The 144,179-nt window shown below is 41.7% G+C and overlaps 1 protein-coding gene and 1 long non-coding RNA gene across 4 annotated transcripts; one reads left to right on the top strand and one right to left on the bottom strand.

Annotated features, from left to right (window-relative positions):
* Positions 1–33,024: 33,024 nt before the first annotated feature.
* On the bottom strand, positions 33,025–100,711 carry Spin1 (spindlin 1). 3 transcript variants are annotated; one of them, XM_046427012.2, is made up of 8 exons: positions 94,968–95,713; positions 94,533–94,586; positions 94,126–94,234; positions 70,885–71,094; positions 60,754–60,802; positions 46,844–47,097; positions 41,247–41,480; positions 33,025–36,628 (listed from the first exon to the last, which is right to left on the bottom strand). In XM_046427012.2, the coding sequence occupies exons 4-8, from the start codon at positions 70,934–70,936 to the stop codon at positions 36,429–36,431; spliced, it is 789 nt and encodes a 262-aa protein (XP_046282968.1). In that variant the 5' UTR covers positions 70,937–71,094; positions 94,126–94,234; positions 94,533–94,586; positions 94,968–95,713; the 3' UTR covers positions 33,025–36,428. The 3 variants fall into 3 exon arrangements, with proteins under 3 accessions (XP_046282968.1, XP_046282967.1, XP_046282971.1); XM_046427011.2 differs by lacking the exons at positions 94,126–94,234; positions 94,533–94,586; positions 94,968–95,713 and adding an exon at positions 100,598–100,711; XM_046427015.2 differs by lacking the exons at positions 70,885–71,094; positions 94,126–94,234; positions 94,533–94,586; positions 94,968–95,713 and adding an exon at positions 100,598–100,705.
* Positions 100,712–100,833: 122 nt separating this feature from the next.
* LOC124080942 (uncharacterized) lies at positions 100,834–103,702 on the top strand. The gene is made up of 2 exons (XR_006847911.2): positions 100,834–101,132; positions 101,684–103,702. It is a non-coding gene; the product is annotated as an uncharacterized LOC124080942 (long non-coding RNA).
* Positions 103,703–144,179: the final 40,477 nt, after the last annotated feature.

Genomic DNA, 144,179 nt, shown 5'->3' with positions numbered 1-144,179 from the left:
GAGGGTCTGTTTGTGTGTTTCCACAGGGAGAACAGCAGCCGATTTGGATTCCAGAGAGATTAACCAAGGTCCTGACCCAGTGATTGTCTGGAGTCGGGGGTCTGTTTATGTGTTTCCACAGGGAGAACAGCAGCCGATTTGGATTCCAGAAAGATTAACTAAAGCGATTTCTACAGACCAAAAAGAAGATGATTTGGCTCAAATCCATAACAACTGATATCCAAAACTCCAGTTTGGCTATTCTTACATCTGCAACAGAACCAGGATGCTTTTTTCAATATCTGTTTTATTATTGCCCTTTGCCATATCATGAAGTTCTATTTTGTTTTTTGAGCTCATACAGACCTAGGTTAATGTTTTGCTGATCAGTTCTATTTTTTGACTATAGAGTTTTTAAACATTGCAATGGAGATTTCACCTGTAAAAGGTTATAAGGCCTTTACTATAATGTTATGTGTTGTATGTATTATATTATGTGTGCACACTTGTGTTTTGTGTTATATGTTTGAATGTACGTATGTCCATATATCATATATGATGAGCGCTCATGATAAAATGGATCCAAATATTTTTTTTTCACGTGATTTATATGGTTTAATTTAAATTGGGTAAACAACTGTTGAGGATTGTTTTAATATGTAAACAAAAAAGAAGGCTAACAGATCTGTTTGTTTACTTTTACCTTTCCTTTTCATTATATTTAATAATTCTCTTAAAGATAATGTAAATTGTTAAGAAAATTGTTTTCTTTTAGTGCCTTCTGTAGTGTTACATAATTTTTTCTTTAGCCATTATTGCCAGAATTCCTATCTTCATCCCAGTGCCGGTGAAGACAATGTAAATTGTTAAGAAAATTGTTTTCTTTTAGTGCCTTCTGGAATGTTACATAATTTTTTCTTTAGCCATTATTGCCAGAATTCCTATCTTCATCCCAGTGCTGGTGAAGTGAAAGATAAAACCAATCTACAGCTTCTACAATAGCCATCACTGAACTGCTTGCAGAACTTGCCTGGACACATTGTGAGCTCACCTGTATGCATTGTGAACTATCTGTTGGTACAGCGAATTGTGGTAGTGCTGGAGTATTTTTGCTGATGGTGTCACCGGTGGTACAATTTAGGAGCCCTCAATTGGCTTAATGTCATGGCATTTTGCATCCTCCTCTACTAGTGATGGTCTAAAATTTGGGGGCCAACAGAGGTGAGGCAAAGAACCTCACCCCCCCACAGGTGCAAAGGCCTATCCACAAGTATGGCTGTATGCTGGACCGGTAGTCAGTGACGGGTATGATCCAATTGCAGTGGTACCAACCTAAGACAGGAGGCTGACGCCTAGAGGTCAGTTCATCCGATGACGGGTAAGGACCATATGTTGAATTGGACTGCCTAACAGGCACGGTCCCTAAACCATATGCTTGTTGTTTAAACAGAGAGGGGGAGATGTTGAGAGCCACAGCCAAAGGGGCCCCAGCAAACTTCCAGCTGCCAGCAAACTTCCAGCTGCTGGCTGATGATTGGCTCACAGCGGCCCCAGCAACATCTAGCTGATTGGCTCCTCGGCCCCAGCAACATCTAGCTGATTGGCTCCTCTGCGGTGATGCTCATTGGACTGTTTCCCTGCCCTTTCAGACCACGGAGCTGCTCATTGGGGGACTTTTTTGGCTCCGCCCACGTGACCCAGCCAATCGGCCTCAAGAGCAGGAGGATTGTGGGAGGTGGAGAGAAGCTGGTGTGGGAGAGAGAGGCTTGTGGAAAGCCGGTGGTGGCAGTTGAGGCTCTGAGGGTTTTTCCTGAGAGACTATTTTGTTTGTCGTGTGTGGTTCTAAAAATAAAGTTAGTTTCTTTTGACAAGTGGCTCCTGATTGTGCCCAGCCAGACTGCGGCATTCTCACCTTGGGGATTCAATTTCAGTACATGAAACCCAGGGGGACACACCCCCGCCATATCCAAACCATGGTGCCCACTTTAACTGAAGGACAATCTTAAATTTTCTCCCATCTGACCTTGACCAAACTTTAGGCAGGATCTTCCAATACTGTTTTCAGCTAGGCCACTGCAGTCCCCGCCCTGAGCCAGCCTAAACCAAGAGTCCTGCTCAGTCCACCCCTCCCACCCTGCTGTCTGACTGCCCTGGCCTGCCATTAGCAAGAATCCCCTTATCCTGATATTTCCTCTGAGTTATTTTCCATCTTCTGCCAGCCTCGCCCCAACCTTGCTCTTTGGCTGTAAGTCCCACTTGTCTTTGTATTTGGAATTGAGCTCAGCTCATTGCAACAGTACTAAATAAAATCTGTCTTATTGCCTTGACTAGGTTCTAGCTCTCATTTTGGGCCATTATCAAAGGCTGTGAAGCCAGGCACGATGGCACATGCCTGTAATCCCAGCAGTTTGAGAGGCTGAGGCAGGAGGATCGGGATTCAAAGCCAGCCTCAGCAACTTAGTGCAACTCAGTGAAACTTGTTTCTAAAGAAAATACAATAAAAGGGATGGGATGTGGCTCAGTGGTTAAGCACCACTGGGTTCAATCCCCAGTACAAAAAAAAAAAAAGCTGTGACACTTAAGTCTGCAGCAGTGACATAGACCTAAGGGCCGAATACTTCCAGAGCTGACAATATTGACTGGTGGGCAGGTCTTCCAAGACCCTTGGGGAGAAAGACCATCAGGGGATCCTGACTCTGCCTTTCCCTACTCAGCATTCCAGCTCCACCTGCTTCTAAAGCAGGGGGCGCTCCTCATTGGAGAAAGTCCCCTGAGTGTGGGTGTTTGATAGGCTCTTGGGCCAGTTCCCCCTTCTCAGTCCTCTTTGTTGACACACAGCGAAGTGCTTCTCCATCCCACAGGAGGATCCTGTGAAGAAAATGTAACCCTTGGCTTCTTGACGTGAAATTGACTTTCTTCGCCACTAAGATGTGCATATGATGATTATGATGAACCATTTATTTCTAGCACCACTTATGAATATACAAATATCATTATGGAAATTTTTTTTGCTCTTGTCAGCATAGCAAACAAATTAGACATCCCAGAGTGCAAATATAACATTCTGGATTTGCCGGATTTAAATATTCATGCTTGAATTATTTATTCTCCTGTATTGATACAGTATTTGTACTTAGAGATTGACATAGTAAGGTCTTCATGAATTATTTTCAGAATATTAGTCAGTCAGTACAGAAAAGCACATAGAAGAGAGAATCAGAAGCCGGGGTTTGCCAGTAGGGTCCTCAGGCAAGTCCCCCCAATCTGCCTCTTCTAAGGATGCTTTATGATGATTCTAGAAGCAGCTGGTTTGCTTCCACTAGATGGATTTGAACAGAAAGTACAGGCATGGAGAGAAGATGGCAGTTTGTATTAGTCAGCTCAGGCTGCTATAACAAAATGCCACAGACTGGGTTGTTTAAATGACAGGCATCTATTTCTCATCATTCCCGAAACTGGAAGTCCAAGGTCATGGTACCAGCATGGTCAGGATCTGGTGAGGGCTCTTTCTGGTTTGTAGACAACTGACCACTTTCTTACTGTAGCCTTACTTGTAGCTCTGTCAGATCAGGGCTCTGTCCTTATGAACCTCATTTAACCTTAATTCTCCCCAGAGGCCCCACCTGCAGACACAGTCACATTGGGGGTGACCAGGGCTTCAACATATGAACTTGGGGAAGATACAGTTCAGTCTACCACACAGTGCATTCCACAGTACTCCAACTGCATTCCATACCTGGGTGTAGTTTGCATTGGTTCCTTGGAGCTGCTATAACAAAGACAACCCATATGACTTAAAGCAACAGCAAGGCATTGTCTCCCATTTCTAGAGGTCAGCGGTCAGAAGTCAGGGTGTCTTCAGGGTGGCACCTACAGAGGACTCTTTTCTTGCCCTTCCTGGTTTCTTGTGGTTGCTGAACTCTTTGGCATTCCTTGGCATGTGGCCGCATCTCCCTGACCCACCCCGATCCTCATATTCACTCTCTGTGTGTCTCGGCTTCACCTGGTGTTCTTTGTATAAGAATGCCAGTTATATTGGATCAGTGGTTTGGGTTTGGAGGCTCAGTAGTGTCACTCCAGTGTGATCTCATCTGAACTACATCTGCAATGACCCTGTTTACAAATAGAGTCATAGGCTCTAGAGTCTAGGACTTCCACATTTTTTGAGAATTCACCTCAAGGGGCAGGATTGGAAAATACTTCATAAGACCCCTCTATTTGGTGCTCCCTCTCTTTCTGACTTTGAACGTTGAGTGAGGTCATGCTGCTGGATCTCCTGCAGCCATCTTAGGACCAAAAGAATTTCAGAGACATCTGCTTAAACCTCTGACACTGTTGAGCCTCCAAACCCAAACAAGAAAGGACCAGATACCTTATAAGAAAAATAAATCCTAATAGTAAATAATTCTCAAAGTGAACCTATTACTCTTATGTCAGCGAGAGAAATATCATTCCAGAGCCATGGGTGATAAACCAAGACCCTTAGAGGTGGTTTTAAAGTTAACACTGCTTTTGAAATGACAATAAGATGAAATTTGTCTTCTTTGCTGGCTGGACAATCTCCTGGATGATGCAAAAGCAAAAGACGGTACCATTGCTAGCATGATCAGATCAAGTCAAAAGCACCAAACTGTACTCATTAATCACTAAGTGCTTCACTGACAAACACAATAACAATGAGACCATTTTACTGGACAATGTTTCCAAGGGCCAATAAGGTGGAATGCCTATAATCCCAGTGACTTGGGAGGCTGAGGTAGGAGGATCACAAGTTTGAGGCCAGCCTCAGCAACTTAGTGAGACCCTGTTTCAAAAAAGAAAAAGAGGGAGGAGTTCAGTGGTAAAGTACCCCTGGGTTCAAACCCCAGTACCCCCCCCAAAAAAAAAAAAAAAGTTCATGAGGAAACTGTAAAAGATATGGATTTTACTCAGTGTCACACTTTGAGTACAAGCCTTTTTGGGTATGTGGGACAAAATGGGAAGTTTGCATAGGCATTTCCACTGCGTACTGAAGTGTAGTCCTGCTCACTTAATGCCAGGACGTGTATTTAGGTGATCCCATCATTGTGCAAACATCCTGGAGTGTCCTCACACAGACCTCAATGGCACAGGTCAATCAAGAGACGGCAGACAGCAGATCCGAGGCTGCTGCCCGTGTAGCCAGACGTACTGTTACAGTCCACTGTTTTAAAATAAGCGGTAGGAGTACACTCCAAGGTAACAATAAAAACGTACAGTAGGCCTGGCACAGTGGCCCACGCCTGTAATCCCAGCAGCTCGGGAGGCTGAGGCAGGAGGTTTGCAAGTTTGAGGCCACCCTCAACAACTTAGTGAGTCCCTAAGAAACTCAGCAAGACCCTGTCTCAAAATAAAAAATAAAAATAAAAATAAAAAGGCCTAGGGATATGACTCAGTGGTTAAGGACAACCCACCCTCCCACCATACCCCACCCCCCAAAATTTAGAATTAGTCATTTGGGAGATGTTATCTCAAAAATAAGTTGAAACTATAGGTTCAAGAAAAACAACTGACATTGTTTGTTGCCTGTGATATCATTCAACCTTTCAAGCAAAAATTAAAATTTTGTTAAGCTTATACCCAGGACCATAAAACCAACAACCGCCCCCATTGAAGACTTGGCCTGAGCGATGCAGCGCCACCTGCTGGCGACCCGGTACATCCGGGTCCTGTGCACGCTGAGCCTTCTGTCCACTCTCCAGCCTTCCTATCTCTGGGCTGGGCTCCCCTTTGCTTTCCTCATCTCCTCCCATGGCTGTGTCCACTAAGGGACCCTGTGATTCTTGTCATTTTATTTAACGATACCTGTCATCTAAACAGGGCCAGGAGGGTGGACAAAAGGAAAGCTGTCGCTGTCTAGAGCAGTGAGCAGCTGGGCTGCCCCCAGCTCTCCTGCCCCTCTGAGGTTTGCTGTTGTGGCCTCAAGTCACACTGAGCGTCATAGACACTTTGTGGGGGCTTCCCATGCCCGTCCCTTGGCCTCCCCTCCTGCGCAGAAGAGTAGAGCCCTCTGCACCCACCAGCAACCTTCTCCAACCCCATGCCAGTGAGTCTGCTCAGCTGCTTGGCTGCAGAAACTGACCCACTTCTAATAATTTCCACGTCTGCCTTGGAAACTTCTTCTGGAACCTTCACAAGAATCAACCACCATTCGGCGCAAGAGCTTGGGTGATTCTTTGAAGAACTGTGGCCCCAGGGAGCAAATAAGGGGCCACATCCATTCATTCATGGCAGCACCCATCGTCGGCATAACCGGGAGCTGATTTCCAAGTCAAGTCAGGCACACCCCATTCTGCTCAGAGGTGGCACCCTGCACTCTCGGCCCCCGCCCCCTCCTGTAAGAGCCCTCACACCTGCCCCTAACCACAGTGCTGACTTTAGTCTACTGTCTGAGTATGCACAGGTGCCAGTTCTAAGAACTTGGTGACAGTGTACTGGCCCCCTCCTGCCCCCCCACCTTGTGGTTTGTGGGCTCTTGAAGCCTGCTCTCCAGTTTGTGGCCTAGATTCTGACTCATACAAAGTACAGCTCTCAGGGAAGTGCCTGCTCCTGCCACTGTCCTCGATGTGGCCGAGTGGCCAGTCCTGCGTCCAGTTTCCTTTCACCCATCCCATAAACCCATATGGAGTAAATCCTCCTAGGGGACCAGCTGGCCAGGCGGAAAGGGACCACTCAGATGTGCCTGCTTTCAGGCAGCTCCCAGGTTGGGAGGTGACCAATGTAGGTGAAGGTGCTGGAAGAGGGTGGTGGGCGCGGGCTGCGGGTGTCCAACCTCCTGCCATGTCCCACCTGGAGCCTGGTGAGACACAGCTGGTCTCCAGGTAAGGGACTGCAAGGAGATAGAGGCTCAGAGGCAAGGCGAGGTGTGAGAACAGGGCAAGAGGCTGAGGAGGCTGAGGAGGCTAAGGAGGCTGACCAGGACCCCTGATAGCACAGGAGCAAAAGGTCCAGGGGAGAAGCACCCAGACCAGACCACGACTGTTCACTCGGCAAAGTCACTTGTCACACCAAAATCACCAATTCCTCTCTCAGTAACATACAAACTTAAAGTTTTCAGAAACACCTCGCGGTCACTGCAAAGATGCCTCCCCTATAACACAGAGCACATTCAACAGACTCTGTATCTTCTGGTACTTAACCAGATGCTCAGGGTCTTTGTTGGTGGTGTTTTTCTTCCTTTCTTTCTTCAGCATCCAAAGACTGATAACACCCACAGTTTGTCATACTCCCCCAAAAGTATGCCAACCCCTGGGATGAGGACCGCAGCAGGTTACCAACCCTCGGGCCTTTAGTTTCAGAGCAAAGCCCAGGGCAACAGGACCATTAATACACTGCTGAGCCTGACCACAGAGCTGCCCGGTCAGAAAAACACAGCATCCTACACCATCTTAAACCAGGATTTCGTTAAAGTCCAGTTCCAAAATTAGCAGACGTGTGTGCATGTTGTGTGTGAGGTGTGAGATGTACACACACGTGTCCCAGCAGAACCACCACCCTGCATGGTCCAGCTGGGCTAGAGGTCAGGCCTCACCCACCCACGCAGGAGGCCTCAGTTTCCCTCCCCGGGCCCACACAGGGGTGGTTCCTGCAGGAGTGGCTCCTCTCTCCCAGCAACATGAAAGTGTCACTCACAGAAGGACAAAGCCCACCTGGGTCACGCCTCTCTCTGGAGCCAGCTCTTCAGCCCTTCTAAGGTGTGTGCACAAGTGTGTCCCCCCCCAACACACAGGTGTGTGACCTGGTGAAAGACCTTCTGTTGCTGGTGGCCAAGGCCACTATAGGGTCCCCAACCCCATCACGCTGCCCTGAAGTGTCATGTCATCCTAGGTTAAACCATCCCCAAAGACGTAATCTCACCAGGCAGGAAATCTACAGAAGAGGGAGCTGTACAAGAACCCGTTACCAGGAATCAGGGGCACGGTTGTGGGGAGCAATGGGGGGCAGGGGATTTCCATCATTGGGACTCTTGAGAGGCTTTTCCTCTGAATTTTATTTCTGAATTGAATACCCAACAGTCCTGGTACTTTGAGAGCTGTGTTGTTGTTGTTTTTAACACAATGCCTTTATTTTCATGTGGTGCTGAGAATCGAACCCGAGTCCCGCCCGAGCTAGGCGAGCGCTCTACCGCTGAGCCACAATCCCAGCCCCAGAGAGAGCTGTCTTTACTCGTCATTTCGTCAGAGTGTTATGGGTGTTCTTCTCCCTCCCCCACTCTGGCCACTTGTTAGCTTTTTTTATTTTTTGCCAGTGCTGGGGGTCGAACCTGCAGCGTCACACAGGGGGGGAAGCACCGGCTGAGGTGCTAGGCAGCCTGAATAATGCCCCCGTCCCTGTGTGAGGCCACTGGGAAGGACTCCTTCAGCTCAGAAAGCATCACACCCGTCCAGGGCCATGTGGCTTCCAAGCAGCTTCATGTCAGGGCACACCTGGAGGCCCTGAGTGACACACCTTTGGTGAAGAGAGAAACATAAAATACCAGGTCCACTCATCTTTTCACCAATACAAGCCCAAAGCAATTAACCCAGGAAGCCAGGGGGAGTCCGTGTCGAAGAGAATCATTTCAACTCCTAATGAACAGGGTCAACGACCAAGCAAGTGCTTTCGCCGAGCCGACTGCCAGCCCTTCCTAGAGAGGACAGTTGGGTATGAACACTCCAGTGGCCCGCCAGGGAGGGATGTGTCTCTTCTGGTCCTTTCTCTGGCTCCACCAAGATTTCATTTCTTATCCTTGTGTTTCTTTGAGCTTTTACTGTAAGATAAAGATGGGACTCGGAAAACCACACAAAGCAAATACACAGCTACCTCAAAAAGTGACAAACAGATTTGACGCCCGGCAGAGGGTCCTCCAGAGTCCCTCCCCAGGAGGGAGCTGCCTCCCAAAGCCTTCTCCATCTCTCCGCCATGTCCTCCTGGGGAGCCTCCCCTGCCTGCTCTGAGACACTCCTTCACTGTCCCTTCCCTCCCTGGCCTGACTGTCCCCTCTGGTTGTGCTTCTCAAGATGGCCCCAAATGCCTGTCTTGGGGACAGGGTTGCTTCTAAATTAGGTCCTCTCCAAGGCGGATCCTGACTCCAGAATAGGAGGTGCCACCAGCCTGGGTCACCTCGGCCCCTCAATGTGACGGCGTCCTGGACTGTGCCCTAGAGGACAGCAGAGGTTCCTCCTGTTCTTCTCCACACAGGTCACTCTGGGAAGGGAGGATGTGATTTCCCTTTGGAATAGACAGGACTTTATGATTTCAGGGCCAGAGTGACCCTGCGTGGCCACAGAGGTTGGATATCAGGGTCTGGAGAGGTGAAAGGGTGAGAGACAGGCCTGGAGGGTGGATGGCTTTGGACACCCCCTCACAAAATTGGAAGTCTGCAAAGCTGTGGCTAGAAAGCCACAAAAGATGTTTGTCCTGCTCTGCTTTTAACTCCCTGTGTCCATCACAGCTTCAGGCCTGAGGAGAGACCTGTGTCGACTAGGAGAACAAACAGCCAGCTGGCCTCTCCCAGGTCGGGCCTGGTTCTGGGCTCCGTGACTCTGTTCTGCTCCTTCCAGACACTGGAGTTAGGAGCTCCTGAGTGCCTCCTCCTTCCTGCCTAGAGACGCTTCTGGAAGACACCCCACCTGCATTCACAAGGCACTGAACATGTATTGTAGATGCTGGGGACAGGAAGTCCAGCTGTGAGGGGTGGGAACAGGAGGTTAAGGGAATGGCTCTATAAACTGGGCCCCCTGTGCTGACCCCCACGGGCCTGCTTGCCTCTCTTCCTCTTTTCTTTCTCTTCTCTCTTTTGAAACTTACCTGCAGCCCTGCCTGGCGTAAGTCAGCAGGATATGTTACATTCTTCCACAAATAATCTGTCATCGGCATGAGAAATGCAGGCCCAAAATATTGGTAAGAAGAACACAAGTTACCCCGAAGAGGTGACCTCTGTGACCCACACACAGACCAGATCCCAAAACTTGGGGAGACGAGGATAATTCTCCCCTAACCATAAAATCTGTCAGAACAGGCTCCAATTGTTCTAATTTGGCAAAGTCAGCATGGGCCAAAGAGACCTAGAGTTGTCCGGGACCTGGACAGTAGGGACTTGAAAGTCTGATGTCATCCTGCTGTCAGTCAAGAGTCAGGAGGCAGGGCTGGGGACATAGCTCAGTTGGTAGAGTGCTTGCCTCATGCACAAGGCCCTGGGTTCCATCCCCTGCACCAAAAAAAAAAAAAAAAAAAGTCACAAGGCAGAGCTGGGCACATTCTCTGGAAATTTCCCTGGGATCCCCAATAACACTGGAGGGAAGGAGGGGCGCATTCTGCTCTGAGAGGACCCACTCTCCCCTTGGGAGCGTCCCCTTTCCCTATCCCTTCAATAAACTCATGCCTGGTACTCTGAGTGACATGTCCAAAATCTTTCTTGTATGATCACAAGAATCGAGTGCAGAGGGGACCTTCACCTTTGGGCAGGCTAGTGCCCTGTAACACCAGCATAGTATTTGACATTGTTTTGTCCCTAAGTCACAGGGATGTGTTTTTAAAGAGAGAAACCATCACTGCTAATGTCTTTCTACCAGAAGGGTGCTCTGAACGCTGCAGTTGCTACAAGTCTAAGGGAGTCCCTGGGGTGTCGGGGTGGACACATCCACACTCCGTGGATCCCTGTTCTGCTCAGAGCCACAGCCTCTGGGGGGACATCTCTCCAGCAGAGCCACATTTACAAACGTGCAGATTTCAAAGCAGCCTCCAAGAACAGTCCACAGGGCCTCTAGAGAGCAGCTCAGAGATGAAATCACCCTAATTAGCAGCTGGGGGAGAGGATTAGATGAAAAACACAGAGGAATGCCCTCCTCTTTTGAAGGTAAAAGGGAACACCCTGAATATTTTCCCTCTTCACATCAGAACTCACTGCAGGGGGCCTCCACCTCTTCCCTGGGGTTCCTCTTCCCTTTTCCAACCTGCGCCCTCCCCTGCCTGCATGCACTCCCTCCAGGAGGCGTCTCTATCTGGGTGTCAGTGGGAGCTTCTCCAAGGGGAAAAGGTTTTCCTGGTGTGGTGAAGACCCAGGAATGGCTGTCTGCAAGCTCCCTGCTGACCAGAATCTTGTTCATCACGCCAACCCGAGCAGCTAACGTTTTTTGTGGTGCTGGGGTGCACACAGGACCCCGCACATGCTGCCCAGATGCCACCACTGAGCTGCACCCCAGTCCTGTTTTGGATCCTGACTCTGGGCACGCAGCTGGGACACAAGCCAAGACCCTGTGATGGAGGCCGGAGGGAGACCAGCCCACATCAGCCCCAGCCCCTGCAAAGGTGGGTGGGCAGAAGTGAGCAACCCCAGCCAGGCTCACTGCAGAATTCAGGGTAAGACAGTCACACATAAAGTAGTGGAGCAGGCTATGGAAATCAGTATGGAGGTTCCTCAAAGAACTAGGACTACAACTATCACGGGCCCCAGCTCTACCATTCCTCAGGATTTACCCAAAAGAATTAAAGGCATGCTTCAGAGATACGTCCATACGGTGTTTATCACTGCACATCCACAATAACCAGCTAAGACCCAGTTATGGCACCAGCCTAGGTGAGTGGAGAAAGAAAATGCGGTGCATATACACAAGTGGGTTTTAATTCAGCCATAAAGAATAACAAAATTCTGTCACTGGCTGGAAAATGGATGGAACTAGAGACTAGCATGTTAAAGCGAACCAGAAAGAGAAGTACTGCATGTTTTCTCCCATATGTGGAAGCTAAGCTTGTGTGGAGGGAGGGGGCCGGTTCCATCCCCAGCATTATGTCTTTCTCAATCCACTACTTTGTCTTATGGAAATATTGTAACTTCCTAACTCAATCCTGCCTGTAACTGCTTGCTTATAAGTACCCAGCTTGACCTGATGGCATCCGTCTTGAGTCACAACCACCATGTTTGCTTCAGAGTAACCCAAGTCTGACTTCCCCATGGAGTTTCCCATGTGGAGATTACAAGACCCTGGCTCTCTATCTCGGTGGTAGAAAGCATGCTCAGCCTGTGTAAAGCCCTGGGTTCCACCCCCAGCATAAAACACACACATATATGTTTATATAATATTATATGTATCTATAATGATATGTAGTATATATGTATATAAATTACATATTATATATATAATATATAAATATATAATATATATTATATATTATATATATTATAATATATAATATAATGTGTAATTTATATACATATATACTACATATCATTATAGATACATATAATTTCCATATTATTGCAGTCATCCCTCAGGATCCATGAAAGATTGGTTCCAGGACCCGTCAGAACCCCAAATCCTCAGATGCTCAAGTCTCTTGTATAAAATGCCGAGTATTTACATACAATCTGACAACATCCTCCTACATACTTTAAATCATCTCCAGATGGTTATAATGCTTAATATAATGCAAATGCTACACAAATCATTGTTATACTGTATTGGTTAGAGAAAAAGACAAGAAAACACATCCGGGGTGCACGTGTAGCTCAGATGTGCTCTAACAAGCACGAGGCCCTGGGTTTGATCCCCAGCACTGCAAGAAAAAAAAAAAAAAAAAAAACTACCTTTCATTTGCCTCGATGCCCAAAGGTGCAGGCTGAGAAGAGAATCTGTGCTGGATCCAGAAAGAAACAAGCCCTTGGCTTACCGTCCACTGGGGGAAACAGGAGAAAGCCAGCAACCAAGATAGAGTCAGAGGGCATCAGGGAACACAGGGCGAGGCCATCCAAGGAGTGGCACAAACCACACATGACCTAGCCTCATGACCCAGCAGGCCACCTCTGTATTTAGGGTCTGGCTGCATCTGGTGTCACTCTGCTATCCCTCCCTCCTCTTCACCCTGGGGGCCAAGCTACAGAGCCCTCCAGTGGACACATGGCCAGGCACCAACTTAGGAGCGTGCCAGGCCTGGTGACACACAGCTGTAATCCCAGCAGCTCAGGAGGCTGAGGCAAGAGGATCACAAGTTCAAAGCCAGCAACTTAGCAAGTCCCTAGGCAACTTGGAGAGAAGGTACCTCAAAATAAAACATAAAAAGGTTTGGGGATGTGGCTCAGTGGTTAAGTGCCCCTGGGTTCAATCTCTAGTGCTGGAAACAAAACAAAACAAACAAACAACAACAACAACAACAACAAAAAAACTGTAACTCACCACATCTAATAAAATTAACCATAATCTGACTATGTTATTCTAATGTCCATTTTCAAATAGCCCCAACTCTCAACAGATGTTTTTAATAATTGATTTGCTCAAATTAGGATTTAAACAAGGTCTACTTATTAGATTTGATTTCTGCTTCTGAAGTCTTCTTTCTTTTTTCTTAGGTATTTTTGTTTTTGTCTCTATTCATTTAGAACCATATCCCTTCTCGGTGTCCCCCAATTATTCTAGACAATGCCATGAGGCCTTCCTCACCCTAATCTGGCTGATGGCCACTCTGGATGTTCTTTAGCTGGTCCCTCTGTCCCCACCCTTGGCAATTTCCTGGCTCATGATCCACCTGGCCCTATGAATGAGAAGCCTCACCTGCAGGGGCTTCAGTCACCTGCATGCAAGGCCAGACAACTGGCAGCCAGGTGGGACAGGCCCAAGATGTTCTCACTCAGAAGGATAAATTGAATTTTTTCAATTGTTTGCTCCACAAAAAAAGGATGTTTAAAAAGAACCAAGGCACCTGTTTTGGTCATCAAATTATTGTCTGTAGATTTTATTTCATTTTAATTCCTGTTGAAAATAGCATACTGCATGTGGACTTAAAATGATGTTTTCCTCTAAGAACACCGAATTAATATGTGCATTAGTGTAATTTCACTTTCTCCTTTTTGTAAAATGGCTCAGTGACTGTTTTCCTGACTCCTCTACATTTAGAATCACTAGCATTATGTGGCATTAACAAACCACTGGGAATTTCAGTTAATTTCTCTACCGCTTCCCACTGCCTGTATTTTTTTTTTTTAAGACAACCATATAACAGCACACAGAGATAAACACACAGACACGTTTCTCTGGATGCTAGATGGAAAGTGAACAAAAATGCCCTGAATGGGCTTAATCGTAAGCATCTCATGAAACTAGATGCTACTGCAGGCTTCCATTCCATTTGCAGGGCTCCAAAACCAGTCCAGTGCCGTTGGACTGGGTCCACTGCCCAATCCCAGGGCTCTGTGCTAAAACCAGGAGCTTCTAGACACTGGCGGGGGCTTCCAAATGGAAAAGAGGCACACTGAACAAAGCATTTAGGGGAACCTAGAGCGCTGCGCCCCTCCCCTGACTCAGGCAAAGGCAAGCCCTACTGAGGTGGATGGTGCAGGGCGTCCATCCTCTGGAGGAGCGCAGTAGGTTTCTGGGAATGGGCTGGTTTGTTTTTGTGTTCCTTTAATAAGTATAGTTGCGATTTCTCATATGACCATTAACTATGAAGGAAAAAACATGACTTTCCCAATTAATGCAACTACTTTTAAAGAATAGATCTGTTTGCTCTAAATGCAATGATTCAGCTGTGGAGCATATTGTTAATGTTTAATGAAAAACTCCCTGTATTCCTGTCAAGGAAGTTTTTGACAAATTAAATTAAAATCTAGAGAAGAATAATTAATGTTAAAAAGACAGATTAGTGCTTACCACTGGACAACTTGTTCTTGTTCCTGTGTACAATGGTTTCTGCTCTTACTTTTGTTTGATTAAAATTAATAGCTTCTCTTTTCAAGTTAACTGCTTGCCGTAACCGTGGCACCGGTTCTAGTCAGTAAGTCAAGAAAGAATAGTCAAGGTATAGGCCAATAGTCTGGGACATTTCTGACTATTATTAAAAGTTAACTAAGCAGAAACAGCTCAAAGCAAAACTCGAGCTGAAAGGAAAAATGCTTGCTTATGCATAAGCCAAGATACATTCTTCTTATTTTATTGTAGCTACATAATATTGTGTTTCTTTGAATAATGATTCCTGTTTTGTAACCACAAAGTACTGTGAGCCTGCCAAAATGAAAAGTATATATGATGAACTTCACAAGTAAAGATTGGGATCAGCACCTTCACTTTTGTGTCTGTGTTGTTTCTCCACCCCCTTTTGCCGACTCCTCACTATCCATTCGTCTCCTGAGACCCCCTGTTGGAGCTGGACTCCGACATTAGAGATAATTCCCTGCTGGCATCCTGAGTGCATAGAAAACCCTAATGTTAGTAGTTAGGACCATCAACAGTGAACCTACACTAAATGATCAGTTATGGATACTGTACACCCGAGTCTTCCTCTTAAGACCTCTCTGTTCAGATCAGCCATGTTCCCAGGTCCAGTGGCCATACACGGCGGCAGCTCCCTTCATACACGGCTCAGGTCCACAGGCAGCAAGGTAGCTGGGATAATTTTATCACCCCAATCAATGATTTCTATCCTGGAATCCAGACACTAGAACAACTGTTCAACAATGGTTTCCAGCTGCACCGCAGAAGCGCCTTGGTGTGTAATTCTCTGAATGAGCCAAGGCCAAAAACAGATATTTAGTTAATGAGCTGACTCATGCATATGCAAAATGATTAAGATAGTGCCTTTGGAACATGACCCAAAATGAGAAATACATTTTAAATGGCTCACAGGCACAAGGGTCCATGGTAAACTTTGTGATAATGATCTGCCCTTACTACCTGCAAACCACTCGTATTTCCCCTGATCCTGCGGGGGGAGGGGGGAGTGTCTGTGTGTGTTGCCTTCATGCTGGTTGAGATCCACCCAGGAATGGGTGTGGTCCTTCCTGTGAAGGCCCAGCTGCAGGAGGCCAGGCTCCTGGGTCTTGCTGGCAATGGTTCCTAATGGGCACAGGGAGGAAGGCAGAGTCTGTTCCCCTGGGAGGGATTTCCCTCCTCCTCAGCAGACCCAAGACAGAATGGCCTCCTTAGGGTGACGCCAGTGCCATCCTGTCATCAGATTGTACACACAGTCAATTCATGAAAAAGGTCCAGGTGACCCGGATGTGCTGTCCCAGTCACCACCCTTTCGTGGACTTCTAGTTGCGGGAGGTGAACCACATCTGTTACCTGATGCTGCAGGCGGGGCCAAGCTGCCACTGCCTCTCCACGGGGGCTCCCTGGGTGGAGTTCATGACAGCTCCCCAGTGAAGGCAGCAGCCCCACTTTCAAGGGGGAACCCCAGGCCTGACCCCCGCCCTGACCATTAGGACAGGACTGACCGTTCAAACCATTTCCTACTAGGTCAACCACTGTTGGCAGAGAAATCAGGAGCTTGCCCTGTGCGTTCCCACGGGTTCCTGGTGGCCCTATCTCCTCCTCTACATCGACTCTGCAGCTAGGGGTTGCCACCTCAGGGGGAGCAGGGTCCAGGGGGTGCTGTTGCAGAGGGGCTCAGGATCCCAGAGCAGATGGTGAACAACAGTGCCCTAAATGCCCTCTCCTTTCCTGCACACACCCCAGGTACCACACAGCACACCCCTTACCCATACCACACAACACAGCCTCACACACAGCACAACATCATGCACATCACACAGACGACACACCACACAGCCCGGAGCAGAGGAAAGGGTCCTCCTGTCCCTGTCCCCCATGCCACTTCATGTTTGGCCTTGGCAGCGCATAACAATACCTACAGCGGTCCTTCTGCTCACAGAGGTGGGTCACTAAAGGCCAGTTTTCCTCCACTGGCAGTGAGATGGCAGCTGGGGTGTCACTCTAAGAGAGAGAGTGGCTTCCAACACCCATGACTCAATCACACGAGACCCTTGCACTGCCCTTGGGTGAAGTCTCAGACACATAGGGGCCTCTGGGTGGGGGGAACATGGCTCCACCACGCCAGGCATCTGGGAGCCCTTATAAGCAAGAGGGCACCTAGAGGTCTATGTGCTGGAGAGTCAAAACAGGGCCGCAAGGCCCAGGTGCACGTGTGTGTGTGTGTGTGTGTGTGTGTGAGAGAGAGAGAGAGAGAGAGAGAGATGGGGGGGGGGGAGACACACAGGCATATGAGCAGGTGTGGCTCTTCAGGCATCCCTGCTGAGGACACTGATGCCATAACATTAAATACAATGCCTAAATTGACAGGTGAGGTCACACTGCACCTGGCCCCACCCTCCCATCATTCATTCCAGCAGGTGCACGCCCACCCTCCAGATTCGCTCACCTAACAGACCACGTGCTGTGGTGCCCCTGGGCCTTTGCGCATGCTGCTTCCTCTGCTCCTCAAGCTAATGTACACCTTCATCCTTGCTTAAATGCCCTCTGCTAGAGACTGACCTTTCCACCTGGCCTCTGGAGGAGACAGTGACACCTTCATTTTTCTGCATGTTTCACAAGAGCAGCTGATGAGCGTTAGTTGTTACCACAATGCATTCACTCATCTTTACATTCCATGTAGGTGTATAAATGGCAGCGCGTGCGGCTCAGCCCGCTCTCTGCATCCACTCTCTATGGACTGAGCTTCCTGAGGAGGGGGCTGTGGCTGGGTACAGTCTGCAGTGAAGAGAAAAAGCCATTCAGTGGGTGGAGGACAGAGCCAGACAAGAGCAGCCATGGACACCAAGCAGCACTTCTCTCTGGAGGACAGCTGCCGACGGTTATGACAATGCTCTTCCTTGAGTGGCCGCTGTTTTAACTCACGGAGACACTTCTCTTCTGAAATCATCAAATGCCGATCTCTCGCAGTCTGAAATGACAGCACTGAAGATGAAGCAGACTGTGGCTGAGTCCCGGAGATACAGAGGCAAGCGGGCAAGCTTCAGAGGAGTTCGGGGTCTCTCCACACCACGGTCTCCAGGGAAACTGGACACCGCTGCTCTGTCCAGGCCTGCAGTCCCTCTGCCCACACGGTCCCTTTGCTTCTGCCCTCCAACAGCACGCTGCACTGTGAACTCACCCCAGTGTCACTCTTCTCCTTGTGAAACTCTCTTCCTGTTGCCTTGGGATGCCCAGTTACCCTTGGTGAGCAGTCTCCCTGTCTCTCGGTAATTAGTCAATAAGGGGACAGTCTTGTCCAGCTGAGAGTCCAGCCACGTGGCCCTGCTGCCACTGGGACAGCCCATCAAGTCTCACCTCAGGAGTCACCTCCCCAGGGAGGTTTCAGAGTACACCCCCTGCCCCCCGCATTCCCCTCCTCCCGGGCAGCCTGGGTCTGGGTTGGCCCAGCGCCTCCCCAACATCTTGCTGTGACTTCCTGGCACCTTTTGTCTCCTCCTCACCAGACTGTGAGCCCCAAGGCTGCCTGGCACGTCCTGCTCCCCATGTACCAGGACAGAGCAGAGGTTAGCACAAGGTCCCAGCAAGCCTTGGAACATGAGGGCAAACACACGAGGAGACGGGACACTTGGGAAGAGGAACATGGGCAAGAGGACAGCACAGCCCTGTGGGCCCTGCAGGCTGATTCTGCACTGTGTGTGCAGGACCGCGGGCAGCCGGGGGTCGGCATGCTCTGTACACCCTGTTCCGGTGAGATCATGAAGATTTTAGGTGCTGCGATGTCACCAACATAGCATACGACTCACCTTCTTAAAGATCACTCCACAGGCTGCTACCAACACATTTCCAAAACGTGTCCACAGCCCTTCAAAGTATTTCCAGACGCCACCTGCCCCTTCCCCAGTGCAGGGAAACCCACTGTCTGTCCGGGGGCACGCACTTGGACCTGGGGCTTCAAGGTTCCCACGTGTGGCGGGGATCCATGGGTCTGTCCTTTGAAAGGCCCAGTGCGGGTCCAGCCTGAATCCCCACACTCTGTCTGCCCATCCATCAGCTGGGGAGCCCGTGGCTAGGTTTGACTCTGAGGCAGCTGGGAATCAAGCTGCTGTGGACTTGGTGTGCCAGGGTTCGTGTGGCCGTGTTTACACTTGACCTAGGAGTGAGTGCAGGGTCACGGAGCAACTACATGGACATTTTTGAGCGACCACCTTTTTCCATGGCAGCTGCACCATTTGACGATCCTGCCAGTCACGTACCAGGGTTTCGTTCCTTGGGATCCTCACTAGCACCTCACCAGTCTTTTTTTTTGGCGGGGGTGGGGGGTGGGGGGGCACGGGGGTCAGGGATGGGGGTGCGAGTACCAGGGATTGAACTCAGAGACCCTTGGCAAGCTGCAGGGCTCAGGTTCCTGCCCTCCGGCACTCCTCCCACCTGTCACGGCCCCCTATGTTCCCCACCAGCTACTTTCCTAAAGAGACCCCTTTGGTTTTTCATGACTGAAGCCCTGACATTGGTCACCAGCTTTCCCACCAGAGCACCACACTGGCCCTGTCATGACCAAGGCTGGCTCTGGGGAATCCCCTCACTCAAACACACACCAGCATCCTGCAAGACAAGGCTCAGGGTCTAGCTGTGTCCTGACAGAAGGCAAAACACCACCTGGGAGCTTGTTAGAAATCCAGATTCTAAGGCACCTCCCCAAAGCTCCAGGACCACAAGCCCCTCCTTCCTTTTCCCCCCTAGAATTCACACCTTAGTAGTTGAGAGCAGCTTTGTTGTGGCAGGATTGACAGAGATGCCATAGAAGTTTAGTGCATTGGTGTACAACCATTGCTTTTGGGGGGTGGAGGTGGAGTAGTACTGGGGATTGATCCCAGGGGTGCTTAAGCACATCCCCACCCACTTTTTAATTTATTTTATTTAGAAACAGGGTCTCACCAAGTTGCTGAGGCTGGCCTTGAAGTTGTGATCCTCCTGCCTCAACCTCTTGAGTGGCTGGGATTATAGGTACCACCAACCTGCCTGGTCACACCTGATTTTCCCTCATCCCCAAAAGGAGGCCAGTACCCAGCTACCCTTTCTCTCCCAGTCCCAGCCTATCACTCATCTCCTCTTCAGGAGGTTTCACACAACACGTGGCCCTTTCCATCTGGCCTCTCTGTGGTGGCTCACCAACATTGCAGTAGCAGCACTTGATTCCTTTTCTCTGACAGAATCTCACTCCAAGGCTGTGCCACTTTGTGTTTCTCAGTCACAGCACATCTTAACAGAAACTCGAGTCTTTTTTCCACTTGGGGGCTATAAATCTGATTGCAAAGACCTATATGAACTGTGTGATGTGGCTACAGATACTAGTTTACAAGTTTTCCATAGAGAATTTCAATTCTCATGGTTATATTCCTAGGATCTAGGGTCATATGGCAAAGTTACATGTAACCTTAAAAGAAACAGCCAAAGGATCGTGCCTATCACTGGATTAGTCATTCTGGTGAGTGGAGAGGGATTGCTCATTGTAATTTACATTTCTCTAATGGCATCTTTCATGTTTATTGGCCATGTCTATCTTCTTTATAGAGAAATGACCTTGCAGGTACTTTGCCAACTTCTGCTTGGGTTGTTTCTTGAAGAGTTCTTCATATATTCTGTATACAAATCCTTCATCTATGATTTGTAAATATTTTCTCCAAGTCTTTTTCCTAAAGATTGCTTATGATACACACTCTTAATGTTATACAGTTCATGGATCATGCTTTCAATGTCACGTGAGAAATCTTTGCCAAACCCAGAGTCATGAAGATTCTCACTTAAGCTTTGTTCTCGTTTTTTTGTGGAAGGTGTATGGGTTTAAATTAATCTTTTGCACGAGAATTATCAATTTCTCTGCCCTCATTGGTTGAAAGGGTGATCTTTTTTCCATTGAAACACTCTGGCATCCCCAAGGAACATCTATCAACCATGAACGCTTAAGTCAATTTCAGAACCTTCAATTATTTCCCGTATGTTTTTTAATATATTATTCACTATGTGTATTCATCCTTATACCAAAACCACATTGCCTTGACTACTATAGATCTGCAGTACATTTTAAAATCAGGAAGTTCTCCAAATGTATCATTTTTTCAAGCGCACTAAGCAGCTCAGTGAGACCGTCTCTAAATAAAATACAAAATAGGGCTGGGATGCTGGGTAACACACCAAACCCTACCACCACCACACCCGGCACTGCCAAAAAAAAAAAAAAGTTAAGATCAGCCTGCTAATTCCTGCAAAAAAAAAAAAAAAAAAAAAAACCTGCTGGGCTTTTGACAGGAATTTCTATTTGAATAATGAGGCTTCCAATCCACTCTTCTTTCACTTCTCTCAGCAAGTCTGTAGTTTTCAAGTATGAATCTTGTGCTTTTGTTCCATTCCTAGTATTTTGACCTTTTAATGCTGCTGGAGAAGGTATAGGTTAGCTTCATTTTTAGGTTACTCTTTTGTATACAGAGCTTGTCCTTTGCAACTTTATTCAACTAGTTGTATTGTATGTAGCCCTTAAGAAGTTCTATGTATAAAATCATGCCATCTTCAAATAAACAGGATTTCATTTCTTCCTTTCCAATTTGGATACTCTTTTCTCATTAGAATGCCTTGGTTAAATACAATAGGATGTCAAATGTGGTTTGGGTGGCCAGTCTTGATTTATTCCTGACCTTTACACATAGTTATTTCATCACTAGTATGAAGTGAGCACATTTTTTTAATGGATGTCTTTTATCAGGTGAAGCAGATTTCTTGTATCTCAGATTTTTTTCAAGAGTTATCCTAACAAGTATTAGGCTTTGTACAATACTCTTTGCCCATCTTTTGAAATGATTCCTGCCTCTGTCCTCTATTAAGTGTGTAGTAACACACTAATTGGTTTTCTGATATGAAATCTCGATTGGTCATGTACCAAACCTTCCTATATATTACTGGATTTGTTCATGGTCTTTTCCTGTAATATTCTGGGGGATATTAGCCTGTAGTTTTCTTGTGATATTTTTGTCTAGCATTGGTGTCAGGATAACACCGCTTTACAGAATGAACCGGTAAGTGTATTAGTCAGGTTCTATTACTATGACAAATTACCTGAGGTATTATAAATACTTGAGATGTCAGAAAAAAGATCTGTCCAAGATCATATGGCCCTGTTTCTTTGTGCCTCTGATAAGGTATCACATCACAGAGGGAGCAGATGGTGGAGCAAACGCTGCTCACTTCACGAGCCAGGAAGCAAAATTAGAGGATTAAGAGATCAGGGTCCCACAGTCCTTTAGGGGCACACCCCCAGTGATCTACAGTATGACCACCAATCCCTGCCTTTAAAGGTCAACCATTCCTAATAATTAATTTGAAAAAAAAAATCTGTGGGACAGGTAATTTAGGATTAATCAAATTATGTGAATGTACAAATATGGCATAATGAATCCTTCATAATGAATAAATTATAATAAACTATAATGCATCAATAAAAAGAGAGACTTATTATATTGATTAAAAAAAAAAAACCTAACCTGGAGGTTTTAAACAGGAAGGTTCAAGTCAAGATAATAGTGCCACCAGGGGGCCAAACTCTTCAAGTTGACCTTTAGGGATGTCACCCAAAGCACCAACCACATCAGAAAGAACGCCCTCCCACCTTTTCTATCTTCTCCCTTAAATGTTTGGCAGTACTTACCAGTAAAGCTGCTCCTGGATACTAGTTCAAATTCTTATTTTAGTACTCTGAATAGTCACTTATTACAGTATTTACCAGTAAATCCCTCCGAGCAAGGTAACAAGGAACTGAATATAAAACAAAGGGGCTGTTATTACCCAAATCAAACTCTGCATCTCAGACATGGCAAAGTGACAGAGCATATTACACTTCTATGCTAAAAATCAGAAGTAGAGCCCAGTAATCAGACTGCAAAAAGTCTCAGTATACACCCATGTCATGATTTTGATATACTGCAGACCAAGTTGCCACTTCATGACAAACTGGAACTCTGTGACACCTACAGCTAGAGCTGTTGTGCAGAGAAACCCCAGTGCACCCAACAAACGAATTATGACCAGATACAGTTTTGTTCCTGTGACACATGAGCACAAAAGCAATGAAGCACAATGAGACACTTCTATATTTAAAAAAAAAAAAAAAAATGGTTGTTCTGAAGCTGACAGGGGCCCACAAGCTCATCTAGTAACTTATACCGCAAGAGTAGTTGATGAAGACAGCTGAAGGTTTTGTTCCATCAAGAACATGGAATGGAGGGCTTCTAGGGGTGTAGCACAGTGGTAGAGCACTTGCCCGGCACACATGAGGCCCTGGGGGGGTTGGGGCAATATGGAATATGGAAGAATTTAACCACATTAACACATTAATAAGCCACAAGAACAATATGCAGTGGACTTACATTAGAAATACACCCACCTCATGACTAGAGGATATTTCTCTTCTGTTCCTGGGACTGATATTCTGAGGTCAACTACGAGGCATTCCCAAATAATAATTATGATTTATAATTCATAATTATCATAGTTTTCAAAACACGTCAATGCATTTGATTCTGAATGCTTGGGGGAGTGAAATGTACCTTTATTGAAAACTTGGTGTGTGCCAGCCACTTTGGATTTATTATTGCACTCAATTCTTATCAGCAATAACCAGTCACCAGGAATTAAAAAAAAAAAAGAGTGCTTGTTTCATGTCAAAAGCAGGTTATCTTGCAAAGTCAAGCTCATTTTGGTACAAAGTGATTCTCTGTCCTACGGCATTTTCTATTTTTTTCAGATTCTTTTTGTATCCTTTCAGGAACTAAACAGTTTCTGATAAGCAATCGACATTGAGTGGACTCGGAAGCCTAAGGGGAAAACCCTTATCAATGGACAAAGGCCCACAAGCAACACCTTGCAGGGGTTATAGGAGAACTGGCCCAGCCTGACTCACTGACAGGTGAAACCCAGGCAGTACCCCATCTGCCGACTGACAGAGAATCTGAGAGGCCCAGAAGACACACACACACACACACACACACACACACACACACAGAGAACTGTAAGCTCACAGCTTGGATCTCTTCCACAGTTCCAATAATTTTAAGGAATAAGACTCTTATGTTGGGCTGGGGAAGTGGCTCAAGCAGTAGCGCGCCCATCTAGCATGCGTGCGGCCCGGGTTCGATCCTCAGCACCACATACAAACAAAGATGTTGTGTCCGCCGAAAACTAAGAAATAAATATTAAAAAAATTTAAAAAAAGACTCTTATGTTGATATAAGAGGTATAAAACAGAAAGATTCAGGTCAAGGTCATTAGATAGTTTGCAGATCAAGTTCCCACCTCATCCAAGATAAAGCTTTGCACATTAAAAAAGAAAAAAAAAAAAAACACCTCTATGACTTTTAACTATCCCTAAGCCAAGATGGTGAGTCACAAACTTGAGTGATGGCGAGTCTCCAACTTGAGAGCTGGTAGGTCGCCCCCAACAAAATTACTTAGGAGTGGGCAAGTGCTTCTTAAATTGTAGTAACCTGAGCCTCAATTTCAGGCTACACGTAGCCCAACATGTTCATATTAATTCCCTCTACATTACTGTAACAAAATATTTAACGTTTGTTTTGGCTCTCAGTTCTGGTCCCAAGGCTGAATCTGGTGATGGCCTTCTTGCTGGCAGAGTCCCAAGGTGATATGTGACAGGGAGTTCTCGTGCATCTCCTGTGGTATCTTTCTCCCTCTTCTTATAAAGGCACCAGAATTCAATCATGAGGTCTCCACTCATAATGAATGACCTTATCAAATCCTAATCACTTCCCCTAAAGATCCAAACTTTAAAAACCACGGCGAGACTTAAGCTTTCACCCCAATAGTAGGGACTACATTTCGAACGCCTCAGGGACACATAAACCACATCTAGGAATCTGCACCACCAGTAACCCGCACCCTGATGTGCAGACTGGTCCAGCACAGGTCAGCACTGACAATTTGTCACACTTGCTGATCATTCCTAAAACCATCCATCTTTGATAACAAAAAAATGTACAATGCATTTCTGTCTCAGAGATCCTCACTCCCCTTTTATCCCAGAGGAACAAATACCTAATTGGGAATCAGAAGCACAGTACCAGGCAATGATGCGGTGAGGGGACCAGACAAAATGCCATCATAGGGAGGCAGGGGTGGTAACCAGGGATTAAACTCAGGGACACACAACCACTAAGCCACATCCTCAGCCCTATTTTGAATTTTATTTAGAGACAGGGTCTCAATGAGTTGCTTAGTGCCTTGCTATTGGCTAAGGATGGCTTTGAACTCACAATCCTCCTGCCTGTGTCTCCCAAGCCCCTGGGATAACAAGCGTATGCCACCTCGCTGGGCACAAAATGCCATCTTTTAAGGATCTAAGATAAACAAGTCAGTTTTCTGGAAAGGCTTATATGAGTTCATGTCCTTTTTAAAAAGTTTTAACTGCCAACAAAACGTTCCCAACTGTCAAGACAAAAACTTGTTCTTCATTTGGGGGTCACACTGGGTCAATTTGCAAGGTGGTGACATGGTGATGCAGAATTCAAAAGTGGCTCCTCTGTGAGCCCCTTTCTTCAGGGTCCTCCTGACCACCCACAGCAGGAATTTGACTGTAGCCAGTTCAGGGCTTCCTGGTTCCTCCTCCTAGTCATCAAGGGGGTGGGTGGCAGCAGGATTTTCAGCTCAGCGAATAGCTTTGAGGATCAGCAGGATGCATTCTGTCAAGATCTGTGTTTCTGCTGCAGAGACTAGAATCTTCCTGGCCACAAGGCCAGGATTCCTCCTTAGATGTCCTGGAGACCTCCATAGGTGAGGATGGCAATACCCAGGTGGCATGTTAACACCAACCATGACATTTGGGAAATGCTGTATTTAACAACTCTGCCTTAGGTGAGAGCATCATATGAAGGCGGCCAGGGGGAAAGAAGACCAGCCTATCGATCTCAGTGCCACCAACTGCCTGACCTGGAGACCTATTTAAAGATGGACTTTCTGCTGAACTTCACATGAATTTGCCCAGAGCATTTATTTATTTTAATGCTTAAAGGCACAGCATGAATTAACTTATTCCTTTCCTTAGCAATGCATCCCCACCCATTTCCCTTTTCAGGGATTTTCTTCTCAAACTCACTTAAACCCAGCATGTTTCAAAATGTCACTAACTCTAGATAGTACTTCTCAAACAATGAACTAGAACTTAATAGTCTGAAAATATTCATGAGACAGGAGTTTTAAAATCTTGCCTTTGAAGATTAAAAAAAATATATACAGTTATGTATTTCATGACCCTTAGTAAGGATCCTTAAAGGTATGACAACTTTAATTCATAGACAATTTTACTTTAATTCATAGACATGATGATTTTCACATCTGATATCATGTTTAGTTATAAAAAGACCCTTTTCCTTGGAAATAAAACAATTTAGCCTCAGAATAAATCGGTTATTAACAAGTGCCTCGAATACCAACTCCAGGTGGGGAGGATCAGCATAAAATCATCAACACTAGCATTCTTTCTACAGTGTTAAGAGAACACTAAAATACTCTGGTTCACTGAACTCACATTCTAGTAGGGTTTTTTCCATCAAAATTCAGCAGTTTTTGTTTGTTTTAATCTGTTAAATCTCACAGTATCCCATCAGAAAGATCAAGCTAGCATCTTCTCACAGGCAGTAGAGAAAAGAACACAGACCTCTGTCTAAGTGGGCAGTTCATCCAATCACCTTGAACACGGTATCCAGCCAAATCATACCATGGCACCTCCTCCTATTCCAGCTACACGTGGTACCCAGAGCAGCTTTACAGGGTAAGAAAGCAGGTGCAGAAGAGTTTAAAGAAACTTTAAATAGTAAGACATATAGAAACTAGCCAGGTTCTCGCATTTTTCTGACTGTAATGGGAAGTAAACTGAAAATTCACCTTTTCATTCATAATAAAACTGAAGGACTGTGCAATCGAACCTGAGGAGCAGCACAGTGCTTGACAAGTCAATGTTCCGTCACAGCCAAAGGGTCCTGCTCCAAGGCAGAAGGTGCACCTGTGCCGTTTCTGGGCTTTTTAGAAAGCTTTGATGGATTTCAAAGTATGAACATTCTGTCCAATAACGGCCAGCTGGGAGAACTGTGACTGTAAACTGAGAATATGCTGTGATTTATATTTTACTTTTATTTTCTGTTCCTAAAAGTTATACCATACTACTCTTTGGATTCACAAATTTTATTAAAAGGCCTAAAGGATCATACTCCAACAAGCGGGGGGGGGGGGGGGGGGGGATATATGGTGCTAAGTAAAACATGCCTGCGTTGTCCTAATGTTCCCAGTCCAAAGACTGATTCACTGCTGATTTTAAGGAATCCATAGTGAAAGTACCTGGCTAAACAGCTGGCAGTGGTTAAGCTTACAATGGCCTTACTCAGAACAACAGTGACTTACAGACAAGAGCCTGTCAGCATCTGCCCCCTCCTTTCCCTCTTTCCTCTGGCAGCACCGGAATGCTCCCCTGCTGAGCTACTTTCCCAGTCTTCCCCCAGTCACCTTTCCCTCTGAGTCTAAGTTGCCCAGGCTGGCTTCAAACTTGTGATCATTCCTTCTCAGACTCTTAGTAGCTGAGAGTATAGGATTATGCCACTGTGACCAGCCATCTTAGCAGTTTTATAGGCAATAAGGGTTTTCATTGATTCTGACAAATTATTTGAGAAAAAAGTTCATTTTCCAAAATGCTTCTGAAAAATTAGAAAATATTATTATTAAAAATGCTACAAGGAAAGAACTGAGACATAGAGATATTATAAAATAACTCTAGATTCCAAAATCTCTGTCCAGGACTCGTACTTCAGACTGTAACTCAGACCTTATCAATCTATCTGCAAAGTCCCCAGCACAGCATCTCCCAAGTCCCAAGTCCCAGAGAACTTCACTAATTGTCAAATTTAAAGTATTATGAAATTTTGTGACTATGGATTTTAGAAACCATTTCTGTTAACTGCCTCCCTGAGGGCTGGTGATGCAATACCATGTCAGTTCACATTTACCTGGTTAGAAAAGGCAATCTTCAACATGACAAACTAAGAAGTCATAATTACATGATGGGTAATTTGCAAGGGCAAAATAACTATTTATATCACTTTGTTAAGATTTTTAGGTGGCTTATAAAATTACTTGCACATTCAAATCTTTAGAAAATATATTCAATAAAATAAATATTTTTGCTACTATTTGAATAGCATTAAAGCCAAAGTAGAAGCTGGGCGCAGTGGCACATACCTGTAACCCAGCAACTCAGGAGGCCAAGTCAGGAGGATCCTGAGTTCAAAGCCAGCCTCAGCAACTTAGTGAGGCTCTAGGCAACTTAGCAAGAACCTGTCTCTGAATAAAATACAAAAAAGAGCTGGAGATGTGGCTCAGTGGCTAAGAGCCTCAAGTTTAATCCCCAGTACCCCCCCCCCCAAAGCCAAACTAGGTTACCTTGGACTTTAAAAACCTGGAAGATACTGACATTTGAAATTCCACTATAAACCAGTTTAATTAAACCCTGACTTCCAGTTACATTTTCCCAATTACAGGTCTGAAATGTTACCCAAACTGTCAGTCCTAGAGAAAAATAACAACCACCTTCACTTTCTCAGAAAGATCAAACATTGGAGTCTTCCTGCCTGGCCACTTGAGGCCAACCAACCTCTACCATTTTACAAAGCTCCATATGAAGGAGTAACAGTACATTTTTACACATAGCGTTGAAAGTCACTCTCAAATCTTGGTAGTTGAGTACACATTAAAATAGAGTGAGTGTGATACAATTCAAGTCAAGTAGCTAGCTTTACTCAGAATGTGAGGACCAATGTTACACATCTATATCAGAAAGTAACAAATGATAGAATGACAAAAACTAAGATGGCCAGGAACACTAGCATATGCCTGTAATCCCAGCAGTTAGGGAGTGTAGGGAGGCTAAGGCAGGAGGATCACAAGTTCAAAGCCAGCCTCAACAACTCAGCAAGATGCTCTCTCTAAATAAAATACAAAAAAGAGCTCTGGAGATGTGGCTCAGTGACTAAAAGCCCCTAGGTTCAATCGCAGGTATCTAAAATAAAGTAAAATAAAAATAAACTTTAAAAGGGCTGGGATGTAGTGGTAGAATGCCCCTGGGCTCAATCCCCAGTATTGGAAAATAAGAACAAAGAACAAAAACAAAACTAAGGTGATTCCAATCAGGCATTTTTTTTTCCCTTAGAAGGTCAAACCTTTGAAACTTCCCCCAAAGACAGTCAATTTCAGATTCTATTAGAAAGGAAAAGTTGTAATTAAACACCCAGTGCAGAGGAGGCCCAAGGGTGAAAGGGAAGAGACGATGTGCCATTACTCTCCTTAGCTGGACCCAGGGTCCTAGCTGCAGGAATGCAGCTTCCTTCTCTGTGGGAATCCCATCTGAAGGTGGACCTGAGGTTGAAATCACTGCTCAGCTGGCTGTGAGCTTACACTGCAAACTCCAGCACCATGTTTTACAAAAGCATTCGGAAATCAATTGACTGTTTCTGAATGCCATTGACAATGTGAAAACAAACACAAAATACAGATGTGCACCTTCTTTTAGAAGGGTTGGATTGTAGTCAACTTCTCGGTTACAAAAAAGTAAATAATATGAAACAGCCCACTAACCTTTCCATTGCCACACTGCTTATTAAAATTCTATCTATGTTGGAAGAGGCTAGTGTTCTAAATAACTATAAAAATGAGTACCTTTCTGACTGACATTATATGACAAGTCAGACTGTGGAACTGAAAGCATGATGGCAAACATCAAATCAAAGCTAACATGTAAAAGGCCTTAAAGGACAGAACAGGTACCTTTCAAGTCCTCGATGACAGAGAGGAGAGTGTCAGACTGGGTTGAGCCAAGATCACCTGCTAGATTTTACTGGAAACTTGGGAAGAAGGTTCCCCATTCCGCAGACAAAGAAAACAGGTCAGAGAAGCCAACTTGCCTGAGATGGCACCAAACAAGTGGTCTGAAACAGCTACTTGTCACTTTCAATGCTTCTTTTTAGTACACTAGTTTCCCTAGTCCCTTTTATACCAAAATGGAGTATTAGTAATAGTATTAAAAATTATAAGTCTCTGCCAAGAATAATGCTGACAGCAAGATTTCTTAGATTAGGGCACAGATGCACACAGAGGGACGCTCATGTGAGGACACAAGAAGATAGCCATCTGCAAGTCCCCAAAAGGCCTCAGAGGAAACCAACACTACCAGCACCTTGATCTCAGCCTTCCAGACTCCAAAGAATAAATGTCTAATGTTCAAGCTGTCGATGTGAAACTTTGATGCTGCAGCCTGAATAAGTATGGTGTGCAGAGTACATATACAGAAACAGTTCTTTAGACTATGGTGTGTTTAAACTGAATATGACACTCATTAAGGATATAATTAACAATACACACCACACACACACACACACACACACACACTCATCACTGATAATGGCTAAACCATTTCTGCATTTTGATAAATGCATTTTTTATAATAAACTAATGGCCACCTAGGTAACAGGATGTGATTATTACCCACAGACAGACACTCATTTTGTATGCACTGATACACCCCACCCCCAGACCCCAGTAATCTCTACCCTCTGCAGGGTACTCAGAGATGATTCCAGTCCTGATATGATGCACATTGTGACGTCTGTCATCTCAATTCATCTTTTTTGAATTTAACACACTCTTCACTTCTGCAGGAATATTCTAAAATTGACAACAACTTTGTCCTTCCTAATATGATCTATCAGATTTAGGTTAAATTAAGAAAACACACATGGTTAGAACTATTTTACCATAGAATTACAGGAAAACTTAGAGCAACACTTTGTTAAAATCAGGTGCCCCGGCAAAACCAGCACAAAGTAAACACAATACAGGATAAGACCTATTGCAATTCCCTCCCTCTTTAGCAGTCAGCAGGGACTTTCCTCATTTTTCTAGTGAATGCCAGAGACCCTCACACCTAGGCATGTATGAAAGGCAGACACGGTGGAAAGCAATTATCAAATTTCTTACCAAGGTGGAGGAGACAAGTTCAAGGCAAAGAGCATTAAAGCTAATTTTACAGTGTATATGTAAAGACAGTTCAGAATGCTGAAATTTAGTCCTGGATTGCTGATAAGTTAACTTAGTAGAATTAAAAGAGGTGTTCTGTCCTTTCACAACCTTTCACGATCTGCTTCAACATTTCTGCCACAAAAACAGTATTCTAAAGTTGCATACAAGCAGCCTATCTTATGAAGGATTTTAGGTAGGGAGTTCACATGTGCATAAGCTAGGTCACAGCAATGCAAATGCAAGAAAACCACACCAAATCTCATGTAACAATACTGTTTATTGTTCTTATATCTAGGATGTCAGGCTGGATGGCTCTTCTTATCTTTGCTTGGCTGACTCATACTGCTTTCCCCAGGATGCACAAATTCAAAGTAATGGCAGGGAAAGGAAGATAATAAAGTAGAGCCAGAAGTAAGGCCAGTCAGCTACTGTGATAAGGCGATGCAGGGGTACCCATGTCAGAGCTGCCAAGGGCAGACACACTGAATGGCCCACAGCCCTGGCTTAAAAATTAAGCAGAGAAAATGCCACTACCATTTTTTTTGGCAAACTTAATATGCCAAGAGAATACCAAGACCACCTGTTACTTGGTTTACTAACACCAGTCACAACCAGAAGGGTAGAGGAGACTAGATATGACCAGAGAAATAAAGACTCACTAAATTCTCTGAAACTCTGCAGTCCATAAACTTAGAATTATGAGACTCAATTACTGTAAAAATAAGATGTACATTAAGAAACCCGGGATTTATGAAGACATTAATTTCTTTAAAGAGTAACTTTGGAACCAGTTGTAATTCTTAGTATACAATAAACAGACACCTATATTCTAGTGATTGACGTAAAACCTTCTACGAGGCTCAATTTGGAAATAAAATACTTTCATGCTATTAACTCATGAAATAGGGTTACAAAACATTTTTCATGGTGATTACATGATGGATTATTCAAATCATTCCAATGAACTTTTTTAAGTTAACTTTTTTAACACACAAAAATCCCACTGAACTAATTTAACTATTAGGCATCCACAGAGCCATTCACGGCATAAAGCCAAGAGGGGTGGAGTTCCCGCTGCCCCTGTAATCCCGGACAGTAGCCTCCAGTCCCCTCCCAATCCTCACCTATAAGGCAGGAGGAGAGTGGTATCCTCTATGCTGAAATGCTAGAAACTAACAATGAAATGTGCAGCACATGCTTAGTAAGGTACTTATTAAGCATTTACTAATGCTTTATCAATGTCAAATTCTTTTATCATCACTGAGCTTTACCACACCAGAAATTTCAAAAAGGAGGGTCCATCGCTCCAACTGTCCCATATATACCAGTCATCAAATTTCACCCTTCAGACTAAGCTTTGTTACTTTATTAGGAAACACTAAGCTGTGCCTTCAATAGACACCAGACAATGACTAATGTGCCCTCAGCAAGGAAGGCCAGGGAATCTAGACTGAGGTGAGCACCTGTGCACCCCAACCTCCCTGTATCCTTCACTCCTCAAGCCAGGTGGACTCTGCCCTCCACCTGATTCAGAGGCTCCTGTGGTCTTGGGTGAGAACTGTCATACCAATACAAGCCTAGAATCCAAGGGCCCTGAAACTCAGGTTCACATCTATCCCTCATCAAGTACAGATCATTCTCCTAAAAGCAGGGAAAAGGTGACCTCCCTAACCTGGCCTTCAGCATTAAGTCCTTTGGCCAGACAAAGATTCAAAAAAAAAAAAAGAATCTAAATAAAGTGCATATCATAAACTCTGTATTCAACCTACTGAATAAAACTAGCAAGATAAAATACGAACACACATAGGTGTTAACATCACCTTCATTTCTTGATCCTTAGCACGGTGGACTGACTTTTCACTGTAGAGTCTCACATGGATTTTTAATTATAAATAAAGATATATCTAAATATGAATAAAGGCATATTCAAATAAAGAATAGATATGATGTATAAAATACACATTACTTAATTCTACTTAAAATTGTTTAAAATTATGATAAACCAAAAATTTATTATTGATAAATCCTAAACTATTGTTAAATTAAGATTCCTGCAATATTGATTACTGCCCCCAGGCTTTCAAGTATTATTGAATGTTATCAAACAAAACTTCTGTTTCTTTGTTTCTATTCATATCTGACATTTACACATGTTAAAAAAGGTTATTTGGCTTAAAAATATTTCTTAGTAGCAGGTTTAACACATCACATTTTGCTCATGAGCACAAAATTTACAGTCAGAAGTTGCACATAAAGGGTTTATTTTAAATGTTTTAAGGATAGGATAGAGTTACATCATAATTATAAAAATTACTTACAGAATTAACAGATTTATATTGTGTATACTTCTAAATGCAGAGAACAGGGAACTGTCTACACATTGTATAAAATAAAATTAAAATTAAAAATGAATTCAAGCTCGAATGATGAGGTCATTTACCTAGTTTTAAAATGTGAACACGAAGACCTCTGAACTCTACACATTCATTCAAACTGCACTAATGGTGGAGAATACAAAGAGCGCAGCATTTCCAAGGAACCACAGTCATTTCAATCATTAAAATTAGTCATAATAATTGTTCCTGTTTTGTCTTTGGAGAACTTTCATTTTTTAAGACAATCAGTTTAAGAGTGTTTTCAGGCACTACAATTTGTGACAATCAGAACAGTCTTCAAATGGGTCTACAGTGTTCAGAGATTCAAGCCCAATGCACTTCGGGGTTTGGCACATAAAACAAGAATAGAAATGAAATCTGATTTAGAAGTAACTGTGATTTTTTTAAAGAATGCACAGTCCCTTCAAATGCTGCATGACATATACAACTGGAAAATCACCTTCTGTTGGCACTACATTTGCTTCACCAGTGCATTTTTATCCTACAACCACTAGAACAGCACAGTAAGCAAATATACAGGAAACTGAAAGAAAACAAAAAGAAAGAAAACAAAACCTAAATATCTTTAACATGCAATTTTAGTTATTACATTGAACATTCTACTTAGAATAGAGCATGCAAAAAAGGATGGTCTGCTTTTACGGTTCTCTGAAGTTTTACGTGGCAGCCTGACATCACACACGCACGCACACACGACACAATACTAGAGCAGGTAAATGAGAAAGGCCAATAAATTTTATACATAGTCATGTCTTGTGTTTTCACAAGTCCCATGAAAATTTTGGAAATTAATGTTGAATTCCTAGAACAAGGAACCAACATTCAGATACCAGAAAAATGCAAGCAATGCATGCAGATCTGAAACATGAGCCTAAGACGAAGCCCAAGGTAAGTGGGCGTGGGAGCAGAATTAGTCACAGCGTCGTTAAGTGTGGTGTAAGCCACAAAAATTAAAAAATGGGGAAAAAATGGAAAAACAACCAAAAAACATACACAGAAACAAACAAAAAACCCTTCCCCTTCCCTCAGCCCCAAAGGCAACAAATGGAACAATGATTAAAAACATTATCTTTATCATTATCATCATGTTGCATTCCTCTAGAGACTGGGAGTTCGTGGGTATATTAAAGTCGCTAAAGCAGCTTGCAGAAAATACCACAATGCAAGTCATTAGGTAATGCTAGAAGTGTTTCAATTGACCCAACCCTCAGAACACTTCAAAAGGAACTTTATTTTCCGGCCTGAAGTCACTGCACCATATTCTGCACACTGTCTGTGCGTGCTGGACACACTAGAGGACTTGTGCCACAAATGTCAGTATGGGGCTCTGGGAGCCAGGCTCAGCTTTGAGATTTACATGCAGGGGAAAAACAGCAAATCTGCAGGACGACACCTGCTCACATACGCACAGAAAGCATCTATGACTAGGGTATCACAATGCTTTGAGAAGCTTGTCCCTGGCTGCCTGTGGTGAAGTCCGGAGCACAGGGCAACTACAGCCAGGGAGAGAAGAAAACTGAGGTACTGTGTTCACATGGTGAGCAGTCATTACCATCCAGAAGCACAAGGCACAAGCCCTCATGAAGGCTAAAAAGGGCATCGAGCAAACCACGCGTTGTGAGGCTACGGAATGATTTCTAACAGCCCAACAGAGATCGTTCAGGCCCCTCAAAAACCTCTGGTGTTTGGCTGACAGCATGCACGCGTAGGTTCTGCCCAAAATGCAGGTTAAGGTTTCCACTAGAGACCGGTTTCACATACTGCCTTTACCCTGGCTGTCAAATCACCACGTTCTTTGAAAACAAAGGGAGAGTAGCCATTTGGCTGATTAACCAACCACATTTGCGATTCTATTTCAGTTTCAAACAACCTTACAGGAATAAACCACAAAAGGACTCTGTGGTGAAGGGCTGCTATCACACTCACAAGCCAAGGCAGATGACTGGGCTTTCTATGGTGACACATCACTGACATGCAAACCCCGAGGGGCCACTGAAGGGAAAGAACCCACGTTGACAGCACCCCTGGAAGTAAGAACATACACCACCATAAAAGATGTCAAGAGATCAAGCTGTTATTTGTCCAGACATTTTTTGAGGGGGAAAAAGCAGTGGAGAAGAGACAGGGGACAGAAGAAACCTTCTGATCATAATTGTATATCATCAATAATAGTAATAAAAATTAGAAAGTCCCAGAGAACTCGTTAGAAGGCAACAAGGCCATCCTTAAAACTTACACTTCTAATATAAAAGCACTGTTCTTCCAGGAATTTACCACATACTCACAAACCATTGATGTACTGTGCCTTTAAATCCATGTACTAAATTTAAGATTACTGGTGTCAAATAACAAAGCAAAATATGCCTTCCAAAACACACCTACATTATACCATGTGAACCAAGGACCTGGGCTTTGCTGAAAGTATTCATAATTAAAATGTAAACAACAGAATTTTTCACAAAGCTTAGAATTAAAGGCAGCCTTTTACCCAGATTTCTCACCAGTTTATCAAATTCTAATGTGGGTCATTAACTGTTCAAAAGTAATTCATTTTTGGACTTGTGGTTTAAAGCCTCCAGACTGAAAAGGTGCTCTGAACTTCTGACTTTCAAAACAACTTGAACATCCCTATATGCTTCCTGTGCCTCAATTTCATTTTAAATAAAGAGCAGGAATATTATAAATATGATTGACTTATGTCAAGCATTCCTGTTAAACTGGAGAAAACAGTATCACCCCCATCCCAATCCACAAGGAAAGGACTGCCAGTGGCGCGCATGTGCACGTGGACCCCTGTGTGTGCATATGCATATTATACACACAGGCACACAGATACATAGAGACAAGTAAATATCGATACACATTATCTCAAAAAAGGCAGTAACAAAAATACCAAACTATGCTTGCATTGTGGCAGTGGAATAAGACAGTGTTAGAGTGAAGGGGGAAATGGTTAGGATCTATTACAGATTTAAATGACTATGATACTAGCTTAATTTTTACCAAACTTGCCTGTAACTCCCCTCCCAACAGACTTCTTATGAGGAGTCCTCCTTACACAAAATGCTTTGTGTTCACATCAATCTGTACTATTCAGAACAAAACCAGTTCTGCTGGCAGAGATTGTGGGTTCGCAGGGACATTTAAGCTTTCATTAAACTGGAAAGCAATCAAGTCTTTATGTCTACAAATTATACATTTAATAGTTCCACAAATTTGGCAAAGTTCATGATGACATCTAGGATGTTTTCACCAAATCGTAGACATAAATATGGAAATCATCATCAAACTTGATGAAATAGACGGATGGTTTGGCTTCTACTTGATGAATGACCATGCCAGTCCTTTTCGAGCCATCTTCTTTGGCATATTCCACTTGTTTGCCTACCAGGCTGTCCACAACTTCTCCTGGTTCCCTTTCTGCTGGAGGTGAGTCATCTGTATGTGACAGAAAGAAGGGAGGAGGGAAAAAAAAAACTTAAAATCAATTTTAGATATCAATTCATGTTTATTGTAATAATTTAAAAAGTCCTAAGTATCCTGAATCCATCATCATTATCTGGACCAGCAGTCAGATAACTTTTTATTGATGGGCCTAATGGTTTCTGTCCCCACCATTTAACTCTGCAACTGCAACAGAAAAGCAGCCAAGGATGATACAGCAATGACTCAATGTGCTTCCATTAAAACATTTACAAAATGGTTTGTCAAATGACCTGTCTAGATCGAAATATAAACAACTTTAAAAACGATGACCCAAAATTGCTTTGGATCATGTTAAATTATTGCTAAAATTACTTAAAAATTCGACAGACTCTGAAATATAATTTCAAAGCAGATAATTCCTACAGAGATTAGATTATTTGAGAATATGCTACTCACTTTAAAATATCTTAAGTAATTATTAGTTTTATTGTCAACTTCAACTTCAATGCATTTTACACGATCTTCCTAACCAACTTTAAAATTAAAAAATTAAAATAGATGCTATCTGAACTCTATTCCCAGGCCAAGTATAACAGAATGTCTGAGGATAGTCCAGATATTTGTACTGTCTACCAGGACCCAAGGGAAATGCAATGGTTGTAACCTCTAGGAAAAGCAGCAAACCATCACCATCAACAACAAAAGATAAAGTGGAAAAAGAAAGGGGGTATGTGTGATACAAGGCAGTTACACTTCTAATAAACTCTGCATGGGTTCTGAATAACTCAAGGTTCCTTTCCTGACAGTAACAGATGGTCTTCAGGTATGGTGACCAGATGTCCACAAGACAGCTGTGTTGCCCTGGTATGATTAGTGCCCCACTTCATTTTCACAAGTGTCCTAGTTTGGATCGTTTAATGTATTTAATTAGCTGTAGTTTGTCTCTTTAATTACAATAAATTCTCTCACTGAATGACACTCCAAAAACTGCTACTCTGCTTTCATACACAATACAAATTAAACAACTGCAAATATTCAGTTCTCTAAAAGAGGGAAACGGAAAAGCTATCTACTGCATCATACTGGCATACTTTCACAGAACTTGAGTTTAAAAGGATTCCAAATACATAACTTCACACAAACTTCACAGGCTTACTTTATCAGTAACAGGGCCAGGATTCAAATCACAGTGATAGGACCATTTCAGAACTCCTTATATAGAGCATCGCCATGGTTTCTAATGATAAATAGACTTCCATACCATTCACAAAAAATTTAGAAATTTGGAGAAAGGAATGAGAAGGGCAAGAAGCAATCAGAAAGGTAATTGTGCACTATCTACCTTTAGGTTAAGAGCACTTGTTTTGACTGGCTGTTTCTCTGTTAAAATGTTAAAAATGAACTTCATACAGGGTGGAGAAATATTGTCATAATATTCTTTCTTTTAATTTTTTAATATTTATTTTTTAGTTTTCGGGGGACACAACATCTTTGTTTGTATGTGGTGTTGAGGATCGAACCCGGGCCACACGCATGCCAGGCGAGCGCGCTGCCGCTTGAGCCACATCCCCAGCCCTGTCATATAATATTCTAATGAAAATTTAATTTCCAATTATCCACTATTATTCCTTTATAACAAATGTAGAAGCACTTATTAAAAAATCTTAAGAAGTAGAAATTCAAGGCCAGATGAGCAGATGATTGTCAGACTGCTAACATAAGGCGTGTCTATCAGACACATCTGTCCTAGGTCAGAGATCAATGTGTTACAGTAAAGGCTAAGAAGTTTTAAAAAGAATAGGTTTGCCCCCCCCCCCAAAAAAAAATTTCATTCACAACAGTAACAAAAAAAATATTTAGGAGCAAGTTTAACAACAACAACAAAAATGCAACCCTTACACTCAGAATATTATAAAACATTATTGACAGAAATCAAATATCTCAATAGATAAAAAAGTATTGATGCTTATGAACTGGAAGGCTTATTAAGATTTGTTAACAGGGAATAAGGACATGGCTCAGTGGTAGAGTGCTCCCCTAGCACGTGTGAGGCCCTGGGTTCGATCCTCAGCACCACAAATAAATAAATAAATAAATAAAGGCATTATGTCTATCTACAATTAAAAAAAAAAAAGATCTGTTAACCGGATGGGGATATAGATCAGTTAGCAGAGTGCTTGCCTCACATGCACAAGGCCCTGGGTTCAACCTCCACCATAAATAAAAAACCAGACAGACAGACAGGTAGATAGGTAGGTGGATTTGTTAACATTGCTAAGATGGCAATACTCCACAAACTTGTCTATAGATTCGACACAAATCCTCTAAGAATATCAGCAGACTTCTTTGTAGAAACTGACAGGCAGATTTCAAAAATTGTACAAAATCGCAAGGGACCCAGAATAGACAAAGAAACCCTGGAAATGCACAAATTAAGAGCCTCATACTTCCCAATTCCATATTTTACTGCAAAGCAATGTAATCAAGACAGTGTGGGAGTTGTGTAACAGAACTGAGAGTTCAGAAATAATAAACACGGCAAACTGATTTTCAACAAGGGAAAGAGTAAAGTTTTCAAAAAATGGTGCCCAGACAACTGAATAGCACACAAAAGAATTATTGAACTTTTACCTCAAGATCATACACAAAAGTTAATTCAAAATGTAAAAAGCTTAAAAAAAAAACTCTTAGAAAAAAACACAAGAGTAGACGTTGGATTTGGCAAGAGATTCTTAAGTATGACCCCAAAAGTACAGCAACAAAAGGGAAAATAAAGATAAACTGGACACAAAAGTTAAAAACGCCTCAAAGAACACCATCAAGAAAGTGAAAAAAGACAACTAAAGAGAATGGGAGAAAGCATTTGCAAATCAGGTATTAAAAAAACTTGTATCTAGAATACTGACTTACAACCTGTAATAAAAGAAACTTGAAAATCAGCAGGGGGCCAGGAGCAGTACAGTGACTTCTGGGAAGCACAAGAGGATTCCAAGTTCAAAGCCAGCCTTAGCAACTTAGTGAGACCCTGTCTCAAAAAAGTGGGGATAAGGGCACCCAAAGGAGAACTTAATAGACTTTTCACCGAAGCAAATACCCAATGTCCAATAAGCACATGAAAAGATCCCTTTGATATCAGTAGTCATCAGTAAAATATTAATCAAAACCACAATAATATACCACCACATATTCACTAGTAGAATTGCTTGTCAGGTAAAACCAAGCATTGGTGAAGATGTGGAAAAGGTAGAACCCTCATCAACTGCTAGTGAGAATGTAAAATGCAATTCTTTGAAAATTAGCATGGCAGTTCACCATGATACATCGAGTTACCATTATAAACCAGTAATTCTACTTCTTGATACATTCTCAATGGAACTGAAAAAAATGTCCACACCTAAACTTGTATACAAATATTTATAGAAACAACATTCATAATAACCAAAAGGTGGAAACAATCCAAATGTTCATCAATGAATGAACAAACAAAAAGTGTGGTTATTATGCATACCAAAGAATCATATTTGGTCATTAAAAGAAATCAAGTAATAATACGTGCTGCAACATGATGAATCCTGAGAACGTGCTAAGTGAGAAGACACTAGTCACAAAGGACCCCACACTACATGATCCATGAACATGAAGGCACAGGAAGATCTATACAGAAAGTTAATTATTGGTTGTTTATGGCTGTGAGGTGGGGGAATAAGGGAAAAGTAGGTAAAGATACAAAGTTCCTTTTAAAGTGAAGGAAATGTTCTAGAACTGTCTGCTGTGAGGACTGGATGTCTTTATGAATACACTGATGTTCATAAAGGCTACTGTATTGTAGCTTTTTTAAATTGGTTAACTATGAGGTATAGAAATTATATCACAATAAAACTGTTTTTAAAATCAGGCTTGATAAAAGCAGGTTATAGTGTTTTCTACCTTCCCCACATGAGTTCAAATTACCTGAAAGTACTTGTGGAAACAGCACAATGGTCTGTCTAAATATTGACCCAGTGATCTAGTTGCTACTGAAAGCTTCCCCAATTTAACAGTTTTCTAAAATCAGTATTCTTTAAAGTAAAGTCAAATATGTTCAGATAAAATGATCAGCCTATAAAAATTAGTTTAAAATAATTCAGTTGAAAGAAAGCAGATAAACAACATTGACAATGAGTTGTTCAAGCTGAGCCATATGAAACTGTTTTACTGTTCCCTACATCTTCATATATTTTTAAATACAAGAAATAATACATAATAATGTCAATAATATAACTTTAAAATAACCTTCTTTTACAAAACAACCAAAGGCCAAGCAAAAGTAATCATCAAACATTTTCTAATCTAAAATTTATGATGAGAGGTTGAAAACTGTGCCACTTATTCTTGTGAATGACTAAAAAAAAACAACATATTCAAAAAAAAAAATATAGGGGCTGGAGTCGTGGCTCAGTGGTACAAAGCTTTCCTAGCATGTGCAAGGCACTGGGTTTGATTCTCAGCACTCCATAAAAAATATTGTGTCCATCTACAGCTAAAAATATTTTTAAATTAATAAACATAGCTGGAATAGTTAATTATCTTAAGTTAAAATCCAAATTCTTTTTTGAATTATCAGAAATAAAAGTTGCCAACATGTACTCACTGGAGTCTGGCATGATGCGAAGGTCGCCTTCTTTGTAGTCGTCTAGCAGCTGGTACATGTACAAGACAGGGTCCTTCTCATAGGTGATGTAGAACCACGTGTTCATGACAGGTGCCCGTGCTAAGACCATTCCCCTCCACTCATCTTTAGAGCCATCCTCTGTCTCAAACATATGTTCCACTGCTTTGCCAATCATTGTGTCTGCTAAGTGTGCATCGCTGATTCGAGATGTTGCTGGGGATTGAAAGAAAAAAAGAGCGAGGGTTCGGCAAAGTGTCTTGCTGTGTATTTATTATGAAGACTGAATTTTAGAAATGAGGCTACCTGAAATTTTGTCCATGCAATACATTAGAAAACATATGAAAGTCACTGAGAGGAGGTCAGGCTTTCAGAAGTACCACCATCAAACAAAGCCACAGCCCAAAGACAAATGTGATGGGAAGTATTTTGGATCAAATCAGGACTCATCTGTTCTCAGTACTGTGCCTAATTAGAACTTTTAATTGTTCATTCAAGGTATGAAGTATTTTTGTTATTGCTTAACAGTTATTTTAAATAGAGATAATTTCAGACTTACAGCAGAGTTGTAAAAATAGTGTTTTTATAGACAGTTGACCTTGCTTCCCCCTTCACATTAGTCCCCTTCATATATCCAAAGAACATTTATTGAAACAGATTAACATATTCAAGGCCTGAGATTTTTTGCTTTAAATGATTCTGTGGTTTTTCTCAACCTTATTTCCATCTTCTGTTAAAACAGTTTTTACTCTTGCCCCTACAATCTATTCTCCATAGCAACAGTGATCATTGTGGGATTTACATCAGATTGAGTAATTTAAAATGTTCCCATGTCTGCCCTGCATAATTTAACAACCACTCCTGCCCAAGGCCCACTGACCTGGGCCACCTAGCCTCTGCCCTCGGATTTACCATCTTCCTTTGCACTGTCCATATCTCAGTTAACCCTCCACTATTCCCAGATGACCCTGCTAATAACCCTCCCAGCTTGGACAAGTTCGCCTCTTCCTAGAGCACTCCTTCTGCCGCATGTTTCCCTCTTGGGGGGCTCTCCATGACCCCACCAATCCTAGTCATGTTATCCAGCTATATATATATATTTTTTTTCCTTTTTTTTAGTTGTTCTTGGCACAATATCTTTATTTTCTTTATTTAGTTAGTTATTTTTACGTGGTGCTGAGGATGGAACCCAGGCCTCGCACGTGCTAGGCAAGTGCTCTACCACTGAGCCCCAGCCCTTACCAGCTTTCTTTTTCTTTTTCTTTTTCTTTTTTTGAGAGAGAGAATTTTTTAAATTTTTTTTTAAGTTTTCGGTGGACACAACATCTTTATTTTTATGTGGTGCTGAGGATCAAACCCAGCGCCCTGCGCATGGCAGGTGAATGTGCTACCGCTTGAGCCACATCCCAAGCCCCTGCCAGCTATATTTCTTAACAACATTCCCCATCATCTAAAGTCACCTTGTTTTATGTATCTGTTTACTGTCTGAACATCCTCATGAAAGCAGTGGACTTCCCCTGATATTTGTTTTAGTGAAGTAGGACGGAAGAGGCTGGACACCGGAGGAATTTTTAGGAAGCAGGTTTACTGAGTGCAGTCGGTCCAGAGAGGGCTCTCACCTAAAATTCTCTGAACAAAGACTTTGGAAGTTCTTTGAACTTTATATCCAGTGGGAGGAAGGGCTTAGAGGTTTTACATAAAAGTAATTTTTCTTTTTTTGAGTTCTCAGAAGGTGCTCTTCTCCCCATTTCTTAGAACAGTCAGGGATTTTACAGGATATACCACAAAAGTAGGGTATATCCATCAAGTCTGCAGTTAAATTTAGTTTTTGCAAGACAGAGCAGAGCAACGGGAAATAGGGCATCTAGCCACACTGAGCCCTTCTGCAGAGATCTCAACTGACATTTTATTAACTAGAACAACTGTGATTAGGGTCTTTGAAGAAGCTTAATTAAGATGCATTGGTAGAGGAGGGGCTGCCACTACAACAGGATTTCATGAGACAGCCCATGTGGCTGATGGCACAGGCTTCCCTAGTAGTACACTACAGCCCTACTCCATGATACTTTAGAAAGTAGGTAGAGTGGACCACATCTGTAATCCCAGCAACTAGGGAGGCTGAGGCAGAAAGATTCCAAGTTCGAGGCCAACCTCAGCAATTTAGGAAGGCCGTAAACCATTTAGTGAAGTAAGTAAGTAAATGAATAAAAGGAGCCGGGTATACAGCTCAGCAATAAAGCCCCCCTGGGTTCAATCCCTAGTACCAAAAGAAAGAAAGAAAGGGAACTAAGTAGGTGGAAATTTAGTGCCTTCCTTTTTTTAAATACTAGGTAAAAATTTATGGAAGATCCTCTCAACTTTAAAGTTTCTCTAGTCCTCAAATTTCAGATTACAATCTAAAAACAGATCAGCACTCCCATTTTACTCATTCATCAGGTTACTTCTATTAAAGGGAACAAAAATTCAAGTTTCTTACTATATGTTTTGGAATTCAATTTAATCAGGATACTCAAACATACATGGTGGTATGTTTGCTTACATATGCAGTAACAGAAATTACACAGAATTACCCTCTGCATCACACCAAAAACAAAACCTATCAGGCTCTTCATGCCAGTAGATCTGAGATTATGACTCTCAGAACTCCATTATATTCTCAAAAATTACTGAGAACATAAAAGAGCATTTGTTTATATGGATTATATCTATCAATATTTACTGCTTTAGAAAATGAAACAAATTTCAAAATATTTAAAAATATCTATATAGAAAATAGTTCTTTAAAATGCATTGCTAACAAAACGTAGCTCAAGGGCACAATCTTACATTCCGTACAAATCTCTTAACATCTAGCTTTTTAAAAGTACAACTTTATTTCTCATATATGCATTACCATTCATCCTGTTGTGATCTGTTAAAATTATGTGTAAGCATCCAGCTTCACAAAAATTGTATTTCAGATAGTTTCCCATATTCTATGAAATTACATCAAAAGGCAACAATTGGTGGTTTCTAAAGGTCAGCTGCAACACAGAATCTGAAACAGTTACCAATAAACTTTTCATGCTCCCCACAATAAAACCCTTTGTCTCCAAAATATATAAAGAACTACAATTCAACAAAGAAACAAAATGACTGGATTACAAAAGGATCAAATGACTTCTAAGTGAAGCTCAACAGGGCTACTCAACTTCACTCAACTTCATTAATTACAAATCACAATGAAGTATGACCTCCCACCCATTAAGTAAGGAAGGGGGAAGTGGGCAGAGAAATGCCAGCAAAGAGATGGAGAACTGGAACCCTTGTGTACCACGGATGGGCTTGTAACATGGTGCAACTGTGGAGGAAAACAACATGGCAGTTCTGTTTAGAAAACTCAAATTAGAATAACCACATGACTGGCAGTCCCACTTCTTGCACATATAACAAGAATCAAAAAAGGATTTCAAGAATCAAAAAAGGATTTCAAAGAGAGAGTTGTACACCCATGTTCACAGCAGCGCTATTCACAACTTTACATGCTACCAAGAAGTGGGTGCAACCCCCAAAAGTTCATCGGTGGGTGAATGGATAAACAAATGTGTCATGTCAATGCACTGGAATATTATTTTCAGTGTTGAAAGGGAAGGGAATCCTGTCATGTACTACTACAGGGATGAACCCCGAGTACATTACGCTGTGTGAAATAAGCCAGTCAGAGAAAAGAAAATCTGTATGATACCACTTACATGCAATATCTAGATTAGCCAAATTCATAAGATAAAAAGGAGAATGGTGGGTGGCAGGGGCTGGGGAAGGAAGGAGAAAGGTGGAGTCATTTAATAGTCATAAAGTTTCAGATTTTCGAGATGATAAAGTTCTGGGGATCTGTTTCACAACAATGTGAACATAATGCTACAAAAAATGGTTACGATAGTAAATTTTACATTTTATGTGCTTTATACCACAATTTTTGAAAACTGTCTACTTTTAAAACCTGTCAGTCTTGCCCTTTGAACACACCTTTTATCAATGTATGGTTTGGTAACATTGAGCACTGCTTTGTGTCTGCTGAGCTATACAGTAGGAAACTCGACTATACACATGTGAAAGAATGATGAAGACAGAAAATTCTCTTAATATTATGAAAGCAATTTAGACCCAGCAAACCTCATGAAGGGTCAGGGGTCCCTTGACCTTGCCATGGAAACCACACTGCTCTAGACAATACATCCCTTTCAGCTAAGACTTTCAAGGAAAAGGTAACTACTGAACAAGCCTGAACCTAATTAAGGAAGGCTGGTTTCTTCCTACACTGAGCATAAATAAAAGGCAAAAACTTTTTTAACCCGATTATTGCAGTGACTACTAAGGTCAATGGCAGGTGGTATGAACTGCATTAGGCACACTACATGTTGCTGATTTGCAGTGACAGTTTTATATTTCTCTTTTCTAACTGCTTTACCATTTAGAATAAGCAGTCCATATTTCTTATTAGAAACTGGAGTAACAACATTACAAAGAACAATATTACATAATTCTTGATCCTGCCATCAGAGATAGGGTTCCATGATGAGAAAAGGATTGGGTCTTGTAGTAACATGCAGGAAGTGAGTAGTTCCAGTGACCTAGGAGTCTTGCCTTGAAGGGATAGAGACTAAAATGCTGGGTCAGGAAAAAATGCATAACAATTACTTAGCATAAAAAATTGATAAGTGTTTGAATAAATTTTTTGGCAGAGTTAGTAACTTGTTGGGAAACTCTTGTCCTGAGAATACAATAACACAATCTGAAGAAAACAAAAGGGAGGGGGGGTAGATTAGTTTCTTCCCTTGACAATTTGACCCCAAATTTCCTAGTCTCCAAGTCTAGATCAGCTGAAGCTTTTTTTTTAATGGCACAGACTTTCAAAAATAATTCTAAAGCATAAACCAGTATTTTAGGCAATAGCAGCATCACTGTGATGAAAAAGTTCAAAGTAAATACTCTTTGAGAAAACATTAACTTGTATAGCCATCCTATTAAATTCAGTCATTTTTATTTAACATTTGCAAGGCAAAACCAATACTGTATAACAAAAAGAGAGACAGAGAGACAGAGAGAGAGACACACACACAGACATTCGCTTCCACAAACCTTGTTCAAACAAGCCCTAGAGAACATACAGCAAAGCTCACATCCTGGTTGCTTACATTTTGGCTTAAAGTACAAATAATTATCATTCATGTAATACACAATGAAAGAAACACTTCACACAAAGACTTTATGATAAATTCCTTACGATAAAAATCTAAGGCCCAGATAATGGGGATGGGGGTGGGGGCGCAGATGGTCAAAAATAACCACATGAGAGATTATTATATTTTACATTTCAGGAGGAAAACTGTATACATCTTTATATCCTTCTCAATTCCTTGAACTATGGTTTCAGAACTTTGGATCAACTGTTATGGTTTTAGATGACTGACTGAAATGCTTACCAAAGATGTCTCAATAAAAGTTAAAATACCAACAATGTAAAAGAAAAATCAAACATGTATTTCTATTTTAATTATCACTTTTAAAGCAATAATGCACAAACAGTAAAAGCAACTTACCAACTCTATCAGGTAGGACTTCAAGCGCAGAAACTCTCTCATCTTTATTAAGTTCTAGTCCGTAAACACAGTCAAATCCATCGTACTTTATAAGATACAAAGAAGGATTCACGGGCACCTGGTCCAGGACGGTCCCCTTCCACTGGGTGACAGGGCCGTTGCCCTCTCTCCACCCATGCTGGATCCTGCAGCCTACGATGTTCCGCCGGGGCTGAGACACAGGCTTGCTTGGCCCCACACTGCTCCGATGTTTTCTGTATTCACACACACACACACACACAAGGTATTATCTCAAAAGTATGCATGCCTAGATCCAACACAACCACTGACTAGCAAGTTCTATTACCGAAGTCCCCAATTTGAGCACAAACTCCTGTATGCCACAGTGCCACTTCAGGTAACTCGAGGTGCTCAGCTCCTACCCCATAGCAGTGCTGCTTGCTCACGGGTGTTGAGGTCTCCTCCAGCAACAAGTACATAACATAATTCATCAGCAACAGGAACTGGCTGAGCCGGTGAACCATGTACTGACAGGAAAAAAACTACTTGTCCGTAGGAATGTGGGCCCCACTCATAAGCACCAGTTTTACAGGTTCTGCGTTTCCTTTAATTCAATCAAACTACAACTACCCAACTTAAAGAAGGGCTGACCACGTGAAATAGATTACAGCAATCACCACAAGCTCATATTCTTATGTAACATGGATTCATTTCAAATCAAAAGAAATTCATAACTATTCAAGTTTGCCCATTTTAATGCCCTACTAATTCTGCTCCTACTGGCTTCAACAATATGAATAAACTACACATTTGACTTGTACTTAAACCAAAGTCCAGGATGACTTATATCAAAGTGTTTTACCACCCACTATTAAGAAATCTTAAGAAACATACAATATTACTCACTTCACTTTATAAACAAATACTCAATGCAATATTTTAAAAAAATCACTGGAGTGTCATTGAACTATGTAGTGTCTAGATTTCTAGCAACTGAAAACCAATGACAAGGGACAAGAATTGGCTTGCATACAAGCTTAGGCCAAATATTAACCTAACAGATACTGATACACACCAAGAGTGAAAATGTTAAGGGAGCTGAAAAGGTCTATAGGCATGAAACTCATTTGGTATCCCATGGGTGAAGAGACTAGTATGTGACATAGGTTAAGTTAAAAAAAAAAAAGTCATATAGGTTATAATACTTAAATCTATAGGTGTATATATATAGTTAGTCTAAGTACGAATAATTTATTCTGGGCTGGTTATATAAATTCAGCCAAGTCAGACTTCTTGGAGGGGAGACACCAGAGCCAACAAAAGTACTTGCCTCAAGAGAAAAACTCAGCATGGAGCCTAAGCTGGGAGCCTGGAAAAAGGGTCACAAGTTAAGTGCAGGAATGCTGGGTTAGGAAACCACCCCATCTTACCTCTACCCACAGAGTTCTGGAAATACCCAGCACACCCTTTCTTCCAAGGAAGCAGAGTCCTGCCTTGAGGACACCCCATTTAAAATCCAATCCCAACTAAGCAAGGTAAGGGCAGAGGAAATGACAGCAGAGGGTAGAGGAATGATCCACCTCCTGAAAGAAGTAGACAGAGATGACTACAGGAAGGGGATTTGTTTTAAATATGTCACAGGAAAACAGCAGAGGCAGCCTCAGAGCTCTGAAGCTAGTGAAGTCATCCTGCAATCTTCTCACCCCTTCTCAGCGACATAAGGATCACGGCTGTAGAACACACAAAGACAGCTTAAGAAACAAACACCCTTGATTGAAACACTCACTCATGGGCAATGAGGACAAGCAGAAAAATATGTCCATGAAGCAGATGAAAACTGCTATCTAGCATTAAGCAAACAGAAGGCACTGCAGGAAGAACTGCGGTGGGTCCATGTTACAGGTCAACTGGACAGTGTCCCAGGGTGCCTAGATTAAGCAGGGTTTCTGGGGGTGACTGTGATAGTGTTTTAAAAGAAACTAGCATTTGAATCCATGGGTTGAATAAAGATCTGCCCTCACTAGTGTAGGTGGGCCTCAGCTAGTCTGTTGAAAGCCTGAACAGAAGGAAAGGGAAAGAAAGGAAGGAGGGAGGGAGGGATTCACTCCTTTTCTTCCAGTCTGCTTGCCAGAGCAGGACACAGTTCAGGTGCAGCAGGCCCCGCCCTGTCCCACCTGCCCCATGCTTCTCAGGCCTTTGTACCTCAACCTAAAGACACCACCAGCTTTCCTGGGTCTCCTGTCTGCAAGCAGTAGTCTTCCATGGGACTTCTCTGCCTCCATATCACATAAGCCAACACTGCAATAAATAGCCTTTATATTTATCTATCTCCCACTGGTTCTATTTCTCTGGAGAATCCTAATATAGGAATAGATATCAAAAATAGAAAAGCTCAGAAATAAGACAGCTAGACAAGACACGATGTGAGAAAAAGTCAGACAAGGTAAAGAAACAACTAGCAATTTGAAAAATTCTTTTAGACATGAAGACTAAACTAGATGAATATGAGAAGAAATAACACCATGGGAGCTTTGTAAGGAAAATGCATGAAAAGTTAAAAGAGATGGTCACACATAACCTCTATAACAGAAGTATCACGGTCTTAAAAAAAAAAGTGGGGAAAGCAGCCCTTAGAAATACTATAAACAATAGTTCACATTAACTTTCCTAAAATAATAAACACTTCAATAACACACACAAGCCCTGGAAAATCGGGCCCAGAAAGACTGATGTTCAAATATATCCCAGTAATCAGATCTTAAAGAAAATACCACCCCTTTGCGGGGGACATAATGTGTTAGGTAAAGAAAATGTATATTCTGGCAGCAACACTTTGTGCCAGATGACAATAGGTAACAGATAGGGGAAGGGGACCCTAGTCCAGGATTCAACAATCATCTAAGAATGTGTGTTTACCTTCAAGTATAAAAGCCAGATAAAACTGCTGCAGACATGTGAGAAAGTGAAAACACTGTCCCAATAAATGTTTTCTAAAGAAGTTGTAGGTCTTTGCGCTTCGAATCATCAAGGGCTCATGGAAGAGGCATGAGAATAGCACTGGTGAAAGCAAAGGACGGATGCATTTAACCAAAGAATGATAGGGACAAGAAAAAGAACAGGAACACAATTAGCCCTTGAAAAATGCAGGGGTAAGTAAGGAAACCAACCCCTAGTGCAGTTAAAATGTCCACATAACAGCCTACTGCTGTCCAGAAGCCTCCCTGATAACATAAACATATAGGTTGTACATGTATTATGTACAATGAAAAACGTGCAGGAACTATGAGTGATCCCTCTCTGCTTGACTTAGGAAAGAGGAGCTGCTTGTCTTTATTGTAGAGATAAATGCCAAGTGGTAGTGTAAGTGGATGATCACCATACTTACATGGCAACAGCAACAAGAGGGGACTATGAAATCACAACAGCAGAGCAGCAGGTAAAAACAGTACCTTTATGCAGGTATGATTCAATGCTACACCTTCACATTGGTTCACATTTCTCTCACTTGCAAACCATCATGTATGGTTCTCTTAGTGCTCGTGACCATACATTTTGATAAATTTTACCTTCTAATTAGACGTCAGTGTAATTTATACAGTAAATGATAAAATAGACAATAACCTACATGCATCTTATGGTATTCATGATTACATTTCCCCAACTGTTTCAGTATTTCTAGACTCCATGGTTCATCTAAAAGTTAAGTTTTGTTTTTCCCAAAAAATCTCCCATAAAAACACCCTTGCATAAGTGGACCCACGCAGTTCAAACTCATGTTGTTCAAAGGTCAACTGTAGGGTGTAATTTTCAGCTGTTCTGACATTACAGATTTAACACAATTCTCAAAAACAAGAGGAAAGGAAATGCAAAATAGAATAAGGGGGCTGACCCCTAATCAACTTAAGACAAAAGTGTATTAGATGGAGAAAGAGAGGAGAGGGCAAAGAGCTCAAATCAATATTGTTCACAGTAATATCACCTTAAAAATGATTTTGCATTCAAAAAACACTGCAATCTGAAAAAAGCATATATAAAGCACTATCAAGTATGTAACTTCTAAAAAGTATACTTCTAGGTGTTTTCATAATTTCTAGGAACAGGCAATGATATCCAATTGGCTTCTTCAGAAAACAGCTGGTAAAGATTACATTTCTTGTTTTGGAATACAGGAATCCTAGCAATATCTTTTTTTTCCCCTTCAAATAAAATAATAAATTACATATCTTCTTTTGATTTTTAGGCAAACGTCCCTGTAATTTCCCTTTACAAGACTAGGCTTTCTTCACACTTAAAGCAAAGGCTAAAATAGGTTCCCAGATTTCATCAATCTGAAAGTAGTTTTTTCGTAGTTTTCAGACATTTCACCATTGCCACCAAAATGATTCAGCCACTTCACCAGTGTGCTGGTTAATTTTATATGTCAACTTGGCTATGTCACTGCACTCAAATACCTGGACAAGCAACAGCATAGAAGGCACTGTGAAGGGTTTTGTTTTGTTTTGAAGCTGGAATTAACATTTAAATCTACACACTCTGAGAAAAGCAAATTACCCTTTAGGGTAGGCAGGCCTCATGGGGGGGAGGGGGGGGCACGGGTTGTCCTTCACAGAAGACTCACAGAAGGAGCTTCCTCTCAGCTTTTTTATACTGGTTAGCCCTGCAGATTCCAGATTTGCCAGGCCCCCACAATTGTGTGAACTAATCCCTTAACCCCTGTGTATGCACATGCACTCTCCCCAGAGAAAGGTTCTCCTTTCATTTTCTCTTCTCACAGAAAATGAAAAGAAAACCTTCTCTAGCAAAGAAATAGTTTCAGAGAAATAAATTGACCACATTGATTTTCAACAAAACCACAAGAAACTTAGCCAACAGCAACAACATTTCCAGTTCAATCATGCTTCCTTCCCACACTTACTTCTGCACAAGGGGAATCTGAAGTTCTTCCAGATAATTTTTGATATAGGTCTCTGAATCACATTTCAGTATAAGCCAATTTCATGCCAGGCATCTTCTGGGGTGGGAATAAAGTCTCCTCCTTCCTTTAAGCTCTACCAGCAGCTGGGATCCTCCTCAGAACCCCTCTCATGTACTTCGATTTTAAAGATGTGCAATCCTTCTTTTCGGATAGATTTTATTTCCTTACATCCTCTTAATAAGAAAACTTTAAACATTAATTTTTGCTGTGATAAACAATATTAATAGTGTTATTCTTCACATTTTGTTTCGTTCAATTTAACTTCTGTTTTCATTTCCTCTTTTCCCTTTCTTCTTTTATCTATGTAGTTAAAATAAATGAGGTTCCTTCACACCAAATGAAGCTTCTTGTATAAGCAATTTATCTTTTTTCCCCTAATATTTTGGCAATTCCAAATATACCAAAACTTATATTTATCTACTAAAATCTATACTCAACCTGAACCTATACCATTTCTTCCCTAAATAAGACAATTCTAAAACTAAAACAAACAAAAATCCTTTATGAAAGAAGGAAAAATTAAAGTCATACATGTCTACTTCTATAGCACTGCTGAAGTTCAGGCTCTTATTCTAAATTATTATTTGGAAATTGTTGTTATTTTAAATTCCACTACTATCTTAAGAGTATTTTTAAAAAGAAAAAAACTGCTGTATTTAGAAATAATTTAGCGAATAAGGTTTTTTGTTTTTATTTTATTTCTTTGCTTATGTGGACATATTTTTCTAGAAACATCCTTTGGTAGTAATTCTTTGAGAGTTCAGAACTTCCCGAGATTCATGAAAGCTTCAAAATTTTATTTTGCCCTCACCTCTAAACTAACTGCATATACACGGAAGGTTCAAAACCACAGCTGAGTTGGGTGCTTGCCTTGCATGCATGAAGCCCTGGGTTCAATCCCTTGGGGAAGGGGGCGTCCCTCACCTCAGTACTTTGAGAAAAAAAATTTTTTTTCTCATTTCTTACTCAATCTTGAGTTACAGCTAATAGATGCTAATCTAATGCTTGTTCCTTTAAGACAATCTGGTTTTCTCTTCAAATTGTTTGTAGAATTTTCTTTGTTCCTAGATTGTGAAATGTCACCAGCATTTTTGACATATTTTAAATTATCCCTCACCAGAAGCTGGTCAATCTAAAGAGACATGAGCAAATTTTCTTGCATATTTATTCTTATTTTTCTCCGCCTTCATCCATTAGGATCTGATTAGACAAGTGCTGGCACGTGTAGATCAATCTTCCATGATTCATTCAAGTGCCTTTGCACACTATTTCATCTTGAAGAAAACCTGAGATCAATTGTTCTTGAGTTCAGAACTCTATTTTCAGCCCATCTCTTGCATATCTTACATAATATTTTTAATTTCTAAAAACAAGCTGTTTCTTTATAATCTAATCTTAAATGATTTTAATAAACATGCTTTCCAGTCTGTGAGGAGAGTCTTCATTTTTTCCTGATTCTTCCATAAAAGAAATTCTTCAGTTTGGTCTCCTATGTGTTGGGTTTGTTCTTGTTCTTGTTGTTTTCTACATATTTGGTGAATACTGGTTTGTATATCTTTCAGAATTAGTAACTTTCTTTCATAAGCTTAGTGCTCCTTAGATACCTGATGATTCCTGTTGTTTCTATTTATAAATATCAAGACTGAGTGCCATTTGTACCTGCAATGTATGTCAAGAGCTCTGGCCTTGAAGCTCTGACCCAAAGCAAATGCACTGCAGCCAGGAAGTAAGAGGGGACTCCACAGTTGACTGGGTGATGCTAGCACCTTCCATTCCAATGCCAATTCATTTCTATACAATTAATCTTCTCACCCATGAATGAATGACTGCAACTGTGCCCAAGCCATTCTGCTGTGTAGTCTAGGATCAACATTGTATGTTTACTTTTGGGAGACTTTTTGTTTTTTAGATTTTTTTTTTCGTTGCAAGCACTTAAATTCCTCAGCTCAGTGTATCTCCCACTTCCCCTCAGTTCAGGGGATCTAACCCAGGGCTTCCCAAATACTGGGAAAGCACTTTCCACTTAACTACACCCCTGGCCATTAAGTACAATTTTAATATAGCTTCTTTCCTTGTACTTCAAACATTCTAGAATATTTTCAGTGTCTTGGTCTGCTAATAGGAATACTTTTCTATGACTTTAAAACAAACAAACAAACAAAAAAAAACTTCAGGTATTGATCATACCATTTTCTGTTCCTTTATGTAAGAGATAGAGCCTTTCCAGTGAACACTTTGGCAATGTATGTCCAAAGTGTTACTGTCTAAGGCTGGAGATACAGCTCAATGGTACAGTGCCTGCTTAACATGCATGAGGCCCTGGGTTCAATCCAATTTTTTTTGTTGTTCTGTTTTGTTTTGTTTTGGGGGGGTTACCACCCACAAACCACAAAGTCATACCATCTATAGTATTCATTTCCCAGTGAGTCCACATCTAGATCATTGAAAGAAAACAATGGATGTGAGTAAAGATATAGCTAACAGAGGAAACTGAAGAAAAAAAAATTCACTGTTCCCTCTACTTCCCTGCTGCCAGGTCCTGAGCTGCTCTCCTCCAACATGCTTTTCCACCGTGACGTTCCGCTCACCTTGGGTCAAGAGCTATGGAGTTGGGTAACCATGAAATGAATCTCTGAAATCATGAGCCAAAATAAACCTTTCTTCCTTTAAAATTGTTCTTGGCAGGTATTTTGGTCATAACACTGAAAAAGCTGAACAGTCATGTTTGACATTTTTTCACATAAGAATTTTCATTTAAATGAATAATTTTAACACTTAGCATTAAAGTAAAATCATTTGCTTTAAAAAAAAATGTTCAAATAGGCCCCAGTGATTAAATCATTAGCATATCACTACAACACTGTGACTGTTATGAAATAACTACATAGCTATTACATGCAGAGAATAATTTAGAAGACATTTAAAAAATACAAATGTAGAAAACACAAAGTTTTTATACAAAATTATCCATAAAAATATGTAGAAAAAGACTTTCAATGACATTAGAATTTTTTTTTTACTGATTCTTATTTTTTAGTAGAATGCATTCTGACACATTGTACACAAATGGGTAATTAGATATTTTTTATTTCCATTGTCTTTTTTTGGTGGAGAGCAAAGTCTACTTTTAGAATTCCATTAATTCCAAAAGAACTAAAGTACATCTAATTTAGGTACACTTATTCCCAACTTAGAAATATATAGAAGCCTTTCCAGTAATAAAAGCTGAAGGTAAACATGAGTAGTTATTAATATTGACATAACACTTACTAAAAATCAGGAGTCAACTTTCTGATTGGGCCTTGAATGCACAAGCTGCTCACAGCCAACGCTAACAAGCAAGGGTGTTTTTAAAATATTAGGCCATACTCGATATTAATAAGGCAGGCATATGTGAGTTAACAAATAAACTTCCTCCAACTAGCACCTACTTAAAAACAGGCTTAGAACTTCAATAACAAGTGACATATGAAGAATATTTATTTGACAAAATGCCAGTATTTTATTTTTTGTGCTGCTGGCGATTGAACTTAGGGCCTTGCAGATGGTAGGCAATCGTTCTACCTACATCCCCAGCCTAAAATACCAATAATTATTAAACCTGGGTAAGGAATGAAAGGTTTATTATATGTTACTTTTTTGTTCAGTCTCTTCTGGATCATTCAATCTAAGATAATCACAAGTAGAGAATTGTAAAGGACAGCTGAAAATATTTCAATTTAAAATCACAATTGAATGTAGTAATTTTAAATACAGTGATTTCTTTGAATATAGTGACTTTGATTTAAATGCTCTCTCAATATGCCTTTTAAAAAGTCCTTCAATCTTGTCATTTCTTAAGAGTTTAAACAACAACCCTCATGAAGGGCAATATTATAAAAGAAAGGCCAAGATATGTCCATTTAACCTAGGACAACCTGATTCCCGTTATTAATGAAAGGCTATACTGTGTTATGACTGAAACAATTCAAGCAAAAAAATAGAGGAAGCCACAAATTAAATACCTTTTATTGTTTTTCAATTTCCAGAAACTCTTTCTTAAAACAAATGATTTCAGAAAAAAGTAAAGTGATGAAAAGGCATCAAAAGTGATCATCAGGCATGAACTGATAATGCATTAGTTAAAATGCTATTTTCCTATAGTTTGTAATGCAACCACTTTTCATTGACATAATTTTGGTATTAATCTCCAACCACGACTCAATTTAGTTCTCCAACATGACCAAGATACCACTTTCAGTAACAGTTCAGGCCAGTTATATCTGAATCACTTGGAGAGCTCCTGCAAGATTCTCACTGCACCCCCAGTCCAGAAAGGCTCTGCATATGGCAGCCTGTAGATGATCTAGGAAATCCTAACAGGCACCCAAGTGTCGAGGTCTTCTGTGATCTACACACCACACTTTGGGCAGTACTGATTTAGAATAAAAAAACAACTTCTGTGTTCATGTTCCAAAAGGGTAAACTGAGACTGTAGGTGACATTTACTTATCTGCTCAATACTGAAGTTTGAAATTCTAATGACTTTGTCATCAAGAACAGAGTTCTGCCAGGTGTAGTGGTGCACACCTGTAATCCCACCACTCAGAAGGCTGAGGCAGGAGGATTAAGACTTCAAAGCCAGCCTCAGTAACAGATAGATGCTAAGCAACTCAGTGAGATCCTGTATCTAAAAAAATAATAATAATAATAAAACAAAATAGGGCTGGGGATGGGGCTCAGTGGTCAAGTGCCCCTGAGTTCAATCCCTGGTACAGGAAGGCAAGTAAGGGAAGAAAGGGAAGGAAGGAGGGGAAAAGGAAGGGAAGAAAGAGGGGGGAGGGGGAGGGGGGGGAGAGGGAGAGGGAGAAAAGTCCTGTGTTGAAAATCATTTTTTCTATCCATTTGGTTTAATATCTTAATAATTGTAAAAAGCAATTTATGGTGGCCATTATTTTAAAACATTATACATGTAAAATTCACTTGTCAAGTATCACAATTCTACTATGAATCAATAAAAGCCTGTCACATACTACGTACTTTGACGTATGGATTAATCACTGCTGCTCTTATAAAAGTAACTCCCTTAAGAGATTCAGCAGATTTTACAACAAAAAACTGGTTAAATCAAAATAAATGTCTTTTTGCAAGATACAAGCTAGCAAGTAGAGAAAAAATTGCTTTGCTGGTAACTGTTATTTTATAAAAGTTCTATAATGGCTACTGTCATTCCCCAGCTTAAGGTGACAACATAAAAATAAGGTGGAGAAAAACAAGTCAGTCTTTCATTCAAGTCATTGTAAGTCCCTCTACACACTGTGCAGCAGCACTCTGATAACATGAGAGTTGTTGTTTTTTTTTTTTAATTTTTATTGTTGGTTGTTCAAAACATTACATGGTTCTTGATATATCGTATTTCACACTTTGATTCAAGTGGGTTATGAACTCCCATTTTTACCCCGTATACAGATTGCAGAATCACATCAGTTACACATCCATTGATTAACATGAGAGTTGTTTACTGCAAAATTTCAAATGTCCAAAGGATCTCCACACCTCACGGCATGACAAGAGTTATTGCAGGTGATAAAGTATTAACTGTTACTAAAGACTGTCAACATCACCTTTATAATCTGGGTCTAGAATATCTCCCAAAGTTTGTGTATTGAAGGCTTGGTCCCCAGTGGAGCAATGTGCATAGGGGGTAGCTTTGAGAAGGGCCTGGATCATGAAGGATCTGACCTCATCAGTGGATTAATCCATTAGATGGATTATAATCTGGATGGTCTCACTGTTTCTCCCCACTACGACCCTACTCCTACCCCTGCTTCCTGGTTGCCAGGAGCTTCCGGCACTCTTCTGCTATTACATTCTGTTCACTTCAGGTCCAAAGCAATGGACCAGTCAACCATGAGCTGAAAACTCTGAAACTATAAGCCAAAGACATGCACTACTGGAATGTACTTTCCTCCTTTAAATCGTCTGGGTCAGGTATTTGTGTCACAGCACAAAAAGCTGCCTAACAACCATGGTGCATTTAGACACCTGCACCAAGCGTTATCTAGTCTTCATATTCACAACTGAAATAACCCATTTTCCAGATGAGACAATAAAGCACACAGCTCTGTAAATATGGTGTGGTAGTTGGTAACATAGGCTTTAGAATCAGACTGTCCCACTTCTGAGTCCTAGCTCCATAAATGATTAGATGTATAACCTTGGATAAGTTCTTTAATGTCCCTAGGTATCAGTTTCCTCATCTATAATAAAAGATTCACAGTTCCTATTCTACAGTTACCACGAAAACTACGTGAGAGCACAATAGAAATTACAAAGGAGCTGAATGACATTCTCTATCCGTAGTTAGTATTTGTCTCTTATAAAATGGAAGGAAAAAAACTCTACAAAAATTAGTTAATCCTACTCTATTTTCTAAATGTAAAACACAGACCCCTTTCCAATAGTACATGCAAATGGAAAACTGTCCATTATTCAAATTCAGGGAATAGGGTGTTGATGTTTGAAAGTGAAAATAAAGCAACAGTATAACTTATTCTTGGATACTGGTATTTTTCCATTCAAGATGTACTTTTAACGCAGCAGCTTTTCTGACTTTGCAGAAAGCCCAAAAAGGTTCATCCACCAACTTGTCCCCAAACACAGCAAGGTGCCCAGCCCAAAGGAAGCACACAGGTTGATCTCTATTTACTTAGAAAACAAATTCAAGGGCTGGGAATGTAGTTCAATGATAAAGGACCTGTCTAATATGTACAAGGCCCTAGGTTCAATTCATAGCACTGTGAAAAGAATGAAATAAAGAAATGAAACAGACAAAAAGCCCTCCACACCCCAGCTACTTTAGTCTCAGTACTTCAAACCCAACTCCTGAGTGCTCCTTAACACCTGATAGGGTCAGAGGTGACTGCTCTGAGCACAGCTTTATGACTCTCCGTCAAGCAACATGGTTCTTCCACAGCCCTTCCACACTAGCTTAGTAAGTGACAGAAGGGGTGACCAATGGGAACCCAATGTCACCAGACCAAAGAGTAGGAGGGGCCTTACTCCTTGCAACCTCTCAAGTCATAGCTGAAGGGGGGGGGGGGGCGCAGTTCTGCTTCTTGATATTTGCTTTCCACAAAATTTTCATTTGTAAAAAGCAATTTATGCCCCAAACCTCACCATTCTGGTCCAACACACATGGGTAAGCTGAGCCCTGGCCACATTAAGGAACCTGGGAAAACCTCAGTCGGCTCCAAGACCAGCCCCAGGAAGTTCACCGCCACAGCAGCCTCTCCAAAGCTCCACGCACCCACACCTACTCATCACTTCACTCAAAAACATTAACAACCATCATTTGTGATTTTTGTTTCAGTTTTGTTTTGTTTTGTTTTTTGTACCCTCTACCCATCCTTCAGAGTTACAGAACAGACCGGTGATTTCTCCCTTCTGCTACACATTGACATATTTTAGTCTTTGAAACAAGTACACCTGTTAAAGAACCAAATCAAGTTCTCTGAAATGTGTAACATGAGATTATTTTAGTTGCTATGAATATGAACTTGACAGTTTTTAATAGGCACGTTTATTTCTTTTGCTTTTAAGGAATTCAAACCTGTGAGATAATGAGTACATAGTATTTCTTACAAACAATATCAGATTTGGAATCTACCTTATACAAATGCAATAATAAAGGGCTCAAACCCATGAATGTCTGAAATCCTAATAATATCAATCACAAATCATTATTTGAACACATGTAATATTAGCTAAAACAAATACACAATAACATTCCCACCGTCTTTTAAATGGCAAAAATATGTTTTGAATGAACTATTTTGGCCTTGCCAAATTGATATTTCACTTGTTTTTTTTCCCCCATTAGCTAGTATTTGACTTATCTTTCTCTTATTATCATCTTCTAGTTGAGACAGGAAATGGCTTGCCATTTATGGTAATGACATAATAATAAGGACAGACATATCACATAAATTATCACATCCCCTGGTAAAATCATAAAGGAATGAGTGAAATAATGAAATCTGATTGACACTTTATTTATTAAACCTCGGGGAAACAAGTAAACTCAACTAACCTTCAAATTTTTACTTTTTCAGGTCATTTCTTAAACTGAATATTATTATAATTAATATTTAATTATACATCATGCATTCATCTGAATGGGAGATGGTTCAAGCATTAACCATTAGAGAAGGGCAATCCTGATTCATCCAGACCTTTCATGACCAAAAGGCTTCTCATGCTTTTCAGCCACTACAGGGTAGTAACTAATGAGCATAAATAATTTGGAAATAACTGCTACAATGAGGGCCTCAGGCAGTGGTAGTAGAGTGAAGGAGGGTTTTCCACGTACTGAACAATCTACAACTAAGAAGACTTTGAGTCACAACAGGGTGTTGGAGTGATATTTACAAGATACAGTAGCAGAGTCACCAGTGCATGGTGCAGGGGGCAAAAAGGAGCTTAGTACTGGGTCACTGACAGTACACGCCTGTCATTTTACATACATGGCTACTGAAGCATCTCTTAACATGGGTAAGCTTTCTCTAAACTACAAGCTTTTAATTCATTTAGCAATGTTACAAAACACCAAGCTGGGCAGCCCTCCAGCACAAGACACATTCTTGTGAAAAGCAGCTCCCGGTTAATAACACATGGGGACCAGGAGAGGAACCCTGTTCCTCTCATCATTACTGCTCTTTCCTGCCATCAGGTTCAGTAGGCTAGAGGAAAGATCAGGACACAAAGGACTTTCACTGCTCAAGGACAAACCTGGAACCCTTCAGCCAGTGCAATAAGAGGAAAGGGACAGGTATTTATTAGGCATCAGGTGAGGTGAGCTACGAACCTCCTCACGCAAGAGCGGCTCCCACGTGCTAGGCAACCAGAGGTCACAACATGTTATCTAAAAACAACATGCTATTTCAAAGTTGCTTACTTGTGAGATGTCCTCTTCTTCATCATGTTTGCAGACACTCCAGCATGGCCTGAAAGGAGTGAGATACAATCAGTGAAAAGTAGACTAAAAATTAGCATCCAAATAGCTGCTACAGACAATGTATAAGAAAGTCTTTTGTTTACTTATTCTGAGCAGACTAGAGGCAATAGTTCTCCACTCCAAGTCAGCCAAAGTCAGAGTTCTGTAGCTAAAACTACAACTACAATGAGCAATAGAGAACTTGTCTTCCTGTCATAAACAGCTAAAAAAGAGAACACTGAGGTGATAGGTAGCAAAGGTCTATAGGACCTGAGAACAGAAAAACAAAAGCAACAGTCCTGCACTGACCCGGAATTCATTCCCAAGAGCAATTTCTGGATGATAGTGTATGAAGGGGGAGCTGGGAAGAACAATGTAGTTTTGCCAAGTGGAAAGTCAAACTGCAGTTAGGAAGGAATGGTGGTTCGAAATGAGGAACAGATTGTGGTAAGGAGGAAACTACTCAGAAGTCCAAAGCTCTTCATTCAGGGGAAGAAGCTTAAGTCTTTAGCTAAACACAATTTGTACATAAACAATTCTGAGCAATCACAAAAGGATAAAGTTATTCCAATTTCATCTAGCCATCTCTTGAACACTTGTAACAATTCATTAAACACACACACACACACACACACACACACAGGGTGACCCCCCCCTTCTGAGAAGTCTGCAGTAGGACTACAATACAGGTTACTACAAGTCCATACACAACATCTACTTGCCAAAAGAAACTTCAACACTCTTTAAATTTAGACAACAAAAATCCCAATGTTCATCAACACGTGTGTTTCAAAACACATGATGTGAAATGAAAAATTCACTGTATGTAAACAGCAAAACAGACCTGCACACTCGTAATCCTAGCAGCACAGGAGGCTGAGGCAGGAGGAGCATGTGTTCAAAGCCAGCCTCAGCAACTTAGTGAGGCCCTAAGCAACTCAGTGAGAATCTCCAAGTAAAATACAAAATAGGGCTGGAGATGTGGCTTAGAGGTGGAGTTCAATCCCCAGTACCCCTGCACGTAAAAAAGATCAAACTTGATAAACAGCAATACATGCTACCCAAAATGGCACACAAAAACAATAATGTGACCAAGGGGGAGAGCATGTGCTCAAAGACCGTTGCCACAATACCAATATAGGAAACTAAACTCCAAGAAAGAGGATAAAGGAGTAAGGAGAAAAAAATAATGAAAGAAAGCTTTCCAGATGTGATAAATAAAGCACAATACCACATGGCCAACAAGTGCAATGAAAGTGGAATAAGATTTCAGATAAAGTAGGGAAAACAGCTAGAAGTGATTCCAGATTTGCTTGTTAAAAACAATGTAAGGCAAAAAGTAGTATAAACCTTTAAGGTGGCCGAAAAATGAGCAAACCAACTTACCTACAGACAATACACAGGAGAAGTATCTTCCAGCCCAAACACAATGACAATTATATTAAATGCAAAAAGTCCAATTATGGGCTGGGGTTGTGGCTCAGAGGTGGAGTGCTCGCCTAGCATGTGTGAGGCACTGGGTTCAATCCTCAGCACCACATAAAGTAAAATAAAGACATTGTGTCCACCTATAATTTAAAAATTGTTTAAAAAAGTCTAATTGTACCAATTAAGAGGCTAGAAATAAAGAGCCAATTACTGACAAATTAACTTCAGGACAAACACTATTCTAAGAGATCAAAAAGATAAAAAGGTCTGTTCATCAAAAAAGTCATAAGATTATTATGACATACATACATATAGACCCTGAGTACTAAAATTCAATCAAAAACTGACAGAATTGAAGACAAAGTCATGTGTGTAACTATACCTATACAACTTTCCTCTTTTACCAACTGATATAATAAGATCAAAAGTAAAACAAAAATCTTGAAAAATTAAAATAAAAAAAAGACAACTTGTGGTTTCTGGTTTGGCACAAAAGGAGTTTAGAAATTGCCAATCTGTCCTGAAAATCAAGTAACAAACAGAACAAACTAAATTTACAAAAAGAAAAAGAAAACAACTCTTCTTAGATTAGCCAGAAAACCAAAGTCACAGCAAACAACTGCCCCTAAAACTGAAAGGAAAGACAAGCAAATACCAAGGAGTATACTTAATCTAATCAGATATCTCCATAGGAAGTGGTGCTACAGCAGGAGACCGAAACTTTAACTGGCATTGCTGGAGGGTCAGTAGGGACACAAGCAAAAGACTCTGGAGAAGAGTGAGCACTCTTGGAAGGGTACCCTCATTTTCTCTAATTTTTACTTCCAGAAGACTGAATATCTGGTTCAGACATCCTGCCCCCTAAGAGGCAAGAGGATTATAAAGCGCATGTGATGTTTACAGCTCTGGTGCACAAAGTCACTAAAAGATTTGAGAAATGACCATAGGAATTCAGAATATTCTAATTTTTTAAAAAAGTATTCAACACACAAGAATAGGTGGGTAGTATAGAGAGATGGAAACTGGGGGGTGGGGGGAATCTAGACAGATACAGACCCTTCACAAAAGTTAAGTACAAACGGATCACAGACCCAATACAAAATGATAAATGCCTAGAACATAATGGAAGAAAAATCTAGATAACAGAGGTAGAGAGTACCAGGTAACTTTTTAGATACAACACTAAAGATACAATATATATATAAAATAAGTTAGAAGTTGGATTTCATTAAAATTGAAAATTCTTGCTTGGTGTGACAGTGCACGCCTGTAACTCTAGCAACTTGGGAGGCTGAGGCAGAAGAGCGCAAATTCGAGGTCAGCCTCAGCAACTTAATGAGATCCTGTCTCATAAAATAAAAATAAAAAAGGCTGTAGGCTGGAGATATGGCTCAGTGGTTAAGCACCCCTGGGTTCAGCCCCTGTTAACCCCCAAAAAGAAAGAAAATTCTCTACATATGACACTGATAATACAGTGAGAAGACAAATCTCAGACTAAAAGAAAACATTTGATTAAAAAAAAAGAAAGAAAGAAAAAGAAGAAGTATTATAGCCAGGTGCAGTAGCACATGCCTGTAATCCCAGTGGTGCAGGAGGATGGCAAGTTCAAATCTGCCTCAGCCACTTAGCAAGAGCCTGTCTCAAAATAAAAAAATAAAAAGGACTGGGGATGTGGCTCTGTGGCCTTGGGTTCAATCCCTGTTACCAATTAATCATTCAGAGTTGCCAGAGGTTAATGAGGAGAGGTTAATGGGGGCCCAAGGTCAGTGAAACTGCTCTGTACAATACTACAATGATGGTACAACATGTGTCCAAACCCATAGAATATACATTCACTAGAGCAAAGCCTAGCCAGGTAGGGTGGCGCTCACCTGTAATCCCAGCAACCCAAGAGGCTGAGAGGCTGAGGCAAGAGGTTCATGAGTTCAAAACCAGCCTCAGCAAATCAGCAAGGCCCTAAGCAATTCAGCAAATCCAGTCTCTAAAGAAAATATAAAAAGGGCTGCAGATGCGGCTCAATAGTTAAGCGCCCCTGGGTTCAATCCTGAGTACCAAAAAAAAAAAAAAAAAGTGAAGTCGAATGTAAGCCTGTGAAGCCTGGATGTTAAATATCAGTTCATAAATTATCATAAATGGGTCAATGTGAATACAATGTTGATGGGAAGCCTATACACCTGTGAGGGCAAGGGAGATACAGGAATTCTCCTTGCTTTCCACTCCATTTTGCTGTGAACTAAAAACTGCTATTAAAATTCTTTAGAAATGAGGCATCATCGTAGGTCCTCTATACACTCAAAACTATTTCAAAAAATTTTTTTCAAAAAAGCATTACTCTACACTTACTTTTCTGTCATCAACATTATATTAGAATAAAGAGTAAGTGGTACTTTCAAACTTGAGGCAAAATTATTTTGAATCCCGGAGACATTTCCACACACAGGACTAAAATTTCCATCTAACATATTATTTTCTTTGTTAGTTACTGGAAGATAGGCTTCAGTTTAAAAAGTCGAAAGAATATAAACATACAGAATCCCAGGAGCGGGAAAAATTCAACCTCCAAGTACAGAGGAGAGGTTTCAGCATGATGTGTTTGATATGGCTATCCATATAGATGGGAGCAAGAGATTAAAGATTCAGGGAAGAAATCTCTTTATGCACCTGACTCAAAAAGATGATGGTAAATCACCCATTCACAGACAACAGAATAATAACAATAACATAAAAAGAGAATAGAAAAAGGAAAGCCAAACAGGCCCTTACCAGTTATTCAGCACATGAAACAGCACTAAAACACCATTTCTTACCCGTAAGACAAACATCCAATATCTAATAACATCTGCCACAGAATGAAAGAAATGTTTCCATATTGCTAGGAGAAATGCAAAATGCTACATACTCCATAGAAGGGATTCTGGTAAGTATATCAAAATTATATGTACACTTTTTGACTCAATTCTACCTCCATGCTGGGGAAGTAGCTCAGTGGCAAAGCACTTGCCTGGCATGTATGAGGCACTGGGTTTGACCTTTTGTACCACATAAAAATAAACAAATGAAATGGGGAAATTTTTAAAAATTCTACCTCCAGAAATTTATCCAGTGACACACTGGCAAGACATATGGACAATACTATTCACCAGAGCTACTATTTGCAATAGCAGAGAGCAGAAACCCCAAATGTTCAGTATTAGTGGTTACTGAATAAACTAATATGGGACCTCCATACAATGGGGTGTTGTTCAGTTGTAAAAAGTAATGTGGAAGATCTCCATATATTGCTTTTGAGTAAACACCAATACAAATTATTTAAGAAGGAAAACAAGTAATGGAAGAGTAGAAAGCACATATATACTAACTGGGCACTGGTATCAGTCTGTCACTAAAAAATGGCATTCTATCATCTACCTAAGAATCACTGGCTTTCAGGGGAAAAAACTCCTTTATTAGGTAGCATCCTTATATCCATCTGCAGAATGAAGACACAGAACCATGATTTACAATACGAGCTAGCTATTCTATTAGTTAAACTGTGGCTGGAGATATAGCTCATTGATAGAGGACTCAGGTAGCATATGTGTGACGCCCTGGGTTCGATCCTCAGTACCACAAAAAAAGAATTGAACTGTACTAAACAATTAGGCACATCAGAAACAACATACACCTCAAACTGTTTTAACAGAGGCTCATTCACGTACATGTTCCAAAATAAGACAAAACTGTTTAATTGAACTTTGTATAGACTCAGATGTTCCAATGATAGAGACCAAGGCCTAATTCAGCAACTCATTCAGACTAGAAATTCTAACCAATCCCCATCCACACCAACCCTGACAACTTCAAACCTATGACTCAATCTTCCCTGAGACCACTATTCATTTTTTGAAAGTCAAGACCATACACTCCCTCCTGTTTTCAGTCAATTTACTATATATAAGCTCAGCTTTGTGTGACAGGCAGAGTCACGGGTAGTTTTAAAAAAGTGTTACAGGAGTATGACTGAAATTTTAAGGGAGAAATCAGGAAATCTGAAATGTAGAAAATCTGAAATTCTATCTCTATACAAAACACCAATAAATACAGACCCATGAAGTCCCCAATAATTTAAGTGAAGCCTACCAAGCCACAAGGGTCACCACTCCCACACAGCTTCCCACCCAACAACTTAGTGGCTTGCTAGAGGATCAGTATAAGACCATAAAAGACTTAAGGAAAATCTCCAGGCCAAACACAAAAGCTAAAAGAAGACAAACTAAGAAACTATTAAATAGTACAGCTTATTCCAGAAAGACTTTAAAAATGTAATTTATAGCCACAAAAAAATGTAAGCTATATACATCTATGAAAAAAACAAGTATGAATATTTAAAAAGAGCTCTTACATATTTAAAATGATGATTGAGATTAAAAGAAAAAGGTTGGAAAATAAAGGTCAATAACCACCCTTAGAAAGAATAAGATGAAATGAACGGAAAAGGAAAAAAGAATCAACCTAAAAGATCTGACATCCACGCAGCATGTACCCCAAAGAGAAAAAAATTAGAAGATAAAAGAAAGAAAATTCTACAGACTGAAAACCTGAAACAACACTTACATACATTACCATAAGTTTCACAACAAATAAAAGGGAAATTTTCTAAGTTTCCAGAACAGGAAGATATTAACTATACACATACAAATGATAAGAAATAAAAATGACACCCAACTTTCCTAAAAAAACAAATAGAACCCCAAAGACAATACAGCAATGCTTTTAAGATTCTAACTGAAAAGTACTTCCAACCCAGACTTTTACCCAAAGTATTGAGCATAACAACCGAAGAAAGACTATGCCAATGTGAAGTCTCAAAAACTAATATTCTAAGAGCATTTTTGAAAAATGTTACTATAGACAATTTCAAACACATACAATAGCAGAAAATATGAATGAATCACCACAAATGCCATTCGTAACTTTTAACAATCTATTCATTCACTGTCTACTCTTGACACTTCTTAAGATAAACATGCTTTGTGCCCACAAAGAATACACATGAAAAAAGGGAAAACATAGCATCTAGGAAACAATGAGATTTCAGCATAAAAGAAAAAAATTTCTGAGGTTGGGTTGTGGCTCAGAGTACAGCACTCAGCTAGCTAGCATGCATGAGGCACTGAGTTCGATCCTCAGCACCACGTAAAAATAAAAGAAAGGTACTGTTTCCACCTACAACTAAAAAATAAATATTTTTTAAAAAGAAGAAAATTCCTAATTTGGCAATTCCACATCAGGTCTACGGAAAAAAAAAACATAAAGTAATAAAAGGGCCAGGTATGGCGGTGTACACCTGCAATTCCAGCAGTTCAGGAGGCTGAGGCAGGAAGATCAAGAGTTTAAAGTCAGCCTCAGCACAAGTGATGTTCTAAGCAACTCAGTGAGACCCTGTCTCTAAATAAAATACAAAATAAGGCTGGAGATGTGGCTCAGTGGTCCAGAGGCCCTGAGTTCAACCCCCAGTACAACCTCCACGCAACCACTGCAAAAATGAAAAAGGTTCTAAAAAACACAAATGAATCATCACATTTGGCTGTGCAGGAAATCATACTCAAGAGTTTAGAAAATTAAAAAAGGAAAAGAAAAGCAATCAAAATCCCAAGGGGGGAGGGGAAGGTTGTACAAAAAAAAAAAAAAAAGAAATTACAGTGCATTACTTGGCTCAATATTCAACATTTACATAATCAAAACTAATACTAGGGGGTTAGTATAAGAGGAAGTTATGTTAAAGAGCAAATTACTCACCAGAAGCCAATACAAAACATTTAATACTGGTAGATCAAGAGAACTTTGTATATATTTATTTGCAAATTTTAAAATGTAAAAACCAATGAGTTAAAAATGTTACCTATGCAATACCTTCTGCATTTTGTTACAAGCCTTTTAGTTGGGCCCTGCCGAAGGGCATAAGGGTCACCATACCAATTATGGAATGTTATTTGAGATGAATTAGCCTCTTTTAGGATAAATCTTTTTGCACATGGCCATATCAGTAATTGATAGAGGGATTTAAAAGCAGCATAGCATTTCTCTGTCAAGAGGAAGAATGAATAAAACTTATATTATCAATAATACTGATCAAGAGGTCAGCATTCTTTTTGAAACAGTATAGTACTATGCCATTTTGAAATACCTATCTGGTCTCCACCCGCTACCTCCAGATACATAACTCCTAGAACAAGGATCGCTTAATGTGTCTTTTTATATGTTTGAGGAGATGCCTGGTGGCTGGGGGTCCCTAGCTTCAGAATGGGAGCTAGCCACTGAAAACACTGAGGACTAAACTTTCAGCCCTACCTTCTACCTTCCCAGCAGAGGAAAGGGTTACTTGGATCACCAGCAGTCAGTGATGTAATAACCATGCCTATGTAATAAAACCTTCATAAAAACCGCACAGGAGTGTGTTTAGGAAAGCCTCCCAACTAACACCTGGAGGTGTTGGTAGGGTGGTGCACCCTTGATAGTGCATGCATCTAGCTCATCTGTTTCCTTTGTTAATATCTCTCATAGTAAACAAGTAAACTTAAGCATTTTCCTGAGTTCTATGAGCTACTCTAGCAAATAGGATCATGGAAAAGCAAATTTATAGCCAGTTCTGACACAATATTCAGATAGTATCTATCAAAACTGAATTAAGTGGAGGATACTCAGCTGGTGTCTGCTGCAAAACTGCTTGGTTGCTGATGGAGAGAAACCCCACCACTCCACATGCTAGTGACCAGAGATGCTGTGTTATACTGACTATATATAAAGAATGAGGGGTAAGCACTTTGTTCCCTTCCCACATACACTTTATCTCCTTAACCTCACAGTGAAAAAAGAAGAAATAACCCCATTCAGGCTCTCTCATGACAAAATATCTTAATGGGTCAAATAGAAACTCCTTGGCCCTATGCTATAGGAAATACTGAAAAAGAAGAGAAATCAAAATACTTATTAGGATTAACTTCCCACTTTATTTAAAAAGAAAAACAATCAAATCACTTCTACCACCATACACATCTACACATCACTATGATCAGCCAGCCTTCCACTTAAGAGGAATTTTGTTGGTGTTGTTGTTTAAGTTAGATTTTGGAATGGTATATGTAAAAGAACTATGGGAAATAAGTCATTATTTCAAATAATAGAGAACTGGGAGGCTATACTCACTGGCCAATAAAATCCTGAGAGCAATTTTTTTCACTTAATGAAATAAAAATATTTCATTCTAAACAGTAATGATCAATACTACTATATTACTAAATGTGTCAGGCACCTAGGGAAACACTTGACACACAATATCTCATTTAGTTCTTAACCTAAACAGCTACAGTAACAGCCTCATATTTTAGATGAGAAAACCTAAGGCTGAAGAAAACTTAAACACATCACATCAGTGTTTATACAGCAAGTAAGAGAAAACTGGGACTCTAAAAGTTCTCAGATGGTCAGGCATAATGGCACATGCCTGTGATCCCAGTAGCTGGGAGAGCTAAAGTGATGATCCCATGTCCCAGGACAGCCTTAGCAACTTAGGGATACCCTGCCTAAAAAAAAAAATTAGGGATGTAGCTCAGTGGTAGAGCAATCCTGGGTTCAATCTACTGCACCACCAAAAAAAAAAAAAAAAAGTCATCAGTATTCTAAATATTTCAAAACAATATTGAACACTGAAATCAATGTTAGCTTTTAAAAGGGGAGCTAAAATTAAAAAAGGTAATAAGGGGGTACTTAAAAATCTAAATCCCAGTCAAGCTAGTTCTCAGTCTTATGGGGTTAACAGACATACCAGAAAATTGAGTTAAAAAGCAGACCAGTCTTCAATGTTGTAGAATTCAAATAACACACCTGGAGGCAGCAGGTTGGGAAGTCAGCTCAGTTTTCTAAGACTATGTGATCAGCAGAGATACCAAAAAGTCAGAGCCAATTAAGCTAAAGAAAGTATCATTTACCTAATTTATAGCATAGTTCTACACAATTTTATTTTTGTTTGGGGGGGGGGGGTGAAAAACAAGCAAGGGCCAGGGATGGTGACTCACATCTGTAATCCAAGCGGCTCAGGAGGCTGAGACAGGAGGATCACAAATTCAAAGCCAGCCTCAGCAACTCAGGAAGGCCCTAAACAACTCATGGGCACCCTGCCTCTAAATAAAATACAAAACAGGGCTGGGGATGTGGTCAGTGGCTCAGCACCCCTGGGTTCAATCTCAGGTCCAAAAAAAAACAAGCAAGATCCAAACTTCTGTTGTACTAGCTCTGTGCCACAAAAATTGATAATTACTATTAAATATTCATTTCATTTTCATACCAGTATACGTCCTTCAAATAAGCACACTAAAAGCTTTCTTTTTAAATCTGTTCAAAATCCTAACTTCATTAAATACAATGCTCATCTAAGGCCTCATCACCTTCTTTGAACAGTATCTCCTAGGTTTTAATGTAATCCTATTAAACACATATTTAGTGAAATCCCTTCCTGTCAAGAAACTAAAGCTGGTTTTTCACATGTGTATATGTGTATAAAATACTGGAAATCACCATGCTTCAAGAGCAGCAAACCACTAGGTATTATGTGAAAGTACTCGTTGATTTCATATCTGTCTTTAAAAGTGTATTACATTAGAATATGCGCAGAGCTGCAATGCTTACCTGCATCAGCTCTGGACCGCTGGCCAGGTGTCTTTCCGAATGGGGTCTTCATTCATCTGTATTTATGTGAGCAGCAGAGCTGCTAGACTAGGGTGAAAATTCAATATTCTCCAATTGGAAAGTTTCCACAAAATGTCAGTTTTCTTGTTAATCCACCATCCAAGTGTCTCTTTTATAAGCTCAGCAAAAATGTGAGGAATCACAAGTGCTCTGTAAAATAGTGAAATAGTTAATTACTAGAGCAATCAAAGCAGCAAAATGCCTAGTGAGCCATTAAAATACAACCTAAAATTTAAATCTTTTAACTAAAAATGCACTTTTCCCCAAAAAAATGAATTCTGATTTCTGATTTCTAAGACCTGAGTTCCTAGCATAGGACAAAGTAGAAGGGCAAAAACAAGGCAATTGTTCCATTAAGACAAAGTCTAGGATAATCCCAAGACCCAAATGTAGTTACTCAGGTCAAGTGACATACTTCCTCACTATCCTAATGCATTTGGCTGGTAGAAAAGAGTGAATGCTGGGATTTCAGAAAGTTTAGATTGGCATGGCCCATCTTCCTGGTAGGACATAATGAACGAGACAATGGGGAGAGCAACAGGGATGTGTGGTCACTGAAGGAGGCACAGTTGGTAGAAAATGAGTAGACCAGTGGCCCTGGACAGGAGAAAGGATTCTGGCCAACAAAATTTCACTTTCCCGCTTCTCCTCCCAAGTTTCCAGAAACCAGAGGAAGGGTCTGGAAACTCCTCACCCATGCAAGTGTTAAGTCATTTTATGCAAACAGCTTTATCATTTAAACAAATCTAGTTCCAGGAATGTACAGTCCACAGTATATACTTCCATATATATTCTCAGAGAGCATAAAAAAATACACTATAAATTTCACTTATGATGCTTGGTTCTTATGTTTTAGTCTTTATGTCTACAATTTATGACCAATTTAAAGAACTGAAGGGAAAACTTAATCATCTAAAAGACTAAAATATAACCAAATCATTAAAATAGTTAAGATGTCTGATGAAGGAAGGAGAAGGCAGTTTAGCTTTTAAGGTAGAAATTCTCTACTATGCAGGAGTGGCGGGCGGAGCAGCCTGTAGTCCCACGTCTCAGGAAACTATCACTGAGCCCAGGAGTTCAAGGCCAGCCTGGCTGACATTGCAAAACCATCTCAAAAATAATACATAAAATCCAAATTACATAAACCTTTTATATTATTCAAGGAAGACGGAGTTAAAAAAAAAATCAATGATTTCATGACTAATTTCTTCCAAAAATGGTCAGGGTGCCTATTGTTGGAAGCTTAGGGTAGACGGGGAAACAACAAACAAATAAGCAAAATAAATTGTGTGTGCGTGTGTGTGTGTGTGTAACAGCAATATAAAGTACTGAGAAAAGCACGAGAATAGCACCTATTCTGTAGGTAATGCCTCTCATTGCTGAGGCTTAAGCAAACTCTCCAGTGCTTCAGATAGCATCTCTGGGAAGCTATACCCAGTCTGCCTCCCATCCTACCCAACTAAAGAAACCAGGCCTATGATGAAAGATACCAGGACAACTGGCAGGTTACCCACCTTCCCCCACTAGCCTACCCAACTGCTTCACTATCGTGATGGCAAAAGGTATGACTTATGCAGTCGAGGGGGAGAAATAAACAATGTCTACACTTCTTCCTTCAAATCACTCAATACAATTTCACTCTATAAATTCTTAATCAAGAAAATGACAATCCTTAATGCTAGGCACTGCAATAGACACAATCAATTCACAGCAAACAATTCTAGATTAATTCTAAACACTGAAAACACACTCAATCTTGACAGGCTCATGACAGACATTCCCCTGCATGCTAAATTCAAGTGCCAGACCAAAAGTCTCAAGCCTTAGGCTCTAGGTCCAGCAGATGCACACTCACTCAGACCATGGTGATCAGGTCAGGAACCAAGGCAGGCTTCTCCTGGGGTGAAGCTGACGGCCAGTTGAGGAGAGAGTTATAGGGAGAAGTTGCGGCTCTCACCAGAGTCAAGAGTCAAGATGACAGCAGTGAGGAAAATGCAGAGGATCAGGCAAACAATGAAAAGTATTAGGATGTCAGTCCGGGTCCTCTCAGCGTGGGGGCGTGGGGGCCATCAGTATCACCTGGCTGAATGTCTCTTCATTTGCTCCACTATTTATACCAAATTTTGGAGCTTTTGACCCCCCTTCCAATCCCTATCAGCTGCCACCTGAGTCTCTCAGGGATGTCTTTTACCCTGAGGTTAAAACATCTGGTCTGGTGGTCCCACCCTGATCTTTTCGCCTTTCCCCCTTTATCAGGGGGAAGACAACATGCCAGAGGATTCACACTGAGTTTACCAGAGTGAGAAGAAGTGACTTGTTTGTGCCTGAGGGCCATACTGGAGGGCCCATTAGGAGTGCCTGGTGAGACTGCAGGTTTCAAACTGGGGTTTTAAAATGGAGTTGCTTAGGCTCTGGACACACAAACTCTCACATGGCTCATTTACCTTCTTCAGCCTGAGCTTTCTTCATTTAACTCTTTCCCGTGGTGCCATATCCAATTAGACTTATCTCCCTCTTCTGTGTGCCTGCCCACAACTCTCCAGGAGGCAAAGACCACCTTCAGCAAAGTGCTGCCCACTACCACCAGAGACCTTCCCCATTCACAGCTCCCTCCAAAGGCATCTGCTTGTATCTCTCACTGCATACTGTTCTCCAACCCAAAACCTCCATTTAGAAACACATCCCATACACTAGTACTAACAGCTATCCCTTTTTGTTAGTCTCCTGGTTATCTGCATATCTTTACTGAAGACTTTGGTACTGGTTTATTTCCTTTCTATCAAAAAAAGCAATATTCTTGGCAATCCCATCATCCAAACATATGATCTTTTCAATGCCTTCCCCTGGGTTCTTATACATCATCACTTCAAACTCCCTACCATACATAAGCCAACTATTCCCACAGCCAGTCACAACCCAGACCTTTTCTCACCAATAACTATGAATACCTCCAAAATTTTATTTCAAGCATCCCACACTCAATATCACCTCTGATCACTCCAGATTTTACATTAACATTGCCATTCTAAGAATTCTTTGATGCAATTGACAGAAGAATTTTAAGATGTTCTAAATTAAGTTATAAACCAGAGGATGGAGGGAAGAAGAGTTCATTTTACACTGACAGATTTGGGCTAAACCAACATAGTGTGGGGGGAGAGGCACCTTCTCCACATTCCCTTCCTCTATGTTGAAGATCAGCCATCAAGGAAAGGCAGCATTATACTTGTAGAACCAAAGAAGCAAAAAGTACTTCTCCTTATGGAAGGTCCTCCGATCACAGGACTTTGCTCACATCTTGTCAATGAAGCAACTTATACTTCTTCTTCACAGATCATCTTTCTTTTGGTACTGGGGACTGAACCCAGGCCCACTTAACCACATCCTTTGTTTTTTTTGGATACAGTACGTGGGATCAAACCTAGGGCCTCGTGCATGCCAAAGCAAGCTCTCCATCGCTCAGCTACATCCTCAGCCCCTTTTATTTATTTTTGAGAGAGAGCCTCACTAAGTTGCTGAGACTGGCCTCAAACCTGAGATTCTCCTGCCTCAGCAGCTTCTGGAATTGCTGGGACTACAGGCGTGCATCACCATACCTGGCTTCCAGGATTTTCATTATAAAATATCTTGGCTTCTTGGATCTAGAAGACATTTTTCCAAATGCTATATGGCAATGACGCTGACGCTGGTATTTCAAGAGAATTTGTTGTAGGCCCAATCCTTTAATTTTGGCTAACATCTGTAACAGTTTAATAACCCTTTTATTTTAGCTATTTCTTGGTTTCTAAATTTTAACACAACCATTTCATACGTTTATCATTTCTGCATTGTCCTATTATGAACCTCAGGAACTAAATGACCTATAGCTGGCTAAGATTTCAGGGATGGTACAGCCACAGTGGTTGCTCCCTTGCTGTGCTCAATTTCCCTGCTTCTTTTCCTTCACGATAATGTACAAAGCATCAACCCAACTCCCTTTCTGCTATGCTTACAACTAAAGAACTAAATATGGATGAGAAACATACAGACTTTCACTTCAAATGTATCAGGTTGTAATCTCAAAGCACCCTCAGCAATACTGCCCAGATAGGCTTGCTATCTTCTGGGGGGGCGGGGGGCGGAGAGAGAGAGAGAGAGAGAGAGAGAGAGAGAGAGAGAGAGAGAGAGAGAGAGAGAGAGAAACAAACTACATACCATCCCACCACCAAAGGGCCCTTTGCTCCTGTAATAAGATGAACTGTCCTGAGCCATGTACAATTAGCCCTGTCAAGTTTTTACCTAATTTCATCCTTGCCATGTGCATATCTCTCTCTCAACCACTAGAACATTCTCAGCAGCTTACAATAAATGTAGTCAGAGACATCCCAGGGCACCACCCTGTTTCTCTACTCTTCTTTCCAAAACTACTTAAAAAAGATTAAAGAAAATGTTAATCTACACAAATCTAAATTAATCCTAACTTAAATTTGTTGTGCGGAATGTGATTTTTCACTTACTAATATTCTAAAGTGTGCACCCTTTTCAATGGCAGATTTAAGCTTATCTTGGCAATATTTTCTGCATCTTTCTACTTCATTAAAATTTATAAGTTGAACTTGGTTAACAAACTTTTAAGTAGAAGGAAAAACTGCAGTGGGGGAAGGAAACAAGGGGACTTTTTGAACAATGTAAGAATACAAACTGGGCACATGGGCACACACCTGTAATCCCAGCAGCTCATGAGGCTGAGACAGGAAGATCATGAGTTCAAAGCCAGCCTCAGCTCAGTGAGACCCTGTATCTACTTAAATAAAATAAAATACAAAATAGTGTTGGGAATGGCTCAATGGTGGAGTGCCCCTGAGTTCAATCCCCAGTACACACACACACACACACACACACACTTACTTTGATCTGTGATATAAAGAAAAATATCTGTGACATTAAAAAACACATTTTGGTCTTCCTCTCATTGCCTAGCACACAGCTCCTAAGATCCTAGAATACAGTTTTGTTAAAGGAATGACTGATGCCTAAGGATACGTGGATGGCCTCAGGGATTTCCAAAGAAATCAACCACCATCCACCCTCCCCCCCTCCCACCCGCAGCACTAGAGACTGAGTCAATCATCAATGGTCAGTAATGTGGTCAACGGTGCCTAAGAAGACCTCCATAAAACCCCAGTTCAGAGAGCATCCAAGTGGATGAACACATGGAGGTTCCTGGAAAAGATTTAGGAGCTCCAGACCTCTCCTCCAGAGCTTGCCCTATGCAACTCTAACTGTTCATCTTGAGCTGTATCCTTCATAATAGACCTGCAATCTAGTTAAGTACACTTTTCCTGAGTTGTGAGCCATTTCAAGGGAGGAAATCACTGAAACTTCCAATTTATAGCCAGTGGATAAGAAAAACAGGTTAAGGTGGTAAAATATTTGCAATTCCTAAATCTGGATGAATATGTAGATATTCAACTGCCTATTTCAAGTTTTCTATAAATTTTTTTTTTCACCACAAAAAGATAATTACTCAGCAGGCTGAAGCAAAAGGACCTATGTGAGTCCAGGAGTTCAAGCCCAGCATGAGTAACACAGCAAGATTCCACCTCTTAGAGAGAAGAAAAAGGAGCCAGTTCCTGTGGTGCACACCTGTAATCCCAGCAGCTTGGGAGGCTGAGGCAGCAGGATTGCAAAATTCAACAAGGCCAACTTCAGGAATTTAGAAAGGTCCTAAGCAACCCAGAACCTATCTCAAATTTAAAAACAAAAAGGACTAATGATGTAGCTCAGTTGTAAAGCATCCCTAGGTCAAATCTCCAGTACCAAAAAGGAGAGACAGAGAAAGGGGGTTGGTGGTTTTAAATTTTGTAACTATAAACGGGGGGGGGGGGGGGGGGGGGGGACGACGACCACTGGGAGTTGTGTGCAGGTGCCTGCCTGTAATCCCAGAGATTTGGGAGGCTGAAGCAGAAGGAGTCAAAGTCCAAGTCCAAAACCCTGTCTCAAAATAAAAAAGATTGGGGGTATAGTTCAGTGCCCCTAGGTTCAACCTGAAGAAGAAACAAGAAAAGAGGAAAAGGAGGAGGGGGGAGGACTCAATTCTAAACAGCACAATTACAGTGTTCAGCTATTCAAGGACCTTGAAAAGTGCTACCACACCAAAGGTCTGCAATGCTGAAACTCTCCTATCAATAAAAACAAAATCATTAAACAGTCTAAACAACTAAACACTAACTTTTAATAAAGAAGCTCTTATGCATGGACAAAATCTACAAGGACCACGAGTTTGGATGGGAGATGATTTTTACATTTCTTCTACCCTCCTGAAATAAGGCTCTTCCTTCCTTATTTCCATCCTGAAGGTATTGCAATACCTTTAGCAGTACCTCTAACTTTATGAACAACAGAACAACCCACTGCATCTGTTGCAGATCTCAAAATATATCCCAAATTCACCAAATATTTCTAGGCTGAAAGTATAAGACCTGCCACTACCATTGAGAAACCAGCTTCTTACTAGGACTCAGGTACAGCATAAGCCAGCTATGTAGCTGTTAGGCCTGGTCCTTAGCTAATTATGCTTATGGAAGCATAATTAGTATAACAAAAAGCCTGAATAGCCTCGGTTCCAGTTCCTGGGAAGTACCCTCTAAATCCTTGAAATTTCCTGAGGACAACTCAGGAGTGTCTGTAATTCTAGGTGAGCCCCCAGACAGCCTCTGCTAACAAGATGACTCAATAGTTCTGGCCACACCAGAAAGATCAACCATGGGATTAGAAGATTGGAGCTTTGAGTCCCATGAAAGCAATCCAGGAGTTAAGAGACTGAGTTCAAGTCAGTCAATCATCAATAAAAACCATGGACACCCAGACTCAGGTGAGCGCTTCTGGCTGACAATACTCTGCATGCTATAGTAACACATGGATGGTCCAGGAGGGTCAAGATGAAGCCAGATTTAAAATTAGGTAGTCAGTGTAGTTAGGTAAATCGGGTCTAATATAGAGTGAAATCTAAAATGGAGGCCATGTTGAGGAAAAGTGGAGCAACTCTCCTGGAATGTTAACGAAGTCCAGGAAACAGCCCCCAACAGATTTGAAGATAGCCCATCCCAAAGAAATGTTAACAGCAAACTTGAAGATGCTGACTGGGAAGTGCCCAGATTACTTCTTTGGCCCACCTGTGTCCCACCCCTCGGGCCTTCCCACCTACATTCCATCACCGAAAACTATAAAATGGAGAGACAACTGCACTTTCATGGATTCTATCTCTTGGGTCCCCTTCTTTTCTGCTGTCCTTTAATAAACTTCTAATTTCTACTCTGACCTTGCCTCAGTGTGCTTCTCCGGTGTTATTCTTCAACATTGGGGAAGCAAGGACAACAGCTGTAACAAAAAACTGACTCAGTAGGGAACAGCATTGCACATTTGACAGGTCTTGCCCTGCACATTTCTTTTTGTAACCTTTTCTAATCTAAAAACTATAATCATAAATACTGTACTCTCTGGAGTTCTATAAATTTTTCTAAGTGCATGATCAAACTTGAGGAGGGTTTTATAGAAACTCCAAATTTGTAGTGAGCCCAATCGGTATGCAAAAGGTAACTTGGGAACCGCGCCCCCCCCCAAGTTTGTAGCTGGTGTCTGAAATGTCAATCTTATAGAAACCTGTGAAGTCTGACCTAACTGGGCAGTTAATTAAGTGCATTCTGGAGTCTGAGGCAGGAGGATTGGGAGTTCAAAGCCAACCAGCTTCAGCAATTTACCAAGGTCCTAAGCTACTCAGTAAGACCCTGACTCTAAATAAAATACAAAAAGGGCTGGGGATGTGGCTCAGTAATTAAGCACCATGGGTTCAATCCCAGGTACCAAAAAAAAGAAAGAACTGCGCTTACAATGACACATACATCTAAAACATCTCCTGTACTCCCTTATCACTCCCTTATTTGGTAATCAGTACGTAAAAGGAAATAAGCTACAGACCACCCCATAATCCATTTCTTTTCCAAATACACATCAAAAACCTTCCTTTTAATCCCTTAAAAAACAAAATTTTAAGTACCTATGTTAACTATGTGCTATGGCCCATATATTGTCTTGTCACTTATGTTACACCAAAGTAGCTAAAGTATATTACACAGTACAGTAATATTTTTATAGTTCTTTAAATATAATTGGTTTCCCTTGTTAGCCTGTGTAGCTTAATTCACCGTGTTCAAAAATATTCCAAATAGTTACCCACAGATTTCACTGGATTGGCCAAAAGGCCCATGGAACCACCTCTGCCTACAACCGGGGACGGGGACAACAATCCCTCCAGGTCCTTAATGGGTTTGTGAAGGTCACCTACAAGTATCATCAAAAAGAATGGCCAACTCCTGATAATTATAAACTAGTAATCCTAATAGCCACATAATAAAAATAAAATTTAAAGATACCCCTAGCAAAACCTATTAGGAACCAGAGTTTCTAGCAGAAAAAACTAATTCTAGGTCACAGGAGCTTGGAACATCCTGCCATACCAGAAGCAAGGAAGCTATCAAAGACTACTGGAGTTTTACCAAAGAAATAGAAGATTCTTTTGCACTCTTTACTCTTATATATGAATGAAAACTTCCATGATGAGAAGTTGAACACATACACTAAACATATTTAAAGACATCAAAGAACTTGAAAGAGAAAGATAGTACAACACCACAGAGGCAAAATCTAGGACGGGAAATTCTACAGCTGAAACCACTTTCATCCTTGAGACTAACTGCCAAGTGTTAAGGGGCAGTTGAGAGACTGACAGTTTTAGCAAGGTTAGGAGACAGAGGGCTAGAATACAGGGGCTACCAGGGGGAGGGCAGCTGGAGAGGCACTGGGAAACTTGTGTCACTGAGTTGGAATCCTGAACAGCTCCCTTAAGGACCTGGGGAAAGAGGGAGGAGGCCAGGCTCTAAGCATAACTCATCTTCATCCCCGCAACTGAACTGCAGGGACAAAGAATTCCCAGTCCCTCAAATGCCTGCCAGAAGCAAGCATGAATCTTCCCAGGGAATATGATTCTAGACCCCAAATTATTCAAATAATATTTAAAATGTACTCTACTAGGTGTGCACATAAACAAAATGAATAAAACTCAGCAGAAACAACAAATAAAAACTAGAAAAAAGCCACAGGACTGACAGGATTGAGTTTCAAAATCATACTAGGAGAATGGTACATTTTTTTGTTATTGCTTGCTTGCTTTTAATATTGCTGAGGATCAATCCCAGGGCCTCACACATGCTCTACCATTGAACTTCACCCAGCCCCAATAAACATAATTATTAAATGAAAAAAGAAATAGCTATAATTACTATGTTCAAAGAGATAATACAACTGAAAACTTTGGTTAAAAAATTAAAAACTAGATATTCCAGAAGTGGGAAAAATACAACAAATTTAATGGACAAGACTAACAGCAGGTTAATGTGATAAAAATTAATGACTTTTAAAAAAAGAAAGAATAGTAGTGACTAAATAGACAGCAGACAAAAAATATCCAGATTGAAGCAAGAATGGGTAAGAGATTGAAAAATGTTTAACAGGGTTTAAATGGATTCTCAGAATAGGGGTGGAGAAGGGAGATAGCAGAAACTCTTAAAAAAAGAACACCTTCAAAATTAATGAAAGAGCAGTTCTCTGTGGACCCATTCCAAGCAGGATTTTTAAAAAACTGAACACACTCCTAGAAAAATGATAGTAAAACCATGGAAAATCAAAAACAGGAAAAACAGCCAGGCACAGTGGCGCACACCTGTCTGTAATCCCAGCAGCTCTGGAGGCTGAAGCAGGAAGATCACAAGTTCAAAGCCAGCCTCAGCAATTTAGTGAGGCCCTGTCTCAAAGGTGGGATGGGGTGCTGGGAATGTGGCTCAGGGTTAAAAGCTTCTGGGTTCAATCCAATACTATACACCCACACATGCGTCTTTCAAAAAGGAAGAAAACTTCTAATATTTTTAGAATTTTTTATATTTATACACATTCAGGATTGATTCACTATAAGAACTCAACACAACAGGTGAAAAATATAAATGATGTTATGATAGTTCTTGAGACAGAAGGAAAATGTTCCAAGATGGAGGACCAAGTTACAACCAGGAATGAAGATCAATGAAATGGGTAAATTTTGTGGGTAAATCTAAATAGGTATTGACTGTACCTATTGACTGACAATTAATGTTTTAAAATAAAATAGATTTAAAACAGCAAAAATATGACATTAAAGTAAAAATAAAATAAATGGAGTTTAAGTGTCCAGGAAGAGACAGAAAGTGCCAAATAATATTAGATTCTGATAAGTCAAATAGACATTTAACTAACTTCCAAGTTCAGAGGAAAAAAAAAACAAGTAAATAAACAATAAGAATCCCAGGCTGGGGATACAGCTCAGTTGGTAGACTGCTTACCTCGCATGCACAAGGCAATGGGTTCAAACCCCAGCACCACAAAAAAAAAAAAAAAAAAAAAACACGAAAGACAAAAGGTGGCGACATCAACAGGAAAAAGTGTGCAAGAGAGGAATAAGGAAAATGAACTCATTAACATATTTAAACCCAACTAATTCAAATAGATCAAATGTTCCAATCATAATAACAACTGACAAGGTTTTTAATATCCTACTATATGGTCCTAACAAGAGAATCACCAACAACCTAAGTATATAGACTGACAATAAAAAATAAGATACTCTGCAAATATTAAGAAAATGATATTGCAACATTAATATCAAGTTGATAAATTTTACCTCTAATGTTTTTGTCTTAAAGAACATTTAAGATACACAACTCTAAATATGCGTGCAACCAATAACATATCCTAAAAATACATAAAGTAAAAATTATCAGAACTAAGGAAAAGAAAACACAAAAACAAAGTACAGTTTGCACTTCTCTAAACAGAAAATACAAAATAAAAAACACTTCACTCAAGCCTGGTGCAGTGGCGCAGGCCTGTAATCAAAGTCAGTCAGGAGGCTGAAACAGGAGAATTTCCAGTTCAGAGCCAGCCTCAGCAACGTTGAGGCACTAAGCAACTCAGTGAAACCCTGTCTCTAAATAAAAAAATACAAAATAGGGCTAGGGATGTGGCTCAGTGGTTGAGTGTCTGAGTTCAATCCCAGTACCCAAAAAAAAAAAAAAAAGATCAAAAATTTGACACATTTTGAGTGCTGACATGATGCCAACGTGGAGAATTCCATACCGTAAAACTGTTTCAAGCAAAAATTATTATAAACATTGCATGAAATCACCTTCAGTCTATGTGGTTATGGGTAATTTCATGTTTGAACTTGGGAGATATATATATGCAAATCTCCACTATCAGGGTGGAGGGAGGGCAACTCAAAACATTTCTGGTTCCAAGCATTTTAGGTAAGATACTCAGCCTGTATTAACACATCTATCTCAGTAATCAATAGAACCAGTATGCCAAACCTTGAAAAAAAATTTTTAAGGCTACAATAATTTAACAAGATTAATCAACTTGAATTGACAAAGCACTATACCCAACAAACAGAAATACATTCTTTCCAACCACATATAACACTTTAAAAGCTACAAACTGGTTGTTTTAGTCAATATTTTGTCTCTGTGACAAATATCTGAGGGGAAAAAAAAAAACTTGAAGAAGGAAAAATCTATTGTGGCTCACAGTTTCAGAGTTCCAGTCCATGATTTGTGGGTTCCACTGTTGTGGGACTATAATAAAGCAGAACATCATAGCAGAAATGGCACTGAAAGCAGAGCAGTTAGGGGACAAGGACAAATTATATCCTTTCCAGGGCAAGCCCTCATTGACCCACCTCCTCCAAACAGGTCCTACCTCCTGCAGTTTCTACCACATCCCAACAGTTCATTCAAATACAAATCCCTCAATAGATTAAAGCCACTGATGAGATAAGAGGCCTTACAGTCCAATCACTACCCCAAATCCTCACTTGTATACACTGCTGCATTGGGGACCAAGCCTTCAACATGACCCTTTGAAGACATTCCAAAATCAAACCTTAACAGTGATACAGTGCTTGCCTAGCATATGCTCTGGGTCCAATCCCTAGCACCACAAAAACTGCACATGCGCTGGGCCATAAAGCTTCAAAAAGCTTCAAAAGCTTAAGTGTTATGCTTTTTTACTATAATGGGATTGATAGAACTCAGAGAAGACCACTATGATACTATACTAGTGGGTACAGGTCATTTTGTAATTGTCAAAGCCAAGGAATGCAAACTACTCTGGGTGATAAGGATGTATCTGGGCAGGTTTATCAACTGTAACAAATATACCAATCTGAAGGGAATGTTAATGACAGAGGTTATGTATGTGTGGGGTCAGGAGATATATGGGAAGGCCTGCATGTCATGCTCAATTTTGCTATGAACTTAAAACTTCTCTAAGTCTACTTAAGAAAAAGGGATGGGGTATACCTTAGAAGTGCTTGCCTAGCCCCGCCGCCTGCTCTGGGTTCCATCCCCAGCACAAGAGAGAGGGAAAGGACCATGAACAACTTCAGAAATCTTAGTTGCTTCAGACAGACAGACAGACAGACACACAGACACACACATACACACACCCTGCCCAGCTTCCTTCCCTTGCCCTCCCCCACCTCCTCCTTTTCTCCATCCCCCCCACACACAGTTGGGTCACCTGTAAACAGGATCACTCTGGCAGGAAGAAGGGAACATGACAAATCTCACCACTGCTCTTACAGTTTGTGTGACAAAGTCTCTTCTACTCACATTCATCGATCAAGGCAAATCCCATAGCCATACCTAACTTAGAAGAAGGTAAGAACCACAGTAAGTTACCTGTACATAACAGGTGGAATGTCTAAAATTGGATACACTAACAATACCACATTCTCAATGAGGATATGGAGCCACAGAATATTCACTGCAATGGGAAGAAAAATTGGTATAATCACTCTGGAAAAGTTTATTTCATCAACTAGTACCTGTCACAGGCATAATATATGACCCAGTGATTCCATTCCTTAATTTACCCAGCAGAAAACCAGGCAAAAATATAAGAACATGAATGTTTATGTCAATACCACTCACATTAGCCTATGACATCATACAATGAGTCTCACAGATCACCTACCACGGGGAGCTTAACCAAATGACTTAGGAGGCTCTGTCTGAATCCATCACTGCTTTCCCTCTGGCCTCATACTTCCCACAGGTTCTTTCAGCCAGTGATTGAAGTAGGCCATTCCTACAGAACAAAGGACTCCTCTAAGTGGCAAATGCCTGAAGGACTGCCTGCCTCAAACTGCCTTGGAAATGCACTATAGCCCTAAGACCTTTCCTGAGATCCCCTCTTTCCGTTCCCCCTTCCTCCCCCACAACCATCAGATCTGTGTGGGTCTCATGGCTCTAGTCAATCTAACCTCAACTTGCTATCCTCTTGTTCCTGGGGAAACCAGAACTAATCCAATATCTATCAACAGGAAAACAAATTAACTACTCTGCAGTCATACATAATGAAACAAACTACCATCACAGGGAACCCCTGATGGACACTCATGATGAAATGGGTGGTAGTTACACAGTCAGTGTCCGTCAAAAACCAGAATTCGGGGCTGGGGCTGTAACTCAGTGGTACAGCACCTGCCTCAAATATGTGAGGCATTGGGTTCATTCCTCAGCACCACATATAAGTAAGTAAGATATTGTGTCTATCTACAACTAAAAAAAAATTTAATAATATTTTATAACTACTTCTGTACTTAAACATAACGATAAAAATTTTTAAAAGTTGACAAGGAGAAAAAAACTACAGAAGTCAACAGTGCTCAAACCAAAGGGGAATTTGCTATTAACTCAAAGTTTAAGAAGTTATTTAGAACTGAGCCCACAATAAATACATTCTGTCCCCTTTGCTTCCTCTATAATTGTAAAGATTACTATGAATCTAACACCAAGAGCACATAGTTTTATCTACACCTGCTTCTCTTATCAAATGTTAAGTTTCTCATGAAATAAATTTCCTACCAATCTTTTTCCTTGGAAAATACTTCTGGCTATGTTGCCCAGTCTGGCCTTGAATTTGTGGTATCCTTCCTAAACCTCCCGTAGCTGAGATTACAGGCACCTGCCATCACATCTAGCTTTCAACCTATTTCAAAAGTGGCAGAACATTCTGGTATATGAATACCATCATTTATTTTCCCTTAATTCCATTATTGAACAACTATTTCTAATTTTTCATTATCACAAACACTACTGTGAAGAAAAACCTCATACTTATTTGTATACCTATGCAGATTTATATATAAATTTCAAGCAGTGGAACTGGGTCAACAGTGTACGTGGATTTTTAATCCCGTTTAAGTTTAGGGAACCATCCTCCAAAAAGGACTAAATTATAGTCCCACAAACAATATGTCATCTATTTAAAGACTACGTAATTCAGGCAAAACTTACTTTAAAGATGGTGATAAAGAGTAATCATGAATAAAAAGTACACAGAATCACTTTTATCTTTTGCTGAATCTATTTAAAAGGAAAATCTCACAAGGTTAAACACCAGGATAATACAAAAAAAAAATGACCGGCAGCTTTAAGTCAGAGATGAATTCTAAATAAAAAAGATCATTCAACAGACCTTATTTAACAAAGACAGTCAATTAATGTGTGCTTTAAAGGAGTTTAAACACTGTTTAACTTCTTTCTAAAGTTTCAGAAAGTTCAAGAAACCACTACAAATACTGAATTATACCTCTACACAAAACGCTTTTAATTAAACATTAGCTGCACTTATGAATCACTGTTAGAACGAAAACAATCTCATAAAAATTAAATCTTCAAAAATAGTCATTTACCAAAATGGAACAAAGTATTTAAAAACTCAATCTAAAGAATGGGTATAAGAAAATGATACTTCTTTAACAATGCTACCAGCATTCAAACAGAAGGGGAGGAGTGTGAGCACAGTGCACACCAAAGACACTGGAATCTAATGTCTTGGTTAATTTGGAGACTATATTCTGGGTTTTTTTGTTTGTTTGTTTGTTTGCAAACAGTTTATCAAATATTTTGTATAGTAATTATCAATTAATATCATCCCCAGCTATACTTCAAAAGTTTTCAGGAAGAAAAAATAGGCAGATCCAAAATGAAGGCAATACTGGGTCAATAAACACTTATAGAGAAGGAGAAAATGTGAGCACAGCATCAGCACAGAGACCTGCACCTGTAAGAAGAGCAGGCTCACGTAGGGCAGGGACACAAATGGGAAAGCCTCTCAACTTGCAAGCCCTCTTTTCCTATCCAGACTACTTAACAGTACTTTCTTACCACCCACAATTATCAATCTAGTTAGACAGAGTAAGGTCATTTCTCTGGTAAATAAAAATGACATGAAGAGATTGCACTGTTTTAAGCCCCAAAACAGAATGTTCTTTTATTAAGTCTCTCCTTTCCACTCTTTCCCTCACTCTACAACTGTACAAAATTTCCTTTATCCTTTAACAATCCTTCACTTGTGCTAACCAACTGAAATATGACACTGTCATTAAACAATGACTTTCATGTTGCCTATGATCTCATCCAACATCACTGGATTTTACTCCTGCATTATTTGTTGTACTTTATGTTTGTGATTATATCTCTTCTTCCCCTAACTCCCAAAGCCTCATCCCAAAGCTTTTCGGACTTGGCCTATTCACTGCATTTGAGAAAGGCAAAGACTTGGCCTCTGATACGTGAAGCACATAATATTGTTTCTGGGAAAAGGCTAAAATAAACCTCTTTTTTATGTGTTCTTAGTTTACTTAAAACTCACTAATTCTGGAGATCACACAGTTGGGCAATTGTTATTAGTCTCCCACTAGCTTTTTTGTAGGTAACAGCTCTTTGACTTGTGGGCTACTGTGGTAATGGCCGCCCAGGTTATTTTCCAGGGACCATAAAGCAGCCTACGCCAAAAACACTTGACTCCTCACCCAGGCCTGACAAGCGTTCTGTGAGAGACTGGACAAGATGAGAACACTTGGCATGGGCCTTCATGTTACACCTCTCTCCTTTGTTCCATTTTAACCTTTGGGTCAGATTTTATACTCAGCTCTTCGTGTAGACATGCTGATCATTTGAAAAGTATTTTATCCAAAACTATAATATACGGTTAACCTGACTGAGAAAGTTTGGTGGCCCATTTTCAGAATATAATATTTAGCCTTAACTGGGATAAGAGGTCCAATTATAGCCGGTCCCTTTGCCCACCCCAATTTTAAAATTAGCCAATCAAGTAGATTGGAACCCGGAACTCCTCCAATCAGAGCAAGCGTGTGTGCTGCATTAGGAATAAGAGCAGGAAGGAGGACTGCCCACCCACCCAAGCCCTTGCTAGCCAGGTTCTATAGCACACCCTTCTGGCAGAAGTAAAGTCTGCCTTGCCCACCACTTCCAATCTCGTGTTTGATTTCTTGCAGCACCTTGGTAGTTGTAACACTAACCTAAACTTGCCTTTCTTTCAAGGGTAAAGGCACCTGCCAGTCACCATGACTGGAAACACCAAAACCATGAACGGAGTAAAAAGAGGTGGCACCAGAGTTCCTCCAAAGATATCAAAATATACAGTCCACTCACTCATTATTCCTAGCCTATATCCATAACTCTTCAACCTGCTGGAATTGTTAAGAAGTTGATCTGCAAGCAAAGCTCCCACTTCTCCACGGGGGAGGGGGTTTTACTGGGGATTGAACCAAGGGATGCTTTACCACTGAGCCACATCCCCAGCCTTTTTCATTTTGAGACAGGGTCTCAATAAGTCGCTTAGAGCCTTAGTAAGTTGCCAAGGCTGGCCTGGAACTTGCGATCCTCCAGCCTCAGTCTCCTAAATCTCTGGGATTACCGGAGTACCAACAATTCTCCATTGTTTAGCCAACAAATAAAATGCCTTTCTCACCAAAGCTTATCTTTCAGACATTGGTTTTTCGTGAGATGAGCTTCCAAACTTGAGTTCAGTAACATTATGCAAAATTACATGCATCTTTAGTTTTTACGAAGAAATGTACAGTGGAACATGCCTGTAATTCCAGCAGCTCGGGAGGCTGAGACAGAAGGATCGCTCGTTCAAAGCCAGCCTCAGCAAAAGCGAGGCACCTGTCTCTAAAGAAAATACAAAATAGGGCTGGAGAGGTGGTTCACCAATACCTCAATCTCCAGTACCAAAAAAAGAAAAAAGAAATATAGTCGGAAGTTTGGAATTATTACAGGGTACACTATTACCAATTCATTTAGCAATGTTATCTTGAACCATCAGAGAAAATTCTGATACATTTATACTATAGTGTTATCAATGGCAGTAGTATTAATGAAAAATATTTAACCCCCTATGGATAAGAAATGGGCAAAAATAGGAATAGAGAATACACAAATGATGAACTAACTCCATTAATAGGTTGTGTATTTTCCCCACCCCACCTTCAAACACTCTAGTAAAGAAGGTTTTAAAAACAAAAAAGTTCTTTGAGGGGTCTGGCTTCCCCCCCTTCATTGTCAGTTTATAAATTAAGCCTGCAAATTTAACACCAAAACCTCTGCTTTGATGACTTTAGTAAAAAATTCTCTTAACTAGATCTAGTTTTTTGTTTTTTTTTTTTTTACTCAAATCAAGTAGGACCTCAGTATACTATCCCTTTATTTCAATTCTAGGAATACTATGATCAACCAGCCAATACCATACTCCAGATTGTTTGATTACTGCTTTGGCTCCTCTGTCCTCATCTCTGTTAATCGGGTGGGGCCGCTGGGCTCCTGTCACCACAGGTCCAGTTATCCCCATTGCATTTAAGGATCCCAGTTCAATGGCAATAGTTCCCACAGTCATTTCAGACTTTCAAAGAGTGACCACAGAGCTCAAGGACACTGGTGCTCTCCTCTCAAATTTATCTCTTACAGAAACAATCTAAGACATGAGCTCCAAATAAATCCTCCCATGCAAATCTCTCTAATTTTTGGATCCCTTCCTTCTACAGTATACCAAGGTAGTTCTGGCATCTCAACTTCATTTAGTACGGGTCACATTTTGGCTGTTTTCAGCCAACCAACAAAGTTACTCAGGCCCTTTTCTATCCTTCAAGTTAACACACTCAATCCAGAAACACTACTGTCAACTTACCAATACACTGATCCAGCTTTATGTTCCACAATTAAGATCTAGTCCCACAAATACTGTCCCAGGTTCCTATCTATATAGTGTCAAAACTATACAACGATTTGGAGTGTTACCTCACTACAGGTCTAGAACAAAGATAATGGTTGCTCACGTTCTCAGGAAAAGAAGCCAAATGCAGGCAGTTCAGGCACAGGGAGATGAAGTTCTTCCAGGAGGGGACTGAAAACGCTATTCCTACTAGCAAAGGTAGTACAACAGCTCTCAAGGTATCCAGCTTAATTGGATTTTGACCATTTCACTACCAAAACAACTTTCAGGATTCAATTCCTTGGGGCTGGGGATGTGGCTCAAGCAGTAGCGCGCTCGCCTGGCATGCATGCGCCCCGGGTTCGATCCTTAGCACCACATACAAAGATGTTGTGTCCTCTGAAAACTAAAAAATAAATATTAAAGTGATTCTATCTTTAAAAAAAAAGGATTCAATTCCTTAAAAATCAATATCGTCACCCATATATTAGGAATTTCATTTGCACCATCTTTTAGGGATGTCACTGAAACTTCCAGGTTCCTATGTGCAAATTGAGCTGAGAATTTACAATCCTGAGCTCATCCTTCTAATTTACGATGTTTTAATTTGGCTAAGCTGAACTACATTCCCCCGAATTTCCTTTCCCTTCTGTTTCTGTCCACAGTCTTGGGCAGAGAGCACAGGAGAAGCCATCCCATGGCTCTGCACACACTGCTGTGCTGAATTAACTAGCCTCTCCCCTGGGGTGCTCTGAGCATCTCTACCTCCTGGACAAAAGTGGCAGGTGGTTGGTTAGTTTTTGAGGTACTAGGGACTGAAACCAGGGGTGGTCTAACTATGAGTTATATCACCAGTCCTTTTTAAAATATTCTCAGAGAGGGTCTCACTAAATTGCCCTGGTTTGGCCTTGTAATCGCCCTGCCTCCACCTGTCAAGTTAGCTGGGATCACAGGCTGTGAACCATCATGCCTGGCCTGAATATTTATGTTCAGCTACCTGCCACGGGCCCTCCCTCCTCTTACACCTAAGTCAGTAACAAGGGAAACTGGCATTGCTTTCCCTGCACCATTATTGTGGCTTCGAGCTTGTTCTTTCTCTTCACTTCACATTGATCCTTCTTTCCCAAATGTCTGTCTATTCTTCTAACTTCAAAATCAAACATGACTACAACAGCCTTATGGAAACTACTCCCAGAGTTACTACATTGGGTAAACTTGAATTACAAATCCCTCAAATAATACACACACACATTTTTTCTTTATTCATCCTAGTGGTTCTACTTTCTGACTGAATCCTGTGATTCTGGGGGCAGGGGCAGGGAACACAAAGCTGGGGGTGTAATCCAGTAGTAGAGCACTTGTCTAGGAGTGTGCAAGGACCCGGATTTGATCCCCAGCACCCCCCAAAATTACAATTAATGTTTACTTAATAACCACTATATGATAGATACCTGTATAGTAGGCCAGACTTTTAACTTACACAGCCTCAAACTCCTATCCTAGCTACTACAAAGGGTAGTTTGAGCACTTGCAATCCAGACACTGAACTAAGTACTAGAAAAGTAATTAGAGGCAAAACCAAGTCTCTGCTTTTATGGAGTTGAACATTTTGAGACACTAAAATTAATTTATTTCATAAACCAATGCAGTACTAATTTTGAAAAGCACAGGAGGACTTCAACTTCAAGGAAGGCAAGGGGGGAAAAAAAAGAATTTCAGGAAACTGATAGTTGTTGTAGCAGGTGATAGACTAAATGGAGACTCTTCTCTCTACTTCTATTCACACAAAAAGAAATTCCATGAAAAAGTGATGTTTGAGCCAAACTCTTTAAGAAAGACTTCCTAGGAATAATTTTTCAAAGCAAAGAACAGCATTCCAGGCAGAGAAAAAGAACAAGTGCCAAGATGCCTGGAGAAGAAAAGAATGGTGGGCAAAGAAGACGAAAGGCCTCATACAGCTGGAACAAAGAATGCAAAGGAAATGCTGGACAGGATGGGGATGCAACCAAAGGGAGTTACACACAGCAGTCCCCCTTTATCCATGATTATACTTCCCACAGATTTGGCTACCCACAGGAAACCATGGTTTGAAAATACTAAGTGGAAAATTCCAGAAATAAACAATTCATAAGTTTTAAACTACATACTGTTCTGAGTGTGATGAAATCTTGTGCCATCCTGCTGTCTTGCCCAAGACATGATTATTCCTTTGTATAACATATCCATGTTGTATATTACTGCCCGTTAATCACTTATTAGCCACTGGATGCACTTATCGAGATGCACTGTTCCAGTGCTTGTGTTCAAATAACTCTTACTTAATAATGGATACAAAATGAAAAAAAAAAAAAAACAGTAATGGAGGCAATTCAGATATGCAAAAGACATAAACTGCATCCTCTAGTGAAAGTTCTAGACTTAAGAAGAAAAAACTGTATGTTAAAGTGGCCAAGATCTAGATCAAAAATGAATTATCAGTAAAATTGTAAAGAAGGGGTAAAAATTCATTCTAGTTTTGCTGTTGAACCTCAACCTACAAGTTAACAGCCATGATGCAATAAGATGGGAAAGGTATTAAACTTGTGGGTGGAAGACAAACAGAAAATGTATCCTGACTGATGGCAACTTATGCCAGAAAGCATTGAGCCTATACAAAGACTTTAGTCAACACATTCCCTGAAATGAGTGACACTAAGCCATTTACCCCAATAAGGAATGATTATGCACTCTAATTTATTAAGAGTTATCACAGGTTTGTACAGTAGGAAAAAATATTATACACCACATTACATATTATAATATGGCCTATGTGCAGTTTCAGGAATCCACTGGCGGTCTTAGAACATACCCTCCAGATATAAGGGGGCTACCTCTTATACCACTGAGGCCACATTATAAATTTCTGTCCTCAAAACAATGAGAAGCCATTGAGAGTTTTAAATAAAGCCATTGACATGATCAGATTGACTTTCTTAAAATGTAATTTTTTGACAGTAACAAAATTACACATGTATTTACTTTTTACTCAACAACTTCATTATCTTAAAGCTAGTTATACCAACACAAATACAAAACAACACATGCAGGCAGGGGACACACTTCTGACATGGAATGCCTGCCTAGCATGCACAAAGGCCTTGGGTTCAATCTCCAGCACCACAAAAAATAACATGCACAAGGTTAATTCATTGCAGCAACTATTTATAACAGCAACAGAACATAGGCAACCCAAATGTTCATCATTAGTAAATGAGTGGTAAGCACAAAAAGTGGCAGCAGAACTTCTAAACAATGATATCCAGAGCTGGGCGTGATGGCAGGCAGACGCCTATAAATACTAGGGAGACCAAGGCAGGAGGATGGCAAGTTTAAAGTCAGCCTCAGCAAAAATCAAGGCCCCAAACAACTCAGTGAGACCCTGTCTATAAATAAAATACAAAATAGGGCTGGGGATGTGCATGCCCCTGAGGTTCAACTTCAGGTACCAAAAAAAAGATCTCCAGAATACAGTCATTCCTACACACACACAGGGAATTGGTTCCAACACTCACCCTCGCAATACCAAAATCCTCAGAAGTTCAGTTCCCTTATATAAAATGAGTTTTACTTGCATATAACCTGAGCAAATGGTCCCCTATAATTTAAATCACCTCACTTACAATACCTAATACAATGTAAATGATATGTAAATATCTGTTGCAGTGAGTTGTTCATGGAATGACAAGAAAAAATCTGTACTTGCTGAGTCCAGATGCACTTTTTTTTGAAGGTTGAATCACTAGATGCACGACTCATGGATACACAGAGCCAACTGTATTAAAAATTACACTATGTGTTATCTATGGCATAAGAAAGCGAAATAAAAATATGTATTGCTTTTATTTGGAAAACTGAAATCCTGGTGGAGCAGGAACTAATGTAACTGCGGCAGGAGGCGTCTGATGAAGGGACAGAATGAACTTCTTAGAACAGTTCTGATTTCCAAACACACAAATGTCCATGTAAATATTTTACACAGTGAAAAAATACAATACAAAATTAAAGCAATTGTTAAAAGTTAAGGGCTTCAGGCAAATAAACCAAATTAATTATCAAACTGATCAAACAATGTTAGAGTCTGTAAACAAGTCAGGATGGCACCTAGCAAAATGCCAGAGGGAGTGGTTTATGAAATAATGCCAGCGAGCCATTAAGTGTGGAGATTTCTTATTGGTTCAGTGCTGTATCGAGTTTATGTTAATTAGATAAGCTGTGTGAAATGTATAAATACCTCTGTTGTCCTACAATAAATGGCTCCCGGCTCCCACTCCTTCTGCATCAAGGTACACAAGTTGTTCGTCACCCCCCGGTTATTTTGCTGCAGCCGGACTGCGGCAAAACAACCTAAAATAAAATATTTTCAAATAGCTATAATTCAGAATACAATTGTACATCCTAATATGATGTGTTATGTTTTAGAACAAAAAGAACTGTAACTAGCCATGTACATGCCTACAATCCCAGCTACTTCAAGAGGCTGAGGTAGGAGGATCTCAAGTTTGAAGCAGAGGCCAGCCTGCGCAACTTAGAGAGACTGACTCAAAAATAAAAAGAGCGGGGGATATAATCTTAGTGGTAGAGTGCTTGCCTAGCATGCTCTAGGCCCTCGGTTCAATCTCCAACACTACAAAAATAAAAAATTAAAAACAAGAACAAAAAGAACTGCAACCAAACTTACACCTACAGTTGCTTCAGTGGTCATTAGTGTTATTTTCAAACTTCAATGTCCACAAAGAATAATGAAATTATATTGACATTACAAAAATGCAAATTTTCAGTGTTGGAGCAAAAAGACTTAAAGTTAAAAACCCTATGACAGTAAATCTGTACTAAAATCAAAATGAATACTTCCCAAGTCTGTCCAATGAAAGCAGAGACATTCTAGCAGCAATAAGGACACACAGAGCCCGCCCTCTGGTATCTAAATTACACCCTCCAATGAGAAGAGCTGAAACAGATAATATATAAATTTGACAGGAAAAGAACAATGTTTACCTCAGACATCTTGAGTCAGAAAGCAAGAAAAACTTCAAAGACTCATGTATCATGTCAAAGAAACGGGAAGTAGCTTGAAAGGACCTGGACACACTGTAGTCTTGACAAGCTGAGGAAAAAGAACGACTATTTAATTAAAATATACTGGCTACCTAAAAAGCCATGTATCTACAATGATCATCAAGAGAAAAAAAAGCAATTCAATGCCAGCCATGGTGGCACATGCCTCCCTCTAGCTACACTAGAGGGTGAAGCAAGAGAATGACAAGTCTGAATCCAGACTCAACACCTTAGCACGATTCTATCTCAAAAAATAAAAAGGACTGGGGATGTAGCTCAGTGGCAAATGAAGCACACCTGGGTTCAATTCCCAGCACCACACACACACAAAAAAAAAAAAATCAAACCTTCCGGCCAAAAGAATCTTGTAAGCAGGAAAAAGCATTCTTTCTTCTCATCACCTGTATCAAGACCCAAATACAGTTACTAACAGTAATTCAGATATGTATGATTAGTAACATCATTTGCACACAGGACCAAACATTAAACATAAATCATAAGGGTATAACTATGGGAAACCAGAACAATTTAATCTATATTTTTTTAAAAGTTCTGCCTTTTTAAAAAGAACTATTATAGTCTAAAAACATAAACAGTATCTTTCGAAATACCTTACTAGTCTCTTCATTTACTCTAACATTCAGATACTATCCATGTTTACTGGATCACACGTTTAATCTAACACTAAACCAACTCCCCCCTTTACCTCAAATGACTTCATCTGCTTCTCTAACAGACTACCCTACAGATTAGAGGTCCTCACTGGCAGTTGTCCAACCCACCTTCCTCAGTGCTCTGAAACAGAGGTCCAATCCTGGCCTAGGAGCCTTCAACGGGTCTCCTCCAGACGAAAAAATAAACTCCAACCGCATTCATGTGATTGTGGAATTTAAAATGTGACCCCAAATTCATCCCTTAAACAACCAGCCATGTGAAACTCCAAGTGGTGTTAACAATTGTAACATCATCATCATCATCAACGCCCACTGTATATTTCACTGCAGTTAAGGTTAGTTACATCTGATGAGGCAAGTCTCATTCCACAAGAGTGATAACACACAGAAAGGAGTAAAAGATAACTGGCAGGGGCCAGGTGTGGTGGTGCACACCTATAATCGCTTGTAATCCCAGCAGCTCGAGAGGCTGAGGCAGGAGAATTGCAAGTTCAAAGCCAGCTTTAGCAAAGATGAGGCACTAAGCAACTCGGTGAGACACTGTCTCTAAATAAAATACAAATTAGGCCTGGGGATGTGGCTCAGTGGTCAAGTGCCCCTGAGTTCAATCCCCAGTACCTCCCCCGGACCAAAAAAAAAAAAAGATAATTGGCAGAGACAGGGGCCAAAAACTATCTTAGAGACGCAAATCCTGCATAGTCCTTGACTCCTTCCTCATGCAGGCCTCTGCTCCACCATCCCTTCTGCATGTCTGTTTATGTCTAAAGTCATACAGAACCTGTAAAAAGAAGACACCAAGTGAAGATTTAACTTAAAAATTGAAAAGCAAACTTAAAACTTTTAAAATAAAAAAAAATACTAATAAGTACCTCAAAGTTGGGTCAATTTTATTTTTGGGGGGGTCTGGGGAATTGAACTCAGGGCCTCACACATGCTAGGTAAGCACTCTACCACTGGGCCACATACCCAGCCCTCAAAATTGGAAAGAGGAAAGAAATCAATGGTTTACTAGAGCCAGTTATTATATTTCAGGAACTATACTGAGAACTCTAATGAATCCCTTTCATTTAATTCTCATCATAGTCTTATAGGACAGGTTTCATCTCAGTTTACAGCTAAGAAACTGAATTTTAAAAAGGTCATGTGATGAATCAGCTGTGTGGCTCTGGGCCAATAAACAGTGGGGCTGATTCCAACCCAGAGGGTCCTGATTTGATCACCAACTCCAGAGCCTCTATGTTCTCTTCATGATACCACATCTTCCAAACTCTACCAGATAACTGAGCAAAAATCTCTTCCTCCAATTTCTCAGTCAGGAAAAGAGAAAGAAACACATTTAATTAAATATCTAATAAAACAAGTATTTAATATATTTATATACTCCTCAGCAAATTGAGGTCCCTAACAGTTATACCAAAAGAAAAGCTTGCAGGCATTATTTTTAACTTCTAAATAATCCACAACTACTCCAAAAATAGTATTCTTTTCATGTATTTATAACACACTTTTGAAAAGATACTAAACAACTAACAGCTTAAAGAGAGCCTATAGAATAAGAGAAAGTCTTTGGCAGCTACTCTTCAGAGGATTAATATCCAGAATATAAAAAACTCAAAAAGCTCAACACCAAAAAACTAATAACCTATTCAATAAATGGGCAAATGAACTGAACAGACACCTCAACAATACAAATGACCAACACTTACTTGAAAAAAATATTCAAAACCTTTAGTTAAATCAGGGAAATGCAAATCAAAGCTACACTGAGCCAGTAGGTGGTGCAAGCCTGTAATCCCAGCAACTGGGGAAGCTAAAACAGGAGGACCACAAATGCAGGACCAGCTTCCGCAATTTAGGAAGGCCCTGTTTCAAAATTTAAAAAGGACTGAGGAGGGCTGGGTTTGTGGTTCAGTATGAGACGCTGGGTTTGATTCTCAGCACCACATAAGTGGTAGAGTACTCCAGGGGTCAGGAGACACAACACCAGACCTACCCTGAGATTCCATGTAACTCCAGCCAGAATGCAACCATCAGGAATACAAATAACTATAAATGAGTGGGGGGAGGGGTTCTTAATGTAAATTAGTACAGCCACTTTGGAAATCAGTGCAGAGGTTCCTCAAATAAAAATAGAGCTACCATATGAACCAAACGTACCACTCCTCAGTATTTATCCATTTAATCAGCATACTTTAGTGACAATAGTGTATCCATGTTCATCACAACACAAATCAGAATTTCCTAGGTGTCCTTCATCAAATGACTGGACAAAGAAAATGTGGTACAAATATATAATGGGATTTTCTATTCAACCAAAAAAAGAGAAAAAATCCTGTCATTTACAACAATGCGGATTAACCTAGAGAACATCACATTAAGTGAAATAAGCCAGACTCAAAGACAAGTATCGAATGTTTTCTGTGATTTGTGGAAGCTACAGGGGAAAAAAAGACATCATCATGAAAGCAGAAGGTAAACTATTAGGGTAGAGGAAAAGGATCAGAGGGAGGGAGGACCCGAGGGTAAAGGGAGTTAGTGAGGAGTAAAACTCTTCATACATTATGTTACATGCATGTACAAACATGCCACCATGAAACCCACTGTTCTGTACTACCATGGACCAGTAAGACACTTAAAAAAAAAAAAGACACTAACAATTAGGAAGTAAGTTGTAACAGCGTGTGCAATCAGGTTAGCTACTAAAAAGTAAAAACACTGTAATTAAACTGCCTCCAGCGGAAGACCATAACTCTACTGATGGATGGTGCACACCTGTAATCCCGGAGCAGCTCAGGAGGCTGAGGTAGAAGAAGCGCCAGTTCAAAGCCAGCCTCAGCAATTTATTTAGCAAGACCCTAAGCAACCTAGTAACCGTCCTACCTTAAAGGGGAAGGGGGGAGCTGGGGATGTAGCTCTGTGGGAAAGTACCTTTGGGTTCAATTCCTGAAAAAAAAAAAAAAAACCTATAACTTTCCTTCAATGTAAGGGCCACATTGCCACATTTACGAAACTACCCACAAGATTGAGAGGTAAGCACAAACCTCATCATTAAAGCCTCAAGTTCACAAGAAAGGGATGGGGAACCACTATCTAGCTACAGTGTAATGACACTGTTGGATAAAAACTACCAGAGGCCATTGTTTTTGAGTAGGCTTCTGCCTCTAGGCCACAACAGACCAGCATAAAATGGAGCCATTCATATTAAGGTTAACCAAACTGAAACTAAGTTATTATCTGACTTTCATAGAAATCGCCTGAGCTAAATTTCCCAAACCAGCTAGTTTTAAACCCAATGACAATGAATTCCCCTCTGCTTTAAACCTGACAAAAACGTAACCTGAAGAAACCTAGTGGTAACCCATCAGTTATTTCTCTGTTGTTTTCTCCCTGTACTGGCCTTATAAGGAAAGTAACTTTGCCGCAACCAGACCAATCCACTCTCCCTTCTTTCTACTTTGGGCAGCCCTAGTCTGCCTATAAACCCAGTGCAGTGTGGCTGTAGTCCCAGTATCACTATGAGTTCAAGACCAGCCAGGGCCACATAGTGAGAAACAGACCCAGGAAAATAAAACCAGCTTCTTCTGCTCATTTTATTGGAAAACATTCTCTTCTACAGAATGAACTGTTGCCAGATTCTAGAATCACAAAGCCAATTAAGATCTTTAAACTATCGTAAATTAGTTCTTCGATAATAACTATGACCCCAATTTCACCATGGCTATTCCAGGGAACATCCGTTTACTGAATTTCATGGGTATTCACAGATGTCCCACTGGGAACAAAGGGTTCTGGGCCTACTATGGAAAACACTATGGCAGTATTTGAGAGCCTCCAACGTGGTAAAATGAATTGTGATGCTCAAGAGAAAAGTATAGACCAGTGTTTCTCAAACCAAACTGTTCAAGGAACCTTCTTTTTTCTATTGCACCTGGGAGAACTAGCTTCACAAAGAATGCCACCTTAAGCCGCAATGATTCCAAAATTATTATCAATAATATATTATACTGCTATTTTGTTCTGAATTGGCAATTAAGGTATATCAAAAAAAGGACAATCCAGCTTTCCCATTATCTGCACAACCAGAGATTCAAGGAATCTAACAGAAAATATCTGGGGAAAAAAACAGTGTCTGTACTAAACCTGTACATGCTTTCCCTTCTTATCCTTATTGCCTAAATAAAACTATTTACATAGCATTTGCCCTGTATTAGTTTTTATAGGTAATCTAGAGGTTACTTAAAATATATGGAAAAATTGCAATGTGTGTAAACTATACGTAAATATTAGACTTATGTAAGAAAGTTAAGCATCAGATTTTGATATCTGAGGGAATCATTGAAAACAGGTTTTTTTTAATTAGCATAAGGAGATAAATTGAACGTATCCACTGACCCTTTTGCATGATCCATTTCAAAATCATTTTTAGTGGTAACTACCACTTAAAAGATTAAAACTAAATGTCACTTTCTCATAAGAAACTAAAACCCACTACCCACAATTTGGACATAAACATATTGTGCAATCTTAATATGTAATTATCAAATCTGATAATGAACGTTCTGCAAATTACTAGTTACAATTTTAAGTAAAGCTGAAGTGGGGGAGAAAAGCTGACACAAGCCTCCTCGTCTCACTTAACCTTTCCAAAATTTCACAACCTCTAAGGGTGTTCACGAGTGCACAAGATGTACAGGTATAAACCCCCAAGTTTAACAGTCACCGCCTAACAAAAGCTATGCTGAAAGCAATTACTGTACTCTCCATCAATCCTTTCAGACTGCATAGAGTTCCTTCCAGAAAATTCGAACATAACAAAGTTACTGAGGTTTTCGCATTTCGGTGTGGATCTCGTCGTAGCACCAGTCGCATTACGTAGTGGAACCTGGTAGCCACTTAAACGTTACCTGGTTTGGCGTTTTCATGTACACGCTAAATAGCCAACGAGCCCTTTTACCGCGGGCAGAAACACTTCAACATGGATGGAACCTCCCCCCCAACCGGAACCGATTCACAAATTATAAGAAGCAAATCAACAGAAAAACAATTGCGTAAACAAACTTCGAGATGCGCATGAAACGCCGCTGACCGAGGCCACTGCTCACACGAACCCCCGATGCAGAGAACGCACCCTCCGCGCTGCGCAGTCCCGGCCCCGCACAGCCATCCGGGCGCATTCCTGCGCGCACACCCAAGGTCACGCAGAATGGGGTACCGCGCCCCCCGCCGACACGCACCGGGCGGGGGTGTCTCCGGAGCACGCCGCCCCCGGAAGGCGCCGCAGTGGCCCGCCGCGACCCCCGGCCTCGAGGGGCGGCCGGGGCGGGTCCGCGAGCCGGGAGCCCGCCGCCCTCGGGGGTCTCGCCACGCCCCTCCCCCAGCCAGCCGGGGTTATGCAACGCTCCCCCGCCCGCGCTGCCGCAGGCGGCCGCCCCCGCCCCCCGCCCAGCTCCGAACAAAGCGCGCGCGAAGGGGCCGGGGGCCGGGCCGGGCTGGGGGCAGCCGCCATGTTGGCGGGGGCGACAGGGACGGGTGGGGGCAACGAACAAAGGAGCGCGCGTCCGCCCCAGGCCCAGCCCGCCGCGCCCGGGCCCGCCGCGCCCGGCCAGCAGGGGGCGCTGAGGGGCACCGCCCGCGGACAATGCGCCCCGGGCCCGCGGGCCGCACTCACCTGAGTCCCGGCCACTGCTGCGTCGGCTGCCCGCTCCCCTCACAGCCCACGCCTGTCCCGCACTCCTCACCTGCCGGCCACCGAGGCCGCCGTCCGCAGGCCCCGCGGGTCCGCCGTGGCTTGCTCGCGCTCCCGCCGGCCCAGCCCGAGCCAGACGGCGCCTCCCCGCCCCCGCTCCTCGCCGCGGCCGCCGCCCGCCCCCCGGCCACCACGGCGCACGCGCACTGCGGCCGCCGAACTGCGACGGCCGCGCCGCCCCGGCGCCCGCGCCGTCGGCCGCACTACGCAGGCGCGGAGTGGGGCCGGGCCCGAGCGAGGGGCGGGGCCTAACGGAGCTCACCTGGAAGGTGGGGCGCCGGCTGGCCGACCAGGTGCGCGCGGGAAAACGGAGGCGGTCAGAAAACAGACCCTTGGAGCCCGCGAGGGCGCGGCTTCTTCCGGAAAGCAGGCAGTGGGAGAAGCCTTCGTTTTCGCGCAGTGGGAGGGCTTTCAGTGACCGGCCCGCTGGGTCCTGGGACGTCAGCAGCCAGTCGTTCGGAGGCTTGCACGCAGCAAAGATGGATGCAGCTGGAAAGGGTCGTGTGTCGCGGCCGCGCGCCGTACAGGTGAGCGCTGAACAAAGCTGTGCACCGCAGCTCAGCTCCGACGTCTCGCTTCAGGGCCGAGGAATGCAAGGCCTTTAAAAGAAGGAATTGGCCTCCCGTGACTCCCCCGAAGACAGCCTTTCTCCACCACCGCACTGCGGAGAGGCCGTCCCGGCGGCGGAGCGACTCACCGCGCCGCCGCCGCCGCGCAGAAAGCCTGGCCCAGGGAACTCGGCTCAGCAGAATCCCCAGAGCCTTACCTACCGAGCCTGACCCCGGTTGGGTAGGGACGGAATGTGACTTCTACAAGGCCCGAAATGTCCCGTTTCTAGTCCCCATTCCAGAACTCACCCAACTGTCCTCGCAAGGTTAGGAACTGAAAATTCCCAAGATCGCACAGGAACCCCTTTGACTTCAGTTTCAGTTAAGATGCCTTTTGAGCATTTTCTTGGTTGGATGCAGGAGGAAGGAGGGAGGAAGCATCAGAGGGTTTGTATTCTTGCAAAGCGGAATGCAGGACTTGGAGTCTGAATCCAGTCTGGCGTTCTTCTCTCCCTTCTTCCCTCCCCTAGCCTGGTGTCCAGAAGCCAGTGACCGACTTGGTTCCGACTTGGTTCCTCGAGTGCGACAACTCAGCCGCATCATAATAAACCGCCTCCCAAATTGTTGTCAGCTCAAATTACAGGACATGTTATTGGAAAGCACTTTGTACACTGTAAACTGCAGCACAATTGTCAGTTAGCAATGCTCTTTGGGATTTTGCTGGCACCTTTTTTTTTCCAAAAAAAGATTGATATGTGCCTGCTCAAATAAATTAAAGTGCTGGTCTCGGATGACATACTTGGCAGGTACACGATGTTCACAGGCCAACTGGAGGGCTTATTTCAATACAGAGATATAACCAGTTGGTGAGTATTGAGAAATGATTAGCTTTCCTTTGTGTATTTGATATTTCATAGCAGAGCATGACAAGAACCAAAAAGGATAGATGTTGTTGGCAAAACCCCTGGGTTTTCCACCACAGTACATCGACATTTGGAGCTGGATGATTCCTTTTTGAGGATTGTCCTATGCATTGTAGGACATTTGGCAGCATTCTTGGTCTCTCTTCACTAGATGCAAATAGCAGATGCTTCCCCACCCCTAACAAAACTATCTCCAGATTCAAATGTATTGCCCAATTTTCTTTCCTCACTCCCAAACACTGCTTTAACTTTTGTCTGTTGTGACGGTAACATTGGGAGCCTTCAAGATTGCATAGGCCAGAGACATCAGAAAGGGCCACACTCCAGAGCTCTGAATGTCCCTATTGGGTTGTTTTGTTTTTCTCCACACTGGGAAATGAACCCAAGGGTACTTTACAGCTGGGCTACTTCCCCACCTTTCTTTTCTTTTTCTTTCTTTTTTTTTTAATATGAATGGAACACTTGACCACTAAGCTAAATTCCCAACCCTATTTTCTTACTTTCACATACAGCCTCACTAATTTGGCCTCCAACTTCCTATCCTGCTTCTGCTTCAGCCTTCTAAGTCCCTAGGATTACAGACATGGGTCATAATCTCCAGCTTCACACTGGGTTCTGATATCACATATATACCTGCCAAAAGGGGTTTTAAATAAATCTAATCAAAATGGGTGGTAAACATCAGACAAATCCAAACTGAGGAACACTAAAACAATTACAATGAGCTTCTCAAAAAATCTTGTACAATGAGTAAAATAGTCAGGATAATGAATGGGCCCCATTCAAACACACCTGGAGGCTAGACATATTAATGAGCACCATCAAGGCCTATTTCAAATGTAAAGGACCTTGAGACTCACCAGTGGGAACACCTTCAGCCAATTCCTTTGCCCTGGAGCCGGAAAACAGAAGGTGAGTGTGAACCCAGAGGGAAGAAAGAGGTTGGAAGTGAAAGTGAAAGATAGCCTGGATGCCTTTCTCAATACCTATTTTACATTGCTTTTGCTCCATGCTCAGCCCAGAACCACGTATAAACTCCTAAACAACCAAAATGGTTTTTCTGCTATCAGGCCCCCTCCCACATGGCGGGAGTTCTATATCTTCTTGCTTAAATAAATCCTGTACCATTTACTCTTCCCTTCTGATTGTCCATGGATTTTAGTCTTCAACCCAGAGGAAAGCGGGGAATCAAATCATCTCAAAATTCCAGTTTCATTACCAGAAAAAAAATACAAAAAGCTGGGGAATTAATCCAGGAAAAGGAGACCACAACTAGTTAGTTGACCTTTGATCTAGCTCTGGGTTGGGGGTGGGGGTGCTAAGAGATTTGAAAGATAATAGGGGAACTTTGTATATACTGGAGAATATTACCAAATCATTCAGTTTTGCTATGACTTTTAAAAATATCGGTATTTTTAAGAGGTGCTTCTAAATCAGAATCCTGATGACTACAATTTGCTTTCAAATGTCTCAGAAATATTGTCTTTCATATGGAAAAAAAAGCAAATGTAGCAAAATATTAACAATTGATGAATCTAGGTAATGGATATGTGAATGTTCATTGTGTAATCTTCAGTTTTTCTAGAGAACTGAAACTTTTCAGAATAAAAAGTTGGATAAACAGAAGAGTGGTTTTTGAATGTCTACAATACTAAACCACATTGATTCAACTCCCCAGGCAGCCCCTGCTCTCCTCCAACTTGCTAATCAAGTACTTCCAGAAACTCAAATGTATAGATCATTTCTTTACAGATAACCACACTCCACTTTGGAGATTGAGTCAGAGGGACTACATATATTTTTCTTCCCAAAGTAAAATGATTAAATACAAATTAACTGACAGTCTTGGCCTTTATTTTTTAACTTGGGGTTCTTGGACTCCTCTCTAGTGGCACCCCACCTCCACCAAGGAGTCTTAATTAAGCTTCTCCAGAGACCCTCACCATAATTGTTCTTATTAACAGAATATCAGCAAAAATTTCTGCAAAATAAAACTCAGTGTGGTTAGGACTTACTATTTTTTGTGAGGACTAATTTGCTCTGTCTTGTAGTCTGGCCACAGATGTGATTTTTTTTTTTCTACTTTTGTGGTAAAACTTGTAAAACCTCTGACTAATCTGAAAAATGGGATTAAAAGCACTTTTTGTGAACTCAAAATATATTTTATATATATATATATATATATATATATATATATATATATATATATATATATACTTTTATGTAGACTCCTGCAAAAATGTAAACCTCCAAGTCATGTATACCCCCACCCCATGACTGGGTATAAAGTTCCAAGAATTTCCAGACTTGGGGTCCATAGAAATCTTTAGGTGCAAACCTCACTCTGGATGGCAGCATCCAATAAACCTGCTTCCTGCTAATTCCTCAGGTGTCCAGGCTCGTGTGTCCTACATCACTACTAGCAGGGAAGGATCCCCTTCCCTCAAGAAACCCTTGTAATGTGGGGAGGGGAAGGAGGAAGAATCAAAGGGTGGCAGGGTGGAGGGGTGATAGACCTAAAGTGGACCATAGTATATTGTTAACCAAGTATTTCCAAGTAACATTTTCACCCCACTGGCATTGACATAATTGTAAACCTACCCTCAAGGTCCTTATCAATTATTTTTTATAGAACACTTCAACACAATAGAAAGTATTCAGTATGGGTCTAGTGTATACCAAAGCACTTGATTCATTTTTTGCACTGGCTTAACCTATGGGTGGGTACTATGGTGTGTCCTATGAAGATTTATGTGTTGGAAGCTTGGTCCTCAGTATGTGATATGAGTACCAGAAATATAGGATTTTTGACTGTTGATAGTGTGTGTTGGATAAAAGGCTATAAGCAACATATATGCCTATGATGTAATGTTAACTGCAAAACTTAGATAAACTGCAGAACTTAGATAGACTTAAGTTAGTGATATAAGAGTCTACACCCCAGCATACACCCCAGGCCTCACCCAGTTAAATGCGATGAGCATTTATAAAATAGATTTGATTGAATCTACCTGCATCTCAGACCAAGTCAATAACTAACCACTCCTGATAGTATGGTGATGGTAAGAAACGGGAGGAGCTTTAAGAGGTTAGGCCTAGACTGAAGTCATTAGGTCATTAGAAGCACTACCTGGAAGGGATTTAGAGGGGAAGGGTTCTCATAGGACCCTGGTGAGTTCTCAAGAGATGTGGTTATAAAAGGGGAAAAAAGCCAGACTGCTGGGAGCGGTGGTGCACACCTATAATCCCAATGCCTTGGGAGGCTGAGGCCGGAGGATTGAGAGTTCAAAGCCAGCCTTAACAACTTGGCAAAGCCCTAAGCAACTCAGGGAGACCCTGTCTCTAAAGAAAATATGAAAAGGGGTTGTGCTTCAGTGGTTAAGCGCCCCTGGGTCCAATCCCTGGTACCAAAAAATAAAAAAAAAATTTTTTAAAAAAAGCAAAAAGCAAGACTGGCCTCTGTCTCCCTGTGTGATTTCTCCCTCTCTCATGTGCAGACTATGATGCCATCTGCCATGATGTGACTCAGTTGGGGATTTGCACTAACCCATTTGGACTGTCAACCTCTAAAACTGAGCTAAATAAGCTTTTCTTTCTTTTTTTTTTTTAATAGCAACAGAAAAAAAAAAAAAAGATTAAACCATGGGTGAGTTTGATGGTCCACCCTGTAAGTAAGGATCTTCTCTTATAGCTGCATAGGTCATCCCTGAACTCATCAGGCCATCTGCTCCCATGCAGTGGTGCAAGGGTCACTGAACTGGGACCACTCAACATGACTGAGGTTCATGCTGACTCTCACACTCCCACCCACAGCTACAGATTTATAGATAGGCGGATCAGACAGCCCTAACCTGTGAATCCTGGCAAGATTTGGCTAGACTGGTTCAGAAGCAGCTCTTCTCTGCTGGTGCTGAAGAGGTGCTGGGGCTAGAATTCGCAGAGCCAAATTCATACTTTTTAATACTAAGTTGTATGGCCTAAATCTATCTCTGCACTTAGGTTATAAAGTGTTGCCCAAAGCAGTCTCCATACATAATAACATATAAGCAAATGGAAATCTAACCTGAGAGTATACTCAAGTAACCAAGCAACTGAGTCTTGGCCAATCATGGCGGTTAATCTTCAGCCAAGCACAGACTACCAACTACTTACACCATGCCCATAGAAGGCAAATGCTCACTCCAGCTAATCAGGTTGCTTGTGTATGTCACTTACTTTTTCTCTGGCTATAAATATAACTTGCACATTTAGTAGGGTGGGGGAGTACCCCTGAGTTCAATCCCTATACCAAATAATAAATAGATAGGGCTGGGGACATAGCTGGGTGGCAACATGCCCTTGGGTTCAAGTGCCCTTGGGTTCAATTGCCCTTGGGTTCAATTTCCACTACCAGAGAGAGAGAGACACATCTATAAAGAAAATGTGGATTCCTAAGGGTGTCTCCCTCTGTACTAGGAAGAAAAGAATGAGTGTAGTTTACTGAAAAATTATCAGTGAAGAAGGTAGTCCCTTTAATCTGCATAATACACCTGGCTTTTGTTTATCAGGCTTTTGGGGACATTGAGTGATAATAGAGGGTGAACAGTCTCCCTCACACCCTTCATTCTTTGGGAATAATAGAATTAAAGTCTGAAATTAAAAACCAACTCTGAGAGGGGCTCTTGAGGTCCACTCATTTCTCTGGTTTATCTGCTGGGTATTCATGAGGTACACATCTTAAGTTATGTTTGTTTTTCTTTCATTAACCTACCTTTTGTTACAGAGATGCAACCCAACTAAAAAACTCAAAAGGGTGGAGAGAAAATGATTTCTTCTTCCCCTGCTCCAGCCTGCCATTTCTGTCGGAAGTCCAGCAGCAGCAGAACTACAAGGGGCAGACAGGACTCCTCTCCTCCCAGGATCCCCGTTTCTTCAAGAGGACCCCTCTTGGGGCTGGAGGTGTAGCTCAGTGGTAGAACACTTGCCTTTCTAACAGGCTCTGGGTTCAATCCCCAGCACCACAAAATAAAATAAAAAGAAGCACCCTCTCTCCACAGTCATTTTGTTAATGAAAGCTCTGTCCTTGTCCCTGATGCCAAGCCAATGACAAGGACGCAGTTTTGAGAAAACTGAAAAAATAAACCTTTGTTTATTGCTCCTTCTAGCAAAGGAGGAGACACAGGGGATTATTGTCCCAGAGGCTGCAGGTCTCCCCATCAGCAGGAACAGGGGGCTTTTAAAGAGGTGACTCAAAGGCTACATTCCACGTGTTCTCTGTTGCAGTCGTCATTCACTTGTTAATTTGGGAGATAGTCATTTCTGAGATCTTCTGATGCCATCCCCAAAGTCTGGATGACTTCCGTTCCTATGGTGGGTGTCTACTGGGGACAGATAACTCTGGATGGAGAATAAAGGTAATCCTGTTTCCCCTGAGATTAGAAAGAGAGGGAGAGACATACCTGTTTTTAAAATAAGTGACAGTGGCAGAGCAGCAAGGGCTACACTCAATGAAATCGTGGTGGGAAACAGCAAGCAGCACTCTAGAGGAGGAAGAGTCCAGATTTTGTCTTACACTGCCGGGCCCAGAGAAAAACAAAAACTCCATATTCTGAGCCCTGGTCCACTGTTTCTCACAATATTTATAATTACTTGACATCATCTCAGACCCATCCTATCACTGGGAATTTTCTTTTTAAAAACAAAATTCCTAATCTATGTGGCTGAAGGCCTTGTGCAGGATCTCTAACAGAAAGCAAGTTCACAGAAACAGATAAGAAACTGCTCTTTTCAAGGGCATCACAAAATAGACCACTGCTGTGTGTGTGTGTGTGTGTATGCGTGTTGCACAGGGATTGAACCCAGGGCCTCATGCATGCGAGGCAGGCACTCTACCAACTGAGCTATATCCCTGGCCCTAGACCACTGTTTTATAGACCACAGCTGAATGCGTTGATCCTGGAGCATCAGCACATTCCCAAGTCACTGTGCCATGCACCTCCAGACTTCTCTCAGTTACTTGAAACCATCCGTGTGGCAGCACTGCTGAATAGCCCTCCCATTCCCTGTCTGAACAGATATCAAATGAACTCCCAGCAAGCATAAGGCACCTAGTGTGGACAGACAGTCTACATATACAAGAATGGGTAGTGGTGGTGGTGGTGTGTGTACTAAGGATTGAACCCAGAGGCACTGAACTAGATATCCCCAGCCCTTTTTATTTTTTGAGTCAGGGTCTCACCAATTTGCTTAGGGTCTTGCTAAACTTGGCCTCTGTTAGGGAGAACTTGACTTAGGCAATGCCATTTTGAAATATATCCTCCACCTTAGAACAAATGTTGCCCCTGGTCACTCCGACCTAGAACAATGGTCAACTTGACCTAAACAATACCCTGTAACAAGAATTGTTGTCTGGGACTGAAATCTTGAGAAACGCCTCATTGGACAGGGAACAGTGACAACCACAGAGAATGATAATGAGGACCATAAGGACCCTTCCCTGACAACCCCCTAACCCTTTCACTTTCCTATAAGGTCCTTATGCTGTCAGCAGAGAATGCGCTCCAAGCTGCACCAGGATTTCCCCTTTGCAGATTTGTTTCAAATAAAACCATTCCTGTTTAGCTGCCTTGCCTGTCTTCCTCTTGATTTCCTTACAGCATTGGACCTGTGATCCTCCTGCCTCAGCCTCCTGAGTCACTGAGATTACAGGCATGCACCACCCTTTCCAGCACTTACACACACAAGAAGAATGTTTATGCTTCACAGAGGGCCTAGCACATAGTGCTCAAGAAATGTATACCAAGTGAAGGACTCCAAGAGACCTACAGGGGCAGGGACAGCCATCTGGTCACCCACCACGCTACTTTTCTGCCCTTGGGCTCACTTCCACCTCTGAACCATGCAGGTAGTTTTCTGCAACATAGGCAAATAAATGCTTTTAAATGTCACCTCCTCAAAGAATCTTCCCCTGACCACACATGTGACTAGACTGTTGATGTATTAACTATATTCTCTGTTACTTACATCCATCCATAAAACTGATCACTTTTGTAATTATATTAGTATCAGTTTGTTTTCTTGTGTATCTTGGTGCCCCCACTTCATTATAAAGGCCAGAGGGTAGCAACAAGATCTATTATTATTGTCAAAATGCTCCCTACATGACAGTGACGATTCAAAGACTATTTACCATAAGTGAATGCAGGACTTATTCTGGAAATACTGGGTCATGTGGGTTTAGTAAAATATAGGGCCTATGAAGGTCCTTGAATATCAGAACATTGGAGATTTTAAATACTCTTTACCCACTGTTAGGGAGTTCTGTCAAGGATCAAAATAAGTTCTAGCCAGGTACTATGGTTCATGCCTACAATCCCAGCTACTTGGGAGGTTGAGGAAGGATACCAGATTCTCAGCGACTTTATAAAACCCTGTTTCAAAATAAAAAATAAAAGTATGGGGATGTACCTCAGTGGTAAATCACCCCTGGATTCAATTGAAAAGGTTCAATTGAATTAATCTGGTGCTATCTAGAGAAGAATTTAGAGAGTTAATTTTGAAATATGGGAACCACATAAAGGCCTGTTGTAGTAGTAGACATTTGAGGACAGAATTGGGACGGATGGAGTGCTCAGGAAAAGAAGAAAGCCACACTCAATGGCACACGTCTGTCATCCCAGCTACTGGGGAGGCTGAGGCATGAGGATTGCAAGTTTGAGCACTGCATTGTCAATATAGCAAGACCCTCTGCAACACCCTCAACTTAGATCCTGTCTCATAAAGGACAGGGGCGACTGGGAGGCTGAGACAGGAGGACCGCAAGTTCAAAGCCAGCCTCAGCAAAAGTGAGGTGCTAAGCAAACCCTGTCTCTAAATTAAATACAAACTAGGGCAGAGGATGTGACTCAATGGTAGAGCACCTCTGGGTTCTATCCCCAGTACTGGGGAAGTGGGGAGTAGGTCATTTGATCCTAAAGAAGCCACTAGAAAACGATTAGAACTTAAAAAAAAAAAAAAGCTACTAGAACTAATAAATGAGTTCAGCACTGTTGTAGGATATAAGATCTATATACAAAAATCAATTGCATTTCTGGGCTGGGGATGTGGCTCGGTTGTAGAGCATTTGCTTGGCATGTGTGAGGCCTTGGGTTCAATCACTGCTACCATAACAAAAAAATGTAAAATAAAAATCAATTGCATATCTAAGTAAGTTAAAAAGCATCCCAGGAGCTGGGGATATACATAAGTATTAGAGCACGTGCTAGTGTATGCAAGGCCTTGGTTTTGATCCCTAGCTCCAAAGAAAAACTTAAGAAGCATCCAATGTTCGTAGATTAGAAGACACATTTATAGAGACAAAGTAGATTAGTTGTTCCAGGCATGGTGGTATAAACCTGTAATCCCAGCAGCTCAGAAGGCTGAGACAGGAGGATTGTGAATTCAAAGCCAGCCTCAGCAACTTAACAAGGTCCTAAGCAACTCAGCAAGACTCTGTCTCTAAATAAAATACAGAAAAGGGCTGGGGATGTGAATCAGTGGTAAGTGCCCCTGGGTTCAATCCCTAGTACCAAAAACAAGTAGATTAGTCGAAGGACTGAAGGATTGGGAGATGGTGAGGTGATGGCTAAAGGGTACAGGGTTTCTTTGGGAGATAATAAAGATTGTTCTATAATTGTGACTATGGATACATGTTCAGGCAAATATACTGAACATTGAATTGTATTGTTTAAATAGCCAAATTGTACAGTACGTGAATTTTATTTCCAAAAAAGCTATTAAGAAAGAACAGAACAAGCCAGGAATGGTAGCGCATGCCTGTAATCCCAGCAGTTTAGGAGGCTGAAGCAGGAGGCTCGCAAGTTCAAAGCCAGCCCCAGCAACGGTGGGGCCTTAAGCAACTCAATGAGACCCTGTCGTTAAATAAAATATAAAATAGGCTGGGGATGTGGCTCAGCAGTTCAGTGCCTGTGGGTTCAGTTCCTAGTACCAAAAAAATAAAAAAGACTGGGTCATCTGCTGGCTCTAAGTCAGAGTGTGTGTGATAAGCGCTCAGCCTCAGGAGGGTGCTGAGTCTGACCACAGCTCCTCTGGGTACAAAGATGAATTGCAAATGTGCAAAACCTGCCACCAGGCAATGGAGACTCAGCATCCCAGCAGGTAATACACATCCTAGATAATACTCAGGGGACATATCTGTTTGGCCAGGACAACACTCTTGCTACCTAAGACAGCCAAGAAACGAGCCACCAGGCAATGCCAGCAAAGGACCAGAGAGGCCTCCCACCAGAATGCTCAGCCCGAGTCCTGACCCAGGGCCCTCTCTCTCTCCCAGCATGGCCAGTCTTCTGCCTGGGAGAAGGAAGGTGTGGTTATCACACAGGACAGAGCAGTGTTGGTACCAACTATTCTTCCCATATCCCAGAGTAAGATCTTCTTAGGGACTTGGCATTTGGGTCTCCAACTCTGCTTGTAAACTTCAAAACTTTGTATCTCCAATTCAAATCTCTGCCTTGAGATCTGAGTTTACTTTGTAAGCCAAAAGCCAAGAATGTTATCTTCAATCTTCTAATCAACTCTCCTTTGAGGCAGAAGGGTTGAAACATTCCACATAGATGAATTCCACTGTGTTTAATCAGTTAAAAGCCTGTACTTTTAATGTGTGTATATACATATTGATATTATATTAATGTGTCAGGCCGGGGATGTAGCACAGTGGTAGAGTATGTGCTTAGCATACATGAGAACCTGGATTTGATCCTTAACACCGCAAAAAGAGACCAGACACCATGCCACAGGCCTGTAACCCAACAACTTGGAGGCTAAGGCAGGAGGACTGCCAAGTTCAAAGCCACCCTGAGCAACTTACCAAGCCCCTGTGTGAAAATAAAAAATAAAAGTGGCTGGGGATATAGCTTAGTGGTAGAGTGTCCCTGGGTTTAATCCCTAGTACAAAAAAAAAAGGAGAAAGAAACAGCATACATTAACATGTTGTATTAAAATACACATTTCTGTTCATTTGTATGTAAAACTTTGGCAAAATTTAGCTGCTTTTCTCTACCTTCAATTTTATTTTTATTTATTTATTTATTTATTTATTTTGGTACCAGGGATTAAACCCAGGGGTATTTAACCAATGAGCCACATCCCAATCCCTTTTTTACATTTTATTTAGAGACAGAATCTTGTTGAGTTGCTTAGGCCTTCACTAAATTGCTGAGGCTGGCTTTGAACATGCGATCCTCCTGCCTCAGCCTCCTAAACTGATGGGATTACAGGCTGCCCTGTCTTCAATATTAATTAAGCTAAATATGTCAACCCTCTCATTCCCACTTCCCCCCAACTCATGCAATTTAGAAATCATTGCTCTTGATCCACGGGGTTGGGTGTGGACAGCTTCAGAAACCAGGAAGTGGCGAGGATTCAGGGTAGAAATACACGAGTAAATACTCTGTAGTGCGGTCTACACATGGGGAACCAGGTCTAGCTAGAGTAGTTTGTGCTAACGTTGTGCTAATGATGATAGGATAATAGGGAGTTAGAGGCTTAGAAGAAGAATCTGTCATTATGTCCTGGACAGATGGATTCTGGTCTGGAGGACAAATGTCAACTGGCCCCTGGAAGCTTGTCTTCGAGCAGTAAAGGGTGAATCATTGGGGACTAGGGTTGCAGCTCAGCGGAAGAGTGCTCGCCTAGCATGTGTGAGGCACTGGGTTCGATCCCTGGCACTACATAAAAATAAGCAAATAAAATAAAGGTATTGTGTCCATCTACAACTAAAAAAAGTGTGTGTGTGGCGGGGGGGGGGGGGGGGGGGGGGAGATCATTGCCCTTGTCAGCCAGTACTCAAGCCGTGAGCCAACTTCCTATGGGAGGAAGTTACTTCAGATCCTTTCCCTCGGGACTGCAAATGAAGTCTGCCGTTCTGGGTTAGAAGCATACCTTTGAGTATGTTTGTTTTTGCAGTACTGGGGATTGAACCCAGAGTCACTCTACCATTGAACTACATTCCCCTGCCTCATCTATCTATCTGTCAGTCTAGCTAGCTAGCTTTCTATCCATCCATCCATCCATCTACCAAGATGTGGCTTGACTTGAACTTGCTGTCCTCATAAAATTAATCATCACAGCACATTTTTATGTGCTTTTGCCATCTACATAACTCTTGATGATTTTTACTCATTTTCTAATTAAATTTTTCAGGATTTTGATTGTTGATTTGGGAGAGTTCTTTATTTTAGGTACTAGTCTTTTTTTTTTTTTTTTGGTACTGAGGATTGAACTCAGGGTTGCTCAACCACTGAGCAGCATCTCCAGCCACATTTTTTTTTATACTTTGTTTAGAGACAGGGTCTCACTGAGTTGCTTAAGTGCCTTGCTAAGATGTTGAGGCTGGCTTTCAAACTCAAGATCCTCCTGCCTCAGCCTCCCTAGCCCCTAGGATTTTAGGGGCTCAGCTAGGTACTAGTCTTTTGTTGACTATGTGGATTGCAAAGATTTTCTCCCACTCTATAGCTTATCTTTTATCTTCTTAATAGGGTATTTCATAGATCAAAAGTTTGGATTGAATTGTGCCTCCCCACCAAGAAGATATGTTGAAGTCTTAACCCCTAGTACCTATGAATATGACCTTATTTGGAAGTAGGGTCTTTGTCAACATGATTCAAGTTAAGAGAAAGTCAGAGGATTATGATGGGGCCCCTAACCCTTGGATGTTGTCTTTTTATGAAGACAGAGACTCAAGAGACAAAAAGACACAGAGACACGCAGAGACAAAGGCAGAGATTGGAGCTGTGTCTGCCAGCCTGGGGAAACCTAGAACTCTCAGCAACTGCTAGAAACTGCAAGAAGCAAAGGACTCTCCCTAGTCTCCAGAGGGAGTGTGGCCCTGCTGACACCTGATTTCAGCGAGAGAATAGATTTGTTTTTGAAGCCATCCAGATTGTGGTCATTTGTTATGAGAGCCCCACGAAATGAACACACCGATTAATCAATTTTTCCTTTCACAAACTGGGCTTTGGGTTCCAAGTCTAGGAAACCAATGCTTTGCTCTAGATCCTGAAGGTTTTTCCTCCTTAGATCTTCTCCTAAAAGTTTTATAGTTTATCTCTTTACATTTAATTTCATGATCCATTTGAGTGAATTTTTCCCTAAGCCATGAGACTTAGGAGATATATATATATACTGGCTAATGTTGTATAGCTTTTAGCATCCAAGTCCTGTACATGTTTTAGATTTGTACCTAAGGGTTTTTGTTTGTTTTAAAAGATGGTTGTTGCTATGTTGCGGAGGTTGGAGCACAGTGCCTATTCACAGATGCGACCCCACTACTAATAAGCACAGGGGGTTTGACTTCTTCCATTTCCAACTGAGCCAGTTCACCCTTCCTTAGGTTGCTTGCTGGTTCCTGCTTCCTGGGAGATCACAACATTGACGCTAAGCTTAGTGAAAATACCTGATAAATATAGCATACTACAGCCTTTGACTCCAATGCTCAAGTGATCTTCCTGCCTTGTCCTGGCCTCTCACTGAGACTGAGACTATAGGTGCATGCCACCATGCTCACCTGTACCTCAGCACTTTAAGAATGGCTTGAAGTGGTTTCTAAATTTTTCTAGAACCAACTTTCTTTCTTTCTGTTTTCGTCAGCTTTTTTGCTATTATGACTAAAGGATCTGACCAGAACAATTTTAAAGGAGGAAAAGTTTAGTTGAGGGCTTACGGTTTCAGAGGTCTGAGTCCATCGAAGGCCGGCTGCATTCCATGGGGCCCCAGGTGAGGCTGAATATCAGGGCGCAAGAGTGTGGCAGAGGGAAGCAGCTCACATCTTCAGGAGGCAGAGAGACTCCCCAGGCCAGCTTCAAATGTATACCCCAGAGCCACACCCCCATCCCCACCCCCTCCAGCCACACCCACCACTTCCGCTGCCACTCAGTTAATTCCTAGCAGGGGATTAATTCACTCATTGGGTTAGGACTACTCAACCGTTTCTCCTCTGAACCTTCTTGCATTGTCTCACACGTGAGCTTTGAGGGGACACCTCACTTCCAAACCATAACACTACCTTTTTTTCTTTGTGTGGTGATAGGAATTGAACCCAGGGATACTCTACCTCTGAGCCACATCCCCAGTCCTTTCAATTTTTTGAGACAGGGTCCTGTTACTGAAAGCTAGGTCTTTGTCCTCTATGCCAATTCATGCCAGTGTAATAACGAGGATAAGGTTTTGAGAAAAAAGGAAAAAAGTTTTGTTGCTTTGCTGGCAAATGAGGAGCACAGGAAACGCCTGTCCCAGAGGCTGCGATTCTGCCTGTCCCCGGGAGAACCGAGGTGTTTTCTTGTTGTTGTTGTTTGTTTGTTTGTTTTTAAAGAAGATAGTCAAAGGCTACAGTCTAGGCGTTCCTTATTGGGGGCTTGTGATTCACTTGTTAATTTGATTGATAGCTATCCCTTTCCTGTGGTGGGTGTGTGTTCAAGGACAGATAACTAGGCCTGAGATGGGAAAGAAAAGATAACCCTGTCTCCCTAATCCTTCTAGGGAGGAGGAGAGGAAGAAGGGAGAAAAAAAAAATATGTCTCTTTTAAAATAAGCCTCAGAGCAGAGTAGCAAGGGCTGTCTTCAAAAAGCATGAGGATGAACCACTCACCAAGTTGCTGAGTGAGGCTGGCTTCAAACATGCCAGCCTTCTGCCTCAGCCTCCTGAGTCACTGGGATTACAGGTGTTATGCCACTGTGCTCAATTTGTTTTTTAATTTTGATATGTACAGATTCATGGCTAGTACAAAGAAATAAAATTTCTACATATAAAATCATACCCTCTTCAAAAAAGGACAATTTCTTTCTTTTTTTTCTTTCTTTCTTTCTTTTTTCCCCCCTTTTCAGGGCTGGGGATTCAATGAAGGAGTAGGCAAGCACTCTACCTCTGAGCCACACAGCTAGCCCCTCATTTCTCCCTCTCTGAACTATGTCATCTGTATGTAACAGGGGTTCACTTGATGTTTTGTCTACATCTCTCATCACTTTGAAACTTACATGTTTTTTTTTTCTTTTTCCTAAACTTCTCCTGAAAAACCAGCCTCTACCTCAGAGCAAAGCCTGTCCAAGGAAGAGGGCGTGACCCTTGTCCTTGGAAAGACCCACAGAGCACTCCTAGGCACATACCCACCCTGCTGAGTTGTTTATCTACAAATAACAGGAGAGATCTTGTGTCCCTGACTCAGTCAGGCTAGGTGGGGACCCATAGCAACCCCCTAGCAGCCACCAATCATCATGAGACAGGGAAATACCTGGGATGCCAGATGACCCTCCAGTAGTTTATGGTGGTTGATAACATGTTGGGAAACCACGTAGTTCAGCACGTACACCCCTCATGGCTTAAACCAATCAGTTCAAACCAATGCCCCTTACCCAACTTGTTCCCGCCAGTGAATGTGCTAATCTTGTTTTAGAGTTGTTATTTGATTTTCCAGTGGTGTGTGATGATTTGCTAAGAGATACTATGATGTATGTGAAGTCCCTGCTTTCCCCAAAGAGTGTATAAAACTGCTGCAAACCCTGGGCCTATCAGCGTCACCAGTTGCTCTGTGTGCGCAGAGGACAGAGCTAGCTCGCAATAAACACCTCTTTGCTGCTTACATCGATCTTGGTCTCTGGTGGTCTTTTAGGGGTCCCGAATTCGAGCATAACATCTCCTTTGCTAGCAAAGCAATAAAGCTTTTTCCTTTTTCTCCAAACCATGTCCTAGTTATTGGATTGCCATTGGGGACAAGGACCAAGAGCCTTTGGGCAACATGTATGTCTTTCATTTCCATTTCTTGCCTTTTGCGCCACAGAGGATCTTCAACACTACGTTGAGAAGGACTCTGGAGAGCTAACATCTTTACCTTGTACCTGATTTTCAAGGGAAATGATCGTTTTTCACCATCAGGAATAATGTTATCTCTAGGATTTTTTTTTTTTTGTAGATGTTCTTTATCAAGTTGAAGAGGTTCCTTTGCCATCTTTGTTTGCTGTGAGTTTTTAATCATTAATGGATATTGAATTTTGTCAAAAGTTTCATCCTCATCTGCTGGGAGCCATTAGCCAAGTAGGTATGACAATTTCCTTGCCAGCGTACCCCATGTTGCTGACATGTTGCAGTGACATTGAATGTAGGTGACCTTGCTCAAGGACCAAGGCAGATTAGGGTGTTCCCGGTTTTAAGATAATCGTGTTTAGGGCGTTCCCAGTTTAGGTTCCAGGTTTAAGGTTTAAGATTATTCCTGCTGGGAATAGGGCATATCCTGCTGCCTGAGTTCCCCTTGAGTTCTCACGGGATTCAGACAGTATATTTTGGAGATAGAAGCCCAGTGGAGGTGGATTTGGGCAGAGAACGAGGATTTGGGCAGAGAACGTGGATTTCCCCAGAACGTGATTGTAGGCGGCTGGTGTGAGTTCGGGAATAAAGAGTTGCTGTTTGAATCTACAAGCTGTGTGGTGGCTCGTGATTGTGTGCCCAGCCAGACTGCGGCATTTGTGCCCAGCCAGACTGTGGCACTCATCAATTGGCATCATGGTGTGATTTTTTTTTTCCTTCATGTTACTGTGGTGGATTACACTGACTGGTTTTCATGTGTTAAACCAGTCTTAGATTCCTGCAATCAACTCTATTTCATCATAGCATGTAATTTATATATATTTCTAGTTGCTAATATTTTGTTAAGAATTTTTGCATCTCTACTCATGAGATATATAGTCTATAGCTTTTTTGTTATCATTGTACTGTGTCTGGTTTTGGCATTAGGATGATACTAGCTTCATAAAATTTGTTGGTAAGAGTTCCTGTTGTGGAAAAAATTGTATGCAATTGGTGTTAATTCTTTAAATATTTGATAGAGCCAAGCACAGTGGAGCATGCTGTAATCCCGGTGATTCAGGAAGCTGAGGCAAGAGGATTGCAAATTCCAGACCAACTTCAGCAATTTAGTGAGCACCTGTAAAAGGACCCTCGCAGAGTCCATGCAAAATCTAAAGACCACACCACACACGGGAATCCCACGCAAGAGATTTACTGTCGGTAACATGACATATACAAACAAGGCTGTCCCTCCAAGGAGAGCAGCAGCCTTTCAGCACTCACAGAGCAGCCTTATAGCCTGCAAGAAGACTCTCATAAGCTGCTTAGGAGTTTAAGCTGGGTGGGGTTGATAGCAGGCCAATATTGATTTGATGCCAATACCCTGAGAATTTAGTGAGACTCTGTCTCTAAATAAAATATAAATATATTTTATATATTTATATTTTATATAACTATATATTATATTTATATAAATTATATATTATAACCCTGATACTCAAACCAGACAAAGACACATCAAGGAAAGAAACTTTCAGACCAATATCCCTGATGAATATAGATACAAAAATTCACAATAAAATGCTGGCCAATCACATACAAAAACATATTTAAAAGATAGTGCACCACAATAAAGTGGGATTCATCCCAGGAATGCAGGGTTGGCTCAACATATAGAAATCAGTAAATGTAATACATCACATCAATAGACTTAAAAGACAAGAATCATATAATTATCTCAATAGGTGCCTTATTTTATCAAATTTATATTTGATAAAATATAGCACCTCTTCATGTTCAAAACATTAGAAAAACTAGGAATAGTAGGTGCCGCAGTCTGGCTGGGCACAAATGCCGCAGTCTGGCTGGGCACACAATCACGAGCCACCACACAGCTTGTAGATTCAAACAGCAACTCTTTATTCCCGAACTCACACCAGCCGAATGCCGCAGTCTGGCTGGGCACACAATCACGAGCCACCACACAGCTTGTAGATTCAAACAGCAACTCTTTATTCCCGAACTCACACCAGCCGTCTACAATCACGTTCTGGGGAAATCCACGTTCTCTGCCCAAATTCACGTTCTCTGCCCAAATTCACCTCCACTGGGCTTCTATCTCCAAAATATACTGTCTGAATCCCGTGAGAACTCAAGGGGAACTCAGGCAGCAGGATACGCCCTATTCCCAGCAGGAATAATCTTAAACCTTAAACCTGGAACCTAAACTGGGAACGCCCTAAACAAGATTATCTTAAAACCGGGAACACCCTAATCTGCCTTGGTCCTTGAGCAAGGTCACTTACATTCAATGTCACTGCAACATGTCAGCAACATGGGGTACGCTGGCAAGGAAATTGTCATACCTACTTGGCTAATGGCTCCCAGCATCTCCCCCCTTCTGATTAATTAAACAACAAGCAATGTGGCTTAAGGACCGTGCCTGGTAGGTTGTCCAATTCAACATATGGTTCTTACCCGTCATGGGAAAAACTGACCTTTAGGCGTCAGCCTCCTGTCTTAGGTTGATACCACTGCAATTGAATCATACCCGTCACTGACTACCGGTCCAGCATACAGCCATACTGTGGATAGGTCTATGCACCAGTGGGGGGGTGAGGTTCTTTGCCTCACCTCTGTTGGCCCCCAAATTTGGCCTTGGTGCCAGTGGGGGAGTGAGGTTAATGTGGCTTATGGACCGTGCCTGGTAGGTTGTCCAATTCAACATATGGTTCTTACCCGTCATCGGAAAACTGACCTTTAGGCGTCAGCCTCCTGTCTTAGGTTGATACCACTGCAATTGGATCATACCCGTCACTGACTACCGGTCCAGCATAAGCCATTGGCCCCCAAATTTTAGACCATCACTAGCAGAAGGGAGGAGGATACAGAAATGCCACGACACCAAGCCAATTGACGGCTCCTTGGGAAAAATTGCATCACTGGTGACACCATCAGCAAAGATATGTCAGCACTACCACAATTAACATGGGGTGCGCTGGCAAGGAAATAAAAATTGCATCACTAGTGACACCATCAGCAAAGATATGCCAGCATTACCACAATTCGCTGCACCAAATGATAGTTACATAGTCCAGGCAAGTTCTGCAAGCAGTTCAAAGCAGAGGAATCTATCAATATGTCCATTTCCTCCCAAAATCCGTTTTCTCCCAAAGTAAGTTGACTCTTTGAGCATTACTTGTTGAGTTCTTCACCGGCTCTAGGATGGAGATAGGAATTCTGGCAATGATGCTAAAGAGACATTATCCTGAAAAGAATTATTAAATATAATGAAAAGGAAAGGTGAAAGTAAACAAACAGATCTGTTAACCTACTTTAAAAACAATCCTTAACAGCCTTTTATCTAATTTAAACTAGTAAACAAACAGATCTGTTAACCACCTTTAAAAACAATCCTTAACAGCTGTTTACCTAATTTAAATTAAACCATTTAAATCACGTGAATAAAAAAATAATAATAATTCGGATCCATTTTTTCATGAGCGCTCCTCATATAAGAAATATGGACATACGCACATACAGACATACAACACAAAACACAAGAGTGTACACAAACGTACAACACATAAGAAAATAGTAAAGGCCTTGTAGCTTTACCTAGGTGAAATCTCCATTGCAATGTTTAAAAACTCCACAGTCAAAAAATAAAACTGATCAGAAAAATGTTAACCTAGGTTTGTATGAGCTCAAAAAATAAAAATAGAACCTTATGATGTGGAAAAATGCAATAATAAAATAGCTATTGAAAAAAGCATCCTGGTTAATCACTGTCACAGATGTAAGAATGGCCAAGCTGGAGTTCTGGATATCAGCTGTTATGGATTTGAGTCAAATCATCTTCTTTTCGATCTGTAGAAACTGTTTTAGTTAATCTCTCTGGAATCCAAATGGGCTGCTGTTCTCCCTGTGGAAAAACACAAACAGACCCCGACTCCAGACAATCACTGGGTCAGGACCTTTCCATTGTCCTGTTAGAATATCTTTCCAAAGTACTTTAGGCTTATGTACATTTTTTGGATACATATGCCTTTCCGCAGCACTAAGTCCTGATGAATCCAAATTTAAAAAGTTTAGAGTAAAAAGCGTTATTTTAAGTTTATCTTTGGGGGATATATACCCCCTTCCAATTCCCTCTTTTTGCTTTAATAAGTATATGTCTGTATCTAACAGTTGTCTTAGCTTTTTGCATTTTCTATCTGTGTAATACCTTACTTGACATTTTCAACCATTTTCTATCTTATTTCTATCTTCTAGTTTTTTTTTTTTTCTAAGGTTTGTATTTTTACCCTTAGTTGCTTATTTTCCTCCTAGTTTTTTTTTTTTTCCTATTTTGTGGGTTTAAAATTCTTGTCTTCCTACATTTTTTTTATCTTTCTACATCTTCTTTATCTTTTTTCTTTTTAACTTTCTATACTTCTGTCTTTAAAGTTTTTCACTTAATTTAATCTTCTTTATCTAAATATCTTTTATCCTATTATCTTCCCATTTTTTAAGTAGTGCCTTTAAGATTAACTAGGCTTCGAATGATGCAATAAAGCAATCTTTTTTCCGCCATGAAGGTATCTCGACCACCTTCAATTTAACCTTTTAAAGCCTTTTAATTATCATCTATACTGTACTTTTAAATGTACTTTTTCACCACCTACAACTTCACTCTTTTAAACGAGGCTTAGATTCTGTTTAAATCGCTTTAATGTTAGTTTACATGGCTGCCCTTCAACCAAAGGCTTTTTTTTTTTTTTAACTCCATTGAGAAGCTTTGTCTCAATCTGCCATGTACAAATATCTTTTTCTTCTTTCTTCCTTTCTCAAGCTTTTAAATTAAGTCTAGTTTCCTCAAATTCTTTTTAAATGGCATTTTACAACTTTTTACTTTACCACACAGATTATATCATCTAGAAACATTTCTTTTTCCTTTAACCTTTTATATTAAAATATATTCCCACATCTTGAATCTTTTTATATCTCTTTTTTAACTGTTAACCCTTTTTATAAATTTACATTCTGAAACAACTCTTATAAAATTTCTGATTTAGACAAATTACTCCACTTTAATAAGATGAAAGACTTTCATGTTTTTTATGATACTATAATACTATAATTGAAACCCAACTGAAACTTCTTATACTCTTTGTATATAAATTACACATGATAGAATCTTAACTCTTAGTAACCTTGTTTTAGCAAAGACACAGACCAAAGCAATATTAAACCTTTTTTCCATTCACCAATTTATGAAAACACACATAATGTTTAAATATATTACCTTATGGAACTTAATAAGTAAAGAGTACTTGATTTCATATTTAGTGGTTGATATTTTAACACTTTAGCTTTGTAAATTAATCAGATGTCTGTAAAAACCAAGATCTTAGACAAATGTAGTAAACAGAATTAGCCGTCTCTTTCTTGAAGAAAAATCCTTCTACAGGATACCATGATGGTCCCATTGATATACTTAATAACTCGTCTTTAAAAAGCCATGTGCTACATTTCTGTATTGTATCAACATATGCCCTAACTGTTGTTGGTCTTACTGGGGTGCCTCCTTCCTCTAACAATTTCTCTTCCTCGGAGGCGAACAACTTCAAATCTTGAGTCAACCATTTTCCCCAGTTTGCCTGAGAAAGTTCTAAGAACAGGCAACTTGAAATAAAAACAAAATAAGTCAAAACAAGAACACATTGTTTTTTGAATTGGTCACCCATTCTTTCGCTCTTCTTCAGGGGTGAGAAATTTCACTTACCTTTAAGCTTCAGAAGTTCCCCGCACGGGCCGCCAAATGCCACAGTCTGGCTGGGCACACAATCACGAGCCACCACACAGCTTGTAGATTCAAACAGCAACTCTTTATTCCCGAACTCACACCAGCCGTCTACAATCACGTTCTGGGGAAATCCACGTTCTCTGCCCAAATTCACGTTCTCTGCCCAAATTCACCTCCACTGGGCTTCTATCTCCAAAATATACTGTCTGAATCCCGTGAGAACTCAAGGGGAACTCAGGCAGCAGGATACGCCCTATTCCCAGCAGGAATAATCTTAAACCTTAAACCTGGAACCTAAACTGGGAACGCCCTAAACAAGATTATCTTAAAACCGGGAACACCCTAATCTGCCTTGGTCCTTGAGCAAGGTCACTTACATTCAATGTCACTGCAACATGTCAGCAACATGGGGTACGCTGGCAAGGAAATTGTCATACCTACTTGGCTAATGGCTCCCAGCAAGTAGGATTATACCTTAACATTGTAAAAGCTATCTATGCTAAACCCAAGGCCAACATCATTCTAAAGGAGAAAAATTGGAAGCATTTCCTCTAAAAACTGGAACAAGACAGGGATGCCCTCTTCTTCCTCTTCTTCTTCTTCTTCTTCTTCTTCTTCTTCTTCGAGAGAGAATTTTTTAATATTTATTTTTTTAGTTTTCAGTGGACACAACATCTTTATTTTATTTTAATATGTGCTGAGGATGGAATCCAGTGCCCTGCTCATGCCAGGCGAGCACGTTACCATTTGAGCCACATCCCCAGCCCCTCTTTTACTAATTCTACTCAACATAGTCCTTGAAATTCTAGCCAGAATAATCAGACAGAAAAAAGAAATTAAAAGGACATATATAGGAAAACAAGAACTCAAAGGATCCCTATTTACTGAGGACATGAGTCTATATTTAGAAGATCCCAAAAATTCCACCAGAAAACTTCTAGAACTATAAGTCAATTTAGCAAAGTAGCAGGATATAAAATCAATACCCATAAATCAATTGCATTTCTGTATATAAGTGATGAATCCACTGAAAGAGAAATTAGGAAAACAACCCCATTCAAAATAGCCTCAGAAAATATAAAATACTTGGGAATCAATCTAACAAAAGAGGTGAAAGACCCCCTAAAACTACAGAACACTAAAGAAGGAAATTGAAGAAGACCTTAGAAGATGGAAAAATCTCCCTTGCTCTTGGATAGCCAGAGTTAATATTGTCAAAATGGCCATACTACCAAAACTGGTATACAGATCTAATGCAATTCCTATTAAAATTCCAATGTCATTCTTCATAGAACGTAAAAAAGCAATCATGAAATTCATTCAGAAAAATAAGAGACCCAGAATAGCCAAAGCAATCATTAGCAAGGAAAGTGAAGCAGAAGGCATCACAATACCAGACTTAAACTATACTACAGAGCAATAGTAACAAAAATATAGTTATCTCATACTAGTCAAAGGCACCAAAAACATACACTGGATAAAGAATAGCCTCTTCAACAAATGGTGCTGGGGAAACTGGAAATCCATATGTAGCAAAATGAAATTAAACCTCTATTTCTCACCACGCACAAAACTCAACTCAAAGTGGACCAAGGACCTAGGAATTAGACCAGAGACCCTATACCTAATAGAAGAAAAAGTAGGTCCAAATCTTCATCTTATCAGATTAGGCCCTGACTTAGAAATAAAATCAAGAATCAACAAATGGGATGGACTCAAACTAAAAAGCTTCTTCTCAGCAAAAGAAACAATCATTTAAGTGAAGAGAGAGCCTACAGTATGGGAGCAAACCTTTAGCACACGTACATCAGGTAGAGTACTAATCTCCAGGATATATAAAGAACTCAAAAAACTCAATACCAAAAAACCCAAACAGCCCAACTAGCAAATGGGCCAAGGAAATGAACAGACACTTTTCAGAAGAAGACACACAAGCAAACAACAAAGATATTTAAAAAAGTGTTCAACATCTTTAGTAATTAGAGAAATGCAAATCAAAACTACTCCAAGATTTCATCCAACCCTAGTCAGAATGGCAGTTATCAAGAATACAAGCAATAATGAATTTTGGACACAATGTGGGGAAACAAGTACACTCATACACTGCTGGTGGGACTGCAAGTTGGTGAACTTTGGAAAGCAGTGTGGAGATTCCTCAGACAACATGGCATGGAACCAACATTTGACCCAGCTATCCCACTCCTTAGTCTATACCCAAAGGACTTAAAATCAGCATAGGATGGGACACAGCCACATCAATGTTTATAGCACCTGAAATCCCAATAGCTAAACTGTGGAATCAATCTAGATGCCCATCTTTAGATGAATGGATAAAGAAAATGTGGCATATATACACAATGGAATATTACTCAGCATTAAAAGAGAATGAAATCATGGCATTTGCAGGTAAATGGGTGGAGCTGGAGAATATCATGCTAAGTGAAGTTAGCCAATCCCCAAACTCTAAAGGCCAAATGTTTTCTCTGCTTAGTGGATAGTGATTTATGATGGGCAGGGGTAGGGGACATGGGAAGAATGGAAAAACTTTGGATTGGGCAAAGGGGAGGGTGAGGCAGGGTTGTGAGAATAGGAAAGATGGTGGAATGAGATGGACATCATTATCCTAGGTACATGTGTAATTGCACAAATGGTGCATCTCTACACCGTGTACAACAGAGAATTGAAATGTTGCAATCCATTTGTGTATGATGAATTAAAATGCATTCTGCTGTCATGTACACCTAAGTAGAACAAATAAAAACTAAAAAAAAAAAAACTTTAAGTAAAAAAGGGCTGGGTGGTTCAGTAGTTTAGCCACCCTGGGTTCAATCTCCAGTACCAAATAAATAAATAAATATTTGGTAGAAGTTTCCAATGAAATCATCTGGCCTTGAATTTCTCCTTTTTTAAGAGGTTTTAAATTATGAATTGAGCTGGGCATGGTGGCACATGCCTGTCATACCAGCGGCTCAGGTGGCAGGCTGAGGCAGAAGGATCTCAAGTCCAAAGCCAGCCTCAGCAATTTAGCAAGGCCCTAAGCAATGTAGTAAGAACCTGTCTCTAAATAAAATATGTTTTTATTTATTTATTTATTTTTATTAGTTGCTCATGACAATACAATGATCTTGACATATTAAATAAAATATTAAAAAGGGCTGGAAATGTAGTTCAGTAGTTAAGCATCTTGGCGTCCAATCCCCAGGACAAAAAAAAATAATTATGAATTGAGTGTCTTTAATAATTATACAGCTATTCAAATTATCTGTTTGATAATGAATTAGTTGTGGTAGTTCCCTTATTTCTCCCATCAAGTAGAGTTAAAACACCTGAATATTACCTATGGCACAAAAAGCACAAGACTCTGTGAGACATACAGAAGACACCCAGTGACTCCAGTGTTGTTACCCATTAAGTCAGATTCTCGTGCCCAATATGTAGCTACTGAAACTGATGCTCGGAATAGAAAAAGTTTAGTCAAGAATATATGGACAAGCAGAATGTGGCAGCACACAACTGTGATCCCAGCCATTCAGAAGGCTGATGCAGGAAGATCACAAGCTCACGGCCAGCCTCAACAACTTAGTGAGACCCTATCTCAAAATAGAAAATAAAAACAAACAAATAAAGGGGGACTTGGGGTAGAGCTCAGTGGTAGAATGCTTGTCCTGAATGTGCAAAGCCCTGGATTCAGTCCTAATATCACGAAAGAAAAAACAGGAGAAGGTACCAACTCAAGAAGATGAGTCTCAACCTGGGCATGGTGGCACCCCTTCTACATTCCTAATTTGCTCAGATTTTGACCATGAGTGGGTTTGAATTCTGTCAGATGGCCTTTCTGTTGCCAAGCGCATTTCTGCATTAGTTAGAATGGTCATTGTATCTCCTCCTCTTCCTTTTTTTTTTGTACCAGGGATTGAACCCAAGGGTGCATAACCACTGAGTCACATCCCCAGTCCTTTTTAGATTTTATTTTGCGACCGGATCTCACAAACTTGCTTAGGGCCTCACTAAGTCGCTGAGGCTGGCTTTGAACGCAGGATCCTCCTGCCTCGGCCACCTCAGTCACAGGAATTACAGGCTTGCACCATCATGACCAGCATGTTTTCTTTTTCTAGCGTAGAGATTTATTTTAATTGACTTTTAAATGTTGTTATTGAAAGGAAAGTGACCACAACACTCAGAGCAACCACTGCTTTATTGCAACAGTGCAAAAGAAGAGAAAAAGAGAGAGAGAGAGAGAGAGAGAAGAAAAAGAGAGCAAGGAAGAGTGAAAGCAAGAGAGGGAGACAGAGAGAGCAAGAGGGGGGCAGCAGGAGGGAGTTTTTATAGCCAATATCTAATGGGGTCTCTGGGTCTGCAAGCTGCCTTGTTGGCAGACAATGATTGGACCACACAGTAGTAGCTAAGGGTGTCATCTTCTGCCTTCAGGCAGATGGGGCAGGGGTCAGATGTGGGTTTCCATTGCACCAGATGAGTGTTCAGCCTTGAGTGGGGCTGAGTGTTCAGACTTGACACAAACAGGTAATAAAGGACCAGAGGGGGGGGGGGGTTTGAGTGCGCACTCAAACCCCCCCAACATTTGTTCAGCCTGCCCTGCAGACAACTTAGTTCAGACACAATAACCTAACAGACATAACCTAACAGTTATGGTTTGAATGTAGTCACCAAAACCCACTGAAACTTCACCCTTAATAAAGAGGTAGGACTATAACAGTGGTTCACTTCATGCCCTTGTTGCTCTCAAATGGACATTTTTTTTTCTTCTTCCCAGCTTTCTCTCCCTGATCCTTTCATCTCTGACCCTCTCCTCCCCCAGTCCTTTCCTCCTAATCTTCTTTACCCTGACCCCCTTGGTAATGCCAGATTCCGTGGGACCCCAATAGACCTCCAGGAGCCGAATCCGATGCAATCACACAAGAGTCTTTATTGCAAGCTCGACCCTGGACTCACAGCCATTCCGGACGCAGCCGTCCCAGGGAGTGAGTCTTGGTCCTTAGTTCCGTGAGGATTTATAGTTTTTTGGGGGGATACTCTATGGGTCACAACATCACACAGCAAATCATTTCACACCACGGGAAAATCAAACAACAACTCTTAACATTGATTAGCACATTCACTGGCGGGAACAAGTTGGGTAAGGGTGACTGGTGAGTTCAAGTGGTGGATACATTTGAACTGATTGGTGGCCTAATCTTGTCTCAATCACCAAAATTACTGGGAAAATACTGCTTGGTATTTCAGGTATGTTCCCTGTCTCACCCTGATTGGTTGTTGCTATGGTCTGAATTAGGCCTCAGGCATTCTTTTGGTCTTTTCAGGAACTTGCCTTTGCTGAGTCAAGGACATCTGGACAAATGACTCAGCAGGGTAGCTATGTGCCTGGGGGGGTGGTTTACCAAGGACAAGGGTCACCCCCCACTTTGGACAGGCCCTGCTCCAAGGTACAGGCTGTTTTTTTCTTTTTTTTTTTTAAAGAGAGAGAGAGAGAGAGAGGAGAGAGAATTTATCTATTTTTTTAAGTTTTTGGAGGACACAACATCTTTGTTTGTATGTGGTGCTGAGGATCGTACTCGGGCTGCACGCATGATGCCAGGAGAATGCCCTACCGCTTGAGCCACATCCCCAGCCCAAGGCTGGTTTTTCAAAAATGGAGTCACGTCAGTTTCTCATGTGCATGTGCCTTTGCATCGGGAGCCAGGCCTCTGCGTGCCTGTGACTAGCACTGCCCATATACTCCTGCTGTGTGAGGACACAGGCTCATGGTGACCCATCTCCCTCCCACGGGCCTGTCCTCCATCCCAGAGGTGCCAGTGAAGGGCCACATCCTGGATTCTCCAATGCCTTCCCAAACTGCATGGCCTGTTGACATGTTCCAGAACATGATGCTCATCACTGTCCTCAGCGGACAAGCTCAGCCCTTGTCCCAGAGTTTGACACAGCAGGGACTGGGAAGCTGAGCTCTGGCTGTGGCCCAGCATGAAACCCCATGAGGCCCCAGCTCCTGTGTGGCCACCTTTAGGACCTTAGAAAGCTCTGCAGGAAGGGTTGTAGTGACACAGAGATCCCCCTTATACTTTGGATCTGCTTTGCCACTGCAATTTCTTTTTAAAAGGACCTGTTTTCTTTCTGTTCCTCTCTCCCTCCTGCTCCCCAGTCTCTCCCCTTGCCTCATCTCAGGGAAAACAGAATTACCTTTCTTCCTCATCCTTGGCAGAAGTATCTGTCCTTGAGCACATGGTGCCCAGTACAGGAATGGAAGAAGCACTTCAGACTTGGAGATTGAAAGGAAAGTGAGGAATCGGGAGATGGGAAATTGAAAGACGGAGAACTAGGCAGAGATACCTACTCAAGGCCATCTCTCCAAAGACGGAGAGAGGCAAAACAGGCTTGGGATTCGGGACTTTTATGAGGCAGGCTCAGGGCCTAGAGCTGGGTGGGTGCTAGTGTGGGCAGTGAAGGGTGGGGTGGGTATAAGGGAGGGGTGAGCCTTTCTCAGAAATGCCCTGGAGCAGGAAAGCAAAATTTTTTTTTAAATGGCAGCTGTCACTTAAGATGGCCATCCAGATGCTAAGCAAGGACCTTACAGGGATGGCACCAGAAGATCTCAGAAATAACTATCTCCCAAATGAACAAGTGAATTTCAACTCCGGAGAACACAGGGAAGGTAGCCTTTGACTCTCTTTAAAAGCCTCCTGTTCCCCGTGATGTGTTTCTCCTCGGGTAGCAAAGCGATAAAACTTCTTTTTCCTTTTTGTCTAAACTGTGTCCTCGTTATTGGATTGGCATGGGGATAAGGACCGAGCTTTCAGTGACAGTAGGGTGCTGGCTGTCTGACCTTAAGCTCCATGGAGCTGAGAGATCCAGAAGTGAGCAATTTGTTTTTCAGGTCGAGGGCCTTTTCGATGACTTGCTGTGACACATCTGAGAGTTCTTATCTCCCCAGTAGCTTCTGAGCATGCTCCTTCCCAGAGCAGTTCTGGTGAATGTGATGGACGGGGCTGGGGGGATTTCCACACTCGGCCTTTTGGTTTTGGGTACCAAGAATTGAACGCAGGGTGGCTTAATTACTGAACCACGTTTCCAGCCATATATATATATATATATATATATATATATGCCATATATCCATATATAAGAATCTATACATGTCTCATACATATATGAGATAGGGTCTCACTAAGTTGTTTAGGGCCTCTCTATGTTGCTAAAGCTGGCCTTGATTTTGTAATCCTCCTGCCTCAGCCTCCAGAGTAGCTTTGATTATAAGTGTTACAGCTGTTGTCCTGGCTTCCCCAATGTTGAAGAATAACACCAGAGAAGCACACTGAGGCAAGGTCAGAGTAGAAATTAGAAGTTTATTAAAGGACAGCAGAAAAGACTTCTCCAGGAGGAAGAAGGGGACTCAAGAGGTGGAATCCGTGGAAGTGTGGTTGTTCCCCCTATTTATAGTTCCTTCAGTGATGGAATGTGGGTGGGAAGGCCCGAGGGGTGGGACACAGGTGGACCCAAGAAGTAATCTGGGCCTGAAGGACTTCATTAACACTTCTTTGGGATGGGCTATCTCCAAATCTGCTGGGGCTGTTCATTAACATTCCTTTGGGATGGACTTTGGGCCTAGGGCTTTTCTCAGGACTTCATTAACATTCCATGAGTTGTCCTGCCCTTTCCCGGAATTCATTCTCAGCATGGCCTCCATTTTAGATTTCACTCGATATTAGACCCGATTTACCTAACTACACTGACTACCTAATTTTAAATCTGGCTTCATTAGGATGCGCCTATGTGCCTGGCTCAAATTTATGCTTTCCATAAAACAGGAGTCAGCAGAAATAAAGACCCCCACATACATCATAGCATCTCTTAGCAAATCATCACACAACAAAATCAACAAAATCAAACAACAACTCTTAACACTGATTAGCACATTCACTGGAGGGAACAAGTCGGGTAAGGGTGACTGGTGAGTTCAAGTGGTGGATACGTTTGAACTGATTGGTGGCCTAATCTTGTTTCAGTCACCAAAACTACTGGGAAGATACCGCCTGGTATTTCAGGTATGTTCCCTGTCTCTGATTGGTCGTTGCTCAAGCATTCTTTGGTCTTTTCAGGAACTTGCCTTGCTGAGTCAAGGTCACCTGGTCACTGTAGTTAGGGGTATCTGGCTCCACAGACCTTTCCTGTTATTTATGGACAAATGACTCAGCAGGGTTCATGTCATGTGCCTAGAAATGGGTTTTCCAAGGACAAAGGTCATCCCCAGCCCTTTGGACAGGCCCTGCTCTGAGGTAGAGGCTGCTGTCTCAAAAATGGAGTCACATCAGTTTCTCAAGAGTACCAAAGTGTGTATGCACTATGTTTTTTCCTATATATATTTATGATGAAAGACCCTCAGAGTCCCTGTCCAAAGTGAACCACACGAAACACTGGCTGCAAAAGCAAGAGGCAAGTTTATTAATACACAGGCGCCTGCGGGTGCTCAGCAACACCTCAGCCGGAGCTTAGGTGAACTGGCACACCGGGCTTTGGGGTACAGATCTTTTATAGGGTACAGGGGTCAGTTTCCTGCCTAGCACAGTAGCAGGTATCTCATTGGCTCTTTTGAATCCAGCATATAGGTCACTTAAAGGGTAAACTTGTTTTTCACTATGGGTTCCTGGAAAACCCACAAAACCCACAGGTTTACATTCCATTTTTATTTGTCCCTGTTTGCTCAAGCATGTCCTGAGACATGGGTACAATGCTCTTTCTCAACCGGTTATGTGGTAAGCTCATCCGGTACTTGGACCTGTTTACCGCATACTTCTGCTCTCACAACAAGGCCTCAGGTTGTGGGACTGGGGTCTTTCAATGATAAAGCTTAATTTGTAAGTGAATCACAGTAAGAGATTAACTGTAATAACTAATACTGAAATAAAACTCTCAAGATTGAATAATTATAACAACTGAACAATCAATGATAGCAATAAAATAGAACCATTGTAACAATCAAGCGTCACTCCTCTTGTGCCTTGGGGACATCATTAGGTAAAATAAGTGTTACTTGTGAGGTAGGAGTTTAGGGACAGGACCTCAAGATGGTAGAGACAGGGTACAAGAAAAATGCTGGCCAGAGTACAAGATGGGGAGATGCATCATCCTGTTGCTGTTTACAGGCAGTCCTGTTCCCATGGCAACCGCCACAGGCGGGCTTATCACCATGGCAATTCCCGCCACAACTTCTGTATTCTAATCAGGCAAACAGACAGTAACCAATAGGAACAAACAGGGCAAGGTCTTCAAGAGTGGGGGGCGGGCAGAGTTTGGCATATAAGACAAGACTTCACCCACCCTGGGAACCCTGCGTCCCCCTCTCTCACTTGGCCTGCTGGATCTACAGAGCGTACTTTCACTCTTTAAAAACGAATTAATTAATTAACTAATTTTTTCTTCATTGTACTTTTACTTTAAGTAAATCTATTCTCTATGTGTGACTTTAGCACGCCTTGCTCAATTATTTTTTCCAGTCACCAAGAACCTGGACCCCAAATGGACCCTCTACCATCATTGCTTGAATGCCAACACTGTGATACAGTTGGTCTGATAACCCAGATGGCTACTTGGTGACTCCTGGGTGGGTAGCATATAGAAGGTGTATACACTGGACAAAGGGATGATTTACTTCCGGGATGGGATGGAGTATGATTGCATCACAATCGCCAAAATAGCAGAAGATTGAAAATTTATGAATTGTTTAGTTCTGGCATTTTTCATTAAATGTTTTTAGGCTGCAGTTGACTGGAAGTAAGTGAAACCATGGGAAATGAAAATGTGGATAAGGGGAGACATCTGTGTTTCTAGGGTAAACTTGATAGAGCGTGGACAGCCTTGTGGAAAGTAAGAGTGCACAAAGGTGACCTGACTTGATGGTAATAAACAGGGAAGACACAGCAAGGCCCGTTTGTTCAGATCCTTCTCTGAGTCTCTGTGTCTTCAGAGATAAGAACATTCCTTTCCCCAGGTGTAGGGCGGGCACCTCTGGAATGGGAAGAGGGCGTGGGGAAGTGAGAGTGGGGTTCCCACCTCTTCTGTTTTCTCAAATGCCAGGGTACCCTACTTGGGGGCCACCTATCCTGAACCCCATCAGGGAGACTTAAAGGAAGATATTCAATATGTTCATTCATTCACTGCATCTCTTCAGGGATGGAAAATCAACGATTGGATGTTATGCTTGAGTTCGGGACCTCCAAAAGCCCACCAGAGACCCAAGATCGATGTAAGCAGCAAAGAGGTGTTTATTGCGAGCTAGCTCGGTCCTCCGCGTGCACACACAGCAACTGGTGACGCTGAGAGGCCCCGAGCCCAGGGTTTGCAGCAGTTTTATACACTCTTTGGGGAAGGCAGGGACCCCCACATACATCATAGCAAATCATCACACACCACGGGAAAATCAAATAACAACTCTAAAACATGATTATTCACTGGCGGGAACAGGTTGGGTAGGGGTGATTGGTTAGTACAAGAAGAGGATTAGTTTGAACTGATTGGTTTAAACCATGAGGGGTGTACGTGCTGAACTATGTGGTTTCCCAACATGTTATCAACCACCATAAACTACTGGGGGGTCATCTGGCATCCTAGGTATTTCCGTGTCTCATGCTGATTGGTGGTTGCTAGGGGGTTGCTGTGGGTCCCCACCTAGCCTGACTGAGTCAGGGGCACCTGGTGCAGCAGATCTCTCCTGTTATTTGTAGATAGACAACTCAGCAGGGTGGGAATGTGCCTAGGAGTGCTCTGTGGGTCTTTCCAAGGACAAGGGTCACACCCCCTCCCTTGGTCAGGCTTTGCTGAGGTAGAGGCTGGTTTCTCACAGAAAGGTCCTGTAGTCACCGAGATGGTCACTCTGTCTACAAGGACCATGTTGATGCAGGATTCATTGTCTCCCAGGACAGCTGCTGCCCAAAGACAGAACCAGGTTAGATGATGGCAACCCAGAAACGTCTCTCTGGTAAGAGATGCCAAGTGGCTTCGAAACACCCAAGAGGCCCCTGCAGAGTCGAGCAAAAGTCCCCACTGGCTGAGCTCAGTGGTGCACACCTGTGATCCCAGTGACTCAGGAGGCTGAGGCAGGAGGATTTCGAGTTCGAGGCCAGCCTCCGCCAGTGAGTCAGTCTGTCTCAAAATAAAAAGGGCTGAATGTAGCTCAGTGGTAGAGTCTCCCTGGGTTCAATCCCCAGTTCTGGGGCTGGGTAGGGGAATGATTCTCTGAAAGACAATTCCAAAAATGATTCACAGCTTCATTTTCCTTCATTCTTTTTTAATTTTTCCTCCAAAATATTGATTTCTCTTTCCTCTCTGCCCCACCCCCAACTGCATATAAAGACAGCACCTCTTGTCAGCGCATGCTTACTCCACTATCATATTAACTTTCAAATAAACACATTTCTGATACAAATTCATCTTGTTGGCACACTGGTCTTTGTGCTGTACTCATTTGTGTGTGTGTGTGTGTGTGTGTGTGTGTGTGGCTCTTGGGATTGAGCCCAGGGACATTGTACCTCTGAGCTATTCCTATCCCTTCTAACTTCTTTCTTAAAGAGTTCAAGAGATGCTTTATTTGGCAACCTACAAGCAACTTTTAATTTGTCTTTCAAAAGTTAATTGGTGTCTGCTTTATCCTTCTCTCACTTCCAAGAAAAGGGAGGAATTCAGCCCTTGATTAAAACAGCCAAACCCCTGCACACAGACCAGTGGGAGGGGGATGACCTCAACTAAAATAAGTCTTTCACTGTTACGTCATGGCTGCAAAAGCGTCCCAGGTGGTTTTCCTTCTGGACAATTTCTTTTTTTTTTTTTTTTTTTTTTTTTAGAGAGAGAGAGAGAGAGAGAGAGAGAGAGAGAGAGAGAATTTTTTAATATTTATTTTATTCTTTTAGTTTTCGGCGGACACGACATCTTTGTTTGTATGTGGTGCTGAGGATTGAACCCGGGCCGCATGCATGCCAGGCGAGCGCGCTACCACTTGAGCCACATCCACAGCCCTGGACAATTTCTTTCAATGGCTGTAGAAGTGATAGTTTTATATTTATACCTTCCAAACTTCTCTGCTTCTCATACTCTCATCACTCTGAGGTGGCTGTAGCACCCTGCCACCTTCTGTCATCTGTGCCAGAACCCACCTAAGGGCCACACTGAACCCCAACCCTGCTGTCTCCTGGCTACAGCAAAGAGCTCCAGACACTGGGATTCCTGTTGGTGAGCCAGGAGCAACAGCTTCGTTTCCCAGAGGCTTCAACGCTAGCTAGTGTGGCGCTGGTGGAGAGGGCTGTGACCCAGTCGGTGAGGCTGGCCTCCATCTCCCAATCCTCCCACCTCAGCCTCCTGAGTCACCCGGATTATAGGTGTGCACCACGGCAACCAGCTTGCACCAGCTTTTTAAAATGCTATTTGAATGCTTTATGGTAAAGAAGCAATGTCATTGGAATGTTGAACAGAGCTCTTTGTTGTATGGGCATTCGACTATATGTTCAGTGAATTTTTTTTTAATATTTATTTTTTAGGTGTAGATGGACACAACACAATGCCTTTATTTTTATGTGGTGCTGAGGATGGAACCCGGGTCCTGCCTGTGCTAGGCCAGCGCTCTACTGCTGAGCCACAATCCCAGTCCCTTCAGTGAATTTTTTTGAGGCTTTATTTTTTTTTTAAAGAGAGAGAGAGAGAGAGAGAGAGAGAAAATTTTTTAATATTAATTTTTTAGTTTTCAGCGGACAGAACATCTTTGTTTGTATGTGGTGCTGAGGATCGAACCCCGGCCGCATGCACATACGCTACCGCTTGAGCCACATCCCCAGCCCCGAGGCTTCATTTTTTAAGAGTTATTTTGGTTGAGCAGAAGGTCTCCTCCCTAGCTAATGGCTTGATAGCTTGTTTCTTTTTAATGCCAAATAATATTCCTTTGTCTGGAACAGTAGCTATTTTTACATCTAAAGTTACTTTACACAGTCCACCTTTCACCAGACATTTCAGTAAAATGTACAAAAAAAAAAAAAAAAAAAAAAAGAGAGAGACCATAGGCAACCTTGCAGGAAGGATACTATTTTGCTACTTTCTTGTCCTCTTACTCTGCAAGTCCAGAGCCCAGCAGAGGACAGTGATTCTATTTATCTTTCTTGGTTAGAGATGCTACTAAGTTAACATCCTGACATTATTAACCCAAACAGTGACTGGCCTCTTATCCTTGTAATATATTGTTTTCAATAAAATAAATCTTATAAATTTGTTCAAAGATCTTTTTATTCTACACTCTGTCTTGTAAATTATGGGTATATATATTTTTTTCATCCATAGTTTCCTCTCTGGGACTAAATAATGTTGCTTCTTTCAGCAAAATAGAAATTGCCTTAACTATAGGTAAGAGTATCCTCAACCCAAAATTCATGAGATTTGCACAATACAAATTAGGGTTCAACATCTTTTCATGACTAAATAATAAGATGGCATTTTTTGGGAATATATATATTTTTCTTTTTTTAATGCAAAAATTTTTAAAATTTATATATGATAGCAGAATGCATTACACTTCTTATTACATATATAGAGCACAATTTTTCATATCTCTAGTTGTATACATAGTATATTCACATCAATTTGTATCTTCATACCTGTACTTTGGATAATAATGATCATCACATTCCACCATCATTAATTACCCCATGCCCCCTCCCTTCCCCTCCCACCCTTCTGCCCTATCTAGAGTTCATCTATTCCTCCCATGCTCCCTCTCCCTATCCCACTACGAATCAGCTTCCTTATATCAAAGAAAACATTTGGCATTTGGTTTTTTGGGATTGGCTAACTTCACTTAGCATTATCTTCTCTAACTCCATCCATTTACCTGCAAATGCCATGATTTTATTCTCTTTTATTGCTGAATAATATTCCATTCTGTATATATGCCACATTTTTTTTATCCATTCATTTACTGAAGGGCATGTAGGTTGGTTCCACAGTTTAGCTATTGTGAATTGTTCTGCTATAAACATCGATGTGGCTGTGTCCCTGTAGTATGCTGTTTTTAAGTCCTTTGGGTATAGACGGAGGAGAGGGACAGCTGGGTCAAATGGTGGTTCCATTCCCAGATTTCCAAGGAATCTCCACACTGCTTTCCATATTGGCTGCACCAATTTGCAGTCCCATCAACAATGTATGAGTGTGCCTTTCCCCCACATCCTCGCCAACACTTATTGTTGTTTGTAGGTATAACAGCTGTCATTGTGACTGGAGTGAGAGGAAATCTTATAAGATGGCATTTTTTTTTTAAGAGAGAGAGAGAGAGGGAATTTTTTAATATTTATTTTTTAGTTTTCGGGGGATTCAACATCTTTGTTTGTATGTGGTGCTGGGGATCGATCCCCGGCCGCATGCATGCGAGGCGAACGCGCTACTGCTTGAGCCACATCCCCGGCCCATAAGACGGCATTTTTAAGGCTGCTATGCTCCAGGTAATATGCAAAGGAACTTATAGATGCTGTGTTGGTCAGCTTTCTGTCACTGTGACAAGATACCTGAGATAATCAACTTAATAAGGAGGAAAGGTTCCCTTTGGCTCACAGTATTGGAGGTTTCAATCTGTGATCAGTTGGCCCATTGCTTTTGGGACTGTGGCAAGGCAGCCCACCATGGCAGGGAGCATGGGGTGGAGCAAGACTGCTCACCACACAGTGGCTGGGAGGCAAATGAGGAGGAATAGCACAGGGTCCCTAAATTCCCTTCAAGGACACACCTCAGTAACTTAAGTTCTTTCCTCCTGTTGTGGTTTGGGTGTGAGGCACACCCCAAAGATTCATGTATGAGGAAAGGCAAGAATTTTCAGAGGTAAAATGAGTAGGTTATGAGTACATTAATCCTCTGATGTGGATTAACTGGGTGGTAACTGCAGGCAGGTGGGGTGTGGCTGGAGGAGTTGGGTCACTGGGGGCGCTGCCTTTGGGGTTTACACGTTGTCCCTGGTGAGTGGCGCTCTCTGCTTTCCGGCTGTCATGTCCCCAGCAGCTTCCTCTGCCATGCCTTCCGCCATGATTCCCTGCCTCAGGCCCAGAGCCACGGAGCCTGCTGACCGTGGACCGAACTTCTGAAACTGGGAGCCACAGCAAAGGCTTCCTCCTCCAGGCTGTGCTAGCCAGAACTTGTGGTCACCATGATGAAAAACTGACTAAAATAGGGGCTGGGGAGATAGTCACTTGGTAGAGTGCTTGCCTTGCATGCACGAGGCCCTGGGTTCTAATCCCCAGCACCACACAATGAAGCCAGATTTAAAGTTAGGTAGTCAGTGTAGTTAGGTAAATCGGGTCTACTATCGAGTGAAATCTAAAATGGAGGCCATGCGGAGAATGACTCAGGGAAAACACAGGACAACTCATGGAATGTTAATGAAGTCCCGAAAAGGCCCTAGGCCAAAGTCCACCTCAAAGAAATGTTAATGAACAGCCCCCAGCAAAAAGGTGCTGACTCAGAAGTCCTTCCTGACCAGATTACTTCTTTGGCCCACCTGTGTCCCACCCCTCGGGCCTTCCCACCTACATTCCATCACTGAAGGAACTATAAAAAGGGGAGACAACATCCCTTCCACGGATTCCACCTCTTGGGTCCCCTTCTTCCTCCGGGAGAAGTCTTTTCTGCTGTCCTTTAATAAACTTCTAATTTCTACTCTGACCTTGCCCCGGCGTGCTTCTCTGGTGTTATTCTTCAACATTGGGGAAGCAAGAACTCGTCACCGGTCAACAGCGGTAACAACACCACACACACACACACAAAAAAAAAAATTAAAAAAAAGAAAAACTGATTAAAATAAAGAGGCCACCACCTCCCAGTGGTGCCACAGGCTGGAGATGAAGCCTTTCATACACGGGCCTTGGGGACATCTCAAATCCAGACTGTAGCCCATGCTAAGTCATTTTATTTTTTACCCTAGCCTTATGAGATACATATCATTATTATGGTGAGTTAGTAATTAGTAAGCTGAGGCCCAGATGGATTTAGGAACATGTCCACATCCCCACCATCTGAAGCAATAAAAACAGAATTAATAATCCCCAGCATCAAGATTTTTCCTAAAACAGAGACAATGCATTTAGACACCATCAGAATTTGGAATTATTAAGAGTCATAAGATCGCTACCATCTGAGTATTTGTAGACCCAACCCCCAATTTACATATTGAAATCTTAAGCCTCAAGGTGAGGACATTAGGGCTGGGGATGTGGCTCAAGCGGTAGCATGCTTGCCTGGCATGCGTGCGGCCCGGGTTCGATCCCCGGCACCACATATAAACAAAGGTGTTGTGTCCACTGAGAACTAAAAAATAAATAAATATTAAAAAAAAAAGGTGAGGACATTAGGAGGTGGGCCTTAGGGAGGTGAGCAGGTCATGTGTGCCTGTATGAGTCCATTTTCCGTCACTATAACGAAATCCTTGAGGCTGAATACTTTATATAGGAAAGTTTGATTAGCTCACAATTATGGAGGTTGGAGGCATTGGTTCAGCTCGGCTGAGGACTTCATGGCGGACGGTATCACAATCTTGGGGGTATATGAGAGGGCAGATCATGTGGTGAGACAAGGGGTGGAGAGAGAGAGCAGGGAGGGTCCAGGCTTTCTCTTTCACAACTAACCAGGGTCCCCTGAGAACTGTATCAACCCCTTTTGAGGGTACATCCTCAATGACTGACAGGAGTAAACATCAAGGATGAATAAACAACATGAATCAGCAAAAGGACTTGTTTTGGACTTGTTTTGGACTTTGCAGTGACTAAGTGACTTTTTAGTTGTAAACATGTTTTGGTTATAGGATGACTAGATAGTATGCCCATGTTAGATAAGTTGATGATGTAACTAGGTAGTGTGCTTATGTTAGATAAGTTAGACATAAACAAGTTTGTTGTAAACATATAGAGTATATAAGCGCGAGGGAAACTCCATGTATTTGCTCACAATCAACTCTCATCGCCTGAGAGTAAGATCGTGCAGTGTGAGCCAGTCACCTCGTGTATTGCTTTGTGTGGTGTGCGAATAAACCAGCATTTCAAAAGGCAATCGAGTTCGTGCTTGGTGTTCGCGTACGTCGCGGTCCGGGGTCCAGTGCAGATATCCGGAAGGGAACTCCTGGTAACCAGACAAGGCTGAGAAGCTGCTCGTGACAATGACATAACTACTTCTCAATAGGCCCCACATCTTGAAGGTTCCAAACCACCTCCACATGGCTGCACTGAGGACCAAGCTCCCAGCAAATGAACCTCGTGTTAAATCAACCACATCCAAACCACCAAAGTGCCCTTTTGAAAGAGATCACTGCACTGAGTGCCGAGCACAGTAGCACACACCTATAGTTCTAGCTCCTTGGGAGGCTGAGGCAGGAGATGGCTTGAACCCAGAAGTTGAAAGTTGGCCTAGGTAACAGAGTGGGACTCTGTCTCAAACAAAAATAAAAACTAAGCTGGGTGAGGTGGCTCATGCCTGGAATCTCAGCAGCTCAGGAGGCTGAGGCAGGAGGATCGAAAGTTCAAAGCCAGCTCAGCAAAAGCAAGGCACTAAGCAATTCAATGAGATTCTGTCTCTAAATAAAATACAAAAAAATTGGCTGGGGATGTGGCTCAGAGGTTAAGTACCCCTGGGTTCAATCCCTGGTACAAAACAACAACAACAACAACAACAACAAAAACAAAACAAACAACAACAACAACAAAAAAAAACAAGAGAGACCCAAGGGAATCAATTTAGCAAGGATCTCTCCACTCTTATTTTTGGGTACTGGGGATTGAACTCAGGAGCACTTGACCACTGAGTCACATCCCCAGCCTTATTTTGTATTTTATTTAGAGAAAGGGTCTCACTGAGTTGCTTAGCACCTTGCTTTTGCTGAGGCTGGCTTTGAACTTGCGATCCCCCTGCCTCAGCCACCTGAGCTGCTGAGATTACAAGCGTGTGCCACCACACCTGTCCTTCAAGTGTCAGAGTAATTTTTCTTTAACATGGTGAGAAGGAAGAAGAGAAGTAGTCTGGTGGTTGTCTCTGGTCCTGTTCCTAACAGTAACTGGGCCACCACCAATGTGACTTTGAAAAGAAAGCTTCATTTCTTTATTTAGTAAGAGTGGGCCCTGTTCTCAAATACAGTCACTTTTACTCCCTGACCACAGAACAGCGTGTGGGGACACAGTTACTTAGGAGAGCAGATGTGGTTATTCCCAGGGGAAGTGGTAGTCAAGGGCAAGTTTGAGAATAAAGTTGAGTGTTTACTTCTTCATTCTCAGAGTTAAAGTAGAACAAAGAATCAGTCTCTAGTACTGGTAGAAAGGGGATGGAGAGACCCAAAGCAGGTGGATCACTGGGGTAGGGGTCTGCACATGTCCCTGAATTTATGTAGCATGCGTGAGGATACCAGAAGGTCATTCCACCAATGACAGAGTCTAACTAAGTCGCTGAGGCCTTGCTAAGTTGCTGAGGCTGGCTTTGAATCTGTGATCCTCCTGCCTCAACCTCCCTCATTGTTAGGATTACAGGCATGTGCCAACTAACCCAGAAAGTCACTTTTTAAGAAAAAAAAAAGAGCTCACTAGCATGGTTGCCCACGCCTGTAAACTACTTAGAAAGCTGAGACAGGAGGATTGTACTTTGGAGGCCAGCTGGGCAACTTTATGAGACCCTGTCTCAAAAAATAAAGACTGGGGATGTGGCTTACTGGTGAAGCACTCCTGGTTCAATCCCAGTGCCACAAAAGCTAAAAACAAAAAAGTAATAATGAAAAAAAGGAAAGAGCTCATGATAGATATTGTTGATGCTGTTTCACACAAAATGCGAAGTTAGGCTTCGAGGAATGTGGAGATACTCTAGGATCTCCACAGCTAAAATAAATAAATAAATAAATAGTTCTGGGGAAAACATCTTTTAAATATCAAATTCAATTTATAGAAAAAAATGAATCAACGTGTTCCTCTAGTCCAACACAGTTTGCATTATTGCTTTAAAATTTTCTATGTAAAATTCAGATGAGGGCTTGGGGTGGAGCTCAGTGAGAGAGGGTTTGTCCAGATGTGGGAGGCTCTGGGTTTCATCCCCAGCACTGCAAAGATGAATAAATAAAATAAATAAAAATCCAGAGTGGAAACTGTATAAAACTTTGCAGTAACTTTTTTTTCTTTCTTTCTTTCTTTCATTTTGGGCTGGGAATCAAGTGCACAGCCTCACACATGCTAGGCAAGAGCCTTATACCACTGAGCTGTGGTTCAATCCCAGTGCCACAAAAACTAAGCGTAGAGACCCTCAGTCCTACGTTAATGTTCTAGGTCATCTCACCAGGGTATGTTTTCTTCTGAACTTGGAGACAGAGGAAATGGCCCAACTGTCAAGGAAAAGACGAGAAAGGGAAATACTGGCACCTGCGGGAGAGGCAGGTCTTGGTTCTAAAACCACAGGTCACTGGGCAAAGGCAGAACTGTAAAAACCAGTCAGTTAAAAACAACACAAAACAGGGGCTGGGGTTGGGGCTCAGTAGTAGAGCGCTCCCCTCGCACGTGTGAGACCCGGGGTTCAATCCTCAGCACCACGTGAAAATAAATTGAATTTGATATTTAAAAGATGTTTTCCCCAAAACTATTTAATTTTTTTTTTTTTAAGCTGTGGAGATCCCATTGTGTCTCCACATTCCTCGAAGCCTAACTTCGCAGTTTTTGTGAAACAGCATCAAAAATATCTACCAAGAGCTCTTTCCTTTTTATCATTATTACTTTTTTGTTTTTAGCTTTTGTGGCACTGGGATTGAACCAGGAGTGCTTCACCAGTAAGCCACATCTCCAGTCTTTATTTTTTGAGACAGGGTCTCACTAAGTTGCCCAGGCTGGCCTCCAAAGTTCAATCCTCCTGTCTCAGCTTTCTAAGTAGCTGAGATCACAGGTGTGGGCAACCATGCTAGTGAGCTCATTCTTTCTTAAAAAGTGACTTTCTCTGGGTGTGTTGGCACATGCCTGTAATCAATGTAAACAATGAGGGAGGCTGAGGCAGGAGGATCACAAATTCAAAGCCAGCCTCAGCAATCACGTGAAAATAAATAAGTGAAATAAAGGTATTGTGTCCAACTACAACAAAAAAATAAATATTAAAAAAACACACATACACAAAATAGTTAACCACCCAAACGTCCCCCCCCCCCCCATGATAGTGCCTGTGTGGTTATTTGGGGAAGATTTCAAGACTATCCGTTTTCCTTCTACGAGCTTGACAAGCACAGATTAGTTGATAAATTAGTGGTAAATATTTAGTTTTTCTGGCCCCAAGTTTTTGTTTTGTTTCCGTGATGCCAAGGATTGAACCTAGGGCTTCTCCACGCCAGGCGAGTGTCTGCCGCTGAGCTACATCCCAGCCCTTCCACCCGCCAGCCTCTGACCTCAAAAGAGCCAGAGGACGAGCTGCTTGGGTATTTCTTCTGCACTTCCAGGAGCGCGTGCCTTATTGGTTTAGCAGTCTTGGCATGGAGGACGGTCAGGCTTCTTTTGTCCCCTCATGGTAGAAAGGATATTTATTGACTGTCCAGAATGAAAGGAAGCATTTTGGCTCCTCCAGTCTTCAAGAAGGGACCTATTAGGGGAGTGGGAGGTGAGGGGTTAATACCTGTCTCCCCCAGAGCAGACTGTATCTACAAGAGCAGGGGGTGATTTGTCACCTGCGCCCTGACAGAATGCTCACAGGTTGATTGGCTTGAGGCGGTGGACTTCCCAGGGGGCTGGGGAACCCCAGTCCACAGAGGGATTTGCCTTGTTACCTCGTCTGCTGGGTGTCACGCACGCTTTTCTCCCAGGCCCGTCTGGGGGCCAGCTTTGCGACCCTCCTGGGGAAGGCTCCTGTTTTGCTGTTTGGTCTGCAGACAGCCACGTCTTTGGAAGTGCTGGTCTCAGCTGGACACAGATTATAACAGCCCGAGTCGAGCTTCAGCATTCAACAAGTGAGTGGCAGGAGGCTGCTCTGCCAAAGTTTCTGGGAGGCGCAGCCAAGAACATGAACCAGGAATTCGGATGACAACAGTGAGCCCCAGAAGGACTGCACGGAGCTCTCTCCACCGCAAACTCCAAATGAGAGTGGCCCGTGTTCAAAAGCGTTTGAGCAGAGGCCCTGTGGGGATCGGGGTGGTTGGTGGAGATCCTCAGCTCTCTGTGCGCCCTGCCTCCCCTCCGGTCCTACAGCAGCTGCCGAAGCTGCAGCCTCTCAGCCACAGACAGGAGGAGAAGGGGCGCAGTGGCAGGACGTCCAGGGTGTGCCCCCCTTTGAAGGACATTTACCAGATGTCAGGCTACTCACTTTACGTATTTACCCATTTTACATTTTTGTTTACTTATTTGTTTATTTTGCTTTTGTGGTGCTGAGGATCAAATCCAGGGCCTCACGCATGCCAGGCAAACGCCCTGCCACTGAGCCACATGCCCAACCCCAAAACCTATTTTATGAAAAATAAATTTTTTTAAACATTGTGATAAAGCATACAT

Source organism: Marmota monax, unplaced genomic scaffold (assembly GCF_021218885.2).
Source record: "Marmota monax isolate L192 unplaced genomic scaffold, Marmota_monax_Labrador192_F-V1.1 WCK01_AAM20220418_F8-fsc00360, whole genome shotgun sequence".
Taxonomy (NCBI): Eukaryota; Metazoa; Chordata; class Mammalia; order Rodentia; family Sciuridae; genus Marmota; species Marmota monax.
This window is presented reverse-complemented; position numbering and strand designations above follow the sequence as displayed.

Excerpts from the sequence above, each read along its gene's own strand:
- Spin1 (XM_046427011.2), bottom strand. The coding sequence starts at position 70,936 with ATGAAGACCCCATTCGGAAAGACACCTGGCCAGCGGTCCAGAGCTGAT. Across the intron at positions 41,481-46,843 it reads AGTCCTACCTGATAGAGTTG|CAACATCTCGAATCAGCGAT; the intron begins GTAAGTTGCTTT and ends TTCAATCCCCAG. Across the intron at positions 36,629-41,246 it reads TCGCATCATGCCAGACTCCA|ATGACTCACCTCCAGCAGAA; the intron begins GTGAGTACATGT and ends TGTCACATACAG.